The sequence below is a fragment of the Eucalyptus grandis genome, chromosome 11 (genome assembly GCF_016545825.1).
Source record: "Eucalyptus grandis isolate ANBG69807.140 chromosome 11, ASM1654582v1, whole genome shotgun sequence".
Lineage (NCBI taxonomy): Eukaryota > Viridiplantae > Streptophyta > Magnoliopsida > Myrtales > Myrtaceae > Eucalyptus > Eucalyptus grandis.
This window is the reverse complement of record NC_052622.1, coordinates 33,548,696-33,662,485: the sequence shown is the minus strand read 5'-3', so window position 1 is coordinate 33,662,485 and position 113,790 is coordinate 33,548,696. Positions and strand designations below refer to the sequence as shown.

General features: G+C 40.6%; 15 protein-coding genes across 19 annotated transcripts; 6 read left to right on the top strand and 9 right to left on the bottom strand.

The window, feature by feature from the left end:
- The first annotated feature begins 3,124 nt into the window (after nt 1-3,124).
- LOC120286014 (cycloeucalenol cycloisomerase) lies at nt 3,125-8,258 on the top strand. Its single transcript, XM_039304105.1, has 8 exons — nt 3,125-3,292; nt 3,417-3,589; nt 4,736-4,819; nt 5,123-5,164; nt 5,991-6,101; nt 6,194-6,385; nt 6,953-7,050; nt 7,755-8,258. The coding sequence occupies exons 1-8, from the start codon at nt 3,283-3,285 to the stop codon at nt 7,945-7,947; spliced, it is 903 nt and encodes a 300-aa protein (XP_039160039.1). The 5' UTR covers nt 3,125-3,282; the 3' UTR covers nt 7,948-8,258.
- A 3,171-nt stretch (nt 8,259-11,429) lies between these two features.
- LOC104426170 lies at nt 11,430-23,133 on the bottom strand. The gene is given in 32 exon segments (XM_039304626.1): nt 11,430-11,632; nt 11,798-11,902; nt 11,983-12,042; nt 12,116-12,254; nt 12,371-12,555; nt 12,633-12,658; nt 12,661-12,705; nt 12,708-12,714; nt 12,808-12,930; nt 14,294-14,473; nt 14,573-14,642; nt 14,735-14,828; nt 14,916-14,991; nt 15,311-15,400; nt 15,488-15,589; nt 16,492-16,563; nt 16,976-17,149; nt 17,235-17,305; nt 17,400-17,548; nt 18,337-18,397; nt 18,511-18,757; nt 18,937-19,028; nt 19,130-19,251; nt 19,998-20,364; nt 20,367-20,625; nt 21,506-21,652; nt 21,870-21,986; nt 22,094-22,162; nt 22,165-22,217; nt 22,321-22,446; nt 22,449-22,509; nt 22,693-23,133. Coding segments are annotated over 32 exon segments (3,699 nt in total). The 5' UTR covers nt 22,789-23,133; the 3' UTR covers nt 11,430-11,518.
- Nucleotides 23,134-27,384: 4,251 nt separating this feature from the next.
- LOC104426169 (60S ribosomal protein L17-2) lies at nt 27,385-29,963 on the bottom strand. Its single transcript, XM_010039126.3, has 7 exons — nt 29,840-29,963; nt 29,696-29,732; nt 29,341-29,381; nt 28,252-28,482; nt 28,064-28,166; nt 27,920-27,987; nt 27,385-27,727 (listed from the first exon to the last, which is right to left on the bottom strand). The coding sequence occupies exons 1-7, from the start codon at nt 29,840-29,842 to the stop codon at nt 27,665-27,667; spliced, it is 546 nt and encodes a 181-aa protein (XP_010037428.1). The 5' UTR covers nt 29,843-29,963; the 3' UTR covers nt 27,385-27,664.
- Nucleotides 29,964-31,160: 1,197 nt separating this feature from the next.
- Nucleotides 31,161-34,810, top strand: LOC104426168 (SNF1-related protein kinase regulatory subunit gamma-1). Its single transcript, XM_010039125.3, has 6 exons — nt 31,161-31,418; nt 32,086-32,258; nt 32,843-33,013; nt 33,137-33,412; nt 33,967-34,130; nt 34,245-34,810. The coding sequence occupies exons 1-6, from the start codon at nt 31,235-31,237 to the stop codon at nt 34,540-34,542; spliced, it is 1,266 nt and encodes a 421-aa protein (XP_010037427.2). The 5' UTR covers nt 31,161-31,234; the 3' UTR covers nt 34,543-34,810.
- A 4,163-nt stretch (nt 34,811-38,973) lies between these two features.
- Nucleotides 38,974-41,465, bottom strand: LOC104427799 (exocyst complex component EXO70B1). The gene has a single exon (XM_010040833.3). The coding sequence runs from the start codon at nt 41,292-41,294 to the stop codon at nt 39,267-39,269; it is 2,028 nt and encodes a 675-aa protein (XP_010039135.3). The 5' UTR covers nt 41,295-41,465; the 3' UTR covers nt 38,974-39,266.
- A 3,774-nt stretch (nt 41,466-45,239) lies between these two features.
- Nucleotides 45,240-47,671, bottom strand: LOC104426167. Its single transcript, XM_010039124.3, has 6 exons — nt 47,447-47,671; nt 47,101-47,271; nt 46,927-47,016; nt 46,698-46,817; nt 46,541-46,610; nt 45,240-45,690 (listed from the first exon to the last, which is right to left on the bottom strand). Exons 1-5 carry the CDS (start codon nt 47,621-47,623, stop codon nt 46,566-46,568), a joined length of 603 nt encoding a protein of 200 aa, XP_010037426.1. The 5' UTR covers nt 47,624-47,671; the 3' UTR covers nt 45,240-45,690; nt 46,541-46,565.
- An 829-nt stretch (nt 47,672-48,500) lies between these two features.
- On the bottom strand, nt 48,501-51,181 carry LOC104426166 (pentatricopeptide repeat-containing protein At5g50390, chloroplastic). Its single transcript, XM_010039122.3, has one exon. It carries the CDS (start codon nt 50,946-50,948, stop codon nt 48,849-48,851), a length of 2,100 nt encoding a protein of 699 aa, XP_010037424.1. The 5' UTR covers nt 50,949-51,181; the 3' UTR covers nt 48,501-48,848.
- A 12,099-nt stretch (nt 51,182-63,280) lies between these two features.
- On the top strand, nt 63,281-67,204 carry LOC104426165 (snurportin-1). The gene is made up of 7 exons (XM_010039121.3): nt 63,281-63,771; nt 64,262-64,448; nt 64,524-64,774; nt 65,660-65,774; nt 65,923-66,015; nt 66,209-66,352; nt 66,965-67,204. The coding sequence occupies exons 1-7, from the start codon at nt 63,368-63,370 to the stop codon at nt 67,079-67,081; spliced, it is 1,311 nt and encodes a 436-aa protein (XP_010037423.2). The 5' UTR covers nt 63,281-63,367; the 3' UTR covers nt 67,082-67,204.
- A 1,726-nt stretch (nt 67,205-68,930) lies between these two features.
- Nucleotides 68,931-73,794, bottom strand: LOC104426164 (probable inactive purple acid phosphatase 27). Its single transcript, XM_018865608.2, has 13 exons — nt 73,634-73,794; nt 73,307-73,552; nt 72,858-72,949; nt 72,609-72,678; nt 72,364-72,486; nt 72,120-72,212; nt 71,914-72,043; nt 71,570-71,651; nt 71,351-71,483; nt 70,883-71,088; nt 70,668-70,793; nt 69,937-70,246; nt 68,931-69,369 (listed from the first exon to the last, which is right to left on the bottom strand). The coding sequence occupies exons 2-13, from the start codon at nt 73,499-73,501 to the stop codon at nt 69,064-69,066; spliced, it is 1,866 nt and encodes a 621-aa protein (XP_018721153.2). The 5' UTR covers nt 73,502-73,552; nt 73,634-73,794; the 3' UTR covers nt 68,931-69,063.
- Nucleotides 73,795-75,882: 2,088 nt separating this feature from the next.
- Nucleotides 75,883-82,785, bottom strand: LOC104430914 (probable inactive purple acid phosphatase 27). 2 transcript variants are annotated; one of them, XR_005547793.1, is made up of 13 exons: nt 82,266-82,785; nt 81,414-81,505; nt 81,120-81,186; nt 80,887-81,009; nt 80,609-80,701; nt 80,142-80,271; nt 79,756-79,837; nt 79,535-79,667; nt 78,897-79,102; nt 78,703-78,828; nt 77,950-78,262; nt 77,375-77,734; nt 75,883-76,043 (listed from the first exon to the last, which is right to left on the bottom strand). XR_005547793.1 is itself a non-coding variant. In XM_010043632.3 (12 exons), the coding sequence occupies exons 1-12, from the start codon at nt 82,482-82,484 to the stop codon at nt 77,429-77,431; spliced, it is 1,890 nt and encodes a 629-aa protein (XP_010041934.2). In that variant the 5' UTR covers nt 82,485-82,785; the 3' UTR covers nt 77,024-77,428. The 2 variants fall into 2 exon arrangements, 1 of the variants encoding a protein (XP_010041934.2); XM_010043632.3 differs by lacking the exon at nt 75,883-76,043 and having other exon boundaries at nt 77,024-77,734.
- Nucleotides 82,786-83,580: 795 nt separating this feature from the next.
- On the bottom strand, nt 83,581-87,260 carry LOC104426162. The gene is made up of 6 exons (XM_039305285.1): nt 86,923-87,260; nt 85,001-85,252; nt 84,716-84,784; nt 84,372-84,438; nt 84,076-84,154; nt 83,581-83,990 (listed from the first exon to the last, which is right to left on the bottom strand). Exons 1-6 carry the CDS (start codon nt 87,205-87,207, stop codon nt 83,927-83,929), a joined length of 816 nt encoding a protein of 271 aa, XP_039161219.1. The 5' UTR covers nt 87,208-87,260; the 3' UTR covers nt 83,581-83,926.
- Nucleotides 87,261-90,213: 2,953 nt separating this feature from the next.
- LOC104426161 (ubiquitin-like modifier-activating enzyme 5) lies at nt 90,214-95,965 on the top strand. 2 transcript variants are annotated; one of them, XM_010039118.3, is made up of 14 exons: nt 90,214-90,482; nt 91,043-91,111; nt 91,213-91,326; nt 91,495-91,623; nt 91,845-91,913; nt 92,349-92,501; nt 92,643-92,679; nt 93,141-93,223; nt 93,767-93,841; nt 93,912-93,986; nt 94,088-94,174; nt 94,268-94,383; nt 94,896-94,942; nt 95,561-95,965. In XM_010039118.3, the coding sequence occupies exons 1-14, from the start codon at nt 90,393-90,395 to the stop codon at nt 95,695-95,697; spliced, it is 1,281 nt and encodes a 426-aa protein (XP_010037420.1). In that variant the 5' UTR covers nt 90,214-90,392; the 3' UTR covers nt 95,698-95,965. The 2 variants fall into 2 exon arrangements, with proteins under 2 accessions (XP_010037420.1, XP_039161537.1); XM_039305603.1 differs by having other exon boundaries at nt 95,552-95,965.
- Nucleotides 95,966-100,471: 4,506 nt separating this feature from the next.
- On the top strand, nt 100,472-101,408 carry LOC104426160 (protein indeterminate-domain 16). The gene has a single exon (XM_010039117.3). The coding sequence runs from the start codon at nt 100,541-100,543 to the stop codon at nt 101,066-101,068; it is 528 nt and encodes a 175-aa protein (XP_010037419.1). The 5' UTR covers nt 100,472-100,540; the 3' UTR covers nt 101,069-101,408.
- A 5,303-nt stretch (nt 101,409-106,711) lies between these two features.
- On the top strand, nt 106,712-111,224 carry LOC104426159 (TITAN-like protein). Of its 3 annotated transcripts, XM_010039115.3 has the most exons (8): nt 106,712-107,360; nt 107,900-108,026; nt 108,204-108,288; nt 108,398-108,516; nt 108,599-108,676; nt 109,486-109,522; nt 109,703-110,127; nt 110,936-111,224. In XM_010039115.3, the coding sequence occupies exons 1-8, from the start codon at nt 106,996-106,998 to the stop codon at nt 110,960-110,962; spliced, it is 1,263 nt and encodes a 420-aa protein (XP_010037417.2). In that variant the 5' UTR covers nt 106,712-106,995; the 3' UTR covers nt 110,963-111,224. The 3 variants fall into 3 exon arrangements, with proteins under 3 accessions (XP_010037417.2, XP_010037415.2, XP_010037416.2); XM_010039113.3 differs by having other exon boundaries at nt 108,204-108,516; nt 108,599-108,678; XM_010039114.3 differs by having other exon boundaries at nt 106,713-107,360; nt 108,204-108,516; nt 108,599-108,678; nt 110,931-111,224.
- A 538-nt stretch (nt 111,225-111,762) lies between these two features.
- Nucleotides 111,763-112,728, bottom strand: LOC104426158 (glucuronoxylan 4-O-methyltransferase 1). The gene has a single exon (XM_010039112.3). It carries the CDS (start codon nt 112,726-112,728, stop codon nt 111,763-111,765), a length of 966 nt encoding a protein of 321 aa, XP_010037414.2.
- Nucleotides 112,729-113,790: the final 1,062 nt, after the last annotated feature.

Genomic DNA, 113,790 nt, shown 5'->3' with positions numbered 1-113,790 from the left:
CTTGCCAACAGCAATCGAGGCCACCTTCGCCTACAACAAGGTCGGGGCAAGGCTGGCCTCTCTCGCGAGCCTCATTGGAGCCTCGCTGGCCATAGAATGGTAAGAAAGCCAAAGAGGAAGAAGATGATGGTGATAATAATAATAATAACAATAATTAAAAAAATCGAAAAAAAAAATATTATTAAAAACTTGCCACATTAGTGTTCATCAAATGGTCGATACCAGCTGTCATTCACGTCAGTATAGATGAATTGAATTGGCATAATTGTAAAATGTTTAAGATTAAATTGACAAAAAAAATTAATACTAAATTAGTACAATTACAATAAGTTTAAAACTTTTTTGGTAATTCTCCATCAAAGTGATACGAAAGTAAATTGGTTTGTTTGTTTGTGTTTTCTTAATCTGGGTTAGCGAATATCATGTGAATTGCTTACACAATGAGATGCCGAGTTAATACTTCTGGTGATGTGTGGAATCCACATCCTGGGAACTAACTATTTTGATGGTAAAAAATCCTCCATTATGCAATGGGATCGACCGGAGTTGATTTGGTCGCTGCAACATCTGGGGTCGATTCATGTAGTGTGTGACTTGTGGAATAGTTTTGGACCGCGGTCGCCAAGTTTTTATACTTAGAATGTTCTAGGACCGTGATGACCCATAATATTTTCTCGCTTTTTCATGCTACTGTGTGAGAAGGATTTTGTGCAGTCACCAATTCACAGAGTGGCAACAAGTTTGGGCATCTTTTCTTTAACCATTAGGTTGTCTTGATTTTGTTGGCCCCATTGTATTTTGATATCTACATCGTATAGTTTCACGTTATATTTACACTCGAGTCCCTTAGCTCGGCTGCCAGGACAAAGATGACAAATTTTCATTATGGGAATTTTAGTGCGCATTCGACGATGATGAGTTGACTTCACCGTCATCTCCTCGAGTCCAAGCATTTCTGGAATCCTCGAGAATCCGATTCTTGAAAATTTGGGGTGATCAATAAATCACAAAAAAAATAAATCTTGATTGTTAGATTGATGAAGTATGATATTTTGTATCGGAATTACGATAAAAGATACTAGGTTGTCACATTTTTAGTACGATGAATCGGTCCCTCGAGATCATAAAAATCCCTAATACAATCCATCATCACCTCAAATAACGAGCTTTACTCTCAAATCCTTATGATTCTTTTAACAGTACTAACAAAAGAACATCCATGTATCTAAAAGATTAAAAATTAAGTATGTGTCGAGAGAGATTTTGAATTTCGAAAAGGTAAATATCCAACGGTATACACCAATATCATTTCCCGAGTATTCCTCTACATGCACTAGATCGAACACCATAGAACATAAATGCCTGTAAAGCTGGATAAATCCAGCAAAGTGAGCTTGGTTAGTCACTCCCGGATGATAAAATATCGTGCCTGCAAAGGCTGAAGGGGCTTTCCCCACCGGCGACCGCAACATATAGTCGTCTCCATGATCTTCTCCACGAAAGAGTCATCGAACCACCTATCCGCTTAGTTCTGCATACTTGAGGGCGAGGGAATCCTCGACTCGGCAACGAAAAGGATGGTCCCGCCGGGAGTTTCTTTCCATACACTCCACGGCTTTTCATTCCGACGGCCAAGTCGACACGGCCACTACCATGCCTCCCTGCGATTTTCGTTCAGTAAATGTGCACAGCAAGAACCAAAAAGAGAGCAGCTTCAAGAGTGATGCCACCACAAAACTATCGTGCAGCAAGGGACTTGACATATCCACAATGACTTCAACACGATCAAAGATTCAGATCAGGGTTCAAGGGCGAAGAAATTCAGCTTAGATCGTCAGGCTTTGAGCTCCAATAAAATGTTAAATTATAGCCGGATGGATCTCTCTCTCTTTTCAATAATTGTAACAATGCTAGCAAAGAGCTCCCGCACATGCGACCTAAAAAATGAGGGGGAAAGTGGATTTTTTTAAAAATTGATTAATTTAGGAAAGCATTTGAATAGCTATGAAAAAGATAGACTTATATTTAGGGTGTATTTGGGAAGTCTTTTGGGGAAAGTCTTTGAGAAAATGTAAAGATTTTTTAGTTAAATGAGTTTTTCAAAATGCAAATTGTGTTTGGCAAATCCTATTTGTGAAAATTCATTGTTAAGTATTTTTGAGTAAAATAGTGTTAGGACGAATTAAATTTGCAAAAGAATTTTGTTATTAAAAAAAAAAAAAAAAAAAGAGAGTTGATTGGCTAAAGGCTTGGCCGGTGACTGCCGACAAAGAGCTAATAGTTATCGGCAAATGATAGGCGATCTAGCAAGGGGCGGGTGGTGTGGCAAAGGGCAAGTGTCCGGCTAGGGTCGTCGTGCGGAGGACGCGGCACAGCGAGGGTCGCCACAACCGAGATCGCAACCAAATCACGAGATCCGAGTTGCAACGACCCTCATTGGACGATTAGCGCAACCTACCATGCCGCGACCTTCGCGAGGCTGCGCAATCTAGTTGCCACGACCAGATCTAGGTTGTCGTAACCCTCGTCGCCCCGCATCCTGTGTGTGGTGACTCTCGTCAAAGGGTCGCAGGACCCTAGCCAAACCACCTACCATTCATCGCGCCGCTTGCCCTTTGCCCATCCGCCTACCATCGCTGGCAACCACTGGTCAGTAAAGAGGAAGGCAAGAAGATGAAGATGATGAACAGTTATCGAGGGTAAAATCAACAAAACAAATGATTAGCTAGGACAATTTTAAAATAATATTTTCACTGGCCTTGAAAGCCAGCATGCCGAGAAAGCCAAAGGCTTGGATTTGGGAAAGGTAGTCAAAAAAATTTTGCCACCTTTACACGCTTAAGGGGCTTTAGGAGAACAGTTCCATTTTTGGATTTAGTCCATAGTCATACGGGCCCCTTGTTCACGTGACTATTTACTTTGAAAAGTCGCCATATGATATATTCACGCTGTTTTAATATTGCAACAGATCTCGCAAAGCACGATAATTTTTACTGTTTTCCCGATCTTTTTATCATATCCTCGCTCAATATCTCGGAAGTCGAGTATCAAAAAGAGCATCCTACTACATTTCTGTAACGTTGTCTTTGTTTTTCCATTTTAAATTCCGTGTAGTACGACAAAAAGATTCGACAGCACCACGTGGGGCGTGCGCTGGCACTCCGGCGGCAGCATCAAGGCCGACCTCGCCTCGCCTCACCTCACCTCACCCGCAGCTCCACCATCCACCACCGACTGACGGCGGCGACACCTCACTCTCGAAGACGACACGGACGCCTCGCCATGTCCTCCGGTAATAATCTCCTCGTCTCCGTCGAACTCATTCTCTTTGTCTCTTTGTCTCTTTGGCCATTCCCTCTGATCGACCTCCGATGCTGAGGTTTATGCTTCCTCTTGGTTTCGCGCCGGATGCGCAGGCGGCACGAAATCGGCTTCTTCTCCTCCGCCTCCTCCTCCGCCGTCGCCGAGCTCGAGCTTGTGGCTCGCTCCGAACCCGAGCAAGAGATGGGGGGAGCTCTTCTTTCTCTTCTACACGCCGTTCTGGCTCACTCTCGCGCTCGGCATCGTCGTCCCTTACAAGCTCTACGAGGTCCGTCTCGATCCTTCGCGACCCAAGTTTGAATTTTTTTTGTCTTTCTCTTTGCCGAATTTCGTATTCATTTGCATTTGCTGTTGTGGGTTTTCGTTGAGAAAAAGGGGCTTTTGGTTTGCTCGAGTGGGTTTTTTGTTCGTGATTCGTGAGTGTCCAGTTTTCCGGGAGGCACTCGGACTTTCCCATCTCGCGTCGAGTTTGTCCCTTTAGTGTCAGTCCGAAGCTGAGCTGGGTAACTTATTTTATCGACGAAGGGGGGATAAATCGAAAAAAGATGGTACATTGACAGAACTGGCGAAAACAAAAGCAGGTGTTTTTACGTAAGTTAAGGAGTGAATCGAGCATCTGATTTCTTTCTAGGAAGGAATAATCATCTATGTATTCCTCTCTCCTTCATGTTTGTGTCAACGGAGGAGAGAGATGGTGATGCATCAGCTTTGCGAGAGACCTTTCGATCATTCCCTTTGTCTTCATCTTTTCTGTGGGGGAAGGGAGGGGGAGGGTTGGAGAGTGATGGAAGTCATGAAGACGAGTTTGCTGTGAATTCATCCACTTCTACACTCAGTTTGGATAGAGTGATTAGGAGGGAATGGAGGGAATGGAAAGAATTCAGATAATTATACGAAAAGAAATGAAATAGAAAGTTTGAACTAAAATGTTGTTCGGATGCTGATGAGGGAATAGAACGGAAATGTATTCAAAATGAACCTTGATATCTTTTTTATGATTTTGAAACTTCAGATAGAATAAGGGTACTTATGGAGAAAAAGAGAATTTTCTTTATATGTTGTATGAATCCCTCTGAGTCCCTCCATAGATGTTAGGAGAAATTTAGAAACTACATAAAACTGGCTGCACTGGTTTTCCTAATCCTTCTCCCTCCATCTTCACCATTCCATCCAAAGGCATGATCATTTTATATTCTTTCTCATCCCTTCTAATCGTTTCATCCAAACTGAATGTTAAAGTAATGAAGAATCGTAATGAAGAATCGATAGGGTGATACATTGCAGCTCTTATCTTGCATTTCTCATAACCTCCAGGCAGAATCCCCCCCCCAAAAAAAAAAAATGCACATGCTTGATTGAAGAACATACTCAGTCTAAGTAACTGTATGATTTTCTCCTTGCATCAAAATGACAGAGCTTTACGGAGTTAGAGTACTTGCTTCTGGGGTTGGTGTCAGCAGTTCCTGCATTCCTGATACCGATGGTAGTTGTCGGGCAGGTATGTTTGTTGACTTTCTTAATGGACTTACATGTCACTTGAATGAAATCATCCCTTAAACTCTAGTATGGATTTTCATGTATGCTTAATGCTTTGGTTCTCCTGAATACTGCATAAACCCTTGCTTGGAACTCTGATTGTGTTCTCAGTTTTAAGTCTAAAAAAAGGTGTTAAACTGGAATTTGCTTTCTGCAAGAAAGGAAAAAGATGAATTTGCTCATCATAAATACTATTAGATATCACCCTGAGGTGCTAGAACTTCTTTTTGATATGGAATGTTCTTAAATTCTCGTACTTGTGCAGGCGGATAGCAGTTTGTGCTGGAAGGATCGCTATTGGGTCAAGGCAAGTACTTTTAGGGGCACGATTGTTCATATTCTTAATGCTCCAGAAGCTACTTCCATGATATATATTGCTCATCTATGTTTGGACTCAGTAACATCAATTTTAGGGTATACCACTGACGGATCACACATTTTGGTGATGAAGTGCCTAGAACAGCTTTGTTTCACATGTTGCCTTGTTGATTCATGCATATGATGTGCAGAGTCTGCTAACTGCTTCTACTTTGTGTCTAGGAAAAATATGTTGAGTCGGTCTGATGGAAGTAATGTTGGATCACTGTTCAGATTGCATTTTGGATTTGCAATTATAGAGAACACGTCAAACCTGAATTGTTTATGTATAGATTCCATGTCGTGGGTTCAGCTCCTGTGACTCACAATATACTTAAGAAAAGCTGACAAATTTTGATTCTGTAAAGAGCTAGGGCTTTAAACTTTGTATCTGTTGTTACGGTTTAGTGGAACATTTGAGCATTGTTATGTGCCTTTGCATTATATATCCTGCCCATATGGTGTTCAGTGGTGATGGCCTGGTTAAATTATCTGAATTACATGAGTACGGGAGCATCAACCTAGAAGTTGCATTACAGCACATTAAAGCAAGTTCCCTGAAGGCTGTGAATGCTTCAACTTTATGTTATTTGCCTAAAGTAAGAATCGTCCTGGTAAATGCAATATCTCTTCTCTGAGTTAAAGATGACTGTACATGTGACATTTTACTCATCCACTATGCGAAGCTGGCCTTTTTGTGGACATCATTTAGCTGGATATTTGGATCTCCAGTAAGAGCTGCTCTTCCACCCTGACATTTAACCATGCTTTGGCAGGCGAGTCTCTGGATAATAATCTTTAGTTACGTTGGGAATTACTTTTGGGCGCACTACTTCTTCACAGTTTTGGGAGCTTCTTATACATTTCCGTCGTGGAAAATGAATAATGTGAGCCATAAATTTGAGACGTTGACTAGTTACGCCTTTCTTAATCATCTGTCAGTTGCTTATCATGCACTCTGGTTAATTTTTCGGTGCAGGTACCGCATACTACCTTCCTCCTGACTCATGTTTGCTTTTTATTTTACCATGTTACGTCAAACATGACCCTCCGCCGCCTAAGGCATGCTATTGCTGACTTGCCTGAAAAAGTTCGGTGGGTTACTGAGGCAGCATGGATTCTGGCTCTTTCCTATTTCATAGCATACCTGGAGACTCTGGCTATTTCTAATGTATGTCCTCAACAGTTGTTTAACTATCCATACTATTATGTCCAATTCCTTCTTATATGGATGACATGCTGATTTTATTGCCTGTTTGAATTGGAGTGGTGCATATTTGTCAATGCATTGTCTCCAAGACTGCTTATTCTTGCCAATTTCCTTTATCCATGGCCTAATCATGAATAGAATCAGTTAATTTGACATATTTGGTCAACCTTTAAATGGAATTTTATTAGGTTAAGAATATCATTTGTTATCTGTTTTGTAATATCCCCAATAAATGCTGATTCATTTCTTCTTCAACATATATATTGCTCAGCACGCTTTCGTAGTTTCAATAATATCTTTCTGCCTGCAATGTCACATCACAAATTTTTGCAAGCTTTCAACTTTGCATGGAACATTTTGAAATTTGTTCTTTCATTTTGTGCGAGGCACGTCTTTGCTGCGAAACATGCCCAAGACACTTTACGTAGCAATCGTCTCTATTTCATTTAGCTAATTGCAGATGGTTAAATACTCATATGATATTGAAGGGATTATGCTAAACTAATTTGTTTCATTCAATTTTTGCAGTTTCCTTACTATGAATTTGTAGACCGGGCATCCATGTATACAGTGGGGTCCTTGTTTTATGCCATATACTTTATTGTGAGCTTTCCAATGTTTCTGAGGTGAGAACTTTAGGTGCCCAACACCTATTCTATGAATTCTTATCCTCTATGTTTCATAGAGTGTATGATTCAGCAGCAACATGCACACATCAGGGCTGCACAATCACTTGAATAGTGATAGATATGAACTCATCCTAGTATGAATTTAAAATGGTAAATGAGAGAATTATAGGTTCCAGTTTGCATAAATGCATGGCTTGTAGTTTATCAACTCTGACAGTGATTTCATTGATAAATAACAACAATGATCAGTATCATGCTTTCAACTTTGTGAAACCATCTGCCAGAATGAAGGCGATGGACGCAATCATCTAACCAGATGAAAACATTATTTGGTTAACGAGCCATAAATTCTGGCAAGGCTGATCTGCACCGTACGCTCCATTTTCTTCATGTTCTCTGGCATGTGTTAGATCTTTTTAATTTTTTGGTCAAAGGCATCTATTTGATTATGTGGTTGTTTTTCATACATTATGTTTCATGTATATATGTTAAAAGGAATAATGCTCCTCCTCACTAGTAAACTACAAATGCACCCTCTTTTTTTCCCCGTTTTTCTTATTGAAATGGAGTGGAAGAACTGTAGAATTTGGAAGAGGATGTAGAAGTCATAGCTTTGTCTTTAATTGTCATACGTTTTGTAGTTGGTCACTCATTGGAGCTCATGCAAGGTTCGTTGGCTGAAAATAAACTTGCCCCTGCAGGATTGATGAGAAGCCAGGCAGTCCTTGGGACCTGCCGAGGGTAGCCGTCGATGCTTTGGGTGCTGCGATGCTGGTGACAATCATACTCGACTTGTGGCGTATTTTCCTCGGACCAATTGTCCCAGTTCCTAACTCGAAACAATGCATTCAGCCAGGACTTCCGTGGTTTCCTGGTCATTCCGTGGAAGCTTGAGATCTCATTGTACTAAAACGGGAGCTTGGGTTCTAGTTCCCAATTCCATAGAGGCTGTAAGTTTTGGGGCGTTCCCTGTTAGGGAAAAGATGTAGCGACAACCGTGCCAAAGGGCTTGTATTGTACTAGTTGTAGTACTTAGGACATTAAACATTTGTTGAGGAATGTCTCCAAGTACATGCAGGTGCGCGTTGAAACCATGATGGTGTTAGTGTTGAGCTTGCCAAATATGCTTACCTTAGCTTTTGATTTGCATATATGCCTTATTTAGCTTGCCTAGCTGTGTTGCGTGGCATGCATTGAATTGTGAATGAGCTTGATAGATTCGACGAACGTCATGGACGAGGCACTTTCTCTATGTTGATTCTGGCAACTCAGGCATAATTTTGTTATATCCAAATATTTAGGATGCATTTATTTAAAAGAAAACTTCATAAGAAAATAAAATGTCGAGAAACCATTTTTCAGAAAATGAATAGTTATCATTTGTTTGATGATATGTGATCGAAAACGTTTTAATAGTTTTCTATTAAAGTAATTTTTCTTTTTGGTCACCATACTCTATTCCTATTTTTCTTTTTTTGGTCAGTCCTACTCTATTCCTACTCTATACCTACTCTCAGACTTTTGCCCTACTTCTTATAAGGTGTCAGTCCTACTCTATTCCTACTCTATACCTACTCTCAGACTTTTGCCCTACTTCTTATAGGGCGTGGGAATTGAAATCCACTGTCCCTACCCCATCTCCCCTGAGAATGTGGGGATTTGAATCCCTCACTTTCCCTTTCCATGTTGGAAGGGTGGCCACTAGGGCGAATCCCAGTAATTTATTAAAGTAATTTCACTCATCGCTAAAAAAATAAATGATTAATATCATGAAAAACCTCAAACTAATACACGTATGATAAATTTACCACAAATTAATTTTTTGATTATAAAAAACTACAAACTGGTATACACGTGAAAAATTTATCCCAATTGACAAAAAAAAAACTCTAAATTGGTATATTTGTGATAAACTTACTGCAAATTAATTTATTCAACTGTCAAAAAACGCTAAATCGAAAATATATCTATTAAATTAAATTAATACCACAAAAAATAACTATAACAAACGGAAAATAAAATCACAAATTAATATATTAGTCAACTATTACGTGTCATCTTACTTAGTAATATAACAATAAAATTTAACGAAAAATAACATAATAAATTTATCACAAGTATACCGGTTTAGGATAAAATTATAAAAAATGTACTAATTTGAAATTTCTAATGGTAAAAAAAATTAATTTTGGATAAATTTGTCACGGTGTCGGTTTAAAATTTTTTAGAATATTAATGCAAAAATAAATCAAAATTTTAAATTAATTTTTAATTTCTTTATTTCCCTTTTCTTTCTTCTTCCTCTTTATTGGTTGCCGAGCCTCAATAATGATTGATCCCCAAATACAAGCACAGGCACATGAGACTGAAGTCTTGTGACCAGTGACTAGCCAAAAATAAGGAAAAAGAAAACTTAAATTAATATTAATATTAATATTAATATTAAATTATTCAAGATGAACAATTCCGTGAAGTGTTTACACCTCCTAGGAATTCACTTCCTAAATTTACGCATGAATATTTTCATTGACCGAAAAGTATTTTCGATTTAACTAATCATTTTCCGTGAACCAAACCGTTGAAAATCTGAAAAATCAATTCCCCACACAAACACACCCATAATAATCAGAAAAAAAAAGGCCTTTTCTTACATCCGATCTTCTAGGCGATAGCCATGGAAATTTCTAGTGCCCATTCATGGTTTTACTCCTATTCATCAAGGCCGTATGAATTAGAACACAAGCAAATCTCCTTTTCGCTAGCATGTAAACCTACGCTCCGTTCATTTCGTGAAAAATAATTTTCGAGAAAACATTTTCTGGATTTTCCGGCATTCGTTTCATGAAAAATGAATTCCTTTGAGAAAAACTGTTGTCCATAAAAGGAAAAAGTCTTCTAAATTAAGGAAAATATTTTCTATTTTTGAAAAGTGAAAAACATTTTCCTCTTTTGATCTATCTTATCTCATATCTTTACAAATCCTCACTTTCTCCTCCCATTTTTCTTCTTCTTTTTTCTTTTTAATTTTAATTTTTTAAAATTTTTTTTTTTTAAATTTGAATCATCTTTTCTTTCCTTCTTCTTTTCTATTTCATTTTTTTTCTTTTTTTCTTTTTCTTTTTATTTCCTTTGTTTTCCATCTTCTTCTTTCTTTCTTGGCTAGTCATCAGTTGCCAAGCAAACCTGGAGCTCATTGATCTCAAGCTCGCGCTCTGCACTTTTGCTTATAATTTTTTTTATTTACTCTACCCTACAGTTATACATTGCTCAAGCAAATGACTTTACATAATGACTTTACATGCTTTGCTTCTTTATTCTTTTGTTTATTGAAATACAAAAGACACATGAGAGAGAACAGGCCACTCAATTGAAAGATTCTCATTAGGGCTGTACATGCTTTGCTTCTTTTCTCCTTTGCTTCTTTTTAAAATCCATACGAACATTTTGTAAAATAAATAAGTGTTTGGTAACAATGAGAGAACAAAGATATAAAGCAAGACCCACCCCCATGGTGACTGAGTTGGTGGAATCGCACATTGGCCACACGCAATGTCCGTTCATTTTTCACGAAACAAACAAACCCCTAGTATGTTCATTGCAATTCTCCTCTGTGCCAACATATGATTACTTGTGAATTGCTAAAGCACCGTACATGGAAGGATTACTCATACTGCTTGAGGGAGCCTAATCATTTGTATATGATTGTCGCAACAATTATTAGAACCCCTCTTCCTTTTCTTCCTATGTTCACTTTGACAAAGACCATCCTGTTTTCTTTTGCCTCTGAACTCCTCACCAGACTCTTGATGAAGACGGAGATGGAAAGATTTCCACTTAGCTACGGAACCAAGGTGGCTGTGGGTTCATGACACCTAAAAGTTTGAATTGACAAGTCCATAGATGACCCTGATTTGAATAAAGACACAGTGATTTTCTTTTCAAGATCATGAAATGTGACAATTCCTGTTTTCTTAATCCTTTCCAACCTCCTTGCTACATACACTCCTATTGTTCTGAGTGCGCATATGCAAGTGCGTTTTTGTGCCCCCGAGAGAGAGAGAGAGAGAGAGAGAGAAGAGAATCTTATCTGACCACTATTAACATAGTGACAGAAAGGACTTCACCTAAAAGAGATGAACAAAAGTTCAACTTATATGAGAATCAGCAAAACCTAAGAGCAGAATAGAAAGCAAAAGAGGACAGACAAAATACGGAGCCAAATTAAAAGCTATTGGAGGCTTTCCTCTCTCTCTCTCTCCCTCCCTCCCTTTATACCAACAATCCAAGAAAAAAATGAAATAAAAATAGAAATAAAAACTTGACAAGAAAACATTACGAGAAACTAAAACAACCTATGGGGGCTTCCCAGGTTACAAAAAAACAAAATGGATTACTTACGCAGCAGCTTTAGGAGGACAAGCAGCGGGTCAAAAATTGTAACTGTGAATTAGTGAACAATAATACGTCACATGAAATAGCTGAGCGCCTTTTTTCTTCTCGAACCACCTTCACCGTAGAGTTCATTCCACTGCAGAAGCTCGGTCATGTTTACAGACTCGGATGATACGCTCGCACATACCTGTTCCCATGTTAACAACAAAGATACGAAATCAATTGAAGCTTCACCAACGATGAAGAAAATGAAATGCTATTAAGTTGTAAATTAGCTCTAGGTTTGAGGACGATTCTCCTATGGTGAGAAAAAGTGCTACATTTCAGATATGTCATTTTCAAATCGTTTTACCCGTTCATGTGCATATTTGAAATCATCCATATTGAGAGGCCGTATATCAGCACTCCCTCTCAAAGCTGGAGCAGGTTTGCCTTCTGCTAGAGCTGCAGCATGCTCCTGCCATGAATTGCACATATTATCAGCCATAATCGAAGTTAGAGTAAAGACGCCCTATCCAATTATGGGAAGACATGGACCTTTTTCTCCTTTTCCAGTATCTCTTTAATGGGCCTGTGCGCCGCAGTTACACATAAATTCTGCGATAAGACAGTAACAGGTGAATAAATTCTCCACTAGTGAACAGTTTTGAGTAAAGATTCAAGGTGTCACCTTAAGGTCACTTCCTGAGTAACCATCAGTCATGCTTGCAATTCCATCCAACTCAACATCTGGAGATAAGTCTTCCTTTGCCAGTATAACTTTCAAAATTTTTGCTCTATTCGGAGCATCTGGAAGATTTACCATCAATCTGTAGTAATGACAAAAACTTAGCACCTGACTTTGAGAAATATGAAGGCCCACTTGGAAAGGAAAGTAAGAATTGCAATACATGTGTCCATAAAAAGAAGTCATGGCAACACTCACCGGCGAGGCAGCCTACGGATGACCGCCTCATCCAGGTCAAAAGGTCTATTTGTAGCTGCAAGAACCAGTACTCGTTCTGTATCTTTAGTCCGTAAGCCATCCCAGTTGACCATAAATTCATTTTTCATCTTGCGCATGGCCTCGTGCTCCCCGGGGTTCTCCCTCCGGCCCAACATACTATCAACCTATAGCCACCAAAACACTATGAGAAGCACAACTAATAGGAACCTAAACTAACAAAAGAAAGAATAGAGAAACTGACTTCGTCAACAAATACAACACTCGGGAAATTTTACTGGCAAGTGAGAAAACAGCTTTCACATACTTCTCGCCTCACCAAACCACTGCAAAGAAAAGAAGAGTTAAAGCGTTCAACAGAACAACATTAAATCTTCGCAAATTTCAAATGATCACAAGAAATCAGCCCCAATATTGACCTTGGATGTGATGCTTGACATGGAAATGTTGATGAAATTTGCACCAGCTTCAGTAGCCACGGCCTTTGCAAGCATAGTCTTGCCTGTTCCAGGGGGACCAAACAGAAGAATGCCCTTGCAAGGCTGGACAAGAAAGGTAACAGTGAGACTAAGAGCAAGCTCCACCATGAAAGCATAGCACAAATAACTTGTATTTACAGAGGCACTTAAAGACTGCTTAGAACATCAGACAGAAAGGCTTTTTCAAAACGAAGTTGAGACAATTACTAGAAATTAAAATGAAGAAAACTAGCACCACTTTTAAAGGCAGCTCATAAAACCAATTTCTGCATTTTGTTCTTTCAGGAAGCCTGAACCATCTGAATTTTTTGGTTTAGATAATTCTTTGACATATGGCCAGTGTCGTTTCAAGTCTTCTCGTTTCCACACTGGTCTCTTTTTCATGTCTTCTCATATTTGCACATTGCCACATTCTTAGGGGTGCATGTGTCCCTATTTTACTTGAAATGACCCTCTTTTAGCTCTTCTTGGAACAATGACACCAGCATTTCTTGAAGCATGCTCAGCAATTTTTGGCTGAGGAAAGCTGCCTAAAACACACTAAGTCCTTTGTGGGGCTAAGCAAAGCCAGGATCACCATCAACACCCTCCCCCAACTCCACCCCATGCAACATCTCTACCAATTTGCCTCATTTATGCTATTCAGAAGGGGTAGAAAAAGATAAATCTAACACGTCGAAAGATCTTGATCAAGATTATCTCAACTCAAAATTCATCTTAAAGGTTATCTTTCTCAAAACAGGTAACTTAAAACGGTATAATCTAACAAAAACCAGTGTTGCCAAATTTTCTTATATTGAACAAAAATTTAAGCCAATACGGCATTCTTGAAATGAGTGAACAACTGGTAACGATAAGAGGAGTACAAATGATGAGGGGGTAACTTAATTAATCTAAAGAAAAGAAAACGAAGAAAGCCTAGCAATGCAGGGTGAGATGCAGCGGAAGTGGGCCGGACTGCAGCTGCACCGGGCAGGGCAGCCAATCGGGACCGATTGTTGCCCCATGAATACATACTCAATTTCACCTTGCTAGCTGATTGTTTATCAGGTGCCTAGCTACCTCAACTGTCTATTAACCATGATGAATCCTGCATTGAAGAACTTGCCAGCAGATCAACTTTTCTAGAAAATTGTGCTGGCTTTATAGCCTCAGAAAATAGAAAACCAGAAAGTTTCTGCACACTGTATAGTAGCCTCATTTCAGAACATCTTTAAATTTCTCCAAGAAAGGACAAGATTAAAGCAGGTAAGTCAGTATGTATATTATGGCTGATATACATGGACATATCAGTCATCAATAGCACGCAGTTACAAATGTAAAGGAATACCAAAGCTCCAAAATGCATGCGCAAGAACCAGTTAATTCGTTATTACAACCAAACTTCAAGTGGAGCAAATTGAGTGCTCATAGAGAAAAGCAGAACCTTGGTTAATTGCCCTTTGCAGAAAAGTTCAGGCCTCTGTAGAGGAAGCATGACTAGCTCCTTCAATGTATCTTTGACATTTTCAAGAGCTCCTATGTCATCAAATGTGACTCCTATGTCACTGGGGGGAATAACATCAGCAAGAAGCCTTTTCTCAAATTCATTTTCAGTTACAACATCCTGTACAGATAAAAAACTGACCCACAGTTAGACAATTTGTGATTCTTAACACAGGTTTTCCTGCTACACAAAATTTGTAATCCAAATATTTATGATAACCTTGAGTGACTTTTTCAAGCTCTTAGACTCATTCTGAATGGCCTGCAAGATCCCAATGCCATACTGGATGCTGCCAAACATTTCAAAATGGTTACTAACTTTAAGCTGAAGATTGCTGCCAATAAAACATGCATCCTGACAGAGAAAGGAGCAATTCCTTACCTCTCACTGGACAGAACAAGGCGTGAATCAGCATTAGATTCAGGATTCTGCATTAAATGATGGCTTAAAGCCCATCCAATGACCTTTTCTGCACCTGCCAGTATAAACTTAAATTTCAACACCATGAAAAGGGAACATAGTGAGCAACCTCACTTAAATGGATCAAAGGCAAAGTACACACTCTCAGCGGCAAGTGTTTGGTCCTTGATGCATATTGTATCAAGTCCTTCACATTCCATTCCACATCGACCAAGAACCTGCACATAAGAATTACAAACTAAGATACTATCTCCTCTGCTGCATAAGACTGCCAAACTTTAAAATGCCAACAAATCAAAAGATTGCCCTAATGCTTAACCTCTTCAACATCCTAGGAAACTCGTACTATGGGAACAAACTGTTACAAGGCATGTATGTTGTACACATGGCTGTGATTGGAAAACCTCTCCATTTATCATAAAATGACCATAAAAAAGAAAAGGTGGGCTCTTCAAATTATATTTCATAAACCATCTATGAGAAAATCAGGCACAAGATGCTCCATGATCTAGAAAAATAGGAGTGAAAATTGCTCACTGTTCGCAAATTATTCAAATTCCCTTTGATCTTTAGTGTCTCGGAATCTCGATCCAACTGATGCTTCCAAGATGCAAGAAGCACTTCATCCTGCAATCAGTAATTGCAGTTCCAAGACTCATGTTAACTGAAGCAGTTGGAAGCGAGTATCCAAGATACACCAGAGGGGAGTCATACCTGTGGCATGTGGATTGTAACTTTGTTGGGGAAGAGCTTTGTAAGAAGTTTTGTCACCTTTGGAACTTCTTTTCCTCTGTCATGAAGCCGTCCAAAACTATCCTGAGACCATTAAATGAGGTCAGCACCATATCCACAACTTTCATTAGTGTCTTATTTATTTGAGCAAAAAGAACTGAACAAAAAGAAATACACTTTGTCCGACAAGTCATATGAAATAACGTTAGGCTGAAGGAATAAGGAATAAAGTGGAGAACAGAATTCAAGCATGGTGTAATGCACATGCAAGGCAGCACTATAGTACAAACATCTACCATCTGCAGAAAAAGATACTTCATGTTTCTAAAACGAATGTGTCAAGCAAGAGTTGATGCATTCCACCAGAAAAAATGAGTCCATCACAATTATTATCCATATTTTAGTTAATCCTTGATCAACTTGTCTGTTTTAACCTCTTCACGCAACATATAATATTCCGAATGGTTATATTGTATGTCTTGACATTTGATTATTATGTCTTTGTCTCAGCCACAAGATTGTGGTGATATTTAAAATCAAAGGCCCAGATGTTAAAAGCATTCCATAAACATCTCATAGCACGTCAGCAAGTCACGACCCATTACACATAAGTACAAAAGTTAAAACTGACACCATAGCATGTCAGCAAGTCATGACCCATTACAAGTATAAAAGTTGACGCTGAAATAGTGTATCTACATATGTATACATCATGGCTCAAAAAAAAAGAACAGAGCAACTGCTCATCATTTTGAGTAATTAGCAACCTATTAAAACTTTCGGATCTAAACTACAATATGAAGCATAGAATCACCAGGAAATGAGGAAGACCATGCTCAGATTGACGGTGTAGTCAACCTACAAGCATGTTATACGAACCTATAGATGCCAACGTCCCCAGGGAAGACAATGAATAAGCGCCCTAAATCCCAAAGAATTAAAATAAGTATTGACAGTACAACAAGGTGAAGAATGAAAATCATTACCGGAAAGGCCAAATCAAGAAGAGCTGTCTGATTGCTCCCAAACTTTGTGAAAAGAAGACCACCAGGATGTGACTGCCACCAGAAAACAAGTCAAACACAGCCAGAATATGGAATGTACTTTTGTGTAAATTCCAGGCTAGCTTAAAAAAGCGTTAACCTCCAGCAAAGGGACAAAGGAATAAAGAACAACATACTGAACAAATTATATCATCTTCTGTATCAGAGATTAAATCAACGAAAAGGAGGTGGAGACAAGACTGATGATCCTCTATGCAACTACAACTTGATCAAGAATTTAAACATAAATCTCATCTATTGACTAACTCAGAGAGAAAGATTGCAGAAACGACAACGAAAGCCAATTATTATAGAGCCATGGGAAGCATCAGATCCAAATAAGCATCATGCTCAGATTTAACAAGCGACAACAAAGAATCACCTTAATAAAAATTGCATTATTTCTCAAAACCAGAAAAAAGGTTACCTTCTCCTTGCGGTTGTCAGTATGGGTATGGGAACCAATGACAACAATATTATTGGGAAGCTTTTCAATTCTGCTTTTAAATGTAGGGAATGCATCTGAGTTCCCAGCAATAGACTTCTCAGCATCTTTCATAAACAAAATGAAAGGAGAATTTCTGCTCTCACTGGAGACAGCCTGACACCAAAAAGAACACACAAATAAAAAACTAAAGAGATTCTATCAACTATTAACAATTCAAATAGGGAACAAGAGAAACCACCTCAAACAAGGTGTCAATTAGTAGCTTGTCTAAATCTTCACTGCAGGAGCTCTCCAAACGAAGATCAGTTGCTGGACCAAACAAACGATGAAAGGAAGAGGGTTAGAGAAGTAAAACGGCCTGATGATTTTAAGTGGAAGAAAACTTTAAAGAGAGAAATTATACCATTACAGAAGAATCCATGACCTCCCTCACAAGAACCCCCAAGGTCAACTCCTTCAGAGACAGATTTATCAAATCTCACACCAATTTTGGACATGGGATTATCCTCGAAAAGTAACACTACCTTTCCACATTTCCCAGAAGCCGGACCCCTGTCAAAGTCATACAAGAAAAACAACACAAAAGAACATGATCAAAGAAACGCTCCATGGCACACCATCAATATGAAAACTAGAAAGACAAAAGGCATATCAGAAACATAGAGAAGTCAATGCTGATCAGAAATGAACCCGATGCACAGAGATTTCAGTGCTTTTGCTGTTATCGTGAAAATACAAAAAATGAGCTATTCAGAACAAGGACCAAGAAAAATAAAGTCATTATGCACAGGGAAGGAGCGACAGATGTTACTCAACCAAAATAAAGCAATGGCAACAATTTCTGCAGAATCTCCATGCACAACAATTTTCCAGAACTTAAACACGCTACACACCCACCCACACTAAACCACCTGACAAGCTAGAGATAAGCAGCATCACATCACTTCCCCGCTTAACCATATACGTCTATAGAAAACACAAGGATGACCATCAATACACTATATGAAATCCGTCATTTGGTCTTATCCTAACAGCAAGCAATTATTTGTCCTAAAGAAACAACTCACTTGCTATAACAAGAGATGCACCCAGGACTCTGCCAGACTATCACTACTCATTTCAGATTTAGCATCTCAGCCCTTCTCATTAGTTTTTCCAGAGAGCAACATGAAAGTCAATGCATGACACAAACTCTACAAAGTTTTCCTATTTCTGACACATTTCACATTCCAATCTAGAAAGGCTATGATGGTAGAGAGAATTAACAAAACAAACATGTTGATAAAGGTATCTTTGTGAGATTAAAGAACAAAATCATGGGTGGCCAATAATAGAGGTACCTTGATGGCGAGGATGCGTACACGGAGCCAGAAGCTGACCCAACAAACCTTACCCTGTCGCCTACAAGTTTTAAATCATCATGTTAAGTAAGATGCATAAATATGAACTGCATATTGAGGAAAATTAGAATGAATGAAAAAGATAGCTGTTGATAATCAATTCAATTAGCATACCTAATTTAAATGAATTACTCTTGGATGCACCAGAGGATGAAGCTACATTATCATTCTCAACCTTCGGTTGTGAATCTGGGACAAAAGAAGAGGGAGCATTTGATGAGCTAGGCGCATCGCCATCACCAACTGGCAAATTAATCGCCTTGACCAAGTCAGCTGGAAGAGGGCTTTGTTTTGGGCAGTTGCAGGATTTGTCAACATTAATTCCCTCTTTTAACAGCTCTGCTTCCTTGGAAGATAAGCCCTACAACAAATTCGTAATCAACCAGTGACATAATTGACCTCAACCTATACAGCCAAGATTGGAGATTGTTTAATAATCTCTCCCTCCCTCACTCTCACATACACCAAAGAGGGCAGGGTCCACGAAAATCAATAGGGTATAAGTTAAAACATTGAAAAAAGCACAAGCAGAACACTTACCCCCAAAAACGAATGGCTGTCAAATACGAGCAATTTGGCACCAAAGTGATTTGCAAGTGCTTTTGCCAACATCTCCTGATAAATCTCAGACCCTGCAATTAAAATATTGACAGTTTCGAAATTCAAATTAGCTCAGAAATAGCTCAAATAAAAAAATCTCATTCACAATAGAGGAAGAAAAAAAATCACGCACCAGCAGGGCCTGAAAGCAAAATCCTTGGGTTCACTGTTGGAAGGTCTGACGCATATTTAGCATGTTCTCTATGCTTCAAATGTATAAATGAAGCAGCAATTAACACATTCTTGGTGTTCTCACTGCGAAGAAAAGGCACCACAAAATATTTAATCCATGATCAACCATATCAGGACTAAGCAAGCTGACCATGACTCTCTAAATGTTGACAGCTCGGCATAGCAAGCAGATCTAATACAAAACAACCACAAGGGCAAAGTAAATCTTTACCATTCATGAAATGCTATTGTTAGATCTATTTATAGCAAAAAAAGATGCCTCCTCATTGTGTTTTAAAAGAAGAAGCAGCTCTAGTGGCAAAGATTGATATTTATAAATTAAAAAAAAAAAAAAAAAAAAAAAATAGAGGCAAATTAGTTTGCAAAGATAATCCCAAGAGCACTATTGATAGGCCAATAGCATCGAGAGCACAAGCTCCTCTTAATCAGAACTGCACCAAAGAAACATGAGAAACAACACTTAAAATAAGCCTTTTCCCACTAAGTCACACTTGACAGTCAAATTATTTTCTCCCAGGGAACCCAACTAATGCACTCTCTCAACCCATAAATGATATGACACATTCATTGCAAATGGTCAAATGAACAAACTTGTAATCATTCAAGTTCAAATTCAGGATGCAGATTAGTGTTGATCACCAAAAATTATCACTGCAACCAACAAATTCCATCCAGTGACAGCCAGACAATTTCCAAAGAGTATCGCCATTGCTAAAATCACATTGACGTGCTCGTGTCTCTTACCATCAAGAACTAGTAGTTGCTTTTCTGTTTCTGAAACAGATGTGATAAGTGGTAAAAGTACCCACCTCAAGTAGTATGGAAAGTTATCAAATGAAACTTCTATCTCTCTGCCATCAAGGATTCCTGCATGAACCTCTTGCTTGAATACTGCACAACGTAAAGACATGCCTGATGTTGATGCTGGTTGTGAATCCCTTGTCCATTCGCTCGATTCTTCGAATACCTGTTAACACATACTTTTGCTCAATTTCAGCTTACAACTAGTTGATAGAGCAAACATCCTCAAGGAAGGCCTTAGCCAATGAATCAACCCAGAGATTTTTACATTGCCTGCCTCTGTGCCAACGTCCTGGCTGCTTTCAACAGGAAGACTCTTGCCCATTGCTCCATCTTCTGCTGCTTTCTCACTTGCCAGATTCGGCGCCGAATTTCCTTCAGGCCATCATCAATGTCCATCCCATCATTAATTGCAGAATGAGCAGGGACTTCAGGTGCTTGATAGATTTTGATGGAAGCCGTGCCAGGCGGCTTCCATCGTGATATATCTTGCTTCAGGCTTGAAATGGATGCCAATATGCTAGCCCCAGTCATAGCCGAATTATCCCCTGACCTCCGCTCAAGTTGAAAAAGTTTTCCCATGCTTTTCATCTCCGAGCCCTTGACTGTGGGATCAGATACTATTTGCTGGAATATCTGGATAGAGAGAAATTAAGGAAATCCCATGCATAAAAAATGCATGACACATAATCATAAAAGAGTGTAGACAGTCATAGATAAAATGCAATATAACATTAGAAGTTGCTTTCCATGAAATCCTCCAATTCCACGATAAGGTGATGATTTAATGTCCAATAGAAATTCTCCAAGAGAATGTCAAGGTAATGATTCTTTTCCCCACATATAGAAGTCCTCCAGGTTAATGGCAAAAGATGATTTTAAGTCCAAAACCAAGTCAAAGGGGAATCCATGTGTCCAAAATGAGAAGGCATGCGTCATGAAAACTCTTGATTGTGCACTTTAATTACATAATCTCTTGTCTTGGTTGGCACCATTCCAAATATCTACCAAAAGCTTGGACTTTAGTTTGCTTCATACTTCATGGAGACTGCAATAACCTCACCCTCATGATAAATACGACACTTCAGTAGACTCCAATTACCCAACTTCACTCTGCTCTTGCCCTCATTCTCTCCTTTTTTCCTCAAGTTCGCACTCACCTCTCCCTCCCCTCCATTTCTTTCTCCTACCTCACAGCTATTTTTACTTTTTACTTTTCTTTAACTCCCCCTTCTCTCTCTCTCTCTGTATACACACTTCCTCTTCTCTTGATTTCCATCCTCCCTCCTTTTTGCTGCTTCCACCTTTCGACTATTTGTTGATAATTTACCTGCAAAGTTGCTGAGTTCCTCTTGTTCTTCATCTTCATATTTTATTATCTCCTTCAAAAGAAAAGGAGACTTCTTCTTGACTTCTGGGAAATCATAATGCAGTAACCATGGAGATGACAGAGTTGCAGAACCAGAACATCAGAACCAAGAGGTTTAGACAAGTATGAAATGAAAGAAAAGGATACATAAGCATGGTTCCCCATCACGCCAAACACGATCTCATCCCCCGAGTTTAGCGTGCAACTGGAGTTCTTCTTGATAGCAGTTCCATTTACTTGAACCAATCCCTTGCTACCCGTGGTCTCTAGTGTGGCTACAGCAGCGCCTTCTCGCTGGTCAAGCCCACAGATAGTGAGTAATGATACTGCATGTGCATTTTATAGGCTTCATCTCCACATAGAACTAAGCCAACCCAATAGAGCAAGTAACTGAAACTCGACCCACTAATTAAAGGAAAGACCCTCCTGTACTATTCAAAGAATTGGCACTTCCTACACATAAAAGAGAACTGTAGTTCCCCATGACTCGAGCCCAGCAAGCGAATGATACCTGATTGTGCTTTATCTTACAAAGAATACCGCTTATTGTCTGGTCCTTCAATGGGAAGTTACACTGTCTGCTAGCACCAATTGTGAAACTAGGGCAGCTAATAGGAACGTTGGGATTCTGCAGTCCATGAAAACACACATTAAACCGGAAGAAATACATTAAAAAAAAAAAATCACAAGAAATCAAACAAGTCAACACTGCGTTCTATCTCGAGCTCCAATTACCTGACCCAATTGCGACAACAGGCGGCACCACGGCGTAGAAGACTCGAAGCTCGGGCTCTGTTTTGGAATGAATTCCAAGAAGGGAAAGAACTCCGATGCTTATCCACCACAAGTGGCGAAGTACCTGCCAGTAAAAACACACAAAACCCCACAGAGGAAGCATAAAAAGACGAGCTTTTACGACCCAATCAGAAGGACAAAGCCGATCAAGAACGCGAACGGCATACCCTCAGGGATCGGCGCCGCCACCGCGACGGCAGGCGTCACCTCCCCCTTGGCGGTGCTGACGCAATCGTCTCCAGTGACCGCCGCATCTCCATCCGCACATTCCGCTGGATCAGTCGGCGCCGCCGGCACAGCTCCTTCGAATTGTCCGCCGCCGGCATAGGTCTGTCCGACGCGCCACCGCTATCTTCCTGAAATTCCAACCAAGAAGAAAGAGACGAATCAGACGGGGGGGAAGGGACGAAACCCACCAAAAATCCACACTCCGCGACGCGAAAAAAATCCATCTTGACGCCCAAAAAAACAAAAACAAAAAAAAAGGAAAAAAATCAGGGTCGAAATCAAGAATCGACGGTCCGTTCTCCCTTCATCACCTTCTGACGCTTCGGCGACGGAGATTTGTCTTCCGAGGAAGAAGATCGCTTCCCATTATTGCCCGAGAGAGATCCACTGCGCCTCGTTGACACCATGACTCTCTCTGTTTCCTTCCCTCTCTCTCCCCCTTTTCGTTACGAAATTTCCGAGCTTTCCTCGCTGTGCTTTATTCCGGGTCTCTCCTCCTCCTTCCTCTGCCGCCTCTTCCTGGTCTGTGCGCAGTGGTCTTCTTTCGGGTCTGTGCACTGCGCGAGCAAGACACAGAGAGCGAGAGAGCGAGAGAGAGAGAGAGAGAATGGGTATGAGCGACGAGCGAAATGCAATGTAATTGTAATGCAAATGTGGAGGGGTGGGTTCGAGAGAGAGAGAGAGGTTCTATTATTCTTTTCTCTCGCGGAAAAGGGCGAAAACAGGGATTAAAAAATATCGAAGAATTGGGGTGTCTGGCTGGTTTGGTGCGAGAGGAGGACGGCTTGAAAATTTATAGGAGACAGCGAAACTCTCGTCTCATCGAAAGCGTAGGTTCGACAAATCCGGGGTTCGGATTCGGGTTCCGGTTCGGGGGCTCGTGGTCTCGCGCTTTCGCACGTTAGCAAGCTTCCGTTCGATTCCGACACCCGGGATGCGCCCCGATTTTGTGCATGGGAGGCGTTATGGGCCTTTTCTCGGCTTTTCCTGTTGTTACGCATCTCTCTCTCTCTCTAAAATTCATGCTTTTCTTTTTCCTCTTCAAAAATTAATTATTACCATGCGCGGACTGCAGTATAGATTATTTCTTGACATCGCACGATCACCAGTTTATTGTAATATTTAAATAATAAATCATGTTTTCACATAATAATTTAAACATTTAGAATATGCGGCAGTATTCATACAAATTTTCACATAATATCAAAACTAGAAGTTCTGAATTTGAATCTTTTGAGATCTTATTTGTTTTACTAATTAAATTTTCATATTTAATACTAAGTAAAAGACCAGACTAAGCGTGAGGAGAAAAATATTTAAAATTGTGGAATAGTTAGTAGTGGTATTATAAATTATCACAGCTAGATTACATAATTTAAAGCGAGTCTTTGCATAAAAAAAAGGACATTTATACGATGAATATAACGCTAATTTTATGGTTAGTATGATTGCCATATAAAAATGCTTTTACAATGGAGAAGCGACATGAGGACGCGAGAAGTTTTATGCACGTACTGACCTAACCCGAATAATTAAGCCAGGCAGCAAGTTTTTGCGTTGAGAAGACAGACGTTTTCGCTTTGTTTGACATGTCGCTTGTGTCTTTGTGGCTGTCTACGTGGATGGAGTGTGGGTGTCGGGTCCTGTGGCGCGACGTGCGTTCACACTGGGGGAGGCAAGTTAAGAGCATAGATCAACTTTGAATCATTGCATGGCATCCATTAATTTTAGACTCCTGGAGATGATTAAAAGTGACAAAATTAGGGTGGGTGATAGAACGAATAGTCATGGAGACAGAATTTCCAGACAAGAAAGCAATTCATTGGGATAAAAGCACGTTATAAGGCCAGCGTTCATTCAAGACTATGTAGGTGTCATAATTTTTAAAAAATTCACTCAAAATGATATAATCAATCAATCATTTAAGTGTTGAAACTTTTTTGAAATTGTTCACTCAAGTGCCGAAAACCTAATCCGGTATAGTGCTTGCAGTAACCATTTTTTAAAAATTGTTGCACTCAAACGAGATTTGTTCATAACTTGATATCTGGATGATTGAAAAAAAAAAAAAAGTCATGACACTTGTCATGTCATTTTTTGGCAAATCTTTTGAACCGACATGGAGCTCCTAAGGTCAACGGATGAGGCTGAAAAACAAGAAGAGATTGTGCGTCGGGTGCAGTAGTACCTCGGAATATGGGTTGGTAAATCCAAGATCGAAGGCGATTCTTCCATGCGAAGGATGGAGAGTTCAAAGCTTTTCTTCCTTTTTTTTGTCGTAGAGTTCAGAGCTTGTTGACATGCTGGGAGAGGCCCGTGAATCGGAATATTCAAGGATTGAACAAGCGACCTAGTGGAATATTCAAGGAACTCGATCCTTCTGCCTTCCTTCCCTTAGTGGGCTCAGAAGGATTGATTCTTTACCATAAAAAAAGAGATAGAGTGATCTCCTGCACACTGTTTGGAGATAATATTTGACAGGATAATTGTCTAATCAGTCTCAGATTTATTGATTCAACCTTAAACTTTTCAATTTAGTCTTAAAACTTTGTGTTCAATTATAATATAGTCATTTCGGTCAATTTTTGCTTGAAATTATTAATAAAATGGTGTGTCATATAGAACGGCCAACAATGGCTATACTACTACGTTAACGATTTCCAACAAAAATTAATCAAAATGACTGCATTAGAATTGAGTGCAAAGTCTTATGATTAAATTAACTAAATTAAAAATTTTAAGACTAAATGAATAATTTTTCAATCAATATTATCCCCAAACATAGTATGAGAGATCTTATTTTTTTTAAGCTAAAGGTTGGTCCACTGAGATGGTAAGTGATAATTGGATCATAACGCCGGCAACTTTTTACGAAAATTGACTGCAATGACTATATTGAATTTTTGTGTAAAGGTTTAGGATTAATTAGGTCAAATTAAAAAGTATAGAACTAAATTGGATAATTTTGCCTAACCTAATGTAGAATGAAAAATGAAGTTCCTATATTTAAAAGAGCGGGATGAAATTGAATTAGAAGGGGTGAGATTCATAGCGCAAGTAGGATAATTGTTTAAAATGTTTTAAACCTATTATATGACACCCAATTCAATTATACCAATTTAGTCATGAATATATGAATGGTTTGTCAATATAATCATTTCAAGCAATTTTGGCCAAAAATCATCAAATGACTATATTGACAAATTATTAAAATGTTTAAGACAAAATTAACAAATTGTCAAAAATTTTAGAATTAAATTAATATAATTAAAAAGTTTAGAATCGAATCAGTCGTTGTTCTATAGATTTATGACTGAATTTACACAACTAAAAGATTTAGAGCTAAATTGACTGCCATATAATAAGTACATGACTTTTTGTATAATTTTCCCTAGTGAAAGCAATTCCAATGTCACATAATCAATGTTCCGCATCGCTCAGCATTAGTCATTCGCACCATACTTCACTGTATAGTAAATGGGCCAGATCGATCCCGCTCAAATGGTCGTCCGGATGGTGGAATAACCTAGGTTGGACCAATAATTTGTCCAACCCAAGTGATAACATCACCCCGGGTGTTGTTGTTTCCGTAATCGACCTTTAATATTCGCGTGCAAAAGCCGGTCGAGGCAAAGCTGCTTCCCCCGGAAGTAATTGTAAGTACTTGCTACGTAAGGCACTTGTCAAATTCTAACGCCGTTTTTTGTGTACTTATTTTAAAGAGGAAAAGGAGGCGATTTTACTGTCTCTGTGCTTTGGAACTTCAGTCAATAACTGAGCAGGAAAATGGCTCAAAAGCGGGGGGGGATCTTGAAGTAAAGACATTATGAGGGCTTTTGGTCATGTGGTTCAAGGTGTCAAACATGCACGAACGTTGAACAACACGTCTCCGGTGTCCGATGATGGCTAACGACCAGTCTTTTGACTAATTATGCTGGGCAACTGCAACGTTTGGCCTTTCTAGATTTGTAGGAGGACGGTTGGGGGGCGACTTGATAGGAGGATGTCTAATGACTTCCCCGGGAGTTTGCCTTCTCTGGCCAGAAAAGTCAGAGCATTCGGGGTTCAATTAGCATTTGTCTTCTCTGGGAAGAATTCAGGGTCCAATTATTGAACTAATAAACATTACCAGTGGGGCCGTCAAATGGACAGGTCAAAAAGTCAAATTTGGATTGGATTGGATTTAATCAGATCCAAATTGACCAATTTCGCCAGTTTTGACTACAAATTAAATGATCCATATTCAATTCATACCCAACCCCATCGATATTTAACCAAATTAAAAAAAACTCACATCCAAATTAAAGTGAGAGGACGGAATAAGTAAAAGCGAGATGGAATGTGGGCGAAATAAAGTGGAGAACGTAATAACAATTGATTGGATTTAAGTAAACTGCGAACCTATTTAACTCATATTATTTTAGATTTTATATAATTAACTCATAAAACTATTCGGCCCATAAAAAGTGGGTTAAAAAAATGAGTTTATAACTCATTTCGACACGTCTAGACATTAGACACCATCTGACTCTTGTTGCAAATCTTGATTCCTATTTGGAACAAATCATACCTGAATCCATCTTGATCAGATTTTAGGATGGTATCGTGTCCTGACTCTAGTTGTCTGTCTAATACCTTTACATTTCATACATCACGTGATGACCCATAAGATCTTAGATGATTAATTTGTTTGAAAAGAGTTTTGACATGATTCTCTTTCCACGACAGATATTCGGACAAGATTCTACCAAAGAAGCACCTCCGAGACATTATTGCTCGGATGAATCAATTGCTCTAACTAACAAAAGTAGACTCGTTGTACAGAAGCACTTGGATTGATTCGCACTTGTGTCCAAAAAAGAATATCTCAGCCAATTGAATTTTGCCAAATCTACGGCTAAACAACCGGCACCAATCTTCGTGCATGCAGTGTCTAAGATTGGCACGCATCTTCTAAAGCAGCTAAGCAAGTGAAAACCCCCAATTCCAATTGCAAGGAGCAATTTGCAAAAAGAACGAAGAGGCACAAACTTCGAATGCTTTTGCATAAGAAGCACTCATCCAAATGCAACTGAAAATCAAATTTCAACTTACGAGAAAACCAAAAAATTCCTCAGTTGATCAATGACCTGAGTTTGCTGGAAGATGCCGGCCAGGATGCCAAGAAACAAAACTAAAATAGTAAATACTCCAAATCGCACATTCTCACTCAACAAAGAGAGAACAAAATCCCGAGGATGAAATTTGGCTAATCAAATCTGAACCACCCTAATGCACCAACTTTCAAGAAGAAGCCCCACTACGCAGAGCGCTCTTTGATTTCCTAGGAGCAAGCTGGGTCTCAGGCTACAAAATCAACAAAGATTAGATCAGTTGATGTATTGATTTAGAGACAAACAACTCAACCAACTTCAACAGGCTGTCATCTTAAGTAAATTCAGCCAAAAAGCAAGATAATCCTATAAGACTAAGGGAGACATGAAAAGGCATCAAAGTATCTTCTACTTCTACCTTACATGAACACTTTAAGGGAATTACCTCTTTCATGACAGGTTCTTCCTTTTCAGACAAAATCAGCTCAATGTGGCATGGAGATGACATATAAGCTGCCAACAGCAATACCCATGAATCAAGAGAAATTTTACCAAAGGTAAAACCAAACTCAACCAGGTCAAGACTTACGATTAATTCTCCCATGAGCTCGGTATGTCCGACGCCTTTGCTTTTGAGCTTGATTAACCTGTATGTGAGATACGTATAGAGTATCCACATCCAAACCTTTCACCTGGAAACTCGCAACATAACAGCCTGTCATCAGTGACAAGTACAGAAGTTCAATCTCTTACACATTCTAGTAAGATAAAGCGTACTTCGGCGTTACTCTCAGCGTTCTTGAGCAAATCCAAAATGAACTTCGCAGATTTGACAGGCCAGCGCCCCTGGCCATTAGAATGACGGTTTTTGGCCTGTGCAGTCCGTCCAACACCCCTGCAGAAGCGCCGGAACGGAATGGCTTGCTTGTGAGCCAAAACATCCTCCAAATAACTTTTAGCCTTTGTCAAGGGCAATTTCCTAATAGCATGGGCCGTCTCTCGAGTATTCTAACAGAAAGCAATTAAAGTGGAGCAACTGTCAAATAGAAGATACAATGAACAACCCTGAGATAGAGATAAATTGACAAGACAGCAGTGAACAGCAATTGAGCACCCAAAAATGACAACAGGGCATTTGCTCCAAAAAAGGGAAAAATAAAATAAAATCTCCATTTGAACTAAGAGAAATCTGCTATGACCAAAAAAGAAAAAAAAAAAAGAACCAAGAGAAATCCGCCACTATTTATTTTTGCTGAGGATTTCCTGAAAACATTGAATGTTTATCTTTCTAATCTCTAGCTTTTACGTCATACATCTCTTTACTACTATCACTTGATGTTACCTGGAACTATCCAAAACAAAATGCTCTCCACAAGATTCACCTTCATCATTTCATTTCAATTGAAAAAGGAAACACAAAATGCATTCTGTTGCTGTACAGTCACAGCTTTTGTTTCTAGAAAATACAAAACAGGGGAGTCTATGTCTAACATAACAAATTTTATAACCAAGTAGATTGACATTGGTTTTCCTCGCATCATGGTTGAGAATTTTGTGAAACAAACCCTGGGATCAAGTGGGATGCAGGAGTCTATCAGAGACAACTATGAGTCAACATGGAAATCTTGCAATTCTGGCAGAGCTTTCATGGTTTAGAAAGTGCCTACTGATGTTCAATATATTCAGATAATCATGCGCTAAAAATGAAAACCTACAGCAGATAAATTAGATTTTCTGCACATTGATTAAATGGACTCTGGCAGTGCAATCAACATGGCACATCTCATTAATCAAGATAATGATAGAAGCAAGACATCGCTGTTGCCTAACCATCACACGCTGAAATTTTACGACGACCTTCCGTACCTTGAAATGGACCCGGAGATCGGAGCCCCTTGCCTTGCAAGCTGCAGACAACCACATACATAAGATCAAGAAAAAGTTCGACACTTTAACCCGAATTGAGCGACCCGTCTATTCAAAGTACCAATTCAACCTGACTCTAGTCACTAGTAGGTCTACCCACACAGTTATCTGCAATCACAGTCATTCACTAAAGCCATTCCCGCCACAAATCGAAGAGGAAGCACGACACTGATTCCTTAAACAACCATTGCTGCAGGATCACGCCCAACGCGAGGAAAAGACGAATTTCCTTGTCGTCGACTACCATAGCAAGCGAATCACGGAAAACAACACGGAAGCCAAGCCATGTACTTACACTTGGTGGGGTTGTCCGGCTCTTTCGAGTACTTCACCTGAAATAGAGAATCGATCATCACAACACCGACGATAAGAATCCTCGTTCGATCACACATGCGAAAGCGTCGGAAGCTGAATTTGTCTGATTTCGACTCGGACTCACCATTGTTGCCCGATGCTCTGTACTCGATCCTCCGCTCCGGGGGCCTGCTGAGGAAGTCCGAGCTAGGGTTTTTGCGATTATAAGAGATCCTGGCGCTGTTGAAAATCAAAATTCGGATGATCACGGGTCGGGTCTCCGAATTCGGGCCTGGTCCTGTGGGCTTTCGCGTGGGCTCCTGGGTCAGACCAGGCTCCAGAATCGAACAAAATTCACTATCCTAAATATATAAAAGAAATTCAATTTTTTTTATTGTTGGTCGTATTTTTCAGGAAAAATAACAAAAATGATAATTAAAATCCTATCCAATTTGTAATTTCATTCCTAAACTTTTAATTTTTTCGATATAGCTATTTAACTATCGATAAGTACTTAATCTAGTCTTTATACTATATGAAAATTTTCAAAAATCATCATTTTAACAAAATCTACTTGAGAATTTCAATTCATGAAGTTTGGTTACCAGCCAAAATTTTACATGTGAATCATCAATCGAAAATATTAATCTCAAATAAATTTATATAATCCACGTCATTAAACAACGCTAGACATGCTAATGATCTAACTTAAATGGAAAATTTCTAAAGTGTAATTGGATTAAAAAAAGTATGCATTGACTCATTATTTTTAAATATATAACTTGACATAATGATTCACGTTGTAAAATAACATATGATTTGTCATTTGAGTAAAATGAAAGGCTAATACTTTAATGATAATTCGGTAATCACATTCAATAAATCAAAAGCCAATGAATGACGATACATGTCGGGTCAAAAAGTTCAGTGACTAATCCTTCGTCATTCTTCCTAATTTCTATTCCCACCTCGATTAGGTGCGATCCGACAAAGGCACTGTCGTAAGCCTTCAATTTTAATAAGGTCTCTGCACTTTAATAAAGTGCAGAACCATCATCGACGATTGGTCGATGACACGTGTTCGCTCCGAACCACGTCATCAAACCCGATCCTAGTCAGCCGCCCTTCGTCGACATCCTCCGGGCCGAGCGCGACGATCGCTCTCCGCCCCCAGCACACAGAGTCAGCAACAGCCCACTCCGTGGCCCACAGTTAAAACCGGATAAGCGTCCCGAAGGACCCGCCCCACTCGCTTTGGCACTTCATTATTCTTTGACCCGCACGTCCGCCGCCGTCAGATCCCCCCACGTGTCCCCACCGCGCCAACCCCCGCTCGGCATCGACGGCCGAGCGGCCTCCCACGCTCTCCCCCCCCGTGCGAGCGCGACGCACGGGATCCCGCCTCGTTTTGGTCGTTATCTTCTTCCTTTGAGGCCACGATATATATGTCACTGTCAATCATTGCATTCGTTCGTAGCAAGTGAAGTTCTAGTGAGAGAAAGAAGAGAGAGAGAGAGAGAGAGCTTTGAGTTGGTTGACAATGGCGACGATGCAGGAGATTCGGACGGTGCAGGAGAGCCCGCGGAGCCCGGAGGCGCGGCTCGGGATGAAGGTGGAGGACCTGTGGGACGTGCAGGAGGCGCAGCTCACCCCGACGGAGAAGCTCAACGCCTGCTTCGAGAGCGTCCCCGTCTCCGCTTTCCCTCCCGCTCCGTCTTCCCAAGGTACGCCCGATCGCCTCGTCTTCTCCGGTCGATCGGTCGCGCGGCGACGATCGGGACTCGATTCCGCCGAGGAGTTGGCGGCGGCGGCGGCGGCGGCGGCGGCGGACGGATTGTTTCGAATGCGCGTGGCTTAATCTAGCGTGTCTTCGTTCGGGAGCCTAGCTTCTGGATGATTCCTGAATTTTGGTTGTGCGTGCGGTCTTGTTTGCCGATGCTGTAGACGAGGGGTTGAGGATTGTTAGTGGCTAATCTAGTGGACGCGTGCTTAAGAGATTAGGACGATGCCGGTGCTGCTCAGGTGTTGGATCATTAGCGTTTTTCCGGGTATCTAATTTTCTAGAAATGAATTGAAGGGGAACGGAGAGGAACTTTGAGCGTTGTATCTCGACCGGACTGTAGATGGAAGAGGTCAGGTTCCTATGATTGAATTTAGAAAATGTTGTTGATCACTGCTGGCAAGAAAGCGGTGCCTATCGATAAATGCGTGCAATTTTCACATAAAGTAATTCGACGTTTCAACAGTGATCTGCCACGTATATACTCATGTACTGTCGCTTGTGTATTTCGTTTCTTTCATATATGGCATACTCAGAGCAAGATGTCTTTCTATCATGGTTCATTGGCTGAAGCCGTGAACTCTAAAAGATGTTTGTGCCCTTGTGTGCAGTAATTGAGATAAGATCAGATGCCAGTCTTGCTGAAGCAGTTAAAATATTGTCCCAGCACAAAATCCTTAGCGCTGCTGTGGTGAATGTTGATGCACCTGAAGATGCCAGCTGGATTGATAGATATCTTGGCATTGTTGAATTTGCAGGAATTGTCGTTTGGATTCTACATCAGGTGAGCTGGCCTAAAACAATTAACTGCTCAAATAGGAAATGGGCTGAATTTCTTACCTAGGTCTATTAGCTAACAGTTGCCTCACAAAGAGACTTGTTGAAACCTGTGCTCGCTTCTTTACTTCAAACTACTGGAATTGCTGTCTTTTAACAAAACAAAATTTAGCCAGTGTTTTAATCTCGCAGAGGATTTATGCTATTAGTTGCGATTTATCTAGATTCAAGAGAGCGAGGAGAGAATGAAGAAAGTTCTAAAATTTAAGAAAATGAGGAGAGATTAAATTTGACGTGCTTTCTTAGTGGTTTTAGGCACGTGCTCCTTTCAACTTATTACTATGATGGCCACAAGCACTGTCTCGCTCTTCTTCTGCCGTGGATTGACTCCTTTTGTGAAATCAAATAGCTGAACTAGGAATGGCTGATATTAGGAGAAACCTATCAGTGTAAATTGGGAAATCGACAAGAGTACTCTCAATTTACCTCACTCTGTAATTGCAGATGTAGATGTAACCGACCTAATTAAGCGCGTTCTGCTTTCTGAATGGAGGGACCTCTAACTGAGTTATCTAATTCTTCATATTGCAGTCAGAACCTCCATCTCCCAGGAGTCCCAGATCAGGAGCTTCTTTTGCTTTAGCAGCTAATGGAGTAACTTCTGCTTCAGGGCTTGGAAACTTAGGTCCTGAACCTGCTGCTGAAACTTCTGGAAGCTTTTTTGAGGATCTCACAACCTCTGAATTATATAACAATACCAAGGTTGTATGTCTACATCAATAGCTAAATCTTATGTTAGATATTTAGTTTTTTTTTTTTCCTCTTTTTCTTTGTAATGTTGCATACCTGAATAAGTTCTCATTCCAGTAAATTCTGTCTATACAGGTGCACGATATTTTAGGGTCATTTCGCTGGGCCCCTTTTCTTGCTCTGCAGAAGTCGGATACCTTTTTGACTATGCTCTTGTTGCTATCGAAGTACAAAATGAAGAGTATTCCTGTGGTTGACTTGGGTGAGGGAAAGATTGATAATGTCATTACTCAGGCTGCCGTAATTCACATGTTAGCTGAATGCACTGGCCTTCATTGGTTCGAAAGCTGGGGAACTAAAAGCCTATCTGAACTTGGGCTCCCCCTCGTAACTCCTGATCAATTAGTCAAGGTGCGGCCCATTTTAGAAGCTTCCTCCTCTTAAATATTATTCTCATGTCTCGTTACCATTGAATGTCTCATTCATCCCAGAAAGAGTTAAAGGCACCACAAGTAGGATCTGATGGACAAAGTGCTCTTTTCAGAATTTGAGAATTTTTAAATGTTTGAATACACTTGTTCGTGAGAGAAATCGTCCTCCATGGTAAAATGATACTAGATCATGTTACTATTGGGTCTTTTTATGCGCATTCCATCATTTTAAGCTTTGCAGGAGAGCACTTTGCCACAGGTTGTTTGCAATCATTATGTCTGTCTAGGTGCTCTCTGGGTATATGAATCTTGTGTGCATTTCTCAACATTGCAATCAATATCTTTTTGATGCATGTTGGACACTAGAATAAGCAACCATAGCGGAGAATAATGTGGAATATTGTTGAAGATTTGGTACCCCAGGCCCAGTCGTTTGGCTTTCTCCATCAGTTTCTAGTCCAAGGCTTCAAAACAAAATTGCAATAGCCAAGCAGTCTTTCATCTGATAAGTACTGATTCCTCTCACTGCTCCAGGTGTATGAGCATGAACCAGTGATGCAGGCATTTAAGCTAATGAGGAAAAGAAGAGTTGGCGGTATTCCTGTTGTTGACGACAGTGGTAAAAAGGCAGTGGGCAATATAAGCATCCGAGATATCCAATTCCTTCTGACTTCACCAAAGATCTACCATGACTACAGGTTGGTAACAGTTTTGTTCATCTTTAACATGTTTCCTAATGGCAGAGCCTTCTCGTTTTATATACAAGCCAAGTTTATCCATTCGCTTATCACTTGTTGTTACGATCTATTCAGATCAGTTACAGCAAAACACTTCCTAGCTGCTGCTAGAAACTATTTGGAGAAGCATCAAGAGGCCTCACCAATGTTGGGCAGCATGATAACGTGCAAAAGCAATCAGACTATCAAGGAGCTAATTTTGATGCTTGACTCCCACAAAATACAGAGGATATACGTCGTAGATGATGCTGGGAACCTACAAGGTGTTATCACTCTGAGAGATATCATTTCGAAACTAGTCCACGAGCCGCGTGGCTATTTCGGTGACTTCTTCGATGGAGTTCTACCTCTTCCTCAGAACAGCAGGGTCTGATGAGGGTTTCTCATTAACCTTAGTGACCGCCTCCTAGTTGACTGACGTCTTTTCTGTTCCTGTTGGATGCCACTTCACTTTGTTTTACGTGGTGGTCTTTTGGCTAATGAATAATCATTTTTGTAAATAGTCAGGCATAATCAGTTTTTCCTACTCGGGAAATGTGACTCTGTTCTCGTTCGTGGTGTTCGTGGTTTGCCGTGCGTGAGAACTGTGGGCGAACTTGCTCATATTGTCAAATAAATAGCTTTTCCATCTCTTCCCAAGACATGCTGGTTCTTTTCCATTACTGTTTGGCTTCAGCGATTAAGGGCTTGTTTGTTAAAATCTGTTAAAATCTAACAAAAAAAAAAAAAAAATCCGTTTATGTTCCCCAAAACAACTATTTTTGTTTTTTGTTTTGGAAAACGAAAAAAGAATAGAGATCTATTTGGTGAAACTTTTGTTTGCAGGAAGAATTTCTAGAATCTATTTTTCTCTATTTTCTTTTTTCTTCTCATTTCTTCTTCTTCCTTTTGATCGGCCTTGGCCATGGCCGAAGCCGGCAATCGGCCAGACGAGGGTTGGTGACCTTGTTGGTTCCTAGAGATGTTGAGCCTTGCCGTGGCTAGGTGAGGCTCAACCTCACCAAGCTAGGGCGAGGTCGACCTCACGCCGCCTAAGTGAGGCTCACTTGGCCACCGACGAGGCTCGGCCTTGCCCAAATGTGGCGAGGTTGAGGCTCGTCGTGGCTGGGGTAGCCAACGAGAAAAAAAAAAAGAAAAAAAAATGTAATAAAAGAATTTAAAAAATTAAAAGAAATAAAAAAAATCTAAGAATTTTACCAAACGTATTTCTATCCTAGAAATAAAAATCTAAGGAAGTTGCCTTTTGTTTAGAAATTGTTTCCAAAAATAAGATCGAAAAAATTATTTCTCATCAAAAATTATTTTTTTAAATAAAATGATTACCAAATGCACCCTAAATAGATAGCATGCACAAGAGTCAAGAGCCAAGGGACTTGTCTCATTGCCCTTGACGGCGGGCCTTGCAAACCATGTCCTAGTCTTATTGATCAAGGGGATGTATTTCCTGAATCCTTAAAATCAAATGTGACCAAAGAAGCTTGTTAAGGATGTGCATGACAAAATTTCTAAAACAAAAATTGGTTTCTAGCCAGATCTTAATTTCTGAAATAGAAATTGAGAAGTTAAAAATTTTAGCTTCTAATTTTTTCTTCAAATTTATTTCTGAAATAGAAATATGTTCTAGAAATAAAAAAATCAAATTGCGTTACCAAACAGATTTTTATTTCAAACTTGTTCCGGAGAACAGAGAAATAGAAAAGCTGTTCCGGAGAACAGAGAAATAGAGAAGTAGAAATTTTATTATGCGCGCCCTAGGTAGCTCGAGATTATTATCTCGGACTAAAGCACCTAAAGCACCAGTTTCTGCAGCGGTACAGCACTTCGTTTGGTGTGGTTTTATTGCTCCAATGTGTTACGTATCTCACATATGACATATGCATTGAAAATCGAGGCCAACATCTCTTTTGATCAAGTTAAGGATTCTCTCTTAATGTGATCAACCTAAAAATCTGCGCCATCACAGTAATATAATGCAAGGAACCACCTAGCGTAGGGGACCCCGCCTATAGTACGCATGCCGAGCACAATTTAAATAAACTACTCTTACAACCTTAAGATTCAGATGGTGGTCCAACGGATCCCGTGCTTTGATTGCTTAAATCTTGTGATTTGATTGCATCAAGAAAGATGTCGATTTAATAAGTACCCATTCCAACGTCCACGGTACTTAAACCCGTGCTGACATCAAGAAATATCTTAATTGATCGCTCGCAGAGCGTGCACTGAGAGAGAGGGAGAGGGAGTCGGAGGCCAATTCGCTCACAAGCTAATAAGACCAAGGATAATCTACATTCATTGGATTTGCATCGCCCAAAATAAAAATAACCACCTGCTCGACACAACACGAACCTTTTCAAGTAAATCCAACAAATAATAAGCAAATCAAGGCCCGTCAAAAAGAAATTCACCAGCCATGTAAGCCACGTTATAAAATGACTAAATCCACCAGCTATCTCTTCATTTAACTGAGAACAAGATACCGCTGAGAGATTTTAACCAAGCATATTGTTTACCTTCCCCAACAAAAAGCAACAACTCAGGCGCCTGTGACAATAATCGAGAGGCAGGAAATTGCAGAAGAGTGTATCTTTAATGGATAATCACCCATGTCCAGTGAGCAACCCCCAAAACAAGATCAGAATCAGATGGCAACTTAATTGCAAAACTGATGGATCTTTTTATAAATTAGCAGCACAGTAAAACAGTTGACTTTTGCAGAATTTCTTCACCAACCAATAATGAAGAAAAGAAAGACAAGGAATATGATCTTCATGTAAGCAAATCTAGAAATAATCTTTAGCAAGGATTAATGTATTATCTCATACAAGAAAAACCAAACATTAACCATTATCCGGGAGTCTGGGACTCTTGTGGTAATGCCACTGCCATCGTAAGCAGCAGGAGTTTAAGCTAAAGAAACTCCCCACTATTGCTTAATCAGTTCAATTATGATATTCTCAAATGATGAAGTACATTTCGTAACATCGATAAATTCCTGATTCCATAGATCTCCAAGGGCAGAGTAAAACTAGCAACATGCAAATCAGAGAGTTTCAACTCTACAGCACATCCTTAACCATTAACAGCAGCATTATCAGTGACTATGCCTCAATTAAAGATACATAATACTTGCATGTGAAAATGTGCAAGGACTCCTCTTAAACATGAAATTCCAAGTTACCGGCAGCATTAGACAACACAGTAATGCTGATTTCATATTCATCAAGACACCAAACAGACACCAAAAGAAACCTCTTCACACATCAGCCTTGCCTTTTTTTCCTTTGCTCTAACAGAATATGAAGTTCGACAAAGTTTGTGAAATATGTAAGAATCCAATCTAGGATTTTTTGAATATAGTATGAACACCACCTACTTCTGATGACATCGGAAAAATCAGACATTATCCCATAATTTCCACTTAACCTAAATCAAATGCATATTTTGGAATTTAAAAGAAAAAAATTGAACAATATGAAGGCATTTAGTTTTCTATTTACAAACTTCCTAAATAGTTTTACCGGGCAAAAGACTAATGGAGAAATTCTTCTTTTCTAGGTTAGAGACGAGGAAATAGGTACAAGAAATAGGACATGCACCCTCCTTTCCAAATTAGTGGTTTTCAAGAGTAGATGCATGCACTGATCACTGAAACAAGTCAGCAAGCTCTTCACTTCCTCTTTACAACCAGCTATTTGACATGACAACCAAACGATTATTTACAGAGACAAAGATTGATCTCCAAACAGATCAAAGGTAAGTCGGAACAAGACATACAGAGAGGAAAATTGACGATCAAAAAAGATATAAGTGGCCACTATTTCAACTTGGATGGAAAAGCATTTGACCATTATGCACCATTACTAAGGACCATGACAACAATATGACATCACTCACAGGGAAAAAGCAACTCCGTAACCAATTTGAGAAAGTCCAACTTCAGCTAGCAGTGTCATGCTCTTAATTATCGTTCAGTTTCTCAACATCTGAACTTGATGGCCTTGACATACCCAATATGTCCAGCAATACATTCAGCTCCAAGCTGATCTTTTCCTTACTGAATCAAGCCCAGTCTTTTACTCCTATTAGTTAAAGGGACTTTCTAAGTTCCAACTACCAAATTTTATCTGGTCTATAGATGAAGTAACATGAACACGTCGATGCTAATGCAGAGTAATAGAATCTCAAGTGATCTCGATGAGCTTGTCATAAGGATTGCAGGATCTTCAGATGCAACTGCTCCTATCAGAATAAGGACATGGATCAATGATCTTTGCTATTAATGTTGTCCATTAAATTCTGAGATCAAATTATCCTTGATCCTTCAGCCCCCAAGTAGGGTCCATTCTTAACACCTTTGTGCAAAATTTATTTCCAATAGCTCTGCAAAAGTTACAAATTCAACAACACTGCCCCCGCCCCTCAAACAGAAATGCAATATCGACTCCCTGGATCTCAAGTACTCTACAACACATTTTGGCTCTTAACTATAATATGGGGTCACAAATACAGATGAAAGATGAGGAGGAAAAAAAATTCCATTTACCAGCAGAGATCACAAATATGATGAGGATTGATCACAGTACATGGATAGAGGATTCTATGGCAAAGCCAGTACCAAGGGAAAAGGAGCTTCCACATAGAGGTACTTAGCAAACCATCTCGCACAGAATAATTTTAACTTTCAATTGAATATACCATAAACAAGATATAGCAGAGAAACTTTAACATGAAATTATCAAGACCTCAACTCCTGTGAAATTAATATTATTGGAAACAGGGAAGGAGAGGCAGAACTGGAGCATCAGAAAAACCAAAAGGGCTAAACTGTCATCCAGCAAGAATTCCATGATATCTTGACTAGTTGAATGCTAAGTACGAATTCATATAATAATGTACACAAAAGGTGTCGAGCTATGTTCTATTATACATGTACATCAAGTAAAAGGGAAACATCTCAACCAAAAGCTGTTGTTTATAATGTTAAAACCAAAATTAAACATCCAATGCATCATGTTACAACAGACGGGTACCTTTCCACTTTAATCTTCTTTATAAGAGCAGCATTCTCACCTGTTACATGACTCCTGTATACTCCTAAGAACTTTTTCTTCTCAAATGATGCAGCACACCCGGCGATCCTTCAAACAAGTCCAGCAAGTAGTTCTCCAAATCTTCTGGCGTATACTTGATATACTTCCCAGCATTCCTCCCGCTCTCGAGCTGACTCCCAAACCGTCCCACAAAGGATCGATACGCCGGAATTACCTTCTCAGATATAGATATGCGGAGCTCTTCCCGGAGCTGAGGATCTGGGACCTTCCAAGCCGTCTGAATCCTGTAAATGTCCTCAAAGCATGCATTGAAGTTCTTAAACCTATCCTTCAATGCCACCTTAGAAGCATTATTTGAGCTGCCACCAATGCCCTCATCCTTCAAGAAAGATAGCGACTTGCTCCAAGAGGCCCTTAGATAACTTGTGGCATATTGGCGGATCAGCCCACGGCGCTTCCGAACCCAATGGTCACCCAAAAGATTCCCAAGCTCAGAATCCTTCACTTTCTGCACTACATACCAGATATTATTCATCAAGAATATGAACGGGATGGCAGCGTCCTCATAGAGTCTTGATTTCTCCTCAAGGTTCGACTCTAGAGTGGAAATCAGTGACTGGAAATGCCGCGTGACTGGAGACACGCTCTCAGTTTGCAGCTTGTCCCCATCAACTTTTTCCAAACCACGGAGATCGTCCTCATCGCCCTCCAAAAGAGAATCCAGAGTTTCAATATAAACCACGAGTAACTTAAGATAATTCATCACATATCGAGTTATGGGGTGAATCTCCCCATTTTGCATTGGTTTCCTCGAGGTTTCACCCTGCACTGCCTTCTCAAACTCCGAAAATGTGGCCCTTGCAGCCTCTCCTAGTCCAGATAATACACCTTTGGCCTCCGAACACACAAACTCATCAGTAACCATTGCCTGCAAATTTGGCAACACATCTGCAAGAGCATCATACATATCAAGAATCCTAAAGAGCTTCTCTGATGACCTGTTGCTGATCGAAACTGCCTCTCCAAAATTCAACAGTTGCATCATGGACCACTTTGCAGTCTCATTAAAGCAAATCTCTTTAATGGAATCAGAGCCATTAAAAACCTGATCACAAAGCCTCTTTTCGCCAGTTAACAAGACTCTTACGGCAATCTTCACAGCCTGTATCCACTTCTTCATCTTCTCATCCAAATCCTTCCACTCAACTTTCTGCACGTCCTCAATACTTAACTTCTCAACTCCTAAGATCACCAAACACTCATCCAAGACCTCTCGTCTCACGCTAGTATAAGCCTGACAGCACTCCTTCTCATACGTGGCCCTAATCATCCTATCAGCGATCTCCCTCAATTCCAACACGGCATCCGGATTGATCAAGTCCACAGACAAATCATCACCTATGCTCGCCCCCCGGTCGTGAAAACAACCGCTGCTATCATTATCAACCTCGCCGAAACTCTCGAATTCATCATCGATCACACCATCGTTCGAAACGAAGGAAAGCGAAACCCTACGGATGGATCCGTAGAGACGATCGGCATCCAGAGGCACCGTGTTGCGGATCAGCATGTGCCGAAACTCTTCCTCCAATCGCGACATGGCGATCTGGATCGCGGTATCGGCGCGGTCCACAAAGTCCTTGTCGTCCTCGACGGTCAAGTTCTCGCACAGCTGGAGAATCTCGTCGAGCGCGGACAGGTACTCGCCGGCCTCCTCCGGCGAGTCCTCCCAGGGGAGGGAGTTGGAATTGGAGTCATAGCGGAGGATCACCTTCTCCGCCGTGTCGAAGCGGTCCTCCAGGGCCGACGAGGAGTGGATCAAGTCCGTGATCTTGGAGAGTCGATTGTCGAAGCTGGAGAAGATGAGCAGCATGTCCTCGCGGACTTCCTTGGGAGTATTTAGGCTCTTCAGAATCTGCTGCGCGGTGGCCATCACGCGGTCCTCCGCTCCGCCTCCCCCTCCTCCCGCCCCGGCCCCACCCCCGCCGCCGCCGCCTCCCCCTCCCGCACCCCCGCCGCCGCCGCCGCCGCCGCCGCCGCCGATGCTGGACGTGGTCGTGGTCGTGGCCATGGCGTCGGTTTCAGCACGACTCCGGCGATCTCCGAGGCCGATCAACTGGTTTCTAGAGAGAGAAAGAGAGAGAGAGAGAGTTGAAATTCCAATGGCGATGACGCTGAGATGATAGTGTTACAGTGAATCTAGAGAGAGAGAGAGGGTTGTGGGGAGTGGCGGAGGGCGTGAAATTACCAAACTGTGCCCGGCCGGCCTTCTGCTAAAACCGCAGGACGCGAGAGAACATACACGACGCGAACTGGAGTAACGTGTATGGTAAGCGGTCTTTGTTTTCCATGTCAGTGCACCGCACGGAATACTTATTATTATAATTGACTTTTCGGATTATTTTAGCATTTAAATCCGCCTCGAATTAGTATATTAATTAATTAATTATCAAATCAATATCTATTATATTCGACATTCAATAGCACCATGATTTTCTCGTCCCGGGTTACAACGTACAAGTTGCAGCAGCTCTGACAATTTTGCATCGGGAGTGAATTTTATCTCAATTTGAACTGTCTCGCATTAACATGTGATCTTTTCCTTTTTATTTTCTAATAATCAAATTGGATAAATACACCGAAAGTACTAAAATTTCTAAAACCTACAAATATATCGATCGACTTCTAAAATTTGCCACTAGCCTGGGCCCCACGACAACAATTATTCCCCCTCTGGCCGCTTGGTTTCTCACCCCAAAATCATATTTAAAACAGAATGATGTCATTTTAATTATGTTATCGTCATATAAAATAATAAAAAATCACGTAAATATTTGTTATCAATCAAGTTTGATTAAGTTAATGAAATGATTTGATTACATCAATTTAACAAAATTTAAGATTTGATGGCACTTTTTGCTAATTTACGATTCAATTATACTTTTATAACAAGTTTTCGAACTTCCGTTACATTTAATCCCTCACTAAAATGGTAATCATATATTTTTCTTCAATGGCATAAAGAATATTTGGCACTGATTGACTTTCCATAAAGTGAGATAATCTTGTCAGTTTCACGAGCGCCGAACCACACATGCGTCCGTGCTAGTGAAATGATCTCTAGAAAATATACAAAAGGGATTAAGTGAAAAGAAAAAGTCACTAATTTGCATAGAATGTTCAGGGGGAAAATAATTAAAATCGAGCTAACAAAATCAACAGCAGCCATTTTTCCTCGGAAATTCCATCGGAGATTTAAATCCCAAATTAGCAATCGACTTTTGCCCACTTGTGCAGTAGCCTTTGATAAGGGCTACAGCTAAGACGCTGACATGTCGTAAGCTTTTTGCACAGCATGTGACCCAAAAACCAAAACCAGGAGAAAGCCCGATCGAAGCTTCCTCAACACTAATTATAACCGCGATGAGCTAAGTGCCATTCGCATTTTTTATTTTTTATTTTCATTTCAAAATATGTACATAGGATAAGGACTTGTTGAAATGACGAAATTACCCCTATCCGTACCTCCCGGTAACGCTTTAGAATAAAGCGAGAAACGAGAGCTGCGCCAGTGGAGAATCGACACGACAGGCACGACACCGTCAGAGGTTTTTTGGTCACGAGATGTTTTCCCGCAAAGTTTCTTGGAATACAATAAAACAGAAAACATGCTGCCACCGAATAAACAATAATCCGAGGAAAAAGGAGGAGGAGGAGAGAGACACCAAAAATTGCGGCGATGATTATGGGCCGATTACATCTCGTTCCCACCGTGGGGAAGGCGGAGAGCGCGTTCGAGCATCGCGTTTTGTTAAGATGATTTCAGGCCCACGCGGTCGGAATAAAACCGAAGAAGATCGACCCTGATGATCTCTAAATTATAACACAATATATAATAGCGAAAGTGAAATTAAGGAGGCTCGCAAATTGGTTTGAATGATTGATTTGATTTCATTGGAAAGTCGAGGGATTATATTAAATAAATTAAAAGTTCAATATCTAAAAAAAAAACATCAAAATAAGAATAAAAAAATTTGAATAAGGATGATAATGTATATTAGACCCAGGTGCGTCTATTTCGTGAAAATGAATTATTCAAAATACTTTCGTTTACGTCATTTATAAAAATAAATGAACGAAAAATATTTATCATCCACGAAAATATTTTTTACTGATTAATTATTTCAAATCATACGAGAGACTATTTTTGGGAAAATATCTTTTAAATTATTTGTTTTTCACAAAACAAACGGAGTGAGCAATATATTTTTTATTGGCTTTCTTGATATAAGTTGAATTGTCATAAACTTTCATAGGGATGAATTCTGTATTCCTCATTTAATTAATATATATATATATATATATATATATATAAGTTCCCCCGATCACGCCAGTGCCTAGGTGTGAACTAGATGCGAACTAGGTGTGAACCGGGCAGCAAAATTTTTCGTTATTAACGATGTTTGGGAGGCCCACATGGAGGACCTCCTTCTTTGACTGCGAAATTCTACGATCTCCTTTCGTTTGACCTGCTGAAATTTTCCCCATTTCCCAACAAAGACGAGGAATTTCTTTTCTTTTTACTCATATTTTGTCGCTTCTCAATGGGAAATGGCATGCCAATTCACAAAATAACTTCTCAAATACTCGACCCTCGTCTTCAAATTTCGTATTTGATCTTGACCCGTTCCTCCTCGCCCATAGTCTTTTTTCTTTTTTCTTTTCCTGGTCTAACCCATAAATAGTTTTATCTTGCCAAAATTGCCCAGATCCGTTGACCCTGTTCGGGGGCGAACGTGTCTATGCCTCGACTCGGTCATCTCACGAATTGTCAGCAAAAAGTACCACGAGAAATAGTCAGATTTAATGTAAAATTCTCGTTGCCACGTCTTGGTAAGATGAGAAATCAAAATCAATATCAGGTCATCCATCTCACCTAACTCTACGGACTCTAGATTCGTTGTTTCCGTTCCGTCTCTTCGGAAGGACTCCATAGTTTCTGATGTAACAACAGAGGACAACGCCAGACGGGTCGTTTTCCTTTCGTGGATTGACTCGTTCCACCGTCTTCCTCTCGTTAAAAAGAACGGAAAAATCTATCGGGAGGAATTTGGACGGCTCGACTCCCGGTAACAATTCCAATCCCAGCGAGTCGTTTGGCGACCGAGAAAGCGATGGAAAACTAAAAACTACCGATTTGACCGGCCACGTTCCAGTCCTCCCCAGTTTTAACTTGCACGATCAGCGCAAGCAAGGCGAAATCAGAACGAGCGCACGTTTGACTCTTTGGTAGCAGGCCGCAGTGACATATCTCAAGGTCATGACAGAAGCTATCGCTTTTCTTCTGTATGAATCAAACTGAACCTGCTTTGCATAAACAAATGGCATCTCATGTTCTCTAACAAACAACCATCGAAACCGCAATCTTGTTTTGCGGCTTGTAACAATGCTTGTTTCCAAGCTTAAGTGACCCGAAAGGAACAGGAGACAACATGACAATCGTCAGTCCTGAATATTATATACTCATCTAGCATCAAGCAACCTAAATGCTCTCTTTGAAGATAGAGAGCATGACCTTTCTTCATCAGATTAAAGTCGCCGAAAAGGCATTTCTTTCACCACCAATAGCCATGATCTGCAATTATCTAGCTCCTTACCTTGGACAAAATAAATCTGAAGCATGCTTCCGGGCAATATCAATCGATCATCACGACGCTTGCCAAGTTATGGGACACCGACGAGAGGAATTTTAAAAGATGGTATCCCATCAGGCGCTTGAAGAGATGACATCGCAAGGCTTGCATTTCATTGATTGTAAATAACAGTTCCCTGACCGAAACCGTATTCTCTCTTCTCAAGGACAATTGGCAGACGCTAAAAGAGCTTGTCTACGATTTAAGTTTAAGAAACCACCCAAAAAAGTAGTTCATTTTTCTTTTTTTATTTCATTTTTTTGGGCAAGAGTTCCTTGTTTAAACCACCCACGAAAGCATCGAAACCTGCAAGAGAGTGAGAATGAAGCAATACCCCACCAAAGTCTAAATGCCTATACAACAACCACTTGGCCGATCCATGAAGAAAGCACTGTCACTGACCAACTTGCAAGAAGAATTTTGACTGTTAGGAGAACTTATAATCTAGTTTCATTAACAAACGATGCAGCATAGATCACAAGACTACGCAATGGCCATCCTAACTCCCACTCTTTGCATTTCTAACGTTCTTCATCCACGAATCCAGCACAAAATCCTGCAGTTTGGTCCAGCAAGCACTAAGCAGCGGCAAAATCGCACAGGGAAGTGGCTCTGCAGTCCTGATCTTGGACATTTCTGATGATCACCATTAAAAAGTGGAGCAAATTCTCCTGTGGTGGGGTCCAGCAGATATCAAGCAACCGAACCAATTGAATCTTTAAAAGTATCCCCCAACAACTTATACATTCTCCTGTCACGCTCTCAATAATAAAGCTGCAAAAATTCAAAGATATTTAATGTAAGAAAAGACAGGGATGTTGCTGAAACATCATATGAACAAGCCAAACAATGTCCAGCTATTCTTTGCTTGTTCAGATCCCTTCCACAATGAGCTGGAAAAGGAAGTTCGCCGTTGATCTCAACAAATTCTGTATTCTTTACATGCTACTATCCGTCTAGAATGAGCTCCAAATGATAATTTACTTATATTCATCAGGGAAATGTCTCTAAGATCATCAGAAAGTGACTCATGAAAAGGTGCTTCATCTGAGGCTCTGTTTGTTAAACAGTGTGTTGAGGCCTCAGGGCAACTCAGAAATGCATATTCATGTTGGTTTTAGAATAGCAATTGCATTAATATAAAAACAGGATAGAGCAGAATCATAAAGGGCCTAAAGAAGAACCTCCGCAACAAAACCCTCTGATTGAATTGAGACATCGTTTTTGTCCTGGCTCTTAAGGCACTTCAACCAAAGTTGTTCAAGCATATATTAAAATTCAAGTAAGAATATGTGGAGAGGTGTGTCGGCACAGATTCGGAGAGGATAAATGTTGCCTTTGGATTGCCTCTCTAAGCCTCTATGATGAGGGATTCTCCACCCAAGGGTCTCTAAAATCCTTTCTATAGAATGCCTACATGCAAAAATGGAGTTCTCCAAAGCAGATTGCATATCCAAACTGTTCAATGCAAATGATGCATCAATGGTATTGGAGGGACAGCAATTCATGACAAAGCTAGCCTCCATAAAAGATGCTCCACGGAACACCACAATAACAAGCGACATCAAAATTTCTAGCTAAAGAGACAGAAATGGGAAGCAACCTACGTTGAACACACTCATACCTTCCTCAGGGAGGCATTTGCTGAACTACACAGGATTTTCCAGGGGTATTTGCCCATTCAATGGATCGTCCTGATGAAGTATAAAGAGACATTAATTAACCACAAAACACCGGTCAAAACAAAAATCAGAACTGTGGCTAAGAACTTTACCACTCACCGTTTCAGACAATTGCTCTGCTACAGAATGCATAGACCTCAGCATACTATCTAAAGTATCTCTATCCAGCTGGAACTTCACTTCTGAATCGTCATAGCGAAACTTCACATCATTTTGAAGCTGACGACGAAAACAACGAAGCAGATATGATCAATGCAGATACTGTCGGATGCATAAGTTCAAAGGCAAGACAAGCGCTCCCAGAAATATCACGTAATTTTGCGAATACCCGCAAATTAATAACAGCAACCGGCTCTGGAGTCTCAGTACTGGATGTGGACATATTCCATGTCATCGCTTTCAACCGAGGCAACGTCGCCTGAACAAACGAGAACGAATTAGGCAATGGGTTAGTCAAACAATGGCAGTTCCGATCAGCGTTCCTGCGGTTCGAATCCCTCACCTGATCCTTGAGCACGTCTTCTCGCCACTCTCTCTGAAACTTCTGCAGCAAAAGCGTCAGCAGTCTCTGCAATTCGGGCAGGACCTCGCTGGGGAAGAGCTTATGAATATCCTCCTTGCTGGTATTCTCGTAGACGCATTTCCGGATCAACATGCGCAGACACACCAGAAGCTGACAACCAGAAATGGGGGCAATGTCATAAAACTCGGCTCGACAATAATCACCAAACCAAGACACGAAAACACTCTTTGTCCCGATCAAACTCTGCTCGATAATAACAATAATCGCGCTACTTGTGTACTTCGGAGTAAGAGAAGGTTAGAGAGAGAAGGGGGGGAGCAAATACGGGGTCGAGCTCGGAGTCGTTCTGGAGCTGGAGCATGTCGCGGATGATGCCGCGACCGGCCGCGTCGAGACCGGTCGTGCGAGTTCGCCAGAGGGCTTGAAGGATGGATTCGACCGAATCCTTCGAGTTCGCCCTCATCAGTAATGGCAAGTGGTCCCAGAACGCATGGTTCTCCATGAAGCACGACCTGAGTTTCAGGCACGAGAAAGCTCTGTCGGGTGCCCTAAGTCTCAACGAACAAGAAGGATCGGCTTGCCCGGTCCAGCTTCAAACCTTTGGGCCGGTTCCGGAGACCGGTTCAACTGGCCATCGGTTTTGGTTCCAAACGGACGGTTCACCTCAGATCACGAGAAAGGCTTCGATTTTGAATAGCTTTCGGAATCTCTGGGTGATGATTCTGAGCGGTCCACTCGGCCCATAAATCACCTCGGCATTTTCTCAAAACCGGGTTCCTTATTTACGAATTGGAGACAGGCTCTCATAGCTCGAGCGTTTGTTTAAGCCGACCTCAAATACGAAGGATATTTGATTTGATTATGGTCGAAATTTATATCGAATAATTGAACGGTAGATTTATTAGATTTTTAGGAGAATTGCAGGCCGCAATTCACCTGCATGATGTCGGAATAGCTAGCAATCACCGTAAATAAAACAAATTGTTAGTTATATCATACTTTGTGTTTCAAGTGAAATTAAGCTTTTAATCATCGAGCTAAGCTAGAGCTTATAAACAAATTATCGAGCAAGTGCAAAAGCTTGCGAAAATTGAGCTGAATTGAACTCGAATCAATCAACCCGTCTCTTGTTGAATTGAGTTTGAGTAGAAAACCAACTTGACCTCGCCTCTTCTTAGAACACAGAGCAATATTTGAAGGTTGATTCGACATGAAAGTCTTGATTCTTTTCATATAGAATTTAGTTGAACTCTAATCAATACTTAAAAGAATCATTTAACTCTGATGGCTAAAATTAAACAGCCATATTTGCAGTTTGCTCGGAAGTAGTAAATATGAGACTTCTCCTTAAGACTCTGAAAATATGCACGCTAGAGAGATCGCTCGAGATGCGCACTTCCTTTCATGTTCGGATCAAGTTATAAGTCGCGACCTTTCGCGAGAACACAGATACCTGGTCATATGCTTATGTATATTGGTTACAATTCGCAGATGAACCTGTACGTAAATTCAGCGATTTATTATCAAGGAAGAAAGAATTGGGAAAGTCAGAAAACAATTAGCCAGCTCGATTCTCCTTCAATCCACAAACACGTGCAATCCCCTCTCCAAGTGAGATCACTCGACCGATCTCATTCGCTTGAAAATTCAGGTAGAAGTTGATGACGATGGTTTTGCTTCATCCCCAAAATTGGTGAATTCCGCTGCGGGCTTTGAAATGTTTACCATCACCAGTAGTCCCCACAAGAGCAACTGCCATCTTTAAAATGATGAAATCTACTGGCATCCCTGAAAACGATCTCGCGCCGCGTGGCCAAGGTTATGAGCTTAATGGCATTATGGCAGTCGTTGCAAATTCGATGGGACTGCACCATTTGCAGAGGCATCCACTCTGGAGTATTGATCAGACCGAATGCGATTGCCAGTTTCTCGCTGTGATAGAATGGTAACTGCGCTTCTCGTTCATCGACATCGGGAAGCATGTGTTTGTCCTCAGGTACATAACCACGCTTCGAGATCTCTAGCATCAAGGTTTCGAGTTTTTGGTAAATCTCCTCAGTTTGGGCATGAGATTTATCTCCAGAAAGAAAAGCATGTGACTGCTTATTAATCTCAATCCAAGTGCACGCCAGAAGCATTTTCAAGCCCTTCCTTTTCAAAGTATGTACAACTTCGGCTGCTTCTTTCGTCTTGCCAGAGCTGTTGTATATATTCAGAAGCACGATGTAATTACTCAGCTTCTCGGGCTCCATCCCATAGAGCTTTTCAGCTGCAAATCTCCCAAGCTCGAAATTTTGGTGAACTCTACAAGCTGTGAGCAAAGCAGCCCACATGTTCACTGTTGGCTTGAAAGGAGCGCTTCTTATCAATGCAAAGGCTTCGTCTAGACTCCCCTCCCGACCTAGTAACTCAATCATGCATGTGTAGTGCATAGGACGGGGTTTTGTATTATACTCCCTTGTCATTGACTGAAAAATCTCCCAACCTAGTTCTGATAGTCCTGAATAACTACAAGCAGACAGAACAGCGAGAAAAGTGACGTGGTTAGGCTTCATTCCTTCACGAATCATCAGCTCAAACACCTCAACAGCCTCCTCTCCACAACCGTGATTGCCATACCCAGCAATTAAAGCATTCCAAGATATCACATTCTTTTCAGGCATCCTGTCAAAGACCCGCCTAGCATCTTCCACTCTTCCCCATTTGCTATAGAAGTCCACAAGTGTCGTGCTTGCAACTATATCCAGCCCAAATCCGTGACGAATTAAGCCCGCATGAGCTTCCTTAGCATGCGCTATGGAGGCCAACCTAGTACAGATCCTTAAAATGATGGAAAAGGTAAAATGGTCCATTTTAACACCAGCATCACGCATCTGGTAGTACATACACAAGGCTTCTTCACTGTAACCATGCAGTGCATAACCCGCGATAATTGAATTCCATCCTACTGTTGTCTTCTTGGGCATCTCATCGAAAACAAATTGAGCATCTTCGATGCTCCCACATTTGCTGTACATATCTATTAATGTGCAAGAAACAAAAATATCCTCGCCGAGACCCATCTTCAGAGCACAGGAATGCAACTGCCTTCCCACAGAAACAAGCCCCAGGCCAGCAGATGCACGAATGACCGTAGCAAACAATCGTGACTCCCCGTCAGAATACTCCTCCCACATCGCTAAGAACAGCTGCAAAGCCTCCACGTAGTCCCCCGAATCAACCAGTCCCGCAATCATCGTGGTCCAGGACACGAAGTCCCTCTCAGGCATTTCATCAAACATCTTACGCGCATCGATCATCATCCCGCATTTCACGTGCATGAGCAGCACCCTGTTCCTCAAATACGACTCCGGCTCAAACCCAGTGCTGACCATGTAATTGAACACCCTTTTAACCGCTCTAACAGATCTCAACCCAATGCACGCGCTCACCAGCGCATCATACGTGCTACTACCTACCTCAAATCGACCTTCGTACTCCAAAATCTCGAACAACTCCAGCGCCTCTGGGTACCTCTTGTGCAAGACCAGCTTCTCTATCTGACTACAAATCCCGGGATTACGCTTTCTGGTCCCCGTCCCTGCCTCCAAAACCGTTTGCTCGGGCCAACCGACATCGAATCTCGACGGCTTCGGCTTCGGGCGTGGACGTAACTCCTGCTCTGCCGAAGAACACTTGACCCGGGAAAATGGGTGCCTCCACTTTCTCCGACTGAACGAGAAACAATACCCAGATAGCTCAGGATCTGGGAATGAGAAGGGGAAGCGGCATGTGCACTGAATTTGATCGAGCGATACGTTCTGGTACCGCGAGAGGGGGAGTTCCATGTCTTCAGACAGCGAAATTCAATGAGAATGATGGCACAATGCGATGGGGGGAGTGAAAATGCACCGTCGGGATCGAGAGCCGTGAGCTTCAGATCCAGTTCTCATGCTCAGATCCTAGAAGAAGCCGGTGACCCTTTTGGGTTTCTGCAGACGAATCCGCATCGGAGAATCCGCCTAAGCAGTTGGGGCAGTTGAACGAAGCGATCAGTCCTAGGGAACTGCTTGGACCATCTCTAAACGGTGCGTTTTTCCGGTTAATTATGTTCAGAACTTCTAACGGGTGCACAAATTCAGAATAGAATTAGGTCAAAGTCCTCTTGTATTGTTATGAATTTTTGAGAAACTGAGATGGTCAATAGCATTGGAATAAAAGGGAAGTAAGATCTATTTTCAGTTTGTTAGTAACAAGTGACATTTTACGGTAAGGTTAGTAACCATATTATAAAGTTACTAGTTAATCGGCCGAAACAATTTTGTTCATATAAGCTTTTAAGACTGAAAAATAATCGACACAAACAATTTTTGTTTGAACTACTATGAAGCATGGTGTAAAATTTTTCTTCTTAACTAAAAAACGGCACATGCGTTATGCATCCAAGAAATAAATTTGTAATATTTATTGAGTATTACTTATATGTCGATTTAAGTTCCTATACTTTGCACATGTACTATTAATAAAAGAATTTAATGAAAGCTAAAGCGTGAATTTGATTCTCTCTCTTTCTTTCGGGGGCAAGAACGCGGCGTACCACAATTTAGTTGCAATACATCATCCAATTGCAATGTGAAATTGAAAGAGAAGAGGAAGGGTAAGTTGCGAAAGAGAGGGATGGATGTGGCAGTTGAGTTTATGAATGAAACATGATAATCGATCCGTCGGTAAGTCACGTGAGTGTGTAGAGTTGATTTTCTAACTGAAATCTTGCACATGCCAATCGTCCGACAATGAATATGTAAGCTATCTTTTATACCGACAGTGAGCTTCATGAAAGTTATTTGTTGAAAGATTATTATTGGGTCCACCACTATTTTATAAATGAGCGAGTGTCTTCTCAAAATCTAAGTTTAATCCCATCTTTGAGTTTGATGTCTAGGTTAGGCGTCCCTTCAATCAAGCTAGACACTAAGCCAAATCCTAATTTCAAGATGAAGCCCAATGTAGAAATACACATATTTCCTCAATCAAGTCAAATTACTGCAAAAAAGTAAGATGAACCTATAATTGAGTAAAGACACTCAAGGTAGACGTGAATCATAGATCGAAATCTAAGTTGAACCCTATCTTCAAGTTGAAATCTCAATCACACATGAAACATATTTTCTTGATTAAGTCAATTTACTAGGAAAATTAAAGATGAACCTATCTTCAAGTGGAATAAAAAGTACTATTATGGTCAAAGTCAGATATAAAACCACGTAATAAAATCTACGCTGAACTCTTTTTTCTAGTCGAAATTTAACTACATAAAATATATCTCCCTCTATCTAACTTGATTCATTGAGAAGATTCAACTTTTCGAATCATTTCTCTTCTCCTCTTTCCTAAGTAGTTAAATTCTCTTTTTTAATCAATCCATCTAAATTGAATGTTAACCTTCCTAGAGCCAATCCCACCTGTTTGATTATTCTATATTAGGATTGTGCATCAATTTGGTTCATGAACGCCCTATAAATTTTTAAAGGAATTTCTAGTTCATGAGCATGATTTTAATGTATTAGGACAGATACTAGCATAGAGTGACTTCTAGTTTGAATAATATGACAATCACATCTAATTCCAAATAAGTATCAACTCAACAAACAACTTACCCTGTGATAGAACATGTTTTGATGTGGAGCAGAATCGGTAATGTGATTTGGGATGCTGTGTTTATTTAATTCACCATCAAGATCGTAAACAGCCTTGTATCATTCAATAGGCCCAGTAAGGCCCACTAGTTATACATCGGCCCACCACCCATTTTTTTCCTAATTTCATCACAAAAAGAAATCATAGATAAAAAATAAGAGTTTAGTGATCAAGCCGTTAAGAGTAACCTCTCTTTGCGATAGGTGACAAACACAAACGGGCTCATCCCACTATCCATCGCCAGCTTCGATGTGATGTTCATCCTGACGAACCCCACTTGGACGATAATCATGGCTAAGAAGGGGAGGAAATCTACGCTGGCCATTTTCTTTGTTTTCTTTCTGGTGTTCTCTTCTCTTCTTTGGACAAATTTCACAGAGAGGAGGCTGGGGTTGCAGAGAAGAGAGAGACCCTCAAATGTAAAGCAGACGGAGAGGGAGAGAAAAGAAAAGATGCTTTTGCAACTTTTCTTGGTTCTCTTAATGCTCGGTAGAATGAAAAATCGATATATACTAAGTCAAACGATTGATTGAAATCAAGCCTCATCATTGATCATATTGCACTCCCAAAAATTAGTATGCTAAGTCATGTGATTGATTCTCTCGGGCTTCCAACAAAGTTAACCATTACAATACATTGAGGAATCGTTGATTGGTTATATCACACGTATGTGACACGTATGTGGCACGTATATTATACTATTTCTCAAGATTGTACGTATATCTTGCAAATCACTACCAATTTCTACTTTGAGGAGTTTTAGAAAAATGAGCTCCAACGAGCTCGAGACCCCTATCTTTGCTTTTGCTTACGTCTTGATTTACATCGTATACCTTCTTCCCTTTATACAGGAATGCCAACGACATTTAATAAAGAAGACAAAACAACCCACGCGTCATTAATATTAAAGACAATAAAATAACTTAATCTAAAGGAAAAAACGATGCCATCTTGAAGCCTTTATAAGGCTTCTTTAATGTTCACAGCCATTTCATCCAACAACCGACGTGCTCAACTTCACCAATAATAAATTTTATATTATTCTAACAGAATTAGTAAGAGTAATGTAAATTGGGCTTTCATCAAGACCAACATATTAAGATCTCATTTATATTTAACCCAAAACAAAAGCCCAAACCCATATCATGATTTGTGGATGACTCGAGCCACACTTTGTAAGACACTCGTCCAAAACCCGATCCTCGAGCTCCCACCACACTAACTTAATGAGCTGGTCCATGGGGCTGCCCTTTCTTCAAGGGCAACAACATAAGGAGAAAAATTGCTTTAAATAAATAGTGAGTTAGGTATAGATTAATAATTTTATCTTTCAATGACAAAAGAAGCCATGCACATTGAAGATAAAAAATAAGAGTTTTCTTGACGAAGTTGGGAGTTACTCTTGCGGAGAAGAGCAAGAGGGGTGGTGAAGGGTGGCGAAGACTTGGCAGAATGGGTCACCAGCATCGCCAACTTCGACGTGATGTTCATTCCGGCATAACATAGCTTCACCAACGTTCATGGCCAAGAATCGGACGAAATCTACATTTGCCATTTTCTTTGTTTATTTTGGTTTTCTCTCTTCTTCTTTGGACAGATTTTAAAGAGAGCAGGGGTGGGGTTGTGGAGAGATGCAAGAGCTTCAACCTAAAGCAGAGGGAGAGAGAAGATATTAATGTGACAGAAGGCTATAGCTCTTCTTTGTTCTATTATGGACTAGAAGGGGACGAATCAACATTTGCCATTTTCTTTGTTTCCTTTGCTTTCTCTCACTCTCCTCTTCCTAGTTTTTATATTGACCTTCTTTGGACAGATTCCACATAGAGAGTGGGGTGCGGAGACATGCGAGAGAGAAGCTTTGATGTAAAGGGGAGGAAGGAAAAATTTACCAAAAATTTATAAACTTATTATAATTGTACTAATTGAGTTTTAAACCTTTTATTTTCTATCAATTTAGTCATAAATATTTTACAATTATGTCAATTCACTCCATTTAATTAATTTTGCCCGAACGTTGATATGTATAATTTTTAATAATATTTTATTTTATTTATTTATTTATTTATATTTCTAGTTTTCCTTTCCTTTTTTTTTCTTCCTCCTTCTCTAGAGCCTTGCACCAGACACAAGTGGAAAAAAGGAAGAAAGAAAAGGAAAAAAAAAAATCATAGCTCTTTTTGTTATATTAATACTTAGTATCACTTTAATGATAATATACTAAGTTGTGTGATTGATCATAATCAGGCTTCCAACAAGTTGACCATAATAATACATCGTGGAATCATCGATCAATTATATCATATGTATATGGCATGCATGTGGCACGCATATTACACGTATAAGCGGTATTACTCATTACTATTTCAAATTCTTGCCACATATTTCACTTGTTGTTTCCCCTCCATTCTCAACTTTTAGTGCATCGTTAGGTCCTTTCAGAAGCCAAGAGAAAGACAAGTCTCGGCAAGATGTTGCGGTTGACGGTGAAGTGTTGGGTCATTGTTTTCATAGCATACATCCAATTAATCCCCGAGTGACTGATTCCATTGCTCTGCCCACACAAACGAGTGTCCTAATCACTTTTGACTTTCCCGCATTGGAATTGATTACAAGCGATTCTTGCCTGCAGACAAATCAAGGAAAATGTGAGTGAACGGACTGTTTAAAACCAATTACCTATTGACCATTACTTCTAAATACAACATTCAAATGATAAGAGAAACGTCATGGCCGGGAGTAGATTGCTTAGTGCACACGCAATTGTGGGCATGGAATTTTTCAAACTGATGAAATAGAAGACCTACTTTATGAATGCTCTATAATTTTCAGAGGAACTTTCGATTCATGAGCATGATTTTGATGTATCAGGACAGATATTGGCATATAGTGACTTTAATTTGAATAATATGTAGCCATATCTAATTCCAAACAAGTATCAATTCAAGAGAAAACTTATCCTATGATAGAACATGCAATGATGTGGAACAAAACCAGTAATGTGATATGAGGTCTTGTGTTCATGTAATTGACCATGTACACGGACTTGTACCATTCAATGGTTACAAAATCGGCCCACAACCTTGAAAAATTATCTTCAAACATCACTTACGCCTTTCAAGAACACCAATTTATCCTTGTGAACACCTTGATTGTTCATTTTCTGCCAAGTTGACAACAAACTCTTAGTTATACTTTGGATGAACATTTGAACTTTAACAGATCCACTATGATTATATATCGATAAAGAATTATCTTCAAACTTTGCATAACTTAACACAGTTACTTGTGGCATATCAACAGAATAAATTACCTCATTGAAAGTAATTGAGTGCTGCTCAAGTGGGAGTATCGTTCCTTTTTTCTTATTGGTGGCAATGGCCGTCTTGGGCTGAGTAGGTGTATACTCGGATGATTTTTTTTTTGTATACTCGGATGATTGCCCTAACAAAAAAGATAGACAAAGAAGTGACATGAATCCTCAGGCTGTGTTTGGTCATCCGAATCTCAGGCTGTGTTTGGTCATCCGAATTTCTAGACAGGATAGGACCAAATAGGATATGATAAAAAATCCATGAATTTTTCCATATCCTATCCACTGTTTGGTGAACTACGGATTTAAACTCGGACATTTTCATGAACAATTATATTCTTGGAAACAAATTAGGAAAGTACAAACTAACATATTAGATTATAGCAAAATCATCCGAAATGAAATATTTTTTTAAGTCAACAGATTCTCACAAAATCGCACAAAATCAATCCATGATTATGCATTATATGTGAAATGCATAAAGAATCAAAAAATGATATTGCGTATGCTAATATGAGATGAGTCAATTAAGAATGTTGCCTTGAAAGAATATTGACTTGTTAGAATTGGACCATTGCAAATCATTTGTTGATGAGGATTTGTTTTCCTTATACCCACTGTGAGTAACTCCCATTGTGTTACAATAAGGAACCATAGAGTCTATCAGTACCACAGGAGAAGGAAAAGGAGAGCATAGGGTTTTTTTAATAATAGATCGACAAGAGAAATTCTATCCGGATCTATCCCACCCCTCCTCCTAGGATTTTTATCCGGGCTATATCCCCTCTATATCCAACCTTATCCTATCCTAGCCGACTACCAAAAATGGGATAGGATAAAACATATCCTATCCAAGCTTTTATCCGATCGAGCAAACGCAGCCTTAATGGACAAGCCTTTTGTTCACCCCTTTGATGTCTTAACTACTGCTAAATGATAGAAGATGAAAAGAAACCATTACTAAGGCTTTATACCCAATCCATTTTTAGACTCGAGCCTTGAAATTGCATCTAAATTGATACTCCCGTGCTATTAACGTCGTCATTGCCCTAATTTTATTGTTTGGAATTTGCCAAATGCTACATTATCACATGAAGCTTGAGTAGGCAAGCTCTTGTTGACAAAAACTTCAATAAGAAGAAAGCAAAAGGCACTTACAATTGAGAAGAGCAAGAGCCACCGAAAACCCAAAGTTGAAGAGGATGACGAACCCAAACAATGCCCAAACTTCTATTTCATATGGCACGTATATTGCATGTGTGTGGGACGTATAATGCACATATAGGCCGGGTCACTTGGTCACTATTTCACAGATTTAAAAAATATGATGGGTACATGTAAGGGATCCTGTACCCATGCCTCAAAATTTCCTTGCCAAGCTACATGAAACAGATTTCCGGAAGTCCATAGAAAAATTATTGCGTTCAAACAACTATTCAGAGTTCCTAGAGCTCCTTGTAAGGCTTGTTGGAAAACCCGTTGTCAAACTTGATTTGATCAATGTGTGATATTCCAAATCCTTATTACTAATGGAATCAAAATGATCTCTGAATTGATTAGAAGATGTGAAATAACATCTCTCTCCAAAAAAGCATATTTTTTTTTTTACCGCCACACAAAGAAAATATTTTGTTGGTTGGTGCATATGCACATTTCCCTTTGAAGGAACGGAGGTCGGCTTTAGAATATGCTTACGACGGGGTTGGATAAAACTGGCACGATTTTCATGGACAGCTACGAAACTTTCGTAATTGGGTTAGCCATACACTTCAAGCCTAGGGCTAACCATTTGCTCAATCAGATTAGCCATTCAGAGTCCTGTAAAGATATTTGGAAATACTTATCCCCACTTTGGAAATACTTATCCTCACTAATTGATCTTTACGGTGCTTTCTCTATTAATTAGATCCTTTATCCATAGAATAAAGTATCTATGGTCACTATTTCGCAGATTTAAAAAATAAGATGGGTTTGAGTAATTTATCCAAGACTAATTTTTCTTCATTTGTGATACAACTAAGATTTTTGGTTGGAAAGAAAAGATCACTTACATTGGATGAATGTATCATTAACTATATATATATTTGTGAGGAACTTATCATGAATCCACTGATTTTTTCCGCTTTCGTTATTGCTGCTGGGTTAGCTGTCGAGCTTGCTTCTATTGGACTTGGAGTTGGTCAAGGTACTGCAATCCACTGATTTCTACCGCTTCCGTTATTGCTGCTGGGTTAGCTATCGAGCTTGCTTCTATTGGACCTGGAGTTGGTCAAGATACTGCTGCGGGCCAAGCTGTAGGAGGTATTGCAAGATAGCCTAAGGCAAAGGAAAAAATATGAGGTACTTTATTGCTTATTCTGGCTTTTATGGAAGGTTAACAATTTATGGATTGGTTGTAGTCTTAGCGCTTTTATTTGTGAATCCTCTGTGTAATCCGATAAATATCAAAAATACGCATTTTTTTCTTATTTTTTTTTTTATGGTCGGGGCTTGCTCCTTGTTTTTTCGAATTATATCAATATTTACTTCATGTTCGCTTGTTAAAGCTGTGGGGAGTTACCTCTCTTGGAGAAGAGCAAGAGGGGTGGTGGCAACGGTGGGCAAACATCTCACAATAGGTGATGAGCACAAATGGGCTCATCCCGCTAACCATCGCTAGCTTCGAGGTAATGTTCATCATGGCGAACCCCAGCTAGATGATGATCATGGCTAAGAAGGTGAGGAAATCTACGCTTGCCATTTTTGTTCGTTTCGCTTTGGTTTGCTCTTCTCTTCTGTGGACCGATTTGAGAGAGAGAGAGGAGAGGGCGGGGTTGCAGAGAGGAGAGAGAGCTTCAGATGTAAAGCGGAGGGAGAGAGAAAAGATGCCAATGCACAGACTCCTCAAATGTAAAACGATTGATTGTAATCGAGCCTCATCATCGAATCATTGTCAATCATATCACACTCCAAAAAATAGTATATTGTATTACATTAAAATATAAGATTACTACCTTAAAAACCCTAGATTAGTACATCGGTGATAATTTTATCTCAAACTAATATGTTGGTCACCAAAAAATCAAACTAGTACATTTGTTACAAATTTACCATCCATTAACTTCCGTCAAATTTTATCTTTAAATTTGCTGACCTAGATGACACATAATGACAATCCATGAAGCAAATATCACGAAAAATCTCAAATCGATACACTCGTGACAAATTTAATGATACATCTGTGACAAATTTGGGATTTTTCGTGACATTAACTCTCTAAATTTTCATGTGGACTTGCCACCTTACCATAACACATTACCATGTATCATCCACGTTAGTAGATTTAGGTAAAATTTGATAGAAGTTAATATAGGATCAATTTGTCGTATTAATTTAGGGTTTTTTGTGGTAAAAAAAAGTTTAGGGTCAAATTGTTACAAATGTATCAGTTTGGGATTTTTTATAGTTAGAAAATTAGTTTGGAATAAATTTATTATAACTGTATTTATTTGAGATTTTTCGTGATATTAAACCTAAAATGTATACGCTAACACACTCCATTCTTTTCGCACTTTCCATCATCCCTCCCTCTTATTGAGACTGGCTTCTTAATAGGAGGGTAATTTCGAAATTGCAAATGAAATTATATTTTCTTTCCCGTTCCATTAACGGGTACCACATCGCTGACCTATGTTTTGGAAATTTCCACCCAAATCCTATTCTTTCACATCGTTTAGTCCATTATAGGGATATTGAGGGATTGGGTCGGCCGAATTTGTTACCTGACCCAAAACCCTACAGGAGGCATGAGACCAGACCCGCCCAACGGGTTGGGTCAAATCTAGGCGCGTTTGTTGGTGTTTCCGTTCAAAAAGTGTTTGAAATAGAAATAGAAAAAATTATTTCTATTCCGAGAACAATTTTTAACCGAGGAAAAAAGCATTTGGTAAACTTGTTCGAGAATAAAAAGAATAGAAATATGTTTGGTAAATTTGTGTTCTTTTTTATTTCTTTTAATTTCTTTATTTTATTTTTCCTTTTTTTCTTTCTTTTTTTCTTCTTTTGGCCGGTCGCCGGCCGACGAGGGCCGCCTCGCCTAGCCACGGTGAGGCTCGCCCGGCCGGGAGGCCGAGCCTCGCCGTGGTTGGGCGAGCTTCGCCTTGTCGGATCCGGGCGAGCCCGAGTTCACCCAACCAACGGTCACCTGGCGGTGGCCCGGCAAAGCCGAGCTCGTCCTCGCCCAGATCCGATGAGGCAGAGCTTGCTCAACCACCGGCGAGGCTCAGCCTCGCCAGGCCACTGCTAGGCGACGTCAACCTAGCAGTGGTCTGGTGATGCCGAGCCTCGCCAGGGGCCGGCAATGCTCTGGCAAGTTTGCCGGCCCTTGACGGTCGGTCGCCGGCTATGGCCGAGGCCGGTGACCAGCCAAAGAATAAAGAAGAAGAAAAGAAAAAGAGAAGAAAAGAAAGGTGAGAGAAAATTTGTTCTTAAAAATTGTTCTAGGAATAAGAAACACGTTTTTTTTGTTTTTTGTTTCTGTTCCAATTTTGTTTCCGGGAACAAAAAAACAAAAAATCTGTTCATGAACAAAAAATAAAAGTGCAACCATGTACGCCCTAAATGTCATAAAATGGTTCAACTAAAGGGGGCAAAATCAGAAATTTATTCAAAGCTACTCTATATATAGGGGTGTCAAAAAAGCCTTACGCCAGCTAAATCTGGACTCGAAGAAGACTAACGCATGGCCCATAATACCTTAAATTTTAGGGCCAATTTGGGTTAATGTGGGTTTCTTTGACCCCCTAGTCTATTGTGCCATAGACACATAACAAGAAATTTCTTTCATTTATGCTATATAGCGAACTGAATAGCTCGAAGATGCTTTTTGGGTCATGGGATTTTTTTGGATATCATTGACCCTGCACTTGACGGCATTAAGAGATTGTCAAAATTTGGACCAAAAGTCATTCAAGGCAATTGATCCCTCGAAAAGTTTATTAGGGGTTGATGGAACTAGTCCTGATGAGAAGTCAGTGGGCACTTTTGATGGTCTTGATGGTAAGGAGATGGAAAAGCAGGAATCGATTTGATTTGGATGCTTTTGCGAGGGAGAAGCCGTCTTTGGCCAAGTTGGACATTTAGATGACGAATCATCTGAAAGTTCTCAACAAGAGGAAAGCAGATTCCAAATTAGACATATGAAATCATCGATTGAAATCTAAGTTCATTCCTATCTTTGAATTGAAACATAAGTAATATATATACACATGTTTCCACGATCAAATCGAATTATTGAGAAAAGTAAGACAAACCTATGAATAATTCAATAATAGCACTCGAGGTAGACATAAAAAATTGGGATATGTTCGGCGAGAAGTCCTAAAACTTGTCTGTAAGTGCAATGGTCTTAAAACTTACAAAAAGTTCAATCAAGTCATAAAACTTGTCAAGTTAGTTCAATTGAGTCATAAAGTTAACATTGTTAGCCTTTTCCGTTAAAAATGCCGACGTGTCATTTTAAATTATTTTTTATTTTATATGTGGATTTTTTAATGATTTTTTATTCATTTTAAAAAAGATTTAAAAACTAAAAATTAAATTTATTCATTTTATCTTATTTTCACCAAAAATTAAAAAGAAAAGTTATAAAAGTTATTATTATTATTTTTTTAAATCAGCCCTTTTCTCCGCCGCCACCGCCACCCATTGCCGGAGGGGCCGAGCAACGGGCGTCGCCACGGGCGGGGGTGGCCGGCCTCGCCGACCCCACCGGGGTCAACGGCCGTCGCCCGCCACGGCGAGGCTCGCCGCCCCAAGCGAGGGTCGACGAGGCCTCGCCTAGGCGGGCGACGGTTGCTCGGCTCGGGCGAGGACGGCGATCATTGCCCTCCCCGGGTGAGGCCTCGTCGGCCCTCGCCGCCCCGAGCGAGGGCCGACGAGGCCTCGCCCGGGCGGGCGATGGTCTCTTGGCCCCGGCGAGGATGGCGACGGTCGCTCGGCCCTAGGCGAGGATGGCGACCATCGCTCGCCCCGGGCGAGGCCTCACCCGGGCGAGGATGGCGACCATCGCTCGCCCGGGCGAGGCCTCACCCGGGCGAGGGCCGGCCACCCGCCCGGGGCCGACGATCGTGCCGGCCCCCTCCGGCGATGGGCGGCGGCGGCGGCGAAGTCCACCTACCTGCCCTTTTTTTTTGAACATTTTTGTTTTTTTAAATAAATTTAGATTTTCCTTTTTAAATGAATTTAGATTTTCCTTTTTAGTTTTTAATCTAATTTTTAAAGATTTTGAATAAAAAATAATTTTAAAAAGCCATTTGAAAAATAAAAAAATCATTTAAAATATGACGTCGCCACGTCAGCAATTTCCATTAATTTTCTTGACGGTGTTAATTTTAGGACTCAATTGAACCAACTTGACAAGTTTTAGGACTTGATTGAACTTTTTGTAAGTTTTAGGACTCAATTGGATTTTCTGGACAAGTTTTAGGACTTCGCTTAACATATCCCTAAAAATTTAAGCTAACCCTATCTTCATGTTGAAATCTCGACCATACATGAAACATATTTTCTCAATCAAGTCGAATTACTGGGAAAACTAAAGATAAACCTATCTTTAAGTAGAATAAAAAATATTTCTATAATCGAATTAGGTATTAGACCACACATTAAAATCTATGCTAAAATCTATTTTAACTTCTTAAAATGTCTCTCCTTGATTTAAGTCAATTCATTGAGAAGTAATTAATTTTTTTAATTAATCCATCTAAATTCAATGTTAAAATTCCTATAATCAGTTATACTCATTTCATTATGGGTGTCATTGACTTTGATCCAACCTGCCAATAGATTGATCAATATTCATTGAGAACTAAATTGGATTCGACCAAAAAAAAAAACTAAATTGGATTGAATGAGCCAGCTCTTAGTGGTTTCTAAGAGTGTTGATTCAGTTATTGGTTTCAAAACTATAGAGGAGAGAATAATCGGTCTGATTCCTAATTTTAAATAAGGAATTGGATCGGATCAATAGATTGATCAATATTTTGTTGTTCTTTTATTTTTAATGACATTAATAGTAACTGTTTTTGTAATATTAGGAATCTCCCATTTGTAGGGAATATAAGGAAAAAAGAAAAAGAAAAAGAAATCACCTATTTGGGTTTTCTCAAGAGGTTTTGAGGGAAAATCTGTCCGGTTCCAGATCATAATACTTGGGAGTTAGGACCACGCGGAGGATTTTCAAATCCACAACCTTCTCGTAAGCGCGCAGGTTAAGCTAAAATGGCACCGCCCGATCACCGCCGTCCGTTCAAGCGGCCGACGATCTCCGATCAGCAGAGGCGGCGGGAACTCTCCCTCCTCCGTCAAGCTCAGCACCGCCTCGACGCCCAGCACCGCGCTCGCTGCTTAGCCTCCACCGTGCTCTCCCTCGAAGCCCCCGGACCCGGACCTGGACCCGAACCCGAACCCGAGCCCGTGCCCGAGCTCGAGCTCGAGCTCGCGGCCGAGTCGGAGCACCATGTCGAAGGAGGAGGAGGAGGAGGAGATTCGAGGTCGCCGTCGAAGGAATTCGACGTCCGTCAGGCGTCGAAGCTCCGAGGGGCGGAGGCTCGCAAGTGGTTCGCGAGGCAGCTGATGCTCCCCGAGTGGATGATCGACGTCCCGGATCGTCTTCCTCAAGACTGGTTTTGACTCTCTCTCTCTCTCTCTCTCTCGCTCTCTCTTGCCTGTCAGTGAAATTATGCAGCATAGATTTCTAGGGAAATAGGATTGGAAGCCGTTTTTGAAGAGCATTGAGTAAAGAGTTGGTTGTGGATGGTGATTACTTTGTGATTGAACCAGTAATTGTATTCTAAACCATGCGTTCATTTGGACAATAGTTGTGGATGGTGATCACTTAATGTCCTTCCGAGGTATTATCCGAGAGTATACTTCAGAAGATGTTCTTATGCTCTTATTCATATTCAAAAAACTTCCTTTATGCTAGCCATGCATTGCTTATCCAATTGGCAATGTTAGATGTCTTATCAGTTTTTCACGTGATAGCATGTTCCATCGGTGGACCGTGTCTTGCACTGTGCACTTTGCACTTTGCACATTCGTTTTCATTTCGTCATGGAATCGATCAAGTGATATGCACGTTGTTAACTGTCTATGACATTGCCAATTTCACAGGTATGTGTCTGCGAGACCTGCTGGCAAGCGATGCTTTGTCGTTTCTGCCGATGGGATCACGGTTAGTCGGTTGCGCAATGGCTCTGTCTTGCACCGTTTCCCATCTGCTCTACCTGGTGGGTCACGAACAAGAGATGTCTCTGGGTCAGCTCAGTCGTACTCCATACTGGATTGCATTTTTCATGAGGTAACTCTGCCCACTAATGAAAGGCGTGCTATTGACTAGTGGTTGAATTTGACATAAGCATTCCCATTTTTGCAGCTAGACCAAACGTACTATGTAATTGACATGCTTTGCTGGCGAGGATACTCTCTCTATGACTGCACCGCGGAGTTCAGGTTCTTTTGGTTGAACTCCAAGCTTGTTGAGAGTGGAGCTTGTGATCCACCCTCACAGAACCACAGATACAGATTTAGTGCAGTGCCCGTATACAACTGTGACGAAAATGGCCTACATGCGGCATATACAGGAGCTGTAACTTACATAAAAGATGGGCTTCTGTTCTATAACAAGTAAGCTCCTTTATCCTGGAATTTAAACTTTAAGGGCATACATATTCAACAGATTATCCTGGAATTTAAACTTTAAGGGCATACATATTCAACAGATGCAAGGACTTTCATCACAAATTTTTTTTTGGTCTATCTGGTTGGGGGCATTATGCTTCATCTTTGCATATAATCTCTGTAAACAGTAATAGGAACTAAATCCAGTTTAATCAGTAAAGCATTGCATCTTCTAGATTGCAGGTTTAAAGGATGTGGATTACCGCATACGTGATGCTTCATGATCATGCTATAAGATGCATATGGTATATTTGATGGTGAGTGTCCATGCAGTTTCAGTCTGGATTTGGGATCCGCACAAAGTATTATATGGTTTCCCTTGAACTGAAGTTTGGAGAGACTTGTTTCTAAAATCTCGAGGAAATAGACTATCAATTTCTAGATTGAAAGAACCATTCAAACAACAGTTTCAAACAAAATTTGACAGAGGGACATGTTGAAGTTGTTTAGTTTGCCATATCCTTGCAAGTGAGGAATGGTTGTGTCCTAACAATCCCTCCTTGTTAAGTAGGAATGCACCAAGAAAAAACTTTTTGATTTTCACGAATTGGAAACTTCTCTTTTGGTTTCTACTTAGTGAGTGTATCCTTGTTTTAATTAGGTGATCATTAGATCTCTTCAATCTATCAATCTGGTAATGTAAGGTTATGCTTCTGGGTGCAGCATATGTTTGTTTTCTGACCACACCTCGTAGCTGCTCCCTGATCATTGTTCTTGTTGTTTGATACAATTCAAGTAGTGACCTGTTCAGAATTTCTCATGTGGTATGAATGTTCACTTTACGCCAAAGTTGCAATATAATATATATTCCTTTTTGAACCTTGTCTGTAGGCAAGCACACTATCAAGCTGGTAACACACCCCTGGCACTAGTCTGGAAGGATGAGAAGTGTAGTCAGTACGTCATAGATACAGACAGTAATGGAAATGTACCAAGATTGCAACAGGTACTTGACAAACATTGCTCTCCCACGCTGTCACAAGCGCACACAACCACAGAGAGCAACATAACAGTTCTTTAGAATGAAAACGAGCTTATGCTTTCAGCTTTCTTACCGCCTGAAAATTTCTTGCTTCTCTTGCCTTTATAATCAGGTAGTTTTGGAGCTACAGGATGATTTTAAATTGATTACGTCAGATGATCCTCCTGTGGTGTTTGGAAGCTTGGATAATGACATTGTCCAAAAGGTTCAGTTTGCTTACAATTCAACAAATATATCTTTCCTAGTGTCGGTCACGTGGTGCGTGCATTCACACATACATACGTAGGTACATACATGCATGCGTGCACATATATCTATTCTATAATTGAATTCAATGCATCATACCTATGGTTTTATATTAAATTTGAAATCAAACTTCCGTTTTCATCCACTTCCAGTCAGGCCTACGATCGGGATATCTCTTGAAGTTTGCTATTAGTGATGGAGGATTAAGTTTTGTAGATGGGAGGCTTGATAGAGCTGATCTTCAGTACCTTGGCAAGTCAAATAGAGCACGAGCTTTCGCAGATAGTTACTCCAAGGTTGGTGATTGAGTTGGCTCTGTGTTTTGTAATCTTTTGCACTTGCCATCAATGTTAGATACTGATAATGTGTAGCTTATATATTTACACAACTTATTCAGAGTCATTGTAGTTATAAATGCCTTTCCATCAAGTTATAGCAAATTCTGCTAATTATAGAGAATTACTCTGGTAGTTCTCCTGCTAAGCATACGAATGGTTTGCTCATGGCTAAAGCTAAAAAGAATGGCATCGACCATATCACAAGATTTTAAGTTGCTATCTCTGTGACATAATTTCTCACTTCTGCTAATGCTTGAGTACAAGTTGGAGTTTTGGCGCACAAATTACGTGTGGCGTAATTGTGCCTTTCTGCTGTTTTTGAAGTAGTATTTTGGTTGCTGACCAAAAAAAAAAAAAAAAAAAGTGGTGTTTTTGGATTATAAGGTTATGGATCTGGATTGAGTCTGTGCAGTATTATTGGCGTTTCCTTTTTTCCTTCTCTCAAGCATTATACTGTCTTCTTTTTCGGTAAGAGACACTGTTGATGTTGCTTTGGCTTTTTATTAATACCTTGTGAAGCACAGGTATTATTGTGCTCAGATGCTGATAATTTTCTCTCTTCTTTTGCAGGTCATATTTCAATATTCTGTCCGGCATTCACCTCTAAGGATAGACGACTTGCTAGCTGCAATCAGCTCAAGGGATGATCGAGAGAATGAGCATCCTGATGTTGAAATGGTAGATTAAGGATGTGTTGGTTTTGCAGAAAATCTACTATTTAGATAACATTTTTTATAAATGATTATTTGTATTGCATACGTTAATGAATTAATGAAAATGTTTAGGTGTGAATTATTATTGGTATTGATATTATTTTCCATCAATTAATATTTCAAAATGTTACAAACACTTATTTTTAGGAATATGAGATCCAAGTCATCCAGTTTCCATGAAACTAACCCTCTCTTGGTATAAACTAGGATGATGGGAATTTGTTGTCCTAGATGTGTCCTTCGTCTGGTGGACTACATTGAGCTTTATTGTGGAGATTTCAGTGCTGTTGAGGTTCTCCACGGCAAAATGAATGACAATTAGCAGTTTTTGACACGATGGACCAAAAAGCCAGGACACCTCTTGGGTGGAATCCAACGGGCATATATATGAATTTGAGCATTTTGGGTTTCAAGGAGATGATGACGATCTTCTCTGTTTTTCAAGTATGGGGTCATTTCGGCACTACAAATTGGCCCAAAGGTGAAATCCATTTGTTGCCATGGTGCACCATCCGCTTTGAATAAAAGAACATGCATGCTTGCATCAGGTCAGACCAAATAAAATGGCGACATATTCTGTCGGTTAACGAGTAATTTCTTGAGTCTAGTAACACTTTCTGTAACAATATGCAGGAAACAATTATTACCCAAGTGCTGTAACTTTTCTATTGAACTAAACTATATGCTATGGCCAACTCTCTAGATCATATATTTCGTCCTTTTTCTGGCCCATGACCTGTAAAATTGCCCTCGGACGAGCATGTAATGTTAGGCTTAGTACCAAGTACCGTGCTTTGTGCCTTTCTGTGCAGCTAATTGTTCTTTCTGGCCGTGCCATTCACCGTGCTTTCTTGTTGCTGAATATCCTTCCTCTTTTACTTTACCAGTTATAGCCGGGCGTCGCTCTTCTTGATGTTGGGTATAGAGAGGCGACCATTTTCTGATTGTTGAGGATAGGATCCTAACCGAGTGCGACCCTTTTCAGGTTTTTGGAAGTTGCAGTCGATCGATATCCGGGACATTGAACATGGTGAAATAAGACCAAGTTTTAAAATGAAAACATTCATCTATGTAGAAATGAAAAGTAGATGCAATAGGACCATCCAGTAGATGCAATAGGACCACCCATCGTTGCAGCGTGGATGGTAGGGCTGCTGGACTCCACGCAGGAGGTCCCAGTTTCGAAGCCCCTGCGAAGCAGGGAGGCTGAAGCGTTGTGTGATGTTTTGCCCGGGGTGTATGGGTGGTGGTTTCTTGCGTGCCTCCCCAGGGTTTACTCCCCGGCTGTCGGCTGTGCGGCGGGTTCCCTGGGTCACAAAAAAAAAAAAAAGAGAGGTAGATGCAATAGGTATGAGATAGCTCTCAGCTATAATGAGCTGCTTCCCCGTGCACACAGCGAATTGTCACCTCAAAATAATATGCAGCATGGTCATCAAGGTTCTTATTTACTATCATTCGCCTGTCCTCGTCTATCGCATCTTGACTTATATCCACAAGAGAATAAAATACTATTGCATCTACGAATTCGTCAACTGGACCCAAAAGTTGCGAGGACTCCCATTAGAAAATTTTGATTTGTCAATGCAAATTCCGTCAGTTGTTGATGCCACGAACCAACAGCTAGACATGCTCTCGCCACGGTAATATACTTCTGGACGATTAATACACATCCAAAAGTGTGGTTGTGTGTGCATGCTTTGACTTTGAAACTACCCTACCCCGAACCTGTAAATATGTCGCATCAAGTATCAAATTTAACGGCTAAATCACTAGAAATGAATTTCCTTAAGAAAAAGATAAGGGAAGAGAGTGCACTGGCTGAGAAAGCAGCAAAAGTACAGTTCCTAAGATTGACCAGTGGCACCTTTATTACGTTGAGATTATTTTTGTACTCCAGTGACAATCGAATAAGATAAAACATTGCTAACAGTCATCTGAAGAAAACCCCAGTAATACTCAGGATGCCAAGGTGGTTGCAGGGCAACTGTCGTGTACACAGGCTAATACATCTTTGTACTCTCTCGATATCGTGAAGGAATCGTACACCCGGCCGTCGCGGCTTTTCTTGTACTCAAAGAGAAGAGACGAGCGATTGAAGGCTGTCAGCTTTACAAATCCAAAGTCATAATCTCGGTAAAGGCTCCAGCTCGGCGTGAGGTTGCTGAATGTCGACAAATGGCTTCCTCCTCCACCAGCGACTACATGGATGGTTCCATTGACGACGCCCGAATAATGATTCAATTCTGAATTAACACACTGGTTCTGTTCCACAAAGGGGAGAAAATGAATCAAATATGTTGCCGCGTAGATAATTCTCCAGAAACTAAATCAACAAATTCACATTGTCAACTTGAAGAGATCGAGTTGAAAAGCTGATACGACAGTGTTATGTAAGAATGCAGGTATGATCACACTGGTGTACAACTAATTGGAACCTATCTTTGGGTGCTTGATAAACCCCTAGAACGGACTGGAACTTCGCCCTAAATTTAAGACAAAGATTGCTAGAAAATCATGATTTGGCCCATTAATTTATAACATCTTCACCATGGAAGCTTCAACACTATTACTACAAGGAAAGAACCTAAGTTCTCGATTTTCCAGGAAAGGAATGATGTTGCTCAAGTCGTAAATGGTGGCTACAGGAGCAGAGCAGAAGCAGAATGAGTAAGAGAAACCATGTTCAATAATTAACCAAAAAAGGGCCTTTAAATCTGGTCGTAAGTTGTGAATGCGCATAAAAAGGAGAGACCTTTGTACTTGCGATGAGCAGTAGCATAAAGCATGCAACCATTTTGCAGCACCATATAACAATCAATCTATGCGTACCTGATAGATAGGGCAAGTTCTTTCATAGTTATGTACATGGCCATAGAAGGCAATGTCCACTCTGTATTTCTGCCACAGCCTCTGTAGATTTTGCCTTCCCATGGGTTCTTCAAAAGAGCCCTCCGAGCCATAATAACTGTCGGAGGAATAACCAAGGACCCGATGGGCTGCAAAAATCAACCAGGGCTGCTTATGCCTGTCCACAGTTGCAAGACAGTTCTCGATAAACCTGTGCTGTTCGGATCCCTCTCTCCAGTCGTGCTCACTATCGGCTATACAAAAGCGAAACATGCCATAGTCTGTTTTGTACCTGCAAAATTCATACGTCAACAATTTTAATACCTAGTGAGGATGTGCGTTAGCTCATATCTTATTTAGGTTCAAAGATGGTGGATCCCTAAAATACATGTGAATCCGCCACAACCACTGTCTTTAGAGATCGTTCCATGCTACCTTGTGGCTCTCTTAGTTTCTATGCAAAAGCTAACAGTGTAAAATCTATCGAGGAACAGCCCTATTTTGTTTTTCTCTGGTTCGAAAGCACTCAGGCAAGGAAAGGCAAATGATAAACAAGAGCATGCATCAAACAAAGCTCCCTTCTATGTGATGACTGAATCCCAATGTTTTATACAAAGAAAGGAGGAACCCCCTTTAGGAAATCTGCTACTAAGTTATCTCTCAACTCTTCATGCATAAAAGTCTATTCTTCAACAAGGATTTGAGCTATTTACCAGAACTTAGCTCTGTTCTCAGCAGGAACATAGAACATGGTCTCAGCAAGCACACCGCATTCCCCTCCTGAATCCGTGGTGTCATAGAAGGATCCTGAGTTTGGCCAATCACGTTCATGATTACCACTGCAGATGAAATAAACAAGAGGATATTTACTCAAGGTGAGTGATAGTATCGACAAGAGGGACCAACAGAATGAGCAATAACACACAACCTTCCAATCATATATGGGACGGTTGATGCAATAGGTTCCACCTGCGCTGTGAATTGATCCCACTGTGAGATGTACCCATTTGCATAACAAATGTCTCCAATGTGGAAAACTATGTCTATGTTCTTCAAATCTTTAATTAGCTGGTCTGTGGTATTGAGTGAACCAGGCTGGTAGTCACTATATTCATTTGAACCATCTCTCTCAGCCTGAAAAAATATAGGAACAAATGCAGTCAATCACTTATTAAACAAAGAACAATTCGTGTAACATTACCAATTAGAGTTAAGGAAATAATATGCTCTGCAGTGAATACTATCATATTTCCCAGGACACGTGCCATGCACTTCTATGGCATTGTGCTAACATAATCCGATGCATATCATACGACCATAAAGAGATATTCATATCCCAGCTCTCACTCAACCCGGAAAAGCAACAGTGGGGAAAACAAAAGGATCATATATGCACCTTTCCCATGTCACCAAATACTATAATGCGTTGCAACGAATCTTGTCCAGGATATGGAGATGATTTAAATGAATAGCTCTTGCTCATGATAGAGGTACCATTTGACAACAGATGACCCATCTTGTAGGTATACCTGGAAACCCAGCAAACATATCAGAATAGACGATGCTGACACCTCATCCCAATACTCTTGCTAAAAACAAATCATAAGATACATACAGAGTGTTTGGCCACAAATCCTTCAAAAAACTAGTGTGAATAAAACCTGCATCACGCCATCCAACTGTCCGCGCAGGTGAACCTGAAAATACAAGCTGTGAGAGTTAAAGCATCATCATAGCCTATTGAGCAGCGTGAGAAAATGGCCATATAGGGTCATTAGCTATGCGGTCAGCTAATTGTAAGGGCATTGAACAGTTTATTAAGTGATAAGTGGATGTAAAATCCAACATTCAGGGAGTTGTTGTGTTATTGTAAATTGAGAAAGGCCAAGAAAGTCGAGGAATAGATTAAGACATGCAACTTGAAAAGCACATCTCATCAAATACGCAAGGCCAACATACCACACATGCTATTCCTATCAATAGTCAGGGTTCCTGCTGGAGACCGCACTTGATTTTCTCCTTTGATGCCCCACTCGACAAAAGGGGCGGCTTCCTTTATATCATAACCACTAGTCCAGGTCACCGTCATCTGAAAAAATCAAAGGAGAATATCAAACAAAGTCCTCCAAAATGCTAATTGGGAAACGGAAGTCAAGCTAACTTACCTCATTCCATGACTTCCCTTGAGCAAGGCGTGGATAAAGAGGTGCCTTAGGATAGGCAAATATTATGGAGTTCGAAACTGCCACCATCTTTGGCTGCATAAACAATCAATTTGATGGGTAATCAAAATACTGGAAAGTTTGATAAAAGGATAACGGAGAGAAGCAGCTGTATGGAACAAGATAGAGGCAGGATGCAATTTTTATAAAGACAGTCCAAGAAGGAGATGCTAAGAAAGCTGCGCACATTTGAGATTCCTCCAGAAAATAGAGCAAATGAGAAATCTGCCCGCTGATTGATCAACTGGAACTTCAAGGAAGCCTTTCCTGTCTTCGTATACCCTGGATTCGAATAATTTGCATATTTGTACTGGTAAAGTAATATATACGGGTTAGTGAAGCTTGATTGACATATTTTTGGCAAGAACTTAACATGACAATATTTTTGGCAAGAACTTAACATGACAATGTCAAAATCCACATGAAACAAACCTTGATTGGTGCTGAGCATACGTACGGAGTCTGCTCTTTTGGGTCGTTAACTGGAGGACATGTTGATCCGCTGACAAAACGAATAATGTACCTTTAGCGCTAGAGACCAGAAACATAGAAATTCCAGCTCATCAGAAAAATAGACTAATGTCTACTAAAGAACCGCCTGATGATTGAGTTACTGATGAAATTTCGAGTTAGGAAGCACACAACACAAGAATACACATGTACGAACAAGAGCTGCATTACTCGAATTTTGAAGGGGAGAAAACGCCAACCCAGTCATCTCCAGACGCATTAGGGTATTGAAGATCCACAGTTACCCACTCCGTATCCTCACCCTGCATAATCGTAGATCACATTACCGGTACCCGTCAAGGTTCCTTCAGACCAAAACACTCAACGAACATCCCAATCGAAGAATCTCAGAAAACAAAAATAGTCTACATTGTACCCAAATAAAAAAAAAAAGGACCCAAAAAGTAAAAGGACTATCAAATCAGTGAAGTTAACTAAAAGAACGAGTTGCTCTAAAGCATTCGACTTTATCCCAGATGTTCATCCACACTGAACTTTATATGTGAATATTAAATTGGATTAAAGATGCCACTTAACTTCGTTTTCAAAAGGAACATAATCAATCACCCGCGCCCACGACTCGTCGTCACGCAACACCCAAGAACTATTAAAAATCTCACCTTTACGCCAAGAACGAGAGGATACGCCTTAACGGAAGCTGAATCATGGAGGGCCACCGTCGCTTTATGGATGGCGATGCTAGCGAGCGGCTGTTCTCCGATACCACCGACGTCTCCCCGAGCGGAGCTCAAGCTTGCGAAACACAGTGCGGCGAGAAAAATCGAAACTTTGGCGGAGAGGAAGCGTGGTCCCATGTTTCCCGGTGGTGGGCAGGCTCGAATTCAATCCGACTGGTGATGGCGAATCTGAAACGCAGCAGAGACGTGGAATTTAACGGCAATTCGGGACGGTCAGAGATGCGAGTTAGATACCGGGAATAATTCTACGTTTGACTTTTGCTAAACTGGTTGGTTCATTCTGCTTCGGATTTCTTGTGGGACACGCGAGAAACGAGAAGATGAAGGAGGGAAGTCGGCATCTGTTCCGAGGAACCTCCGATCTCTCGCTCCCGCGACGAGTGAAGTGGAAGTGAAAGAATTTTAATTTGTTCGTTTTGAGCTGCTGTACCTGGCGAAAACAAACGCCAAATTATTTGCAGAGACACGTGTCGATGAGGGTGTGGAACCAGAATATTTAAAACGCTATTTCAAACATGAGGAAAATGGATAACGACACAAATTGATCTCAAACTTTAAGATGTGATCCGATCCTCAATTTTAAATTTATTTAATATAATCTTTAAATTTTAACCAATGTCATTTCTAAACGTTTAATTTATTTAATGTGATTTTTGGACATTTAATTACATCTTTAATTTAGTCCATAGATTGTATGAACATGTTTGATATTGTATAGTCTATGGACATATTAAACAAATTAAAAGTTCAAAAATAACATTACATATTGAGTTAAAAGTTTAGAAACCATATTGAAAAAAAAATTACAATTTAGATATCCCTATGTCATTTACACTCGAGAAAATCATGACACATTTTTTTTCTTGACATCTTATAATTATGCAACAACCCCGTGACATTTATTCTCAGAAAAATCACGTGACATTTTTTTCTTGATGTACTATGATTATTCATAAATTATTTGTATCATTTATCCTATGAGACACTTTTTAACTTCTTGACATTATGCAGCTTCCGGAGAGGCCTCCCGACAGTCTTTTCTAATAGTCCTGCTAGTGAATTAATAATTAACAAAATCAGTAACTTTAAGAATGCGAGATCAAGTCAAAGAAAACTTACTTGGCTTCATTGCAGATTCTATTTACATGTCGGCGGCCCACCGCGGCCCCACGAAAACCATGTGCCATATTTTGCCAACTGCGAGGGAAGTGAGTTCCCGAGCCTGCCAACCTTTCTCATGAGGGTAGATATGAAATCAAGGAATAAAGGGTCAAGAAAAGACAACAAATAGAGATTGGAATGGGAGGAAAATGGCTTAAATTTTGTTTGGTAACGTTTCTTTCCTTTTATTTTTCTTTTCTTTTATTTTTCGGAAAAGAAAAAAGAATAATTTTCCATTTGATAACATTAACTAATTTTTCTATTTCCTAAAATGGAATCAAAACAGAAATAACAAATAGAAAAAAAAAATTACTTCTTTATTTCTAAAAACCAAAAAATAATAAAAAAATAAGGTCATTTTAGGAAACAAGTTCAATATAACATAATTCTCCTCGACCCAAAGTCAAGTCTCATAACCCCTATTGTCAACAGCAGCCGATGTTGCCTATGCTCCCAAGTAGCCTTTCTCATTTTAGAGAAACTTTAGAGAGAAAAGCTATGAATGGTATTACTTGTGAATGTGACGAGTACAACGAAGAGGAGACCCTATATATACAAAAACAAGGTAAACCGTATTCGTAGATCTTTTCTCGATCTAACGATGAAGATCATATCTCCCCAACTACCAATTACTTCGCCCCAGTGGCCACCCTTCGCCCCAGTGGCCACCCTTCCAACATGGAAGGGGGAGGTGAGGGGTTCAAATCCTCACCTTCTCAGGGGGGATGGGGGGTAGGGACGCGTAAGTTTGAGAGTGGGTTGCGACTCCCACGCCCTGCAAGAGGCAGGGCACAAGTCTGCAAGTGAGTGTAGAGTAGAAATAGAGTAGGACTGACCAAAAAAAAAAAAAACTACTAATTACTCGCATTTATTACATACAAATACAATTACCGTATCGCCCGCTCACAAGAGTATTCTAGAAGACTCGAGAAAACCCTAGGACTCGGGATACAAGCCGAGGGTCGCTTGATCCACAGATGTGTCACGGCCGTCCCTTAGCTCTTGGATCGGCTTTCTTTTGAGCCGTTCTATGCTGTCATTTTTAGCCATCCATCTTTGACTTAATATTATGTTTGATTTTCTTAGGACATCTTAGAATATATTGATAAATTAAATCATTACAAGAGTCTGGTTTTATTCAAACATGAAATGTTAAGTCTTCATCGACATTTTAATGATTAAATGAAAAAAAAAATCAAGAATAGAAATTTTAAGGTATGTTTTTTTTTTTCTATTCCAAAAATAGAAATTTTGTACAATTATCAAACATGTTTTTCTATTTAGAAACTTGTCGAGAAAATAAAATTAAAAAAAAAATATTTTCAAGAATAAAAATGTTATCAAATGCGTCTTAAATTTATAAATGTCCTCCAGCCCTTTCTTGTGATGGCAGATACAAAACCAAGAAATAAAGCGTCAAGGAAAGAAAGAGCAGACAGAGATTGGAATGGGAGGAAATTGGCCCACAGCTGCCAGGCCACGGCAACATCATCTCCTTCTTAGAATCAGTGCTCCTGAAGGGAGCTAAAAGTCTTACTTGGATTGGATTACTACGAGGCCAAAGTGGTTGGTTCACAGCCATCATGTACACATGCCAGCACATCCCTGTATGGTAAACGAATCGTAGACCTTCCCGTCTCTGCTCTCCTTGTACTCGAACAGAAGGGACGAGTGGCTGAACGCGGTGACGCCGGTGAGCTTCACAAATCCGAAGTCGAAGTCTCTATACAGGCTCCAAATCGGCTGCAAATCGCTGAAGTATGATATCCTCCACCACCGACATCGACGTGGATCGTCCCCATTCACGGTGCCCGAGCAATGCGAATTTTCTGAGTTCACGGACCGATTCTGCATCATCCGATCAACAAATTGACTGTCATCATAAGTATCAATAGCGGTGCATAAGGACTCGAGGAGGATGAGACTGGCGTCGTTGCCTCTAGCTTTGAATGATCAAGTTAGCCTCGGTTACAAATGCTTAGTCTTGTAACAAGAGAAAACAATGCCTATAGGATGCAGAACAATTAATTAGGCTCCAAAAACTCAGCATATTTGTTTTACCTGGTTAATATTGCATATTAGCTTAAAGTCTAAGGACTATATTGAATGATAGATTAAAATTTAAAGGTCGTTTGTGTCATTTACGCTTGAGAAAATCATGAGACAATGTTTTTTTCTTGAATATACTGTAATTATGCAGCAACCATATAGCAATTATCCTCAGAAAAATCATGTGACACTCTTTTTTCTTGACGTACTGCAATTATTCATAGACTATTTGTATCATTTATCCTCAGAAAAATCATGAGACACTTTTTCTCTTCTTGCCATGATTATGCAGCAACCATATGGCATTTCGTGATAATTGCAAATCTGGTTCCCTGTGCGTCCTGCAATGCCCGTGATGTGAAAAAAATACGGGAATAGTCCAGAGCCCCCCGTCGGCAATCTCTTCCAATGGTCGTGCCAATGACTAAATTATTAACAAATATTAGTAACTTTAATAATGGGAGATCAAGTCAAATTTTGTTTACATGCTGGTTCGCCGCCTTCCCATGAAAACCATGTGCCGTTTCGCGCCAACCGCGAGGAAGGCGAGTTTCGGGGTCCTCCAGCCCTTTCTCACAAGGGCAGATACAAAACCAAGGAATAAACGGTCAAGGAAAGACAGCAGACAGAGATTGGAATGGGAGGAAAATGGCCTGAAGCTGCCAGGCCACGGCAACGTTCTTTGTTATGCCCTTTTCCAGGCAAAATGCAGTATAGATCTCCTTTTAATGTAACTCACAAAGAACCCCGAGACGTTCCTCATCCAAGGATCATCTCAATCTTAGAATCAGCTGGCTCCTGAAGGGAGCGAAAAGTTCTGCTTCGATTGGATTACTACGAGGCCAGAGTGGTTGGTTCACAACCATCATGTACACATGCCAGTACATCCCTGTACTCCCTAGAGATGGTAAATGAATCATAGACTTTCCCGTCTCTGCTCTTCTTGTACTCGAACAGAAGGGATGAGTGGTTGAATGCGGTGAGCTTCACAAATCCGAAGTCGAAGTCTCTATACAGGCTCCAAATCGGCTGCAAATCGCTGAAGTATGATAATTGAGATCCTCCGCCGCCAACAACGACGTGGATCGTCCCATTCACAGTGCCCGAGTAATGAGACCTTTCTAAGTTCACGCATTGATTCTGCATCATCCAATCAATAAATTAACTGTCATCATAAGTATCAATGGCGGTGCATAAAGACTTGAGAAAGATAGACTGGCATTGTCACTTCTAATTTCGAATAATCAAGTTAGCCTCGGTTAGAAATGCTTTGGCTTGTAACAAAGAAAACTATGCCTATATTATGCTCAAAGAACAATTAATTAGCCTCCACAATCTCAGCGTCTTCGTTTTACCTGGTAAATCGGGCATGTTCTTTCATAGTTATGGACATGACCGTAGAATGCCATGTCAACTTTGTATTTCTGCCACAGCTTCTGCAAGCTATCCCTTCCCATAGGCTCCTCGAAAGAGCCCATCAGACTGTAGTAATAATCCAAAGAAGAATAGCCAAGAACACGATGCACGGCAAATATCAGCCAAGGTTGCTTTTGTCTGTCCACTGTTGCAAAACAGTTCTCAATAAACTTATATTGTTCAGAACCCTCCCTCCAGTCGTGTTCACTGTTGGCTATGCAGAAGCGGAACATGCCATAATCTGTTGAATACCTGCACAAATGCGGGGACGGGGGTAAGTTTTGTATTATGCCATTACTTGTACTTCTGCATGCAAACTGCAAATGCTAGAAATTGATTATGTAGAGTCAGAGCATGGGGAAATTAGGAGAAGAAACATGCCATGCGAACGCACAAAGTGCATGGTCCATTACTCGTCAACTCATCCAAGATTAGTAATGACCTCATTTTCCATGAGAGTCAAAGACTTCTCCAAGCTATCATTCAGATTTGTCCCTTTCAACCATTGCATGAATAGATTTGAAAAAGGAACGTCTCTGATTCTTTCATGTGGATTTGTTCTGAGAATGGGAATTCTCCAGGTATTCCTGCAAATTTCATTAATTCCTGGACACTTATTGGCTCTTTTAATTAGTTGACTGTCCTGTTAAACATGCGTTTCCACCTAAATTACAATAGCACCAACCACTTACCAAAATTTCGCTCTATTTTCTGCGGGGACATAGAACATGGTCTCTGCTAGGACGCCACATTCACCACCTGAATCATTGGTATCGTAAAATGACCCCGTGCCTGGAGCATCACGCTCATGATTCCCACTGCATCCAATTCCAGCATTACATATAGGTTAGGAAGTAGCTTGCTAATCCACACATGAAATGTGTACCTCGCAATCATGTACGGGACAGTCGATGCAATGGGCTCGATCATAGATGTGAACTGATCCCACTGTGAAATATATCCATTTGCATATGTTATATCACCTATATGAAACACTATGTCTATGTTGTCTAAATCCTTGATGAGCTGATCTGTCGTGTTTAACGAGCCTGGCTGATAGTTATTGTACTCATTTGAACCGTCACGCTCTGCCTGCAATCCATCCACGTGATTCCATAATAGAAAAGGAAAACATTCAACCATGTTCAGATAAGTAGATGATGTGAAAGCACAGAAATTAAACCAGATTGGGTAGACTGTATAAAGTGCTGGAGCTTGCAAATGAACAGGAAGCAAAACCTAAAAGTTTGTGAAAAGCATAATGCATCTCTGAAACTTGCTTATGCTGGACTAGATATGGCATGTAATTATCTTGTCAAATCTTATTCAATCAAACTATGAGATTTCATGCTATATGAAGAAAGAGAGACACTTCATCTTATATGACAACCAAATTGAAAACTTTGCCAACACTCTTTCCCAAAAAAGAAGTCGAAAATCAGCATTAAGTGAATCTTGAAGCTATTTAATAATCAGGAAAGACTAATGCGTGGCATTGTTCTTCCTGAGTTGTGCTGCTTTTACCTTTCCCATATCACCAAATATTACGACACGCTGCAATGAGTCTTGTCCCGGATATGGAGATGATTTGAAGGAGTATGCCTTGCTCCAAACATATGAATTGTTAGCTAATCTGTGGCCAAGCCTATATGTGTACCTGGAACATCAAATCAAGAAAAACATCGATGGTAAACCTGCTTATGTGGTAAAACTTGTGACATGTATGTATTAGTCCAGAGCAATACTCTGCATTGGGCCACAGATCCTTTAGGAAACTTGTATGTATGAAACCTGGATCTCGCCACCCCACCGTTCGTGCAGGTGGACCTGCAAACAAGAAGATTTCCTCAGAACCATGATGTGTTAGTTTAAGATTGGAGGATGGTCCTATAGTTTGGGATTTATATTCAGCCATTGCCATACACCATTTGCCTTGGAACCTGCAGGTCTAGACCTAAAATTGTAGACTCACAGCAAGGGCATATATTTGGCAACTACAGTTTCAGCGCTTCACAGCAAAATGATCATTGAATGTCTTGGTGACGATGATGACAAGGATTTTGAAAGGAGTAAACCTGAACCACAACTAGCTGTCAAAGAGTTTACTCCTTCACGTACAAAACAATCATACCACACATGCTATTTTGCTGAAATGTCAATGTTCCAGCTGGCGATCTTGTCTGGGTTTCTCCCTTAACACCCCACTCGACAAAAGGAGTCACTTCATCAATATTATAGCCACTAGTCCAGGTAACTGTCATCTGTATTTCACATCAAAGCAATTTATATCACCATTATCATATTTTCAGCATATAGAATAGACAGTTGCTTCTGTACTATTGCACTATATTACCATCTAGAAAAGCATCTCAGACCAGAGAACATACCATCAACAAAATTATCAAAACCATTATAACTGAGAGAAATAACAAGGCTTAATAACTGGGAATATGCTAACACGAATGTCTGAATCATTCTAAAATCTTCAGATTGGTGCACTTAAATCTGGACAAGCATATGGAAACATTTTAGCTTGGACCGAATGATTGTGGAGAAAACCTGAAGAGAGAAAGAAAACAATGCACTGAGAGAACTTACTTCATCCCAAGACTTCCCTTGCGAAAGACGTGGATAAAGGGGTGCCTTTGGATTTGCAAAGTTAATGATATTCGAAACTGCCACAAGCTTTGGCTGCAAGAATTATGCATGATTGATCAAAGCCCGAGTTTCCACGTGACAAGTGCAAAATAACAACCGAGTCTTCAAATACTAAGTGCTCCTAAAATATATTAAATCCTTCTTTTGGCCCGATGCGATGCCATTACAATCTGGACCAGATCAAATATCAAGGAAACTGAGAAGCAGGTAGAAAGTACATTTGACAGCCCGCCTGAGAAGAGCGCAAATGAGAAGTCTGCTCTCTGATTTATCAGTTGAAACTCCAAAGAAGCATTCCCCGTCTTTGTATAGTCAGAGCTGGACTCATTGGCAAACTTATACTGAAATGGGTGTCAAATGCAGCACGAATAAGCATAACCAAGGTCAAATTTGATTGACAATATTTCAATTATGAAAAATTCAGAACTTGCATGGGTGGATCAATCTTTACCTTAATGGGAGCTGAGCATATAAAAGGTGCATGCTGCCTTGGATCAATAGGTGGACAGGTAGAGGAGCTGAAACATTAGAGCATATTTTTATTGGTGAAGCTATGAATAGAGGAGGAAAGCGACCAGTGACAACTTGCAATACTTACTCATCTATGTACAGTTTCCCAATTTTCTCATCAAGCTAGACTGATATTTGATTGAACAAATTAAATTTCTGAAGACTTCCGCAATTCATACGGCTACAGATAATGTAGATATACAGAATAAGAACGGAGTAGGAGGCAGGAGGTTACTTGAAGTTGGCAGGAGAAAAAACTGCAACCCAGTCATCTTCGGCAGGTGCGGGGCTTTCAAAGTCCACGACAACCCACTCAGTATCTTCCCCCTACACAGAAGCGTGCGCACAGATATAAACATTATGATGTAAGGTTTTGCTCACTATTTTCACCAGAAATTAAACATAACCAAGTAAGTGAACAAGGTCTGTGATTGGTGACAAAGTCATATTAGAGGAATCTTATTTATCCGATCTAGCGCCACCATACACAGGTTGTCACATATCAGACTAATCTGACAAGTCGGACTTTATCTGGATCAGTCATCAGCCTATTGAAAAGTAGGTTTCTGTATGTGGGTCAATATGCATTATCAGCACCAGTCAATTTAAGATAAAAATAACACAATTTTGAATTGATGATCTCAAGTTAATCAAACAATTATACACTCGTTCTTCCTTTCTGCTGATCCAAAGTCTGCACCTTCTCTATACAGGTTTTTGTTCTAAGAACCAAATAGCTTTCTCTTTTACAATCAAAACACCTATACTCCATGTTGACCTCTGGAATTCCCATGGAAATGGACCTAAAACGCGTTCCGTGAAGCAAGTCTCAAAAGATCCCCACAAGACTGGAACTGGATACAATTTGCAAATCTACCATTCTCTACTCGAGTGTTTAAGAGAAGCGCAAGCACCCAATTCTTTCTTGTTTGGCCGTGAGCTGACCAGAACACGACCCACTTGCACGAGGATATTATTAGCTACAAACGAAGAACTCGAAACACAGAAAGAAGACGAAACTTGGAACGATGGAACATGGAGTGGAAGAGAGAGAGAGAGAGAGAAGGGAACGAAGAAAACCAAGTACCTCGAGCCCAAGAACAAGCGGGTGGGCTCTGACGGAAGCGTTCTCATGAAGCGCAAAAACGGCGTCGTGGATGGCTATCTTGGCGAGCGGTTGCTCTCCGCCCGCGGCGCTCGCGATCCGAACGCCGAGCACCGCCAGTAGGACCGCCGCCAGCGACAGCGACAGCAACGAGGAGCCGCCGAGGAGCGGTGGTGAATTGGCCATCTCTCTGTATCGCATGAAGCGGCAGGAGGACGAGGATCGTCTGTGATGGAAGTTCGTCCAACGTTAGTCGTCGTGAGGATTCCTTGGGAGGAACATACCGGCCATGGATTGGCCTGCTCCTGTTTTTCCCGCGCCGAGCCGGCGGTAACTTTGAGGGGACCAGAACGACGGAGATTACCGTTGACCCTTCACCCTTCGGTTTGGGAGAAGATAGTAGAGTGCATTCGGGCCGTACTAGAACTCATCGCTCGTGGAAATGAAAATTCTCGATTGGATTTGGGGTAAAGTCGAAATTCGATCATGACTTTTTCCGCAATCTTTCAATAAGCAGGTCCAATAAAAATCTTCTGTCATATGGATAAGGCGTACTGAATCTTATGAATCAGTCGTTTTTCTAATGAAATCATTTGTTAAAATAATCGGTTGTTATCCCACAAAATTTCTCATTCAAGTTTACTTAAAATTTTCCGATGATTTACTCGAACTTCTAATTATCAAGAAGATACATCCATTTGGCTGTGCTGAGGAGTAGACCCGTTAATCATGTCGTGTGGATCATCAAATAAAATCCGATGCACAGCCAAAGGAGTTAAAGAATCATCTGTCCCCAGAAATCATTTTTTAGCCAAAGGAGAAAAAGTAGAAGCAACATCAATCCCTTTTTGTCTTTTAAACATGGACAGCGTGCATTGCATTTCGCATTCAAAAGTTGCAGGATCTTACGCCGCTCTTCCGAGTGACATGAACATAATATCAACAAATGCAATTTTTTCTTGTCCTTCCCGTAATTGTTAACTCCCGATTGCCAAATTATCACGACTAGAGAAGACTCCTATTATCGCCGCCGGGAAATAAATTACCGTTTTACTATCAACCCATTGTATTAGGTAGGACTGAAGTTGCTTGATGATGACCAAAACCATTACAAGGACAATGGCACAGCGCACGCATTCTTCCCAACAAATGTAACGAGGAAACAAAAACCAAAACCCCTCGAGCTTCAACAGGCACTTATAGTGACCTCCTAATTGTTCCTCGAAATACACCGTCTTGATCAATTGACTTAGCAAGGCATAATCTTAATCATGGACTAGTACATCATTTTCTAAAATTTTGATATAAAAAACAGCAACGAAATGCTGCATGTCACCTTTTCTGGAAGTTGTACTTAGCCACTCTTTCTCTATTCCATGGCCATCATCAAAATCTCTTTTCAATTCTTACACTGGATAAATATCAGCAGCTAGCCATTCTTCTGTACAGGTAGCAAGGCTTTGCGAAAACAAAATTAGTCGTCATGCAACAAACTAAAAGGAGAGAGATTATTCACACAGACACCATGTCCATAGAGAAAACTCCTGTTGTTCTACTTCTGTGAATGCACCTAAAACCAGCAGGAAACACAACAATTCACCCTTGCTAAGTGCATATACAAAGTGACTTGAGCTCTGCGCGGTTCACTTGTTTACGACTTGAGGCTTCGGAAAGAGAGTGGACAATTGCTTTTCCAGCGCGACCAAACTGAAGCATTATTCAGAATATAGATCACCAAACCACGGTAAAAGAGTCAAACTGAAATATGGTAGAACAAACTTGAGTCACTCACATTTCGTACTTCTGAAATGCTTCATTTCGTTTGGCCACATAAAGTTCACTATCTCTCGGTATGTTGTTCAAAGGATTGGCTATCAATCAATGAAAACAGGGGAAAAGAAGTGAGACATCATTAATTGGAAAGTAAAACAAGCGAAGCAGTAAAATAATCGAGGGGGAAAAAAGCACTGCAGACAGAAAAACGCCTTCAACCATTGATCAATAATAAAAAAAATTAAAAAAAAAAAATTTCATTGGTTGCTCACTGGCATTATAAAGAGAAGCGAGCATGATCTAAATGCACTTTGCCAGGTTGACTAGCAACTGCATCATGGGAAAAGCAATAAACATGCAAGGACAGACGGTAATTTTGCATCTTTGACAATTCTTCACAAATAAAGTCAGACCCAATCATCCAGAACTTAGCAGATCCTTTCAATTTTAAAGAAAAATCTAACTGCCCACTGTCTTCCCTAGTGTTAATGCATTCTCTAAAATAGGATTCTGTGTCAAAGTGCAAAGTGATATGGCGGACGGAGAATTTCACGTTTGGGGGCAGGGTTCACCACCAGCCCATGGTACTGAAAGTTTTCTATTACTGGAAATTATGCCATCGTGCTCTAAAAGCTGGAGATGAGAACAGAAAATCATACATGGAATTGCATCACTTGCTTCTGAACCACGTCTTTGCTAGCATTAACAGAAGGAGCTTGAGGAAGCAGCTGTAAAAGCAAAGCCATTATGAAATAGTCAATAACGAACACAATCATCAGGTCTATGAATGTCGAAAGATAAAATTTTGGTAGAATTTTGTGGAATCACGTGAAGCAGATTGGAAAAAAAAAACAGAAACTAAAAAAAAATATGGAGAGAGGATGCCCCAGGTCTCTAAGCACAGTGATATGATCGGCGAATTGGAAAGTACTTAGAAGCAATACCTTCTGTTTTTCCCGTCTCTTTAGTATCTTCATATGGCATTTTTTGATGTAGTGCGTCAAATGATATCGAGAATGTCTTGAGCAAAGCTGTTCTCTGATCTCTGGGTTGTCAGTTAGCCAGTCAGATATATCCTTGGATTTAACTACCTCATCCTGTTCCAGTGATTCCAACCAGGAATAAACCGGTAGCCATTGATCGGTACGTTGAAACCGAGCTGGTGGATAATTCATATGACCTGTTGTTTCCTTTTCCTGCCATAAGAAAAAATACCATGGATTCGCATGAATTGCCACTCAGTGCCTAGTAAATAGACATGGCAATATCTTCAAAAGTTAAAAAATAATAATAATGATAAAGTATGCAATAGAAAGTCAATCAAAAGAGTTTAGGTTTCATGGACTTCCTGCAAAGAAATTGATCATAACAAGATTACAAGACCTGCACCAGCTTTGCAATGGTTCTTTTCCCCCTTTCAGTACAAGTTGATAGGAGAATGATACCTGACTCCATACATTTGTGTGGCTATTTAAGTTCATGATCTGACGTGGTATGCTCTTGAATCCCAAGGGGATCATTCATTAATAGAGAATCCGGAACATTTAATAATAATAAATCCTCCACAATCAAAGAGAATCTAGAACAATTAATAATAAAATCTCCTCCACAATCAATCACTTACTAAAAGGACAACTCCACAACATCGACAAAAAGAAATCCAACTCTTGATATCTGACGAGATCCCAGCATTTAGCCTCGTGATTTTGAATTAAGCTAGCATCACAAGTGATTTTGTCATGCTACTAATTTCATTAAAGTTTAGCAAACAGAATTTATGCAGAAATATAATGTCAATCCATCTTTTCTTTTTGAATCTCAATCACATTTTTAAAACCTGATATCTTTTTGCAGATCCAATGTGATTATTGTATTGAAAGCATTTTAAGCTGGAGCATACATAATATTCATTATACAGAAAGCACACAGTGCAACATCCGAATGAGTATACTGGATGATTAAAGTCAATCAAGTAAACATAGCGTGAACCAAAACATTTCAGCAGCTTGTTTCCATGCTCTTAATCAATTGATTACAATTCAAATCTATGCTTTCCAACTGCTTAAACTGAGTGAGCACACTCCTCTGGATAATTAAGGACACTCTTTCCAGTCATTTCAAGGCTCCTGGCAACAAATTTTGGAAAGTATAGCAGAACTGAACCATCTATCGACAACATTCCAAGCTTTTTTTTTTCCTTTTTGAAAGAAACATGCAATGCTTTAACCCATTGAAACTCTGTCTTTAAAAAAATTTGTATCCTGAAACTGCAATTAAATTTGGGCACTAATCCCCTCAACAAGTCTTCTATACTCAAACCATATTAATACACATGTACACAATCAACCTGAACAACAAATATAACCTCTACTCAACTCAGATAACCCTGTCTAAACTGTCTTCTAGCTTTTTTAACTTTTCTTCTTTTCGTGGGTGATCATGCATTCATCTCCGGGTTCTCCACAAACTATACTTCCTCCTGAGAATGGCCTGACAATTCATGACTCCAATGACATTCTAACTGCTCTCCACTTCAGTCTGCACTTCCATCTTACCGGCCATGCTGGCGACACTTTGGCATGCGCCTTCAGTACGTAATCGAACATCCTTTTTTTCCATCCTCTCATTTACTTCTCCTCCTATAAGTAACAACCGATACGCATTTGAAATCGAATCCCCCAAATCACGCACACAGTCCAACCCGCCAGCCGGCAAGCATCGTTCAATCCGTTTCGATTCTCCACCATACAAAAGGAAAAGATGCGACCTTTCCCATCGCGAAACAAGTTTACCAACAAGGAGCACACAGTCTCGGGCGAAACGACTCGAAATCAAAAAAAGGGAGACGGCGGAAACGGGCGTGTACCTCTCCAGGGATTTGAGCCGGTAACCGGAGGATGTTCTGAATGGAGAGGAGGCGCTCGATGAGCTCGGCCCTCTCCATGGACCTGAGCTCCGACGGGAGGGCGTCGTGGTTCACGTCGATCCAGGCCTCGACGTCGGTGGTGGTCACTTCCTTCGCCTCCGGGAAGGCTCGGAGCCAGGCTCGCGCCATGACCTCCCATTCCTGGGTCTGGTCGGTCTGGCTGGGGACCGGATCGCGCTCGTCCTCGTCTAGGGGTCCCGCCGGCGGCGGTGCCGAGCTCGACATTCTCGACCTGGTGGGAACTCAGCTCGAGGTCCGGGACGAGGCGAGACGGGACGACAGGGGTCGCATTTGAATTGGAATACGAGGTATCATACGCACATGTACGTCGTATCATACAGGCCCAGATACGCTAGTTGGGCTGGGACATGCTCCACGGCACGTGGCAAAGACAGTGGGCCCGTGGGGCGAGATTACGGACCCGGATGCACAAAATTGTCCGAATAGATTTGACCCGTTACAGAATCCGAAGGCCATATTCATCTTCTCAGGAGCGTTTGCTAACATTTCTGTTCAAAAATTGTTCCAGGGAACAGAGCCACGGCGTGGTTGGGCGAGGCTTGGCCTCACCTTGGTTGGGTGAGCTCGGGCTCACCAAATGCAGGCGAGCCCGAGCTCGCCCAGCCAAGGTGAGGCCGAGCCTCGGCGATGCTCCGGCGAGGTCGCTAGCCCTCGACGATGTTGCCGGCCCTCGACGACCGGTCGTCGGCCATGGCCAAAGCCGGCGACGGCCAAAGAAAAAAGAAAAAGAAAAGAAGAAAAAAAAGAGAAGAAAAAGAGAGGAGAGATAAAATTTGTTCTTAAAAATTATTTCAAAAACAAGAAACATGTTTTTTTTGTTTCTCGTTTTTATTATAAATGTGTTTAGGAACAAAAAAATAGATTTGGAACAAAAACGTAAACAAATGCATTTATATTGAAATTTTGTTCATAAACAAAAAAAAAAAGAACATTAACAAATAAGGCCTTATTTGACCATTTTAAGAACTAGAAGAGCAAGCATATAATCATCATTGCCGTAGCTGGCGAGAATGCAAGATTTGAAACTCTTCACCATCAAATGGAACGTGACATATGCGCTCGAGAGCTGGTCATGTGTCTTAAATTATTGCAGGTAGCTCATGCAACAATAAATGAAAAATCTTATATAACACGTGATATACAATATATTTTGATATCGTTCGACTGTCACATCAGTTAAATTTGATTAGAATGTTTGAGAGAATTGATTAGAGAATTCGTAAAAGTATAATAATTTGATTGGACAAATTAAAAGTATAAGAACTTAATTAGAAAATATATCCAGGTATAGTGATCAAAAGTATAATTTTTCCTATTTTATAATTCTCAACCTTCCGTATATTCTAACTTTAACACACAACACTAACCATATGACAAAGATGAATTAATTTGGAGCAAAATATGGTGGTCGCTCCGGATTCAGTCATGTTTTATCCTTAGATAGAACAAAGAAGAAAAATTACAACCAAACACGAGCCAATGCCTCAGCTCCTATCCACTGCTGCATTATGAGAAAAGCCAAACTCCTCTTGAATTCGCAAATACGACAGTCCATAATTACAAGAGGAACGTCGTCACAGGTCCGCATTACTTCCCGTTGGCATTGATCCGGCTTTGCCAAAGCACCCACACACCTATTGGCTTCCCGAGACACATGCTTCATCTGAACCGATGTAACCGTTGCAGCGACGCCTTGCATTCAAAAAATGTAGGAACCGGCATTGAGTTTTAGTTCGATCCACGACAACATTCGACGTCAATTGATCATCACACTCTATTTCAAATGTTGCTCTCAAGAGCTTATTCAATTGCACCCTCACAATGCTTTGGCCTTGATTGGCTTTTAGTAACAAAAGTGCTACCAATCTTTTAACCCACTTTTTTTTTTTGGTCTCTGATGAGACCACCGCCCACATTGTGCCACTAACTTCTAAAAACCGAATCATCCGCATTCAGCTTTAATCATTGGGTTCAATTAGACTCTTCAAGTTCCGTGCTCATGATAGCATTAAAAAGAAAAAAATCAGCAACTTCAACCTGATTTGCATGATCAAGTTAGAATTAGCTTTATCATTATCAAAAAACTTTCCCATTCCTTTAGCCAGAAGAGTCCAAATCACCATGGGGAATAAGATTTTCCACGGAATACTAGGATTTCTGCACTAGCACTTGGCACTAACATTACCGTCTATACAATCTTTCAGAGATTGTCCACAAAAATAGCTTCACATAAACTCCTGAGAGCAGATGGCGTCGACGTTCGTTCCTCCATCCACGAGCTTCGTTTAAGTAGCAATGCTATTCTTCAGAGCCAGCTAGCCAAATGAAATGCCTGAACCGCTTTCTGGCGTTCTTCCTTGTGAATTTCACCAAGCGAGGCCTTGGATTGCCGATGCCATGGCCCAGATGCATTTCGGCCCAATTTTTTGGGTTCTACACCTTGGAAGGCCGACAGATCACAGGCCCAGACGCGAGAACTGTCCGACCGAAACCGAAGACAGCACTCTTCGGGCCTGTTTGTTTGTATTTTTTTTTGTTTTTAAACACTTTTCTGTTTTTTTTCTTAACAAAAAGGAACAGAAACGCATTTGGACGCGTTTCTTTCTTTTGTTCTTTTGTTCCTGGAACATGTTTCAAACACTTTTGAGAAACACTTATTTTTTTCTTTTTTTCTCTTATTTTCTTGTTCTTTTTCTTTTGGCCTGGTCGCCAGGCCTCGACCATGGCCTGCGACCGCCGACGAGGGCCGCGGCCTCGCCCCACCACGGCGAGGCTCGCCGGGGATCTGGCGAGCTCGAGCTCGCCCGAATCCATGGCAAGGCCGACCTCGCGCCGGCGGGCGAGCTCGATCTCGCCCGATCCGAGAGCGAGGCCGACCTCGCCCGGCGGCCGAGCCTCGGCCTCGCCGGACTGGGCGAGTCGGCGTCCGCCCGGCGGTGGCCGGCGAGGCCGCGCCGCGCCACCGGGGCCGGGCGAGCTCGGCCTCGCCCGGATCAAGGCGAGGCCCTCGCTCGCCACGGATCGTAGGCCAAGGTCTTGGCGGCACCGCCAAAAGAAGAAAAAAATGAAAAAGAAAAAGAAAATAGAAAAAATAAAAGAAATAAAAAATTATCTAGATTTACCAAACATGTTTTTTTTTTTATTCCCGGAACAAATTTACTCGTCGCTTTCGCCAATCACACTGTAAGAAGATCTGCTCGCTTTTCACACTGTATGAAGATCTGCTGTTTTTTTTCTTCCTTTCGGCGAGCTCTGCACCCGCGAAAACAAAAAGGGGTTGCATGCTGGTGCAGGGAAGGAATCGTTTTCAGCGCTAAGACAGTCCGCTTTCGATCAGTGCATCGTCGATTCAGTTCCCGATTTCGCAGCGAGGGAGGGAGGTGGGGGAAATGGAGGCCGAATTGAAAGAGATGCTCGACGATCTCGAGTCGCTCGGGCGGTCCTTACCCGATCCTTCCCGCAATGCCTCCATCGACAAGGTACTTACTTTCAGCCTCGCTTCGTCCGCGTGCGTCCGCGATCTCCGCTTTTCCCACTCGCGCGCCCAACCGCGCCTGCGTTATGCGAGCCGGGCTCGTTTTTTCCGTTACTCGTGTCCTGTCGTCGGATGTTGATTGTGATTTTCATCGCGATCTGCGGCGTCGGGTTTGGCAGAGATATGGCAGGATGAGATGTCTGATAAGCTTCCGTCGTCGTTGTTCTCTTGAAAGCGTTCTCCGGCGTTAGAAACGCACGGGAGGTGTTGGATCCCGATAGCGTAGATTTGAGCGTTGGAGGGTTTATTTATTTGTTTGTTTTTGGATTGGATTTGGAGGGTTTATATGAATTTCCTGAAAAACTATGCGTGGACATGGAAGAGAGTTCTTGATTGTTTCGGCTTTCTATTGCCCCATGACTTTTAATAATTCTGAAAACTGAGGAGGATCAAAGAGGAAAACTTTAGTTCAAGGAAGCTTGCGTACTTGAAATGAAGCTGTTTTTTCCTGTAATAAATGAGCGAGGCGCTGAATATGTTTGCCTTCGTTGGTGTGGTTTGTAGCTGAGGTCGCGGGTGAAGCATCTATCCGAGCTTGCAAAGTTTGCCCCAGCTCATCGCTCGAAAGTCAAGGTGTTATTCTGTTGGTTCTCTATTCCTGTTGTCTCTATGTTGCCGGGCTGTTAAACTTTGCGATTATGATATGGAGATATGTGTTTTTGTTCCATTGGCAGGATATGAGTGCTGAGGTTGTAGACAGTAACCCTTACAGTAGGCTCATGGCACTACAAAGGATGGGAATTGTGGAGAATTATGAAAGGATACGCGAGTACTCAGTTGCTATAGTTGTCTGTACTTATTTCTTCCTTCAATCTGTACCTCTATGAAAATGTAGTTTTATACACGATAAATAAGTTATTCATAGTGCATTTGCAAAATTCACTCAGCCAAAAAAAGAAAAAAGGTTTTCAATTGACTGGCTTAGATGTTTCTATTAATGTCATATCAAACTGCAGGGAATTGGTGGTGTGGGAAGTGTTGCTGCTGAGATGCTCACACGGTGTGGCGTAGGTCGCCTCCTGCTGTATGATTATGACAAAGTCGAGTTAGCTAACATGAACAGGCTATTTTTCCGTCCAGAGCAGGTATCTGACAGTGCTTGAGTTTTCATCCTTTACAATCAATGTAATAAAACCAGGAATCCCTCGCCTTCAGCAATTAATTATAAGAATGAGATCAAGATATAACTGTTAGACGAGTAATGCTGTCCAGAGTTGCTTGTACAATATATAGCATGCATGTTGGTATCTGATTTGGTATTTGCTTGGTCAATGGTCAGTCAAATGTCTTTCTTTTACCTTCTTAGGTTGGGATGACAAAGACCGATGCTGCTGTACAGACTCTGTCAGACATAAATCCAGACGTTGTCCTTGAGGTATGTACTTTGTCCTGTCCTCGTCGGAGGTCAACCCACATCTCTTGGCAGATATGCATTTCTGAATCCTGAGCCAAGTTTTTCTCAAAATGGCAAAATTGATCCAGCATCATGAAAGTCTTCATCGCAGCTTGTGATTGTGGTGTAGAGTCGCCACGTCTATGGACATTGATGTGTTGATATGGATTTTCGATCGTTCACAAATATCACTGACCTAAAGAGATAGTTAGGTTAGTTTGACATCGATTTCCTATTGCTGGCCTATGCTAATTTGTAGTTCTACTTCTAGCTTAGGCATAGGTGACTAGATGTTTCAAAACTATCTGCTAGGAATATCCTTGTCACTCAAAACTGGTTGAATTTGTGGGGTCTGATGTGAGTATTGATTCTCTGTTCTGGTTAATCATTCATCGTCAACTTTTTTGATTTTTTCAGAGCTATACATTGAATATAACGACAGTGCAAGGCTTTGAAACCTTCATATCAAGTTTGAAGAATAAGTCCTTTCGTCCAGACAAAGAAGGTAGCGGCGTGGATCTTGTGTTAAGCTGTGTTGATAACTATGAAGCGAGAATGGTTGTTAACCAGGTAGAGTTGTTACCTTAGGTGGGCTAGAACTAATTAGTGATTTCGTTTCATTTATATAAGAACGAATTGTACATATCTTGGTATGGTTTTATGGAATGTTTTCAATGGCTACGTGACATCAAAATTCTTGTGGTCATACAGGCTTGCAATGAGTTGAATCAGACATGGATGGAATCTGGTGTGTTACATACTCTCTCTACTACATACATAAGTACAATTTGGTCAGCTGGTTTAGTTGTTCAGAGTGCTAATGGTCCGGAACAAAGTCCTTGAGAAACTGAGAAAAACCTAAAATAGTGCCTCCATTTCTCTTTTCTGTAGTTCTAAGGCAGTTCCACACAGGCCTCTGTCGTTGATTTTTAAGTAAATGGCTTTGCTACAATGAATGAGATACTGATTGCATTTCAGATTCCAGATGGTTTTAGAATGCTATGATCACCATTGATTTTAATTGTAGAATTGACCCCTGAATCAACCTAAAGGAAGACATGCCTAATTGTTCTAAGTCATTGCTGAAGTGTGAAGAATCTGGTTGTAGCTGTAGTGCTTTATGTAAATTGTGCTGATGCAGTGAAATGTTACCAGGATCTCTATATTCCTCATTTGCTAGAAGATTCATTCATGAGGAAATGTATGCAGGTGTCTCTGAAGATGCTGTGTCTGGTCATATCCAATTGCTGATTCCTGGGGAAACGGCTTGTTTTGCCTGTGCTCCTCCTCTTGTAAGTTAGCATTTGAAGTTTAACATGGAAAACTCGAGGATGAATATTAATGTAGATCTATATGTACTTTTATATGCATCCCTTTTCCCTCTCATTGACGCATTGGAAATATGGATTTGTCCCTTCATTTATGGGAAAAATTAGTTTTCATACTGACTTGTAAGAAAACGAACTGCTACTCAATCAACTTTTGCATAAGAATCTGGTTGTGTTTGTTAAGTGCTTTTCTAATGGGATTTAGTTGGAGTCAAATCGTATCTGCGTGTAAATCCTGAAGAGGAATGAAACTCTAGACTGCAAGCCCACATTTATGAAGAATACAAACTACAGGAATCTTGTGCATTCTTTTACTGGTCTGAAGGATGTTAGCACTTTCGTCTGACTTGTTTGATGTGATGGATTTTCGATTCACTTATAACATGGAAGTTGAATTTGGTTTGCATCCTTTTATTACTTTCATTTTCTTACTTTTGTTGGGGGGAGGGCTTTAAAGAAACTCTATTTTCTGGTGGTGATATACTAATATCTCATGGACTATTTTAGGTTGTAGCATCTGGAGTAGATGAACGTACACTTAAGCGTGAAGGGGTCTGTGCTGCATCGTTACCAACTACAATGGTAAACAGGTTCTTCCTCCTTTTTATGTGTTTGTGGTGTCCACTGAATCATAACATCTGCAAATTTCCAGGGAGTTATTGCAGGTCTTCTTGTTCAAAATACACTAAAGTTCTTGCTTAAATTTGGACATGTCTCACCATACCTGGTACTCTCTCTCTCTCTCTCTGTGCATGCATGCGTGCATAGAAGCTGGGGTTATGCTCTTTTTCCTCTGAACTTCTGAAAGTTTTTATTGCTTGATTGCAGGGATACAATTCCCTTAAAGACTATTTCCCAACCATGGAAATGAGGCCAAATCCTCAATGTGCAAATGCAGCATGTCTAGAACGACAGGCAACTAATTTGACCGGCCTTTGTTTATGACAGCTTAATCTGTCCACCGATACATGATTTATTTATGCAGTTCTCTTTATATTTACCTTGCAGAAAGAATACATGCTTGCGAAGCCAGCTAGGGATGCTGCTGCTAAAGCCAAGATGGAGGCTGAGGCACCATCTGCTGCTGAATGTCCTCTTCATGATGATAATGAGTGGAACATAAGGTAATCATTGTGTTCGACCAAATCATGAAATAGCTCTGTGTTACTGACACGTCATTGAGCCTTTTCAGTTTGAGAAAATAATGAAGAGGACAGAAAGGACAGGGACAGTCTTTTCCCCTTTCTTGTCATTTTTTTTTGGGGGGGGGGACCTCTTGCAAAATCCAACTACTTTGGTGGAACACTTAGTGGTTCCTCGCAAAGTTACAGAATAACTTTTTTCTCGTCTTCTACTATTTGATGTTGCCCCAAACAATAGAATGCATTGGAATTTGAACCGTTACCCTCCTCTGAACTAAACATCATTTGTGAAAAATGGTTGTCGTGTCATGTCAGAATGACTTGTCCTTCCATAGTTTTCATGACCAATCTAATGTGTTTGGCTATTCTCTTTCTAGGACTTAGTTATGGTGTCTCAACGTTCTTTTATTCTGACGTTTTCTTCTGTAATCTTTTGTTCTTTTCATTGTTGTTGATGATCTGATGATTTTTCTTTAATTTTTTCACCTCTTCAGTGTTGTTGATGATAGTGATACGAAGAGGACAGATGCTGCAAGTTCAGGTGACCTTCATCTCTCTTATTTAAAGGAAGTGTTCCACTGTAGGAAACTTGTTATTAAATATAAACTTGTGCAAGTTCTTGTTGCTGGTAACGATGCAGTTCTCTTTTCATGGGATGGTTCTCATAATTTTGGTTGAGTTCTCATGGCTGATTCACTGAACATTTCAAGTTTCATCCACGACCAGTTCCTTTTGGAAAATCTGGCCTTATACTGTTGCGTATGAGAAGTTTTATATTTCAATGGTGACGGATACAAATAAGGAAATACCACTTTGCATAATTACCCTACTTCCCTGAATGCACATGTAACTGAGCTGAGCATTTGACCTGTCAGTTTATCTTTTTAGTGTTTACTCCCTCTTGTTTCTCCAATTTGTTTGAGGTTCCATGTTTGTGATGTAGTTTTGTCATTCACTGAGGATTATACTTTTTAAAAGTTGGCATCTTCTGGAATTCTCCCTTTTACTGTATAATCAGTTGTTGGCTGTATTGTATAATTCTAAATAGCTGTTACAATTCCAGATTTCATGTTATTCCCCTGCTTTTTCTTTCAGTTCTTAGTGTGCTCGCTTGCAACTTTAGTTCAGCCATCATCATCTGACTTTATAGTCCGTGCAGATGCTCTTCCCGAAGGACTCACTCGAGAACTTCCTAGTGCTGATGAGTTTAAGAATGCTTCCGCTTCTGGATCAGCAGATACGAATATTGATGACCTCGAAGATCTAAGGAAGCAACTTGAAGCCCTTAATTCTTAATTCTATTTAAGGTGCAAACTATGTATTTCACCTAAAGTGACTTTCTCAGAAAATTTTTGACCAATTTCGAGGAGCCTTCAATTTGTGACACAGCCTTTACACACAAGTAGAAGAAGAAAATCAGAACTGCAGTCTTACCTTTCGTAGTGTCATTTTTTTAATCCTTTTTTCTTTGCCTTTTTCTTTTGCTAAGACTCTTGAAGGCTTCACATGTAGCATGATTTGTAGGTTTAGAAATTACAAGTTTACATGGGTTCAGCAAGATTAACGAAAGGTTAAGGGAACTAAAACTATCCTGTTTTGCTGGTTGTTTTTTTTTTTTTTGTTTTCCCTTTTCTTCTTTCCGACCGTTTTGGATATTAGCTAAGCTCAAACCGTAGAGATTCCACTCTTAAGGTCTGAGAGGTCTTAGGATCCATTCCCGTCTTCCCTTGCGATGAGAGGAGCTAAGAGATCAATTTACCTATGGCTTAACGAAATTCCACGTGACGACGACGGTCAGAAAGTCGGGTAATTCGGATGTTTCAGCCAACTGAAACGGGAAACTGCCATTAAGTGCTCATTTCGCAGACATGATTTCGTAATGGGATCGCTTGCATCATGCATGGGGTTCAGGGGAATTCGTCTGATGTCAACCTCTGGGACTCCGTTGGCATCTCTTGGATCTAGGGAAGGTCTGGGACCAGAGAAGAAAGAAAGGGAGCGATCTTCAAAGGCTGAAAGATACGGTAAAGGCAGCGCCTGACACGCGCATGGTACCGCTGCAGATTTTGGGGCTGGCTTGCGGGGGCTGCTGTTCACTAAGGCTTTTCTTTATGGGGGTGGCCTGGCGGGCTCTTTCCCCTTTCGCTCTCCCTTAGTTTTTCCACTTTTTTCCTCTTTTATTCGACAGATCATGCTTAGCCAGAAAAGGGATTTGGGCACGTGGTCGTGATGATTAAGATTGAGTATTCTATTGTGATTTGGCTGATACGTGCAAAAAGCAGCCTTTTAGCTCATGCTAATACGCCAAGAATTGTAATTTTACCAAGCATTCAACCGGGAGCTACCGATTAAGATCGAGAGCACGCCGAGATTGTAAAACCGGATCTCGCGGTTGGAATTATGATTCTCGAACCGTCAATGTTCGAGGAAGCGCAAGAGAGATCGAACTCCTCATGTGGTGGGAACTAGGAAGTTGCGTCTTTTCCTTTTCAAGTCCAATCCGCTCCAATTCGTTTCGTCATATAATATAATTTAATGCGTTGTACGAAGTCAATTATTTTAATGAAAGGAAGTTTAATATGTAGAGCTCCCAACCAATTGGGAGCAAGTAATGTGAGAAATGAATTAAGTTGCAGAGCATGCTCCAAGGGATTAAAGTGAGACGGATCGATTGGATTATCAGGACTGTGACTCGAGTGGGGGCCAAGAAGCCGCAAAGGCACATCTTTTGCAACCCTTTAAAGAACACAATGGAGAAATTTGCCCATCTTCGAATGTTTGAGGTGGGTCGCGTTCGATTAAAGTTAAAAAGAGTGTACCTCATAAAATTTAAAAATAAGTAAAAATTCAAAGAAATAATAGACAAAACTATATGTTCCCAAGGGTCAACATCATGAAAAACTCAAAATAACAAATTTATCTTAAATTAATTTTTGGGTCACAAACTTATGAAAAAATTATTTTAAGCTAATTTTTTAGTTACCAAAAACTTCAAATTGATACAGCCGTGACATATTTTCCTTCTACTAGCTCCCTTCAAATTTATTTATGAAATTGCTAAGCTAAATGATATATGATGAGTATGGCAAATTTATGTAAAAATTTATATTAATTTGGGATAAATTTGTCACAATGTACAAATTGGGAAATACTCTAGTTTGAATTTTTTAGGATATTAACCATATTTCCAAAAAATAAGGCATATCTACTTATGTGATTGGCTACTGTAGACTCGAAAGCAGAAAAAAAAAAAAAAAAAAAAAAAATAGATTCCATATTTATAGAGATTGGACCTCAATTGCATCCTTGAACTCTGGACATGTGTTGCCAAACCAAGCACTTGGACGCTCAATAAGCTAGTCACTCATTAAGACCGATGCCAATTCAATTTTGTCGATATAATACTAAAATCTCTAAATGAAATTTCAATATAATATTTCTTATCATCGCTAAAAATTATCGACATAGCATTTAATTATCACTAACTATTTTATATGGCACATTAATATGGACAACTTATAGATTGGCGGGTCAATGATTTTCGATGATAATTAATAGGAATGACTAGATTAGAACGACATTAGCAAAATTAGAACTAAATGCGTACGATGGGTGCGTGACCGATTAGGTAACTGTCCCACCAGAGAATGCATCGCGCTCCAGATGGAAACCAAGCGAAAATGGCTGTTTACGAGAGGGGGCCCGCGGAAAATGAACGAGCGACCCACAATCATAGCCAGCCACCCCTCCTCACTGTGCCCCTCCCACGTGCCAATCTGCCCGGGGGGCGTGGCCTGCTCTCCCATACAAAAGTCGGGGAGCTCTTTTCTGGTACTGAGGGCCGACAGCATCAGCCCTACCATAAAGTCATCTTCATTTCCCCCTACAAAAAATAAAAAAATAAAAAAAATAAAATCTATTTCCACAAAAGCCCCCCAATATTACCAAAAATTGAAGAAAGTATATGAAATCCCTCAATTTATGTAAACTCGCCCCCCTCCTCCCTCCTCCCCTACGCACGTGCGAGCGTAATTATTACACGCCCACGAAGCCCCCCGCTCTTTCGTCCTCATCCCCTCCCGTGGAAAAGGCAAAACTCAATAATTAATAAATTATCGCGAAGAAAAAGAGGCGAAAAAGTGCGAAGATACAAACGCTTTGCGAGGATCCAAAAGCTACTCAATAGCCTAATAACGCAATCCGTTACGTGCGAATGCGCCATCCCCTTGTCCCTTCACACGTAACGGAATTCTCTCCCCTTCATCGTATCCCACTTTTCTTTGACCCAAAACGCCTTCACGCATTCCACCAGAATCACCAAATTCTAATCCCATATGTATATAGTAAGCTAAAGTAGTTAATTTTCGATAGAAAGTGTTAAAATGCATTAAAAACCCATTTATTAATCTATATTTAATGAGCATAATTGTTTATGAATTAATTATATTCAATAAATGGGTATTTAGATCTAACTTTATGGGTTATAAATGCATCGAATATGAATATTAAATGAGTTCACATCTTAGGTAGAGCCCAACCTATCACCTCTACTCTAGACTTGTAAAAAAAAAAAAAATCGGGTTCATTTCTTAATTCGTATTTGATGAGTATATTTTAATTATATTTTATGTAGGTGTTAAATGGATTTTTAATTTATTTAAACGTTACTCGACCTAATCTTCATTCTTTTTTTTATCTCACATGTACTCGTTCGTTCTATACTTTCACCTTAGTTTGGGTATGATTTTTCTTAAGTTGAGTTAAGTATACAAGTGTTATCAGGTTGGGTATGAGTTTGGTAAGAGGTTCGATGACTAGATTTGTATTGTATGGATATTGATCAAACTAGGTTAAATATGTCAATTTGGGTCGAATTATTTTCGAGCTGACCCATTTATCCAATAAGTCTAATTTTCGATATTTACTGTTATAGGGAAAAGTGTTAAAAAAATCTTAAACTTTTTGCATTTATTCCTATTTAGCCTTAAACTTTTTGTTGGTGCCAATTTAATCTTAAACATTTTTACTTGGTGCCAATTTAGTCATTTTCCAATTAATTTTGGCCGGATTTTGTTGATTGGGCATCGACCAATTAACGTGGCACCATCGACAGTGGATAGCTTTTAATAATATTTTTATATTTTGATTCTTTTTTTTTTTTTTTTTATTCTTCTCCTCCTCTTTTCTCTAGCTGGTTGCCAGACCTTGCTGACCTCTGTCAAGCCTCACCAACCATGGGCAAGGCTTGACTACGACAAATTCGGCGAGGTCAAGCCTCGCCTAGCCTCTGGCGAGGCCAACTTGAGGTTGATGCAAGGGCAGCCTCGCCAACCATGGGTGAGGCTCGATTTTGCTAGATTTGGCGAGGTCAAGCCTCACCCAGCCTCCGGTGGGGCCAACTTGAGACCGCGATCGCGGCTACTGGCGAGGGTTGCAACCTCGTCGATCATTGCCTCTAATCGATCACTAAGGTCCAATGAATGAGAAGGAGGAGAATGAAAAAGAAAATAAAAAATTTAAAAATATTAAAATATTATTAAAAATTATTGTACACATCAACGCCAATAAGCGCCCGGTTAGTAAAATCTAATCAAAATTAACTCGAAAAGACTGAATTGGCATTGAGTGAAAAGATTTAGAACTAAACGAGCACCAATAAAAGATTTAAAACTAAATCGGCACATATGCAAAAAGTTTAAGATTTTAAAGATTTTTAAAACACTTTTCCGTGCTGTTATATGTCCCTTCCATCGCAAAAGTCAGATGGTGACATAAGAATCAGGGACACTCGTTTGGATCATTGGTATCTTCGGATCACAAGTCCATTGTGCTTGGATTAGTGCCGACTTAGATTAGCTAGCTGTTAATTTAACTGTTACAACTCTTCGCTAGCGACGTGGGACTTGTAAAGTTCCTCTTTTTTTTTTTTTTTTTTTTTTTGGGCAGATGACATGCTAAGGTTGATTAAGCCATTTTGCATGGTGGCCATGGACAAAACAGTAAAAATGGCATGTGCGAGCTGCTTATATATAGACGCCAAGTTCCGCCACACCCACAGTCTCTTCTTTCGTGACAGCCACCTTGGCCGGTCTCTCTTTGTAGTCTCTGTACTTCGCCTCTTCCTTCCCCTTCTTCTCAAATGGAAGACGACGATGACCAGAAGGAACTCCAGCTCCTGCCTGCTCCGCATTCCACCGCTTCCTCGTCGAACGTGCCCTCCGCGCTGTCGGGTTCCTCGTCGAGGCGCCGGTCAGCCGCCTCCGATCCGTACGAACTAGCCCCCTCCCTCGACCTGCAGCTCTCCATCAGCCTCCGCCCGATCCGCCCCCCTACTAACGGCTGCGCCGTCTCGGGGGGCCCCGCGCGTGAATACGGCGGCCACGCCAAGCCGGAGACGAATAACGTCAGGGCCTTGAAGTGGGAGGCGGCGGAGCAAATCCGGCTCGCCGCCATAGAGAAGGCGTACGCGGAGCGGGTGAGGGAGCTCACGAGGCGGGAGATGGAGCTGGCGCAGTCGGAGTTCGCGCGGGCGAGGCACATGTGGGAGAGGGCGAGGGAGGAGGTGGATAGGGCGGAGCGGATGAAGGAGCGGGCGACGAGGCAGATCGACTCGGCCTGCATGGAGATCACCTGCCAGTCTTGTAGGCAAAGGTTCCGACCGGCTTGACGACGCCGCCGACCGGAGGCACGCTTCCTCGCCATGAAATGATATCCGTGCTGGCGATGAGCGATGACCTTGATGATGCCGCCTGAAGTTTTTCCAATTCAGTGAAGTTGCTGTGTTTTTTCGCACTTCTTTTGCAGGTCTTTTGGTATTGGATTCTTGCAATTCCCTCGTGAAAGTGGAAGCAGAAAAGACTGTCGAGGACATATAAATAATAGGTGGCATGTTGAAAGCATTACTGTCTGCACACCTTGGTCTGGGTAAAAGGCACTGAACCTCTGATCGCTTCAATTGTAAGACATGAATATAAAAAAGGAGAGTGATTTCTAAATTCGCCTGCAAACTCGGAATGCTGCGCCTGTTGTCCTGCCAAACTATGCGGTATGTTCGCGATAACTGGCGGTTTCTCGACGATTCTCGACTTTGCGGTTGTCTTTGTAAACCAATTTTCTAGGTGGGTTCGGAGTATAGCATTCACCGCAAGAGTGAGAATGCTCAACGGCCATGGCATCTAGATAGAAGTAGCCCGGAGATATACTACCGAAGCATCTGTTGTTCTCTGGCATCATCTAAGTTTTAGATGGTTTTTCTGATTCCTCCGCTTTTATTTTGCATCGTTCGATGGCGACTACCTCGGATGTTTGTCCCGACTTCTGATGGAACGGTTTAGATACCGGCGCCTGTGACTGCTAAGAAGCAGCTTTTTCGGAACGTCTGCATCAACCTGAATTCGTAACTCCCAAGGTTTTTTATCTAATCCCCCTAAGACCTTAAGCATAGATGAGAGCATAGCTCTTGATGTTCACTGGAAATGATTAGAACTGAAAGCTTTTTGAGAACTAGGGAATTTTTATACGGTACAGCCACCTAAAGGATTACGAAAACTGCTGCATAAGAAAGCTGATCTTTGTAGTTGACTTAAATTTAATCCATATCCAAACTGAATTTTATTATCCTAATTATGAAAACCATTAGTGGCTAAACTCCGTAGACAAGAGGCATCTCCAGTTGAAATGACCATGACAGAAATTGCTACTGGTCTCGTGGGCTTCTTATGATCTAGCCAAACTCGATCGGGCTTTTGATTTTAAGTTCAAGTTTTGACGACTTTCTAGTTTCCATTACAATTGTGTTTTCTCTCTTAGTTGCAAGTTTTGATGACTCTAATGTCGTCAGATAATATTGGGGAACCAAGGCTCATGAATAATTGTAGATTAAAGCAGTCAAACTGATAAAATTCAGAGTCAACTTCAGAACCTTGATGTCCATAGGAAAAGGCAAACGAATCAGAACAAAAAGCAACCAATTCATCTACGCAATGTGACAGGATAGCTGTATCCACTTTGTATTCAACTCCTTAACTTTTGCACATCAGGAGACCAAACACCCACTATCCATGTCTGGGATCTTGCACCGGGGAAAAAGGGGATCCAGATAAGATCCATTTGGCATGGGTTTTACCAAAAGCACCAGTCACATAGCAAGGCACTGTGCCCTCGCAAAGATGTCGTGACAATCGAACTAGCTTGATTTGTCAGCAACCTCACGACTTATTACTCAAATACAGTTAATCTGTCTGCAATAATACACTCCGCCGGTTCTTTCACGAGGTCACGACGTAACCGAGTGGGGCAAGAAATTTGGAAAGTTTTCAAAACTAGGTCCTATTTTGAAAAGCATGTTTGTGAGAACTGAGAATCAAGGGAGGGGAAAAAAAAAGCGCAATCCTAATGACAATAACTATCATTGAGAGCCCTTTTCTTTTTCCTCTCTTTTTTGCCAGAAACTTCTTGACTGCCAAACCGAATGAGGAATCTTGAGGAGAAATCTTTTCACAGTTCATAAGCACTAGCGTCTTCTCTCTGGTCCACCTGCTGTTGCTTGCTAGCATACCATCAATAGTACAATCTGATGCCCTTTTAATCAAAAGATAATGTACTAGAATGAGCCAATTCATCGGAAGCGGTAGCTGATTATAAAGTAGATACCGGACCACGTTAAGATTTCTGTTCTTTTTCGTCGGAACTGATCTGGTCCAAGTAGATAAGTTTGGCTAATGTGTGGTATCACAACGATGCCCTCTGCAGCCCGCATTAAAACTTTTGGGACCCAGCAGTGCAAGTTCAGGCTCTTCGAACCGATATGCGCGACCAAGAATTCTCACTGATTGCATACCAGTTAATCAGCACTAACACTCGGCCTGAAAAGCCGTACTCCACTCCGCAATATGGTCGATGAGTGCTTACAAAACGGATTCCCTGTCTTTCATGTTTTCATTTTGGATACTGTCTCTGATATGCAAGGAACGATCAACTGCAGAAAGGTGGGGGAGTGGGATAAAGATGTAGGACATGCCATGAACAATATAATCAAGCTAGTCATCATGACAATACCTTAAATTTGTCTTTTCACATCGTCTTCACGTTGTTGTCAGAGCGAAACTGTGCGTAGATGCAGGATCTTATTATTAGATTTGCTGAAACACAAGGCGAAACGCCAAGTGGAATCTGCACTTCCGCACTCTTATCACCATACACATGAACGTCCGTGAAGGTGTCAATACACATGTCAGGCTCCCCGAAAATTTCTTCTTGGCACGACCAACCGAACCGATTCGAATCGCAGCTAATGGTAGTTCTCAATGCTACGCCGTTTGGATACCGTTCGCTTCGGGATGATTCCCAGCATGACTTGCAAGCAAGATTTTTTAGGGGGTACGGGACGACGCTTCCTCCGGGAGAAACGGTGTTCCTCTCTACCTGTATTTCTCAGTTCAAAGTCCGAATGAATATTTGGCCAGGGACCAGTTAGGCACGAGAGGACTTTGAGAGAGAGAGAGAGAGAGAGAGAGAGAGAAGGGGACAAAAGATTGTGGAGCTGATAAAAAGTCATGTGAGGACTACTTCACTGTCTTGACTTTGATAATTGGGGGCATGAGCAGATGAGAGAGGAAGGAAGATGAATATGCCATACATGCCCACCTAAAGCACCTATCATCGCTTTCTAGGATTGGAAGAACAAGCAGGATACAAGATGCCATACCTTTCGGGCATATTCATTCCGAAACCGACCCAAAACAGAGGCAAAAGAGAACCGTGGTGGGATTCGAAATCCTCGCGCAACTATCATTAGCCGGAACCAATCACGACAAAGCACAAAAGCCGAATCGAGTTGGCCAAGTTACTGATTAAATCACGGTGTCGCTGAAAAGAAGTAGGGGCAACATTCACTGTGCTCTAATTGTCAAGTACAAATCCAACATGTCTCTGGCAATCATAGTGCTTGGTGTGAATGGGGTGAATAGCTTCGCACTTGAGAGGGATGGAGTTAGAAGCAATGCTTGGTGTTTGGGGCAATCATTCGCGCGATAAATTAGAATAGTTACAGGTACGTGGATCATGTGGTTACAGGCAGCAAGCAACATGCATTCTCAAGAGAAGCATGATGATGTTTGTGTCTCAGAAAAGGAACCTTAAAAAAAGACCAGAGAGCCACATGTCCTTTCGGCAACTCGACTACTTTTCCATGATGGAGGGCGGTAAGTCCGAGCTCCCATGATCCCATCGTTTCAGGAAATCGTCGGGTTTATCACAAATACTACTGCTTCGAGTTAAAAGAATAATACAGAAAACAATAATTCGTTTATTTTACGAAAAATGCATAATTAAAAAAATATAAAAAAAATTGATTCGTTGTATCATTAAAAATAATCAGTTAATAAATAATATTTTTATTATCGACAGTAATATATATTGAAAAATTTTCATGGGCAATGGAAATGTTTTTCGTTTGTTTTTTTTTATAAGAGATAAAAATGATTATTTTTTGGAAATGTTTTCTAAATTTCATTCATTTTTCAAAAAACAAAAGTACCCTAAAATTAAGAAATTTATGCATTTTTCGATGTGTTGAAGAAGAATACATTAGTCTATTTATAGGTTTTATTATATGACTATTTAAAATTAAATGTTAATTAAGATATACGTGTAATTTTGAGAGATATAGAGAGAATTATCAAATATCACTAAGATAAGAAATTATCCCAGAGAAATCTCTAATTATTTCTAACACTTCAAAATTTTTAAATTTGGCATCAACAACAAAGGATGCACTTTCTAATCAATATCAGCCAATATTTGCGAAAAAGGAGAAGAAAAGGAAGAATTAAAAAAAAAAAAAGAATACAAGCGTCAAAATATGCTCAGGAGAAACGTTCCATCACCGCAAGAGAGAATTGCTAAGTATGCAATTGTTGAATGCCGGTATATTTACCGAACGCTAAAATATAGGATTCTATCGATGCAACATTCATTGCAATTTATTGCAAACTTGAAGAGCGACCTGGTCACGCTTCTATCCTACTTGTTTTCCCGGGCGACCAATCGATTCGGGATCTTTTTCATTCGGTCGATGTTGTTGTTAGTTAGTTAAGTTAGTTGATTAACGGATTCGGATTAACACGAAGCAACCGGTGGGTTGGCGGGAACGAGGGATGTACAGTTAGGCGAGTCTTCCAAAAGAGTCCGGGCCTCGGGAAGAAGATCCATGCGAATGGTGGGCTTCGGGGTTGGGCCACGTTCAGAGTCAAAAGCGTATCGTCCACATGACCGGTCAACCATCTGCGGGTGCTCCCGATTTTGGACCACCGCTCGGTTGTTCTTCTCGCGACGTGACGTCAATTCTCAATGATTGGACCGGACTGGACTGGACTTGAGCCCCTTCCCTCCCTCCCTCCTTCGCCTGTGGAATTGGGAAGATTGGACCACCGCTCCTTTAGTTTTTGATCGAGAGAGTAATTGTCGTAAAATGGAATCGTAATTTCTCCTCGGTTATTACCACTGTGAATTTAGAACTAATGGTATGTTTACTTCGAGAAAAATAATGCTTTCTAATGTTTTCCCCTTTTTTAGATTAGGAAATTCATTTTCATAATTTCAAACATCCATTTTTCTTCAATCATATTTTTTTCTGGTTGATCTTTAACTGTAATTAGTTTTCTGTTGAATGATTATTTTTAGTTAGACAAATCGAATGAGTAAGTTGAGTCGAGTTGAAAATTGTTTCACTTAGATTGAGTTATTTAATTCGTTTTAATCTATTTCCATGTAATATAAATTTAATAATTCATCTCGACCCAACTCCAAATCATTGAAACACTTTAATCAAATCTAAGAAAATTTATACTGAGTTATGAGTGAAGAATGAGTGAATGAGTCATAACATTGGATTGTGAGTCAATTGAACATTCATAGTATTCTTAATTTTATCATTCCAAATCTGTTTATGATTTATTTAGTAAATATAACTAATTCATATAATCGAGACATAGAACCACTTAACCCACTAAAAATGAGTTAAGAAATGGGTTTATAATTCATTTTGATAGATCTATTTTTAACTAATCAAACGCATGAAAGTTACACAAAATTAATTTGTAAATTTCTTTTTCACCCAAAGAAACATGTCCTAACTATAAAAGGATGCATAAATAATTAGGGCAAGTTAGGACATAAAGATAGATAAATAAGGTAGTGTGGCAAAAAAGTGAATATTTAATCGATTGGACTGCATTCAAGCATCGTAAACCCTTCGCATCAAATTACAAATTAAAAATCGAATATTTACGAATTCGAGTTTTGGTCACCTTTTTTCGTGAAATGAAGTGATGATTTTCTTTTCTTCTCCCGGGCTTTGTTCCCGCCGTGCACAGCCTAAAACGACGAACCACGATCGAAACGGCGCGTTTTCTGTAAGCATCCACCGCTCCCGCCGCGGAAGTTGCAGCGACCGAGAAGGTTCCCAAGTCGAGCCGAGCCGAGCCGAGCCGAGTCGAGCCGAGTCGCACCGCACGAGTCTCCGCCGTCCCGGGTCGCCGGCGCCGATCGGGTTCACTCCGGCGACACGCGTTCTCCGATGACTATCCCGTAAATATGGCGGGGGACTCTTCACCGCGCCGGCAGCCGAACCCTAACTCTGGCCCCGCCGTCCCGATCGACAACTCCAAGAAGAGGACGGCGGCGGCGGCGGCGGCGACGACGGCGACGAAGAGGAAGAGCGAGTTTGAGTTCTGCAAAGTCTGCAAGCTCAATCACGATCAAGGACAGCGTCACAAGTACTTACCGAACCACAAGAGATCGCTTTCCGGGTACCTCGATCGGTTCCGCTCCAAATTGGGCGACGTCCGGTTCTTCCTCGACAACCCTAGCCTGCTCCGCCCCGAGCACGTTTCTCGAAACCGGTTCTGGTGCGTCTTCTGCGATGTCGACGTCGAGGAGCTCGATAGTTCGTTTGCCTGGTGAGGACATTTCGGCTGATTCTGCCTGTGTTTTTCGACAATTGGAGAGATCGCCACTGAGAGATTAGTCGAATTTAGGACTGGTTGGATCTTCAACTTGCTTCGCATGTTGTATATAGTTAGAGTCTTCCGCGATATCGACATTGAGGAGCTCGATAGTTCGTTTGCCTGGTGAGGACATCTTTGGCTAATTCTCGCCTGCGTTTTTCGACAATTGGTGAGAGAGAGAGAGAGAGAGAGAGAGAGAGAGGAGCTGGATGGTTCGTTTGCCTGGTGAGGACATTTTCGGCTAATTCTCGCCTGCGATTTTTCGACAGTTGGTGACATAAGCCACTGAAAGATTAGTCGAATTTAGGACTGGTTGTATCTTCAACTTGCTTCGCATGTCGTATAGTTATTTATCTATTTCCAGCTTATGTCTGTCTGAGTGATGTTGTACTGAATCCTTATCGGCTGCAGTTTGTTCTTAAATTCTTCATTTGTTCTTTCTATATCCCTATTCATTGAGTTGGGTTTAATTATTGGTGTCGTGGCGACAGCGGGAATGCAATCAATCACCTAGCGGGTGCAGATCACCTAAAAAATCTGAAGCATTTTATTTGGAAATATGGTGGTGCAATGGACTGCCTCAACGATTTCAGGATTTTGGATGACGATGTAGCTAAGGTATGGTCTGACAAGTGCTCTTAGAGTGATTTTGTTGTCCTCGAGTTTTAAGTCTTTGGGTACTAAGTTATCCTCTTTTTTGTTTGAATATTGTTGTTCTGGTTGGCATCTTCCTGGTGCTTTGTTAATTTTTATTGATCTACATGGATTACAAGAAAAGAAATGCTGCTTGTGCAGTGGGAGAAGAAATGCGAAACATTGAAGAAAGAAGCTGCATTATCTGGAGAAGGATCACATGGACCAACATGTGGACTGTCAAATGATATCCAAAATGAACAGAACTATGGGATTGTCGAGAATTTTAGAAATAATTCTGTATATCATCCTCATGAAAACTTTTTGAATGCTGTTATGCCTTTACAATATTTTACGAATGAGTATCAGATATCCCATACTGGACCTAACGGGGTTCCAAACACTTGTGGTGCATCTCACACTTCCACCTTTTCATCGCCTGAGGTGTTACCCCAGAGATCTAGTGGTTCAACAGGTACAGAAGTAATGTCCTGTGTGACTCTTTTCCTTTAAATACACTGGTAACGGTAGTAACTATTTTTATGCGAATGATTTAGGGAATGGAAGTATGTGGTGCTCCGGTGTCTATCGAGATTGTGACAAGAACTTTGTTTCCAATGGTTTCATTGGTGATGGTGTGAGTTCTGGATCTCCTCCAGCATCTTTTTGAATTCGTGTTGCTTCACTTTCTTTATAACTTAACAGTCTTTTTGTGGTTGCTCTGCGTTTACACATTAGTATGCATCGTAGGTTCTCAGGGAGCTAAGTTATCACAACTCATTTCCTGTTTTAATGTTTAGACTATGAAGCTCAGAAATTGAGTGTCATTCCTTTCTTCTGGTTGCTTTTGGGATACAGGAGGGAATCCCCTACTGTGCTGTTTTTTTTGGCTTTTACTCATTTGTAACAGTTTAACTTCTGGAAGAGGTACTTTTCTATGGTAGCAATGCTGATTTTTGTGGGATGTAGCGCCCCTGTTCTCGAGTCTTCATTGTTTGTCACTAGACAGTGTTTCGTAATCAACATATGATGTGCTTTACATATTGGATAAGTTGTTTTTTTTCATACCCAATGGGTACAAAATGTTAAACTCAAAGCCTGCCAGAATTTCCATGTCATGCAAGATGGCTTTGTCGGTTTCTTTATAGCATGACCCTCTCAAATTAGTTTCCCGCTTCTTTTTGGCCCCATTGCTGCAGAAGAAATGGCTTTATTTAAATGACTGTATTTGTTTCTGTAATGCGTGTCCTCATTGAGTTTCAGCATGCAGTTTTTGCATTGCATCCATTGGTATTTTTTATTGTGCATGCCTCGCTTATCTATGGTTTTGGCATTTTTTTTACAATATGGACATGCGCAAAATGGTGTATGAGTCTTGTATATAGTAGCTTTCATCCTTAGCATACTTTTGATCACTTTCATGTTGTAAAATCACGTGAATCAGGTTGGAGGGATGAAGAAAGGAGACAGCAGCTATCAAGGTATTTGTCTTTGCCTTTTACAAAAACCTTATGTTCATCAAAGTAGGGCCTCTGGATCAGTGTTATTGTGAGGGCAACTATCTCTCTGTGTGCATGTGTGTGTCTGTGTCTGTGTCTGGTACTGGAGGAGGTAATTTGAAGTTTGAGTTGATACTGGCATTCTTGTGACGCTCGCTTTAGGTCTGCAGCTGCTCACTGGGATTTCTTCCTCATCCCGAGGGGATGTTCAAGGAAATGTGCATTCTGGAGCACCACCTCCTTGGTTGGATGTTTCTGAACGAAGTCAGACAGACAAGCAGAGACAGCAGCCATCAGTGAGCCTAATTTCTCCTTCTAATAAGCCACGAAAGTCCAAGTTAAACCCTAAAAGGGTGGGCGCTGCTTGGGCTGAAAGGAGAAAGATTGAGATGGAGATGGAGAGAAGAGGAGAAATCATTAAGAGCTGCAATGATGTTGAATGGCTTCCAAATTTTGGCCGTGTTTGGCAGGCAGGCAGTCGAAAGGAATCAAGAAAAGAATTTGAGATGGAGAAAAGAAAATTGCCTAGTGTTGAAACTCAACCTGAGATGCCAATAGATGTTCAGCCGTACATCAGCAAGCGAATGGTAAGTTTGGATTATGGATTGTTGGGATACGATGAATACTGACTGCATGATTATTCTGGCTTTTTATGGAGATACCTCAACTGTCTCATTGTATTTCTGGTTTGATTTGTTATCTAAACACCTTATTCACTTCTTTCAGCTCAGCAAGGGCATTCTGAAAATTCTTGGTCATGTGTATCAGCAGTTAGGGAAAAGTTCCTATAGTTATAGTTAGGTTACCTATATAAGTGGACCCAATTAATTATTAGATGACCTTTATTCCGTTTTTTTCACCCTTAATACATTTGACTGACTCTTGTTGACTTGAAATTATGTTACAAACCAGAGTGTTATTATATATGTTGAATATTGATATCATCTTCTGTGAGGTTCTCTTTTTAGCAGTCTTCTAGTTTAGGGGTGTCTTTTGTTTTGCGTTTTGGTGTTGTAACTATTTTGCAACATTTTGATGTTTTGTCACGGTGTGCACTGGTGACTCAAAGCTTTTCTTGCTCAAGGTGATTTGTTCGGGGAAGTGCATTTTCATGTCTTCTTTTTTTCCATAAAGGTTCAGAGGATTTCATTTCTGTTTGGCTATGGAAAACATAGTTGCTTCACTTTTAGACTATTGGGCCAGCTTTCCATGATATCCAATTAAATCATTCTCTCATTTTTCGAGCCTATTTTTACACTGCATGGGAGCCTGCAGCCAGTGTATATGGCTTATTAAACATTATGGACCCTATTTTTCTTCCTTAATCTTTTACACTATCTGAATTAGCTGAGCAATGTGAACTAATCAGTTGTTTTCCTACTTATTGCAGCGCAGAGATGTAAGCAAATGAGATTTGGTTGATCTTGGCAGTGTAAATATATCTGCGAAGCTTCAGATTATGTTTGGTATGTATAGTTTTTGACCTATTTGCAAGTTTTCAGTTAGACACACCCTTTCATGGCTGCAGTAGTCTGGCAAATTTTGGTTTGTGCCTGGGCATTTGCGACTATTTGTGTCATTTCTCATGATCGAGGTGTCCATGTTTTCACTATGAATAATGGAATTATTGGAATGACTTTTGATGTATTATCATGAGCTTAGGGCCATATTGCTCTTTCTATTGGATGTTGGACCATTGGACACTCTTTCTTCTCTCTTGTTTTCATTCATTCAAAAAAAAATTGGTTCTGTGTAAGGACAATTCATGTGCATGGTGAATGGGATTCATTTACATTGGATGCTCTGAGAAATAGAAAAGGCAAAGTTACTACAAGAGGAACTGTCTTGCAAAAGGATCTGGGGTTGTCTCTCTTCTCATGCCGATAAAAACATGGTCTTGTGTATAAGCCGCTATCACCTTGCTGGTAAGGGAAGAAGCCTCTTCTGCTTCATATGCTGATAAAACTACACCAGAGGGATGCGTATTTGATGATAGCTTTTATCAGTTGCCATCTCATTCTTTGCATTTCGACCTTAATAGCAATTGTTTTTGGACGAGGGAAATTTCCAAAACAAAAGTGGCCATAGCATGTTGTGCACCTACGTGAACCATTCAGTTTCTATGGCCGTCTCTTTGCCCGTGTTCTCCCTTCTGGAGATTCTCATAATGTGTCACTTCTGTTTTCCTTATGCAATGAGATTGGAGGAGACAATTGTACCTGTCATGGTTGGGTTGGGCAAAATCTTGCAGGGTCTGTATGACCCAGTATTCTGAAATTCCAGAACTTCCCTTTCGAAGAAACCAAATTCTCTTGACATAAAAATTCCCAGGAAAACCACTTCTCAATGGTGCGATGTACATCATGAACCACTACATCCGTCGTGTTCCCAGCTCTGGCTAATATGCTTGCTGTATAGATTGCTCCCATCCTTCCAGGAGCCTCTGGGTTGCTTCCACTTGGTCCATCCACCACTACGAGATCCCACTTTGTTTTGTACACTTCTTGTGGCAAACCTGTTAGAGCCAACTGGCATTTTGACACTTGAAGCAGTGCAGCCCCGGGTGCACAGCTCGAACTTCTCCTTGCATGCTTGAGCAGTTCGTACGCCTCTTTTGCTGGTACATTGTACTGTACCTTGTATATCTTAGTACTGCCGGCTCTCTCTGTTCTATAATTTGTGAACTTGTCGGCATCATCCTCCAGTATGATTGTAGTGCCTCCTGCATTTATTGACGAGAGGCTGAGATATTGTGGCTCAAGACCAAAGATGAGAATGTTGCAAGGTCTCCTCTGCTTGACAAGGTTTGATAGAAGCTTAAATTCCTTAGCCGTTATTGAGGCGGTGTAGGCAGGCGGTGTGGAAGTTGAGTTGCCCGATATTTCCGTTAGAACCTTACTGCACGATGAAGGAGAGGTGCATGCTTGTTGCACATGTGGAGGCGAAGCTGGAAGTGGGTGAGGAGATGAAGTGGTGATGAGGATTCGAACGAATCTGAGGATGGATATGGATGCTAGGATCAATACGAAAATTGGTATGAGTTTCCTTACACTAAGTTTCATCTTCCTAGTTCCTCGGAGCGATTTGTGTTTGAACGTGTGGTTGCCTTCTACGTCGGAAGGGGGTGGAGGAGAGTAGCGAATGAGGGGTGTTGCGAGAGTGGAGGACAGAGGTACTTCTGGGGGCATCTTCCTCTCTTTCCTTTCACCACATGTACAGCCACCTTCACATCATCTCCATGGTGTTGCAGTGGGGGGTTCTTTTTTCGACGCCATGAGTTGCTATTGACATGAATCTTTAGTATCCTTATTGCGTCAGGGAGAAGGAGAGAGGCTTTCGCTTCAATTTCAAGAGATCTTTACGAGCTGTCAGCTGGTCACCTAACTGCATCGTGTCAAATCAGATTTGCCTACGTTTGTATTTTCATTGGACGAACATCAGGTGATTGGCGTTTTAATCGTTTAGCATATGATGGTGGTTGCCATAATCTGATGTGGGTCGTTGGGATTGCCGCTCTTTTGTGCATAGTATGTGGTTGAAGGATGAAAATTGGTTGGAAGGCCATTGTCTCAAAATGATGGGCGGACAACTTGTGATGGAGACGGATCTTGTTCCGAATAAGAAGTTAAAATGCCCTTTTGAAGTCAATATAACAGGTGCGAGTCGGCCCAATGAGATCTAGCCACAATCTTTGCCGATTCTCGGGTGAAAGTAATTTGAAGACGCCAAAAAGAATCATTCAATTATTAAGATGCTTGGGGTTTGATTCGGTAGCGAGGTACAAGGGTTGGTGGTCATGTGAGGAGCATATACAAATTAATATGATGTTTTATTTCGCAAAATAAAAATTTCCAAAATATCGCATTTGAATTAAATTTTCCTTTTTTTTTTTTTTTTCTGTTTGAAGTGTCAAAAGTGGATTTTGTAATTTTCATTTCCCAATTTCACCTCCCTCTTTTTTATTTTTGGGCAAATACTATCAGCAGGTTTAGAGCCAGAAGATCTTATTAGCGTTTCCAATTTTTTAGAAATGTTTTACTGTATTGCATCCTTTGCCTTATGCGGTACCTCCGAACCAATCAGTAGGTGCCAAGTTTCATGAGATAAATTCGGTCAAATAGTCATTAGAATTCAATTAATATTGAATAATCCAATTTGAGGAAGAAGCCACTTTTAGCTGGGGGAATTCTAAATATGTAGAAGCCCCGATAGGCTCAAAGCTTGAGCGAATGATCCAAAAATAGAATTAT

Excerpts from the sequence above, each read along its gene's own strand:
- LOC120286014 (XM_039304105.1), top strand. Across the intron at positions 3,590-4,735 it reads TCCCTTACAAGCTCTACGAG|AGCTTTACGGAGTTAGAGTA; the intron begins GTCCGTCTCGAT and ends TCAAAATGACAG. Across the intron at positions 6,386-6,952 it reads AGACTCTGGCTATTTCTAAT|TTTCCTTACTATGAATTTGT; the intron begins GTATGTCCTCAA and ends CAATTTTTGCAG.
- LOC104426169 (XM_010039126.3), bottom strand. Across the intron at positions 29,382-29,695 it reads GCCGGACAACCCCACCAAGT|CTTGCAAGGCAAGGGGCTCC; the intron begins GTAAGTACATGG and ends GGTTGTCTGCAG. Across the intron at positions 28,167-28,251 it reads ACGCTGAGAGTAACGCCGAA|GTGAAAGGTTTGGATGTGGA; the intron begins GTACGCTTTATC and ends GCGAGTTTCCAG.
- LOC104426168 (XM_010039125.3), top strand. The coding sequence starts at position 31,235 with ATGGCGACGATGCAGGAGATTCGGACGGTGCAGGAGAGCCCGCGGAGC. Across the intron at positions 31,419-32,085 it reads TCCCGCTCCGTCTTCCCAAG|TAATTGAGATAAGATCAGAT; the intron begins GTACGCCCGATC and ends CCTTGTGTGCAG. Across the intron at positions 33,014-33,136 it reads AATTATATAACAATACCAAG|GTGCACGATATTTTAGGGTC; the intron begins GTTGTATGTCTA and ends CTGTCTATACAG.
- LOC104427799 (XM_010040833.3), bottom strand. The coding sequence starts at position 41,294 with ATGGCCACGACCACGACCACGTCCAGCATCGGCGGCGGCGGCGGCGGC.
- LOC104426167 (XM_010039124.3), bottom strand. The coding sequence starts at position 47,623 with ATGGAGAACCATGCGTTCTGGGACCACTTGCCATTACTGATGAGGGCG. Across the intron at positions 46,818-46,926 it reads TTGCTGTTATTAATTTGCGG|CTTCAAAATGATGTGAAGTT; the intron begins GTATTCGCAAAA and ends TTTCGTCGTCAG. Across the intron at positions 46,611-46,697 it reads CAGAGCAATTGTCTGAAACG|GACGATCCATTGAATGGGCA; the intron begins GTGAGTGGTAAA and ends ATACTTCATCAG.
- LOC104426166 (XM_010039122.3), bottom strand. The coding sequence starts at position 50,948 with ATGGAACTCCCCCTCTCGCGGTACCAGAACGTATCGCTCGATCAAATT.
- LOC104426165 (XM_010039121.3), top strand. The coding sequence starts at position 63,368 with ATGGCACCGCCCGATCACCGCCGTCCGTTCAAGCGGCCGACGATCTCC. Across the intron at positions 64,449-64,523 it reads TGGATTGCATTTTTCATGAG|CTAGACCAAACGTACTATGT; the intron begins GTAACTCTGCCC and ends CCATTTTTGCAG. Across the intron at positions 66,016-66,208 it reads ATAATGACATTGTCCAAAAG|TCAGGCCTACGATCGGGATA; the intron begins GTTCAGTTTGCT and ends ATCCACTTCCAG.
- LOC104426164 (XM_018865608.2), bottom strand. The coding sequence starts at position 73,501 with ATGGGACCACGCTTCCTCTCCGCCAAAGTTTCGATTTTTCTCGCCGCA. Across the intron at positions 72,487-72,608 it reads TATGCTCAGCACCAATCAAG|TACAAATATGCAAATTATTC; the intron begins GTTTGTTTCATG and ends TTACTTTACCAG. Across the intron at positions 71,089-71,350 it reads TATTTGGTGACATGGGAAAG|GCTGAGAGAGATGGTTCAAA; the intron begins GTGCATATATGA and ends ATATTTTTTCAG.
- LOC104430914 (XM_010043632.3), bottom strand. The coding sequence starts at position 82,484 with ATGCGATACAGAGAGATGGCCAATTCACCACCGCTCCTCGGCGGCTCC. Across the intron at positions 81,187-81,413 it reads TTTTCTCCTGCCAACTTCAA|CTCCTCTACCTGTCCACCTA; the intron begins GTAACCTCCTGC and ends CTAATGTTTCAG. Across the intron at positions 77,735-77,949 it reads GAACATGCCCGATTTACCAG|AATCAATGCGTGAACTTAGA; the intron begins GTAAAACGAAGA and ends TGGATGATGCAG.
- LOC104426162 (XM_039305285.1), bottom strand. The coding sequence starts at position 87,207 with ATGTCGAGCTCGGCACCGCCGCCGGCGGGACCCCTAGACGAGGACGAG. Across the intron at positions 85,253-86,922 it reads CGGCTCAAATCCCTGGAGAG|GAAAAGGAAACAACAGGTCA; the intron begins GTACACGCCCGT and ends TTCTTATGGCAG. Across the intron at positions 83,991-84,075 it reads GCATTTCAGAAGTACGAAAT|TTTGGTCGCGCTGGAAAAGC; the intron begins GTGAGTGACTCA and ends ATAATGCTTCAG.
- LOC104426161 (XM_039305603.1), top strand. The coding sequence starts at position 90,393 with ATGGAGGCCGAATTGAAAGAGATGCTCGACGATCTCGAGTCGCTCGGG. Across the intron at positions 92,502-92,642 it reads CGAGAATGGTTGTTAACCAG|GCTTGCAATGAGTTGAATCA; the intron begins GTAGAGTTGTTA and ends GTGGTCATACAG. Across the intron at positions 94,943-95,551 it reads GACAGATGCTGCAAGTTCAG|TCCGTGCAGATGCTCTTCCC; the intron begins GTGACCTTCATC and ends CTGACTTTATAG.
- LOC104426160 (XM_010039117.3), top strand. The coding sequence starts at position 100,541 with ATGGAAGACGACGATGACCAGAAGGAACTCCAGCTCCTGCCTGCTCCG.
- LOC104426159 (XM_010039113.3), top strand. The coding sequence starts at position 106,996 with ATGGCGGGGGACTCTTCACCGCGCCGGCAGCCGAACCCTAACTCTGGC. Across the intron at positions 108,027-108,203 it reads TGGATGACGATGTAGCTAAG|TGGGAGAAGAAATGCGAAAC; the intron begins GTATGGTCTGAC and ends CTGCTTGTGCAG. Across the intron at positions 108,679-109,485 it reads ATGGTTTCATTGGTGATGGT|GTTGGAGGGATGAAGAAAGG; the intron begins GTGAGTTCTGGA and ends CACGTGAATCAG.
- LOC104426158 (XM_010039112.3), bottom strand. The coding sequence starts at position 112,728 with ATGCCCCCAGAAGTACCTCTGTCCTCCACTCTCGCAACACCCCTCATT.